General features: G+C 44.3%; 1 protein-coding gene and 1 long non-coding RNA gene across 3 annotated transcripts; both read left to right on the top strand.

Annotated features, from left to right (window-relative positions):
• The first annotated feature begins 44909 nt into the window (after positions 1–44909).
• On the top strand, positions 44910–129751 carry LOC137522582 (uncharacterized). 2 transcript variants are annotated; one of them, XR_011022351.1, is made up of 3 exons: positions 44910–44980; positions 120053–120193; positions 129603–129751. It is a non-coding gene; the product is annotated as an uncharacterized lncRNA (long non-coding RNA). The 2 variants fall into 2 exon arrangements; XR_011022352.1 differs by lacking the exon at positions 44910–44980 and adding an exon at positions 45511–45596.
• A 176-nt stretch (positions 129752–129927) lies between these two features.
• LOC137522081 (beta-1,3-galactosyltransferase 2-like) lies at positions 129928–130773 on the top strand. The gene has a single exon (XM_068242108.1). It carries the CDS (start codon positions 129928–129930, stop codon positions 130771–130773), a length of 846 nt encoding a protein of 281 aa, XP_068098209.1.
• Positions 130774–144179: the final 13406 nt, after the last annotated feature.

The raw sequence follows: 144179 nt of genomic DNA, 5'->3' as shown, positions 1-144179 counted from the left end.
ACCCAAGCCTGGTTCATTTTCAGAAACGTCAGTCTGGGTGGACAGACAAGAGCGCTTCTCAGTGACCACGCCACCGGCCGCACTGAAGCACCTTTCTGACAGCATGCTGGAAGGCAGGCAGGACAGCACTTCCAGGGTGTACTGCGCCAGCTCGCTCCAGATATCCAGGTGCTTGACCCAGTAATCCAAGGGGTCCACTGGGGTGTCGGTGTCAAACCCGCTGTAGGACCCCATGTAGTCGGCCACCATCTGGGTCAGGTGCTGGTTCTGGCTTTGAGAGCCGGATGCTGCTGCAGGCACCTCCTCTGTAGGCAGCGATACTGCGTGGCGTAGAGCGCCTTTGTCAGAGACAGCAGGTTTGTTGGGTGCCTGCTGCTGCTGGATGCAGGCACCTGCTGCTGTGCTGGCTGGACTGTGACAGCAGGGGGGGTGGGAGGCTGGGGAAAGGCTTCCTCCAAGCGCCGAACCAGAATCCGCTTCAAGCCCCTCATTCTGCGCACAGGGTGTCCTCCTACAGGCAGGAACTGAGCCAGCTTCCCCTTCAGCCATGGGTCTAGCATCAGGGTGATCCAGATGTACTCCCGAGCATGCTTCTGCTTCACCCTTGGGTCACTGCGCAGGCACTGCAGCATGTGCGCTGCCATGGGGAAGAGGGCTGCCATCTCTGCTGACACATCATCTTCTGCACCCCCAGAGCTGACAGTGCTGTCCTTCTCCTCTGATTCCTGATCCTGTTCTCTCCACCCCCGCACCACTGCAGCTGCACTCCGCTGTGCCCCCTCCTCTTCATGGTAAGGGTCCTCCAACTCCTCAAACAGCAAGTCCTCCTCAACCTCCTCCTCCTGCCACACAGAGGTGGACTGTGCAGGTGGCTGCTGCTCCTGCTGGATCAATGCTGCCTTTCCCACTTCCAGCAGAGTATAGAGGGCCTTGTCCAGCATGCACTGAATGGTCACCCACTCACACAGCAACGCAAAGTCCCGGCTGACCATGTTGGTGGCCTCCAGGAAGGGTGCCAGCACCAAGCACACCAGCTGAATTTTTCCCCACTCAGCAGTGCGGATGATGTCCGGGAGGTGGGTGGTGCCAGTCCCGGACAAGGTGGCCTCCATGGTGTCTTTGGCCAGGTAGTGGTTGACAGCCTGCCTCTGTTCCACCAGACGTTCCAACATTGCCAGGGTGGAATTCCAGCGTGTTGAAATGTCTATGATGAGCCGGTGCCGTTGGAGGTTCAGCTCCAGCTGCACAGCTTCCAGGGACGCTGTGGCACCACCCGACCGGCGAAAATGACTCATGGTTTTCCTAGCCGCTCCCAAAAGAGTGTCCATCCCCTAGTAGGTGCGCAGGAATTTCTGCACCACCAGGTTCAGTACGTGGGCCAGACAGGGGATGTGGGTGAGGTTTCCCCGGCGGATGGCAGCAACCAGGTTGGCCCCATTGTCGGCCACCACCTCTCCGACTTTCAGGCCTCTGGTGGTCAGCCAACTCCTCTCCTGCTCTCGGAGTTTGGCCAGGATGTGGTCTGCCGTCAGTCGGTTCTTCCCCAGGCTGACCATATCCAGCCGAGCTTGGCAGTGGTGGGCCTTCATGCTGCTGCTGAGGCGGGGGTGTTTGGCAGTGGGTTTGCTGGAGGATGGAACCGGATCAGAGCTGAAACCTCCTGCACTTCCCCTTACCCTGCTGCAGGGTGGCACCACCCACTGGGGTGATGATGCTGCTGTCCCCTCCTCACCCCCATCCACCAAACTGACCCAGTGTGCCGTGAAGGACAGATGGCGGCCTGTCCTGAACCGGCTGCTCCATGAGTCCATTGTCACATGAACTTGCGCACCCATGGCATGGTGAAGCCGACGTTCCACGTTGGCCTTTACAAAGCGGTGCAGTGCTGAGATGGTCATGCGTGCAAAGTAGTGCCGGCTGGGGATTGGCCAATCCGGCGCTGCGCACTGCAGGAGCGCACGCATCTGGCTTCCCTCCTGCACACACGAGTACAGGAGGAGCTGGGAGGACATGGCCCGTGTAAGCAAGCCGTTCAGCTGGCGTATATGACGGCTGCCGGGAGGCTGAGCCCTGACAACAAAGGACTCGCTCAGCAGGGTCTGGTGGTGGTGGCGTTTTGGGTTTGCACGGGAAGCCAAGGAGGGAGCAGAGGAGACTACTGAGGAGGACTGGCTGCCTGAACAGGCCTCAGTGTCGGCAGGAGTGGCTAAGGGGTTATGGTGCTCTGACTACTGCAAGGGCCAGCGCCAGCTTCCTTCAGCCTCTTGAATTCCTCGTGCTCAGGTTTTTGCTTATTGGCCAGATGGTTGATGAAGCTGGAGGTGCCATTGTTGGAGGGGTTAGACCCTCTGCTCATCTTCATATGGCACACATTACAAGTCACAAACTTGCTTTCCAGTGAGAGCAGATGAAAAAACTGCCATATTGGGGATTGCAATTTGCCCTTACGCCCAGAATGGGATGCTGCTGCTGATTTTCTCCCTGTGGTGGTTGGGCCTGGGGTTGAGTGGTGCGGCTGGTGGCAGTAGTGGCAGATGAAGCAGCATGCTGTGAATCACGCATTCCATGCCCACTGCTGCTTTTGACAATGTCAGCAATGCTGATCCTCCATGCCAGACCCACTGACGCATCTTCCTCCTCAAAGTCAGAGCTGACATGATCCCCCTCCTGTGGATGGTAGTCCTGGTCCTCCATCTCGTCATCAACATCAAACTCCCCCTCCTCAAACAACTGCTGGGATGATGAGCCCGCCCCAAACTCCTCTTCTGCTGACACATCATGGACGGACTAAACCCCCCCAACAACTACCGTCACCATCTCAGACTCTACCACAAAGCCCATTGTGCACAGAATGTCTTTTCTAGGGCTGGTGGTGGCCTGCTCGTCATCCACCATCAGCTGCATCACAGGTGCGGCGTCTTTCTCCTCCAATTTGCACTGCCAACCCTGCTTGAAAATGGCCGCTACACACTGCTGCGTCTCTGCAGCGGGACTCCCCCTAACAGCTGGATGACCAGTGGCTAGCAGTGGAATGGAGACTGATATCCGGGTCGGATCCAGATCCAGATACCTGGGCCAATATCTGGATAGCTCTATGCGGGTATCTGGCCGCATAATCCGGATACCCGCGGGTACCCGCGGATATCCGACGGATATCCGGATCTGGGTACTGTAACAAGGGAGATTATGTCATTGAGCCAATCAGAGGGCTCCCAGCCAATCAGAGTTCTCCCAGCAGAATCCCTAGCAACCAATCACGGAGGGGAACTCTGGCCAGCCCCACCTGACCTCATTGAGCCAATCAGAGGTCTCCCAGACTAAGCCCTGGCACCCAATCACAGAAGGGACTAATAAGGAGGGCTGGCATGATGAGACAGATCGTCCTTGCTTGTGTGGCTGGCTGGCTGGCTGGTCACTGACAGACTTGCTCCAGTGCTGTTGGCTTAGCAAGTGTTGCCTGTATACAGTGATAAACCTAAAGCTTTGAGTGCTAAACACCTTCACTACACTATTGTTCTATTGTTTTTTTTTTAGCTAGCTAGTGTAATTGTTTGATTTCATTCACCCAGTTAGGTCCTGTCTGTGTCTGTGTGTGCTGTGCAGGCCAGCAGCACAGTATAGGTTAGGGAATAGGATTACTGTGTTATTGTATTGTATTATATAGTTAGTTGGTACTGCAGTTAGTTGTTAATGAGAGTAGTACTGTGTTAGCTTACTACAGATTACTGCAGTGCTGCTGTGCTGAGCATTGTCAGTGTGACAGTTAGACAGATAGTGTGCACTGTCTGTCCTTTACTCTGCGGTCTGTCCCTCCGTGCTGATTTGATTTAAAGTCCAACCCCGATTTCATTAAAGTAAAAGTACCCCACATCATCTGGTGACATCATCACGTATAAGTTGTACTATGTCTGCTGGCACCGGCAGCCAGGGGAGGGGCAGCAAGGGCAAGAGGAAAGGGAGCAACATTACGGCCACCCTCAGAAGGTCTGCCGTGTCAGTGTCGACCCCAGCGGGCAGCCTACCCTCAGTCAGCAAGCTTTTCGCTCCAGGCGCCACGATTGAACTCAGGGCTGTTAGCCACAAGGAGTTTGAGCAGGATGTTCTGAGTTTTGAGGAGAGGGGGTTTGATGTTGATAATATGATGAACGACCGTGACTACCATCCACAGGATGGGGATGTCAGCTCTGACTCTGAGGAGGAGGATGCATCGGTGGGTTTGGCATGGAGGATCAGCATTGCAGACAGTGGCCGTGGAATGCGGGACCCACATCCTTCTGCCGCTACAACCTGCCGCACCACTCAACCCCAAACCGCCACAGGGAGAAAAGCTGCAGCATCCCATTCAGGCCGCAGGGGAATCTTCACCTCCCCAATCTGGCAGTTTTTCACTCTGCCCTCATTGGACAGCAAGTTTGCCATATGCAATGTGTGCAAACTACAGATGAGCAGAGGTTGTGACCCCTACAAGTATGGCACCTCCAGCTTCATCACCCATCTGGCCAAAAAACATGTTGTTGAGCATGAGGAGTTCAAGAGGCTGAAGCAAGCTGGCGCTGGCTCCCACCGCCACGGTGCCACAGGCCACTGCTGCTGATACCACCACCTATATTCAACCCAATGTCCACCTGTATTCTCACCCGGTGGCTTCTATTTCTATTCCGGGGGGTCTGGGTTCCTCCTTTTCCCTGGGGAGGGGCACGCAACAGGGTTGTCCTTTATCTCCACTATTATTTAATTTAGCTGTGGAGCCCCTGTCGCGTGCCCTTTCTCTTTCGGATATTTTGAGGGACTGCGAATTGGAACCCAGGTCCTTCGAACATCCTTGTTTGCAGACGATATTTTATTGTATATGGCTAATCCAATAAGGGACTTGCCAGGGGTAATTCAATACATCAATGACTTTGGCAAACTATCAGGACTGGTAATTATTATTATAAGAGTGAGCTATTATTTTTAGATCAAAGGGGATCCTTGGGATTGACTTCCCAACTCCCAATTAAAATAGCTTCTTCCTACATCACTTATCTGGGAATTAAGATCCCAAGGGAAATTTGCCAATCTCGTTAATGGGAAGAATCCATTTGATTAAAATGATGAGTTTTGGTCGCTTATTGTATCAAATACAAACATTGCCCCTCTTGATTAAGCATGCGGATATTAATCACTTCTGTGCCAGGTTTTTTTTTGCTGATCGGTGCTGCGTGGGCTCTCCAGCCCCCAGCACCGATCAGATAGCAGCCAGGGCGATCAGACTTCCCCCCTTTTTTCCCCACTAGGGGGATGTCCTGCTGAGGGGTCTGATCGCCGCCGGCTGTTTGTGCTTGCGAGGGGGGGGGCTCTTCAAAGCCCCCCTCCGCAGCGCTTTCTGGTCTCCTTCCCCTTCCCTCCCTCTCCCTCTCCCTGTGAGCGGCGCAGGACGGATTTCCGTCCTGTGCCTGATGGGATAGGCTTTAGCCTATCAGATGCCGGCGATCCCCGGCCAATCAGAGGCCGGGGATCGCCGGTCTCCTATGTAAACAGCGGGGAAGATCTTCCCCGTGTGTTTACATTTACCCTGCGAGCCGCGATCGGAGGCTCGCAGGGTGTTCACGGAGACACCCTCCGTGAACTGACATGGAACGGCCACTCATACGAGCGGCCGTTTCCAAGGAATCCACTTCAGGATTCAGGGGCGTACTTAAGCGTACGCAGAATCCTGAAGTGGTTAAATGAATGGAGTCTGCCTTTCCTAAATTTATTTGGAACTCTAAAAAACCACGCATTGCTTTGGCTAAACTAAAACTCCCGGTGAGTCATTTAGGTCTTAACTTCCCTGACATCCAGTTGTATAACCTAGCAGCCATTTTTCGACACATTAGGGACTGGCTGGGAAACACCTCATATGTAACTAACACTACTTTAGATGTAGAATTAGTAGCTCCCTACTCTTTTTGGGGAATTCTGCATACTAAAGTGGGATCTTTGCCATTTTATATCAAACAAAATATAATGATAAGAGACACAGTAATCTGTTGGAGAGAAATAAGGAATAAAATGGGGATGATAGGCCACCTTTCATCTAGAATGTCTTTTTTAGCCAACCCGGCTTTTGTCCCAGGTCTTTTACACGAAAGTTATAAAAAATGGGCTGACCAAGGAATACTCCAGTTAAAAGATCTTCTTAATTCTGATCATTTGCTTTTATCATTTAGTGAAATAAAAAATAAGTTTCCTATTCCAGAATCCCATAACTTTTTCTATAACCAAGTAAAATCTTATGTGACCCATATCATGGGTAGAGAGCAAAAATTATCCCCTAACAAAATATTTGAAGATATGTTAAATAACTCTCAGGAGCAGCGCTCACTCTCATGGTTGTATACGGTTGTCAGGGAATCAGCCAAAGTCTTGAGTAAGCACACAATTTATATAAAAAAATGGTCTGAAAAACTTTCAATTCCGGAGGAGGAATTCAAAGAGGCGGCTTGCAATGGGTGGTTGGCAGTCAGAAAGGCTATGCCGAGTGAAAACTGGAGAGAGATGTATCTTAAAGTTGTGCATAGGGCTTACATTCCTATTAAGGGCCCATTTATACATGAAGAAGAAACAAGACAGACAACTCCTTTATGTCCTAAATGCACTAGTGATCTTCCAGATTTGAATGATCTTTTATGGGATTGTAGGGAAATAAAAAGGTTTTGGGAAAAGTCTTTGGGAGAAATGAATAGAATATCGGGTAAAGAACGTAACTTAGATCCCATGTTATGTATGTTCCACGCCGTAGACCTCCAGACAAATCAAGAAGCCCCTTCTATTACAAAATGTGAACATATGTTTTTATTAGCTGTCCAGAAAGCCATTTTAACGCATTGGATAAGACCAGATCCCCCTTCAATCTCCTTAGTCTATGAAGTACTAAATAAAATAATGCAAATGGAACAAATAAACCTAGAAAAAGAAGCCAAGAATAAAACTGCCAAATATTTTAAGACATGGCATACCTATATAGAAAAAATCTTTACAGATACTCAGATCTTTCACATAATGAAGGCTTTTGAGAACAGCACATGGTATTTAACAAATAAAATTGTGGGCACTTTGGGGAGATTGGAGATTCGGATATGATACAACAGGAAGGGGAAGGGGGGGTCCTGGAGAGTGGATGGGATTGAGGGTTCTGGGAGAGAGTTGAGTAGTTAGTAGTTTATGTATAGATTAGTGTTGTTCTAATTTTGATCTTCAACACACAGATAATCTACGTCTCTTTACATGAGGAAGTATAATCTTGGGTATACCTCTTTCTTTGTATACACTCATTTTCTACCAACAACATGTATGACATGTCAAAAGATAAAAGAATAAGAGATGTTTTGGTATCTAGAAAGCATATCTGTTTATTGTTATTTTAATTCATTATGTTTAAAAAGAAATCTATGCACACGAAGTGTATATGCATTTTTAAAAATGTATGTGAAAACTTCTTTGTGAGTGCATTAATAAAAAGTATTTAAAAAAAAAAAAAGTACTACCCTAGAAACCCTGTACAGCAGCACTGCAATAATATGTAGTAGCTAACACAGTACTACTCTCTAACAACTAGTAACTATCACTGCAGTAACTACACAATAACTCAGTAATCCTACCTATACTGTAACTGCTAGCTAGCTAAGGCTAATAGCATGCCAGCTGGACTGTGCATAGCACACACAGACACAGGACCTAACTAGCAGCTGCTGCAGCTCAAAGTCTGACTGACTGACTGACACTGACAAATTACACAGGCTAGCTGACTATAAAACAATATAACAGTAGTGTAGTGAAGGTGTTTCCACTCAAAAACGCTGGGTTTAACAGTGTGATAATGCACTTGCTTAGCCAAACAGCACTGGAGTGTCTCTCAGTGTGCAGTCACAAGCAAGGACGATTTTCTCATCATGGCCCCCCTCCTTATATATGGGAGGGACTGGCCAAGGTTTCCCTCTGTGATTGGTTGCTTGGGCTTAGGCTGGGAGCCCTCTGATTGGCTCAATGATGTCATGGACGACATCTCTATGGTTACAGTATCTAAAGAATGATTCGGATATCCACGGATATCCACATTGTCTGCCAACTATCCATGGTTTGCTATCCGGATTTGGGCCCAGGTATCTGGAATCCAAATCCAGTCGGATAGCTTAAAAAAGTTCTGCTATCCGGGTTACCCAGATATCCGGAATCTGGATGAGCAGCCCTGGTTACCTCACAGGCCAGCATCTGTTGTGATCTGTGACTGCCTCTCATCTGCCTGACCCTATTGATTGCATCCATGTGTGACAGAATTTTATTGTCACTGTCTGTCACACGAGTTAGTTATCGACTACTACACTACTACTAGGGATTATAGTTAGTTGTTACCTACGTACTAGTTTACTTAATTTGTACTGCTAGTCTGTGAGTTTATTTAGTGCCACAGGCCCGCAGCTTCACTACTGTGTAATAGTTACAGGTCAGCATCTGTTGTGGTCTGTGACTGCCTGTCATCTGCCTGACCCTATTGATTGCGTCCGTGTGTGACAGACCTTTATTGTCACTGTCTGTCACCCGAGTTAGTTTTTGACTACTGTAGACTACACAACTACTAGGGATTATAGTTAGTAGTAGTTGTGTTACCTACTTACTAGTTTACTTAATTTGTACTGCTAGTCTGTGAGTTTATTTAGTGCGCAGCTTCAGTACTGTGTAATAGTTACTTCATAGGTCAGCATTTGCTGTGATCTGTGACTGTCATCTGCTTGACTCTATTGATTGATTCCGTGTGTGACAGACTTTTATTTGTCACTGTCTGTCACACGAGTTAGTTATCGACTACTGTAGACTACACTACACTACTCATTTTTTTTTGTCACTCACCACCAACCCAGACTCTTTATTGAAGTTTACAGCCTTTCCCGCCCTTTATATATAGCATGTTGCGCCCATCTTTGAGATGAGTCGTCGCCCCTGGCCCATTGAGGAGAGTCAGGCACAGGCTGTGGTGGAAATGATGGTGGCGCCACCACCAGCACTCTGGTCCACAGCAGCAGCCGCCCTCAACCACTGCTTGAGGTCATGTCGACCCCAGCGGCCAGCCTGCCCTCAATGAGCGTTCTCTTTACCCCAGGGACCGCGAGCGTTTTGAGGGATGTGGTTGCCCAGTTTGAGGAGGAGATGATGGGGAAATTCAAGGAGGAGGAGGAGGATTTTGAGGTGGAGGAAGAGTTGGTTGAGGGCTCAGAGGTGATGTTTGGGGATGATGATGATGATGATGATGAGGTGCTGGATCGTCCCTATGTGTCACCACCAGCACAGTTGGCTAAAGGCAGCTCGTCATCAGAGGAGGAGGCGTCTCTGGCACAGAGGCGCGGTAGCAGCATGGCGGCCGGCACAGAGCGTGGAAGGCAGGAGCCAGAGCCTGCTGCTTCAGCTGCTACCACCACCCGCACCAAATCTCCTCCAAGCAAAGGGAAACAGCCCTTCAAAGGCAAAAAAAACACCTCAGCCCTTAAGCAAGAAGGGCAAGTTAAAATCCCCAGTCTGGCATTTACTTCACTGTGTGCTCTGACGATAAGACACGTGCCATTTGCCACCGTTGCGGTGACAGTCTGAGCAGAGGTGGCGATCTGAACAAGTTGGGTACCTCGTCGCTGCAGACCCACTTGCAGACCAAACATTTTGAGGACTACAGTAAGTTTCTGAGGCTAAGGGACAGTGGTGCAGGCAGTGGTCAGAGCCAGACAGCCAGTCCTCCTGCTGTATGTTGTTTATTACAGCCGTGGTACCAACGCTAGGTGCCATGGCCTGTTACATTGCCTGCTCACTCCTCCTGCTGCTGTATTTAACCTCCTGCTGTCTGTGTTCCCACCGCCAGGGTCCAAAGAATTATGCGCTGCTGCCATGTGCCACTAGCTATAACGCCACTACAATAGCTACAAAACATTTCTGAGGTGTCTGAGTTGAAAACTGTGCTTTCCCAGTTGTGTATTGGACACAATGTGGGCTGCATGACTGCTGTCCGGAACCTCCTGCTGTTGGTGTTTATTACAGCTGTGGTACCAATGCTAGGTGCCATGGCCTGTTACATTGCCTGCTGCCACATGCCACGCCTCCTCCTCCTTCTTCTGCTGCAGCTGCATTTAACCTCCTGCTGTCTGTGTTCCCACCGCCAGGGTCCACAGAATTATGTGCTGCTGCCATGCTCCACTCGCTATTACGCCACTGCAATAGCTACATTTTTTTGTCCCCCCCAAAAAAATTATGAGGTGTCTGGGTTGAAAACTGTGCTGTCCCAGTTGTGTATTGGACACAATGCACGACTGCTGTCTGGAACCTCCTGCCCTCCTGCTGTTGGGGTTTATTACAGCTGTGGTACCAACGCTAAGTGCCATGGCCTGTTACATTACCTGCTACCACATGTCACTCATCCTTCTCCTCCTCCTGCTGCTGTATTTAACCTCCTGCTGTCTGTGGTCTCAACGCTAGGGTCCACAGAATTATGTGCTGCTGCCATGCGCCACTAGCTATTATGCCACAACAATAGCTACATTTTGTTGTTTAAAAAAAAATTCTGAGGTGTCTGGGTTGAAAGCTATGCTGTCCCAGTTTTGTATTGGACACAATGCACGACTGCTGTCCGGAACTTCCTGCTGTTGGTGTTTATTACAGCCGTGGTACCAATGCTAAGTGCCATGGCCTGTTACATTGCCTGCTGCCACAGGTCACTCCTCCTCCTCCTGCTGCTGCATTTAACCTCCTGCTGTCTGCGTTCCCACCACCAGGGTCCACAGAATTATGCGCTGCTGCCATGCGCCACTAGCTATTACGCCACTACAATGTCTACATTTTTTTGTTTAAAAAAAAAAATTCTGAGGTGTCTGAGTTGAAAACTGTGCTTTCCCAGTTGTGTATTGGACACAATGTGGGCTTCACGACTGCTGTCCGGAACCTCCTGCTGTATGGTGTTTAACTTTACAGCTGTGGTACCAACGCTAGGTGCCATGGCCTGTTACATTGCCTGCTCACTCCTCCTCCTCCTGCTGTTGCATTTAACCTCCTGCTATCTGTGTTCCTGCTGCCAGGGTCCACAGGATTATGTGTTGCTGCCATGTGCCACTAGCTATTACGAGAAGAAAAAGAAGAAGAAGAAGGAGAAGAAGAAGAAGAGTTTTCCATCATACCTTTTTTTAATTACACCTATTTAATTGTGGTTTCCCTTTAAAAAAAAATGCTTTACGGCTATTCGAATTTGTGATCACGACTATTACCCGAATTCAATAAGTGATCACGACTCAAATTTGAATTCAAACCGAATTCTATGGTCGTGATCACAGTCAAATCCGGATTTGACCCGGACCCGAATTTGAATGTACTCAAATCAAATTTAGGTACATTGGAGCATCCCTGTTTGCCTCCAGTTTCCCTCTCTGTGCCATCTGTTCCCCCCTATGCCTCCTCTACACCTTCCTTTGCCTCCAGTGTCCCCCTCTGCTTCCACCATGTCCCTCTATTTGCATCTTTCTATACCCATTTTTACCAACTTGTGTCCCCCTGTGCCTTGCTGTGTCCCCTATACATTATGATGCCACTCATGTGCCTCCCTCATGTCCTCTTGTGCCTCATTTGTGTCCCTCTGTACATTATTTTCCCCCCCCCATTCCTCCTTCATGTACGCCATACCTCCTCCATGTCCTCCTGTGCTACATTCATACCCCTCTCTGTCTCTTTCATGTCCCCCTGTGCCTGTATCATGTCCCCCTGTGCCTGCTTCGTGTCCCATAGTGTAGTGTAATGTAATTTTCCCACCTCCGTGCTGGAGTCCATCACCGGGCGACATTCCTCTCTGTTTACAGCTTACTCTAGCACCTGGCATTTCCTTCTACATGACGCATATTTACACACATCATGCAGTAGGTGATGCTGGATGCTAGAGTGAGCTGTAAGCAGAGAAGAATGTTGCCCAGTGATAGACTCCAGCATGGAGGTAAGTAGATATATCTGTCAGGCACATGGGGAGTCTCCGACGTCACATGACGGTATTGGCGGGTCTTTCAAATCGGCAGGTTGTTCGTATGTCGGGCGTTCCTAAGTCGGGAACTACCTGTATTTTTTAACTTGCAGCCACATTGACAACTATTTTGCAAGCAATCGCTGCAGCCAATAATATGAGTGAAGAAATCGCCAGAAATAACACATTTAAACCCAGATGTCCTTTAAAGAGAATCTGAGGTGGGTTCTAAAAATCCTGTTAGCACACAGAGGCTGGGTCTGCATATAATGCCCAGCCTCTGTTGCTATACTGTCTCCCCCCAGCCCCCCCCCCCCCCGCGCGCTCTGCTGTCCCCCATAAATCAAACACCATGCTAGCGACATCTCTAGCAGGCAGTTTACATCTGCAATGTCACTCTCGCCGGTCCCCCGCCTCCTTTATGTTGCCGCTCCCCACCTGCCTCCCTTCCCTCACTGCTGATTGGAGGGAAGGGATGCAGACGGGGAGCGGAGATATAGAGGAGGCGGGGGAACAGCGAGAGTGACAGTGCAGAGGTAAACAGCCTGCTATTGACATGCTGCCTGTCGCTAGCACAGCGTTTTATTTATGGGGGACATCAGAGCACAGGGGCCCTGGGGGAAACAATTTAGCAACAAATGCTGGGTATTATATGCAGGCCCAGCCACTGTGTGCTAATAGGATTCTTAGAACCCACCTCGGGTTATCTTTAAAGTGTACCTGAGCTGAAGTTCAGGTGAAGAATTAGATACTTACCTAAAGAGAGGGAAGCCTCAGGATCCTATTGAGGCTTCCCTCAGTGTTCTGATGTCCCCATTGATGAGCATGCCCCTCCCCCCCCCCCCCCCCCAGAAGATTAGCTATGAAGAATTGTTGCTAATCATATCAGGGCCGCACAGCTCTTCTTCCTGCAGTGTGAAGTATGGACAGCTTTATGCTGCTCTGCATCTCGCGGCTACTGCATGACTGTGCTTGTAACAGAAGAGGAGCACAGCTCTGACCTGGAGGGGAGCCGTGCTCAGTGACAGGAGACTTGGGAGTACTGAGGGAAGTCTCAATACGATTCCGACGCTTTCCTCTCTTCAGGTAAGTATCTCATTTAGCTTCAGCTCCCGATCAATTTAAAGAATTCCATAGTTGAAGATAGTTGGAGAAACAGGGGGAGCAGGCATGTATGGGAAGCTGTCCTGCTGCCTCCTAACCCCCCCTCCCCCCCGTTCTTTTCCGACCCACTCCTTCCCTACTTAAATGCCCCCGGCTGCCTCTTCCGGATCGGCCTGGTCAGGAATTTGTGCTTGCGCGTCCACGCACATCCTATATTGCACGCCCATGGCTGAGAGCGTACTGCGCATGATGTCATGATTATGTCATACACAGTGCCAGCGCCTGCACACTAATGCCTGACCTGGCCGACCCGGCAAAGGCTGATGGGTGGCATTTAGGTAGGAAAGGAGGGGGGCAGATTTTCTCCAACTATCTTCAGCTCTGTTATCCTTTAAGGGACTTCACACATTATTAGTGTGCATGTTTGTGGACTTTTTTTGTTTCGTATAAACTACAGTTGCGGAGTCAAACCATTTTAATAGTTCAAGTGGTTACAGTCAGAAAACAGTCTGAGGACTTAGTGAGTAGAAGTCTAATCTTGCTTTGCTTTACACTCAGGACAATACCCAAATGAGCAATGCCTGTTGACGTCTCTGAGTTTGTTTCAGTATGTTCCTGTAGACATAACATTAGGCTCAACGGCTTCCTGTGTAAAAATAGCCTTGTGGTTATTTATGTTTATTTAGATTGTGGTCCCTTAGCTGTGACTTGTTCTTTGTCCTTAGTTACATCTGTAAAAAAAGGATCAATGCTATCTTAGCATGTAAAATTAATAATTAGGCATGTGGTTTAACCTTTGCATATCTAATAACAAAAACAGATATTTTTAGTTTGTCAAATAACTGCCTAGCAAAAGGCTTTTACCAGCATGTCATGCTTCATCTTGCATAACACATGGCACTTGGCTAATCCCTGTACTCACAAAAGCATGCAACCAACTACCATTTGAAAATGACCTGTGCTGTCAGTAACCAAGGCCTACCAAGATTATCAACAGCAATAAAAAAGGCCCTACCAAGGCTATCATCAATATTTCACTGGACTGATACTGGGAATTTGAACTCTATGATTACCATTAAGTAAAAGAAGAGTTCCTTTAGACATGAGCTCTGTACTCTGTATGCTTATTAACAATATTCCAGCAATTCAATACATTATAAAGCTGTAAGATGTAAAAAAAAAAAAAAAAGGGAACTCGTTATCTATCTATATAATGCAACTTACTCACCTCATCCTGAGTCCAGCGGAGACTCCTCAATAGCGGGGAAACACCGACCCGGAAGACTTGCAGGGTCAGCGTCCTCGGCTCACTAGTTAAACACATGCATGCTCCATCCTCTCTTGTCCCAGAAGTGTGGGGCATGGCTACAGTACTAGCATGCAGCTCCTCACTAGTCTGCCTGTCAGTTACTTTCCAGTGTTTCTGCCTGTTCACTGCAAGTCCTGTCATTCACCTATCTAGCCTATCAGCACCTATTTGCCCTGTCTGCCTGTCTGGGTCTTCTCAGTACTGCCCTGTCAGTACAGCCATGATAATACATCCCTGTCAGTAAAGACCAGTCTGTCCCTTCCAGGCTGTCTCTTCCAGGTTGCACACTCCAGTACTTCAGTACATTATGCAGCGTCCCAGTACTCTGGTACTTATCCAGCTTGTCCCCGTCTAACCTGTCCTGTCCTGTCAAGTCCATCCTGTCCAGTCCATCCTGTCCAGTCCCTACCATCCAGCCAGCCCTGTCCTTCCTGTCCAGCCGTCCTGTCCAGTTCTTCCTGTCCAGCCTGTCCCATCACCCCATCATCATCTGTACTGCCCTGTCCAGTTAGTTTGTCCAGTTAGTCTTATTTTGTACTCCTTCCCTATCAGCAAGGTACCCTTTCTGTTCTTCTCATCACTGGTGGGGTAGTTGTAGTGGTCATGACCTAGCGAGCCCCAGGCAGCAAAGTTCCAGTAGTCTGCCACCCATTAGGGGTGACGGTCCATCATCCCTTGTGGGGTGCGCTGGTGAAGATCCATGCTTGCTTAGACTTTATGCCCTGTAGGCTGCAGCTGCCCGTATCTATAACCAGCGACGAGATCAATAGAACCCTGACAATCTATCCCAGTGGGTCATGCTTTGTCATAATATCTATATATATAATAGAGTAAGTGCCTCAACCTTCAAGCAAGAAGAAGAAGTAGCGCCCTGCCCCCAGGGCCGGTCCAAGCAAGAAGAAGGGGCTGGTCCAAGCAAGAAGAAGAAGTAGTGTCATATCAAACCAAGGGCAAAGAGGGATAGTTTGCATATTCAGTAGCAGTGCATTGTGGGTAACCACAAATGTTCACTTATAGCTGAGTTATTGCAGATTTTCTTCTGTTTTAACCACCCTGGCGTTCTGATTAAATCGCCAGGGTGGCTGCGGGAGGGTTTTTTTTAAATAAAAAAAAAACTATTTCATGCAGCCAACTGAAAGTTGGCTGCATGAAAGCCCACTAGAGGGCGCTCCGGAGGCGATCTTCCGATCGCCTCCGGCGCCCAGAATAAACAAGGAAGGCCGCAATGAGCGGCCTTCCTTGTTTTGCTTATATCGTCGCCATAGCGACGAGCGGAGTGACGTCATCGACGTCAGCCGACGTCCTGACGTCAGCCGCCTCCGATCCAGCCCTTAGCGCTGGCCGGAACTTTTTGTTCCGGCTACGCTGGGCTCAGGCGGCTGGGGGGACCCTCTTTCGCCGCTGCTCGCGGCGGATCGCCGCAGAGCGGCGGCGATCAGGCAGCACACGCGGCTGGCAAAGTGCCGGCTGCGTGTGCTGCTTTTTATTTGATGAAAATCGGCCCAGCAGGGCCTGAGCGGCGACCTCCGGCGGTGTTGGACGAGCTGAGCTCGTCCAGACCGCTCAGGTGGTTAAGAAGGCAAATTACACCAAGCTTTGATTTAATTAGTAGAATGTCTTTTTGGTCCCTTTTATCCACCTATACATTCCGAGTGGTTTGAGTCACCCTGAGCTGCTTGGTTACTCTGTTGTACTGGTCCATGCCCTATCTCATACAGCCGTATCAATCCTTGCCATGTACAGATGAGGACCAAAAGTCTGAAACAGGCTGTCACATGTGGGTTTGATATGGCTGTATACAATTTAAAGCTATAAGCTTGCTATACACCAGTGGTTCTGGATGCTTGCTTGACTTACTAAGGGTGAAAAGGAATTATTTGCATATTTAATAGCAGTGCATTGTGGGTAACCACCACAAATGTTCACTTATAGCTGAATTATTGCAGATTTCCTTCTGTTTTAGAAAGGCAAATTACACCAAGCTTTGCTTTTTTTAGTAGGAGGTCTTTTTGGTTCCTTTTATACCCCTATAAATTCTGAGTGGTTTGGGTCAACCTGAGCTGCTTGGTTACTCTGTTGTACTGGTCGGTCCAATCCCTATCTCATACAGCCTTATCAATCCCTGCCATGTACTGATGAGGACCAAAAGTCTGAAACAGGCTGTCTACATGTGGGTTTGATATGACTGTGTAAAATTTAAAGCTGTATGCTTGTTATACACCAGCGGCTCCCTTGCTTGGTTTACCAAGGGGGAAAAGGGGTAATTTGCATATTTAGTAGCAGTGCATTGTGGGTAACCACAAATGTTCACTTATAGCTGAATTATTGCAGATTTCCTTCTGTTTTAAAAAGGCAAATTACACCAATACAGTGTGCGGCATTGCAGGAAGTGATGACAGTGGAACGCACGATGAAACATGGAAGAGGTGAGTCATCCCCGCCCGCTGCCTCTTACTAATAGTGGTGGCTGCTACTGTGCTTAAGCAGGATGGGGAGCGCACATGGGGGACCCAGGTGAGGGGGGGGGGTTCCTGCTGAGCTTAAGCTGGAGGTAGAGCACACATGGGGGACCCACTTGAGGGGGGGTCCAACCCCCCTCCCCGCTGCTGTGCCCAATACCCCCTTCCTGCCCTCTACCCTCTTATGCGGCGTATGCTACGCCGCGGGTCGGCTAGTTATTAATATTTGGTAGAATAAACTTTACACGTTTAGCCTGTGCTATGTTTTGAGCAAACCTCTGCAAGATACTTATAAATTATAAGTGGCTGATATTTTGGTCTATTCCACAAGGCAGAACTTATATGTTTTAGATAGGAGCATAGGCCTCCTTGCTTACGTGTGCTCTTTTTAAATGTTACCCAGTTGTGTGATCCCATAGTGTTTATACTTCCATATTTTTGTTTGAATAGATGAAATTGAAGCCTTCGGTCATTTGCAAATTTCTCCCAAGGATGAAGCAAATTTGAGGAGGTTTTTTCTTTTTTTTAGTTTGCGGGCTTGTCTGATTTTGTTGATATTCACATTATTGCAAGCAAAGTGGAATTTGATGGCAAGCCACACCCACATGTTGACCAGAGCTAGGCTTATTTAACTGAAGCTAAGGGTCTAAATTGTTTGACATCATTGTTTGGATGTCCAAGCTGTTTAAAGGCACAATTAACAAACTGTATGGGAACTTGTCACCCACTGGAACTGTAAAATGTAAAATAGTCTATCTGGATAGTTGCCAAGCCCTATATATATACTGTATATATATATATATATATATATATATATATATATATATATATATATATATATATACCGTAAGTGTCTGTGAGCATCTGACTTCATCTGTTTATAAACACACACACACACATGCGCACGCGCACACGCGCACACGCACACACGCACGCGCACACACACACACACACACCTTTCTTATAATTGTAGTGTGGTCCGTTGCAAATAAAATACATACTGTCTCTGTGGCTGTATAATGAATTGACTGTTGGACTGAGATCTTCCAATTCTAACTTGCCTGAACAGACTTTCAAATAAAGAACTGAGAAATTGTGAAGGGAGCCTAAATTCCTTGCCCTGTCTCTGGCAGTGTATGATCTTAATCTGGCTCTGGTCATGGTCCATGGAAAAGGGGAGAATCAATAATGTTATTGCAATGCTTCTTCCAAGCCTATCAGGTGCTGCCAGGACATTAGGCTCCTGATGAATTCTGACACCTCCTCCTTTGCTGTATTGGCCACTGTATCTCCATGAAAGTACACAAGGACATGCAGTTCATGGCATGTACCGTATTTTTTGAACTATAAGACCTATAAGAAACTATAAGGACCATAAAATGCACCAAGGTTTAGAGGATAAAAACCGGGGAAAAAAAATATACTAAACCTGTTGCGCCCATGATGCAGGAGTGTCTTGTGGAGTTTCTCCCTCAAAACTGTCTCTGTAATCCCTTCCCAATCACAGTAATCCCCTCCACAGTAACAATACTGCCCAACCAATTACAGTAATCCCCTTCTCAGTTACAGAAATAACCCCTCAGTTACATTAATAGTCTCCAGTTACAGTAATCCCCTGGGTTACACCCCATTTACAGTAATACCCCATTACATGTATAGCCCCCTCCCCAAATTACAGTAATCTGCCCCCACCCCAGTTACAGTAATAACCCCTCAGTTACATTAAAATTCTTGAGTTACAGTAGTCCCCTGGCCTACATCCCAGTTACAGTAATAACCTATTACATGCATAGCTCCCCAGTTACAGTAATCTGCACCACCCCAGTTATAGTAATACCCCCATTACATGAATAGCCCCCCAGTTTCAGTAATCTGCCCCCTCCCTAGTTACAGTATGGTAAGTTCAGGGCTTACATTACCATTTCCTCCCTGAATGTTCACGTGGTCCATCTAGGCTTTCTGGGAAGTCTTTGACCTGGTAACCTGAAAGGTATGTAACAGCGGCATAGCTCTGGTGAGCAGGGAGAAGGTGAAGAATTCTGGGCCTTCAGTAGTCTCATCATGAGGCAGAGTAGCATGTTGTCTGTGTGCGGGAGGGGACATCAGCATCACAGCCCGGGCACAGCTGCTGCTTTAGGAACATCTTCTGGACTGGCCACTGCCTCCTCCTCTTCCCATACAAGACTGCCAGGGCTCAAAGCACTACCGATGCCGCGTCCAGCACAATGAGGAAAGAGTCATGTCAGCATCTCCCACCGTCATTTGGATGCATTGTGCTGTAGCTTGCCCCAGGATGGCAATGGCTCTGTTCAGTCAATCATGGCTTGCCTCCTGCTCCGTCCTGTGGTCCTGACTATTCACCCTCCCTGAGCGGCAGTGGCCTCTGTGTAGTCACTTTAATCAATCACAGCTGCTCCCTGCTCCATCCTGCAAAAGGTCCTGATCATTTACCCTTGGCATGTGAGCAGAAGCGGCTCTGCTTCCCCAATCACATCCACCACATGCTCTACTATGCTTTCTGATTGGTGAATGACTCTGTCATTGGGGCCAATCACAAAAGTGATTGGCTCCAATGCTCCCACCCTCGAGACCATCGGGTCCTATCACAAAGCAGAGCAGTCGGCGGACATTATTGGGGAAGCAGAGCTGCTGCCGCTCAGGGAGGGTGAATGATCGGGACCTTTTTAAAGACAGAGCAGGGGGCGGACATGATTGACTACACAGAGGCCACTGCCATTCAGGGAGGGTGAATGGTTAAGACATTTTGCAGGACAAATCAGGGGCATCTGTGATTGACTGCACAGAGCCACCATCCTGGGACAGGCTACAGAAAAATGCATCTAAATGATGGTGGTAGATGCTGACAGGACTATCTCCTCATTGTGCTGGGTGCTTGTAGCCCTGCAAAATGCACTTAAGGGGTGCTGGGTGTCCAGTGGCAGCAGACCGTTGCAGAATACATTTCTGGGAGACTCATGGCGCTGGGCTGAATTTTAGTATTCGGACCATAAGACGCATTTACTTTTTCCCCCAACTTTTGGGGAAGAAAAAGTGTGTCTTATGGTCCCCAAAATATGGTAATATCTGTTAAGCACACTTTACATACTGTAATAGATTATTGCCGTGTATATTTTTCCTGTCATATTGCCCAGTGGGCCCCACTAGCTACCCATTGTACCTACTTCATGTGCCCTCAAAAATCTGAAGTTGCAGCCAGCCAGCCACCATTGCATGCAGTGTGCAAATAAGGTCAAATTGAGGAGCTGAAAAGGAAACTCTTCAGATCATCACATAAAAGTGTTAGTAGGGTTGTATCTATAAATTAGCATTATATCACCACTTTACACCACAATCCACATTGCTGCAATCCACAAAAGATAGTATAAATAAACATTTATAAAAGGTAAGTGTGTTTTTTGTAATTAATGAATATTGTTGTTAAGTGCAGCAGTGCCTTTTTTCCTGTGGCTACCAGTGTGGCTGCCAATATTGGTTTGACAGAGTCATATCATATCATGTTGGAAATGTCATATGACATAGATGACAAGTGGCTGGCTATACTGGCTAGAATTCATCCCCAGGTCAACCCCCTGAGTGAAAGGGTCAACACTTGCGGCCAAACTGCTCTGTGGCTCTAGGCGCTAGAATATAATTCATCTCACTTCAGCAGCAAATACAGTGTTGCCCATAATTTTTTTTTTTTTTCAACAATAATTTTTATTGACTCGGATGTAAGAATTAACAAAGGGTTTAACAGTTACAATTCCAGTTTAGCAATACAGTTATTATTATAGTTGCAATTCAAAAGTAGAGCATAAGTGCATACTAGAGCATTGTTGCAAGTATGTTTATGACGCATAGTAATCTGATTAGGGAATAATATTAGTAGCTTGTAGGGTGCTGGGAGTAGGCCTCCTATCCAGTCAATTTCTAACCTTAAAGGCTGACTGGTAGTGAGGGTTTCTCCCAGCTGCATTGTTCAATTGACTCAGTGGTCTAGTGACCTGTCAATTGAGGATCTGGTAATTGTTGATGTGTATCTGGAACAAGCTAATGGATATGTAGTTTGTATATGGCAGGTTACTACTAGGGCCATACAATTCAGTTGTTAACAAGGATGTAATGCTCTTTTCCGTTTAAACACAGTCAAATTACTTTGCGATCTCATTTTAAAATGATAACTCAAGTGTATGTTTTACCTGTGATAGATATCAGAAGGAATTAGGGAATATCAAGATCCGAGGAACATAAAACTGCACAACATAACAACACAATAAAAAGACACAAAATAAAATAAAATAAAACGAAACTTAACATGTGTTCTCAAATACTATTCAGTGTGTTTGTGAGAGCTAGGGTGGGTTGAGTACTATATGCATGTGTTTAAACCTTGTTAAGCGGTAGAGAAGATTGAGAGATCAGGAGATCAGCCCTGGCCTTAAATAGTTTTCCATTAGGATGTTGCGTTTATAAATCGCTATGAGATTGGCAAAATCTAGTTTGTCTGTGGACTTCCAGTTAGCAGTTATTATATTTTGGGAGGTTAGGAGTAGGTGACAGATGTGTATACGATTTTTTATGTCTATTTTGTCTATGTCTATGCACAATAGTGCTAGTTTTGGTGTTAAATGAAACATAGGGTCCCAATGCTGTGATATATAATGTTCTACTGATTTCCAAAGATCTGAGACTTTTGGGCAGTCCCAAAGCATGTGTATTAAGGTTCCCGTATGTTTAGAGCATTTCCAGCACAGAGGTGAAGTATCTGTTGAGAAGGTTGCTAATTTCCTGGGTGTTATATACCATCGTGTTAAGATTTTTATGTATTGTTCCCAGTGCGAATTACATTTGGATAATTTCGATAATGTCTTAATGGTTTTTGTTATTTGATCAGTTGAAAGAGTGATACCAAGGTCATATGACCATGTTTGGACATATTTTTCAATGGGAGAACGGGGGTTGGATATAAGTTCGTTGTACCATAATGATATCCCCCCTTTGACTGGGATGGTTGAGTTCAACATTGTGATAATCTGGCTGTTCATTTCTGGAATTTTAATGGTCTTTGACTTTAGGAAACTGGTTATCCTCTGCCACGAAAAATGATAGGTTGTGGGAAGATTGTGGTTTTTTATGATTTCTGTGAAGGGTCTGAGAATATCAGACTTGAATAAATCGTTAAGATTGTTGAGACCTGCCAATCTCAGAGGTTTTATATTGAGATCAGGCAACATTGTTTGTAATACAGTTATTGGAATTCTCGGGGAAATATATAAACCTTCGTGTGGTGGATGTTTTAAAAAGTGTTCCCAAGCAAGGAGTGTGGCAGTGATGGAAGGGTAAGTATGCTTGGGGGGTTTATACCCAAGAATCATACTTGAGATGAGATCTCTTGGACATGACTTTAATATGTCTTGTTCCATGGAAACCCATTTTTTATCTTTGGGCTTGGACCACCATGCTTTGATAAAGTCTAGATTGCTTGCATAATAATATGCTTCAATATTCGGGAGACCTATGCCACCCAGGTTTTTGGGCCATGTCATTGTGTTATAGGCTATCCTGGGCTTTTTCCCTGCCCAAACTAGATTACTGATGATTTTCTTTAGTTCCACAAAATACGACCTCTTGATGGGTATTGGTAGAGTGCGGAATATGTAAAGTATTTTTGGAAGGAGAAACATTTTCAAGGAGTTTAGTCTACCTGACCATGATAAGGAAAATTTTTTGAGATTTTGTGATTCGGATCTTAGAGTTTCTAGTAGGGGTAGATAGTTGTGTTTGAATATATCCGATGCCTTCGACGTCAAATGTATACCTAGGTATTGTATTTTTGTGGTAGCCCAAGTGAAAGAATATTTCTGTAGGATGGTTGTTTTAAGATCTAGGGGGATATTTAGTCCAAGTATATATGATTTATTTTGATTAAGTTTATAGTAAGATGCTTCTGAAAAAGAGGTTATTATTTCTAGTAGTTTTGGTAGGGATTTCAATGGGTTGGAGATTATTAGGGCAACATCGTCCGCAAAAAGGCTGATTACATGAGTGCTTTTCCCTATAGTAATGCCCTTTATTTCTGCTGTGGTTCTTATTTTTTGTGCCAGGGTCTCCATCAGGAGAACAAAGATGATGGGAGACAGGGGGCAGCCTTGGCGAGTACCATTTGATATGTCGAAGGCATCAGATATATATCCTGCTGCATTTACTTTTGCCGAAGGATGGGTATACAAAGACATGATGGCGTCCAAGATTGGACCCTGGAAGCCAAATTTGTTAAGGGTCGCTCTTAGGAAGCCCCAGTGTACTCTGTCGAACGCCTTCTCAGCATCCAGGGTAAGGAGCAGAGAAGGCGTTCGACAGAGCTCTATGTGTCTTAAGGTGTTCAACATGCGTCTAGTTCCGTCTGGTGCCTGTCTCCCCTTTGTAAAGCCTACTTGGTCGGGAGAAAGAAGGTCTGGAGTAATGTGGAGAAGTCGGTTAGCAATTAGTTTGGCGTATAGTTTTGTGTCTGTGTTCAAGAGGGAAATAGGTCTATAGTTGTTGGGGTGTTGAGGGTCTTTCCCTGGTTTTGGTATGACCGAAATTGTGGCTTGGAGGTATTCCTTGGGGATGGGGGTTCCTGACATAAAGGTGTTAAATAAGTCTGTGAGGAAGGGAGATAGAATGAGGGCATATTTGCTATAATATTCGTTAATGAAGCCATCAGGGCCTGGTGCTTTGTTCTTTTTTAGATCTTTTGTAGCTTTAGTAACTTCTGCTTGTGTGAATGGTGTATTTAGGCCGATTAATTGATCTGGGTCTAGTGAGGGTAGGTTGACTGAGGAGAGGAAATTATTGATTAGATCATTAGTCGGTTTTTGTAGGTTTGATTCGTTTTGTAAGTTATATAGTTGTGTGTAGTAATCTGCAAAGGCATTTGCTATATGTTTGGGGTGGGTAAGTTTAGTATTGGTGGTTGGGTGTGTTATGGAATAGATCGTAGATTTGGAGTTCCTGTGCTTTATGAGGTTGGCTAAATATTTCCCTGCTTTATTACTGCTAGAGTATTTAGTGGAGTTTGTTCTCCTCAAGTTTGCTTCATACTTGTGCAGAAGGTGATTCATTAGTTCCTGTCTGCAGTCATATAGTTGCTTATTTATAGATGGTTCTTGGGATCTTTTGTGTTGCTTCTCTAAAGTCTGTAGTTTAGATAATAGGTTTAAATATTTTTCTTGTCTCTCTCTTTTTATTCTAGCGCTGTATTGAAGATATAGACCTCTGATATAGGCTTTGTGGGCGGACCAGATCGTAGGTTTCCCTACTTCAGGTGTGTTGTTGATATGAAAGAATTCTTGTATATGATCTCTGAAAGTTGGGATGAAATCTGGGTTGGAAATAATAGAGTGGTTCATTTTCCATGATTTGGGTCTATTGTGAGGGAAATTATTTCTAATAGAGATTTGTATTGGGGCGTGGTCTGACCACGTTGTGGTACCTATTGTGGCAACATCTACTGATTGTAATAGGTTTCTATCGGTCAGGAAGTAGTCAATACGGGAATAAGAGTGGTGTACTGAAGAGTAGTGGGAGTAGTCCCTTTCTGATGTGTGTAGGATTCTCCAGGGGTCTAGTAGGTTATGCCATTTTAATACTTTATCTAGTAAGGTAAGGTGAGTGGTGGATTTAGCTGTGGAATCAAGTTTTGTAATGCATGCATTAAAGTCTCCACCTATCAGTAGGTGTCCCTGTCTGAGTTCATCCACCTTGCGTAATAACTTATTGAGGAATCGTTTTTGTGAGGAGTTGGGTGCATACAGTGAAACTATAGTGTATGTTTGATTATTGATTTGACCAATAAATATCACATATCTACCATTTTCATCAGTTGTAACTGAAACAGGGTCAACTTTAAGGTCTTTCCGGAAAGCAAGTAGTACTCCTCGTTTCTTCTTAGTAAAGGTACTATGATATATAAGGGGATATTGTGAGGATGTGCAATATTTAGTGTCTTTCTGTAATAAATGAGTCTCCTGAGCCATGAGGATGTGGGACTCACTTGATTGCGCATCCTTCCATAACATCCTTCGTTTAAACGCTGAGTTAAGGCCGCGGGTATTAATTGAATAAAGTTTTAAACAATGGTCATGTGCCATCTGTACCGAATTGAGATGACAATGTTTGCATATAGTATAAAGTAAAAGGAGGGCGTTTGTATCTTAGCGAGGGCAGCTTTAACTTACATGTTAATCTTGTAGGAATAGTAAGTGAGAGACAACTTAACAACATATTCTGAACTAGGAACATCAACATCAACACAAATGTGAAACCAATAACTGTAGAAACAAGTTCACTTCTACACTGTGAGCGGGGGAGAGCAAAAATCTAATTGCACAATGCTTGCGGTTGCAGGCAAGGGGTAAATCAGAAGATACAAATGGCCTGGTTCGGCTAATTGATCTGTGCTATCTTCAGGTGTAATTGTCAGAGGAGGGGACATTCTTCTGGGTGATTTGTGAGCCAGTCGGCGAGAAGGATTCTTCTTGTATTTGGATCTTTAGTTGGTTAAGCAGCTTCGTTCCAGCATCTAGTGTTGAAATAGCGTAGTGCTTGCTATGTACTTGGAATAAAAGCTTAGTGGGAAAGCCCCATTTGTACATGACCTGGGCATCTCTTAAGGCCTTTGCTACAGGTTGTAGTGTTTTCCTGTGTTGCAGCGTGGCTTGTGATAAGTCTGAGAAGAGTGATATTTTGGAGTAGGGGTCTGGTAGAGATCCTGTCTTCCTTAAGGCCAGCAGTAGGTTTTCTTTGATTTGAAAAAACAGAAAGCGTACTATTACATCTCTAGGTATGTGTTCCGCTAGATGTGTGGGTTTGGCTAAGCGATGGACTCTGTCAATAGTGAGCTCAATTGTTGTTGCTTCTGGCAGGGTAGTTTTGGCTAGAGCGGTAACAAATGCTCTTAAGTCTTTTTGTGCCACTGATTCCGGAATACCCCTTAATTTGAGGTTGTTCCTTCTGGAGCGGTCTTCCAGATCGGAGGATTTAGATTTGAGCCATGTAATGTCTTTATTATGCTGGTCTGATGTGTCCACCATTACGTTATGTTGTTTAACCAAATCAGTGATTTTATTTTCGGTTAAATCTACTCTGTAGGTTAGATCAGAGATGTCTCTCTGCATGGTGGCGTGGATAGATGAGAAATCTGCCATTAGGGAGGATTTAAAGGATATGAGGAGGTCCTTGATATATTCCTGGGATGCTGGCTGACTTGTGGCTGGAAACGCTGTGAAGTCTATGCTACTCACAGGCCTGGCTATAGTAGAGTGTGTGTCAGGGCCTACCTTGTGGCTGGCGGAGCTTTCCTCTAGGCGGGGACGTGATCTGGCTGGACTGCCCGTTGGAGATATTTCCGTATTTAACTCGAGGGGGAGAGAGGAGATTGCGGAGTCTTCCTCTGTTCCTCCATTAGTGCTGCTGGCTGCGGTGATTAGGCTCGCCGGGAGCTGCTTTTGCGATGACGCGGCGGCGCCATCTTGGCTTCTCCGTGCAGAGCGCTGAGCCTTCTCGCAGAAGAAGTCCGTAAGTTTTTTGGGTCTTAGTGTTTGCTGCTTCCTTTTGTTGTTGGGACCCCCTTCTGTGTCCATCTCCTCCTGCATTTTTAGATAGCTTTCCGAGAGATAGCGTCGCTTCTAGCCGTTTTTAATGCGCCGAACTCGGGAGCTCAGGACTCAAGCAGCCTTCCTGGTCTCCGTCGTGGCCACGCCCCCGTTATTCAGTGTTGCCCATAATTAATCATACCCCTGGCAAATTTTGACTTAAAATTACTTTTATTCAACCAACAAGTACGCTTTTGACAGGAAATGACATAGGTCTCTCCCAAAATATTATAAGACAATGTACAAGAGGCATTATTGTGGGGAAAAAAATCATTTTTCAGCTTATATTTACATTTGAGCAAAAAGTGTCCAGTCCAAAATTATTCATACCCTTCACAAACTGTAAGTCTGAGGGAGAATAAGTTCTACAGTATACCATTCCAAATAGTCCAAACTGTTCTAAAACTTCCTAATTACCCTGATTAATTGGGAGCAGCTGTTTAAATCAACTCAACAGGTGAAAAACAGAATCTCTCTGCAGTTGATTTGTGGACAGTCATGGCTAAGACAAAGGAGCTCAATAAGGACCTGCGGCTGCGCATTGTGGCTGCTCACAAGTCAGGAAAGGGCTACAAGGCCATTTCTAAATGTTTTTGAGTTCCAGTGGCTACAGTGAAAAGTATTATTAAAAAATACAAGATGTTCCGCACTGTGGAAAATATCGGAGAATGCGGTTCGAAAGCCAAAAGTTCGAAGTTGGCCAGGAGGATAGTGAGATACGTAAAAATGAATCCAAGGGTCATCACCAAGGCCATCCTGATTAATCTGGGCTCTGCTGGTGGCAATGTCTCAAGGCAGACAATCCAACAGACACTGAACACTGCTGGGTTCCACGGATGCAGATCAAGGGGGACGCCACTTCTCTAGATAAGGTACACAAAAGCTTGCTTGGTCTTTACAAATGCTCATCTGAACAAAGAAGAATACTTCTGGTCTTCTGTGTTGTGGTCAGATGAAACAAAAAATGAATTGTTTGGTCAAATGATGTTTCCTTCATTTGGCGTAAAAGAGAAGAAGCCTTCAACCCAAAGAACACCATCCCCACTGTCAAACAGGGTGGTGGGAACCTAATGCTTTGGGGGTGTTTTTCAGCCAATGGACCAGGGAGCCTAATCACTGTAAATGGCACCAAGAAAAAAGAGCAATACATGAGAAACTTGGCCTTGGGCAACACTGGACATTTCAGAATGACAATGATCCAAAACACACAGCAAAAATGGTGAAGAAATGGTTAGCAGACAATAACATTAATGTTTTGGAGTGGCCCAACCAGAGCCCTGACTTGAATCCAATTGAGAATCTGCTATAGATCAGGGTGATGGCAAGAAGACTCCCCAACCTGAAAGATTTGGAGCTTGTTGCTAAAGATGAATGGGCAAAAAAAAATACCAGTGGAGACATGCAAAAAGCTGGCCTGCAATTATAATAGCAAATAAAGGTTTTTCTATTGATTATTGAGAAGGGTATGAATAATTTTGGGTTGAACACTTTTTGCTCAAATGTAAATAAAAGCTGAGACTTTTTTTTTTGTTCACAATAATGCCTCTTGTACATTGTCTAATTTGTCTTATTGTCTTTTGGGACTCAGAAGTAGAGATGTAGCGAACGGTTCGCCGGCGAACGGTTCCAGGCGAACTTAGGGGGTTTGCGTTCGCCTGCACCAGGCAAACTTTTGCGGAAGTTAGATTCGCCCCATAATGCACTATGAGGGTCAACTTTGACCCTCTGCATCACAGTCAGCAGGCACATTGTAGCCATTCAGGCTACACTAAGCCCTGGAGCCCCACCTCCCCTTATATAAGGCAGGGTCCGGCGGCCATTACACTCACTCGTGTGCCTGCTAGAGAGAGGAAAGGGACAGCTGCTGCATATTTTTTCTCCTAGGGACAGATAACTTAGGTTCTCGGCTGCTTTGCTTGCTCCTGACTGATTATTATTGCTTTTAAAACACACATCAACAGCAACAGCTCTTTTCAGAGCTCATCCTGTACATATTTTTTTTTCTGTGTGTCAAACTGACACTTTTGTTGCATGCACAGCCTTGCTAATTGATAGTGTGTGTGCCACTGCCAGCAGACCAGCACATTCAGTGACTACCTGTGTGTGTGACAGGGAGCTGCACATTGTACTACACAGTACTGCATATACCCCAGTACCTGTTGTGTTTACTTAACCCACCTCATCACTGCATATACCTAGCTTTGTGTTGAGTGAACCCAGCTCACTGCATCTAACTACATGTTGTGTTGAGTGAACCCACCTGGCCACCTCACTGCATCTAACTACCTGTTGTGTTGAGTGAGAACCCACCTCACTGCATCTTAAGTACCTTTACTGTTCAGTGAACCCAGCTCACTGCATCTTACTACCTGTTGTGTTGAGTGAGAACCCACCTCACTGCATCTTAAGTACCTTTACTGTTCAGTGAACCCAGCTCACTTCATCTAACTACCTGTCGTGTTGAGTGAACCCACCTCACTGCATATACCTAGCATCCCCCGAGATGGACAAAATGGACAAACCAGGTAGAGGAAGAGGTAGAGGCAGACCCAGAGGAAGGCCACCAGGCACCGGCAGGTCTGTGGCTGTGCGAGGCGGTGTTGCTGTGATTTCGTGCGGACCTGACCCAAAATACAGTGCTCAGAAGGAGGCACGTGCCATCACTTCCAAAAATCGTGAGGAGGTGCTTGAGTATTTAACACAGAACACCTCATCTCGCGCAGCCACCAGCGCTACAACAAGCACCACATCTGCTGCATTTGACACTTCGCAGGAGTTATTTGGTGGTGGTGGTGAAACCACTGATTCCCAGCCACTACTGCAACAACAACAAGAATGCGCAGGAACACCACCTCATACGTCTGAGTTAGGTGGCGATAGTATGGAGGAGGGAGATGATGAACCACCTGAAGCTGGTGCAGTTGAGGAGGTGTCTGAGGAAAGCGCAGCTGGCCAGGAGGATTATGATGACGATTATACGGATACCACATATGTTCCCGGTAGAGGAGATGACCAGGGGGACAGTTTAGAGGAGGAGTCAGAGAGGAGTAGGAGGAGACGACTCCATGATAGAAGCAGAGGGAGCTCGTCCTCAGAAACAGCTGGGGGCAGTGTCCGGCGCCATGTATCGCCAGCTATGGCCAGCCAGCACACATGCCCTTCAACGTCAGCTGCTGATGCCACCGTAGCGCCATGACCCCAGGGGGGCTCAGCGGTTTGGAAATTTTTTCACGTGTGTGTCTCAGATCAGAGCAAAGCCATCTGTTGTCTCTGCCAGCAAATATTGAGCCGTGGAAAGGCCAACTCTCACGTAGGGACAAGTGCCTTACCAAGGCACCTGGAGAGAAGGCACAAACAGCTATGGCAAGAATACCTGAGGAAAAGCAGCACCCCTCAAAAGACAAGCCACCCTCCTTCTCCTCTTCCTCCTTCAGGTGTATCGTCTTCATCCACTTTCTCCCTTGCACCTTCACAGCCACCATCCTCCACACCGCCTCTTCCCTTCAGCGGTTCCTTCTCCTCTGCCCACAGCAGTACCCAGCTGTCCGTGAAGGAAGTATTTGAGCGTAAGAAGCAAATGTCTGCCAGTCACCCTCTTGCCCGGCGTCTGACAGCTGGCGTGGCGGAACTATTAGCTCGCCAGCTATTACCATACAAGCTGGTGGAGTCGTAGGCTTTCCGTAAGTTTGTGGCCATTGGTACACCGCAGTGGAAGATACCAGGCTGCAATTATTTTTCACAAAAGGCCATACCCAAACTGTACCGTGCAGTTGAGAGGCAAGTGGTGTCATCTCTGGCACACAGCGTTGGGTCAAGGGTCCACCTGACCACGGATGCCTGGTCTGCCAAGCACGGGCAGGGCCACTACATTATATACACAGCCCATTGGGTCAAGGCCATGGCACACTTTGCGGACATTCAGCGTAGAAACAACTTGCCGGAGAGACGCCTGATTTGCGATAGCCCGACTCGCTGGAATTCCACCCTGCTGATGTTCTCTCGCCTGCTAGACCAGGAGAAAGCCGTCACCCAGTACCTGTATCAATACAGTACAAGGACACAATCTGGGAGGATGGGGATGTTGTGGCCCAACAACTGGACACTGATGCAAAATGCATGCAGGGTCATGGAGCCCTTTGAGGAGGTGACCAAACTGGTGAGTCGCGATGAGGGCACCATCAGCGACTTGATCCCCTACGCCTACTTCCTGGAGCGTGCCGTGCATAGAGTGGTGGATTCAGCTGTGGAGGAGTGTGAACAAGAAGAGTTACGGCAGCAGGAGTCGTGGGAGCCATTTACACCCGAACCCGATGTTCCCACAACACCTGCGGCAGCACAGAGGGGGGAGGAGGAGGAGGAGGAAGAGGAGTCATGTGGGGAAGGAGAGGAGTCAGACTCTGATGATGGTGATGATGAGGAAGGTGTTTCTGTGGAGGAGGAAGAGGCGGCGGAAGAAGAACAACTGCGGCAGCCATCACAGGGGGCTTCTGCTGCTCCACGTTCCCGTGGTATTGTTCGTGGCTGGGGGGAGGAAGAGGAGTTGCGTCCCGTCACTGAGAGGAAGAGCAAGAGGAGATGGAGAGTACGTCTGCATCCAGCTCGGTGCAGATGTCCTCTTTCATGTTGTCCAGCCTGTTGAGGGACCCCCGTATCAAAAAACTCAAGGCGAATGACCTGTACTGGGTGGCCACGCTACTAGACCCTCGGTACAGGTACAAAGTGGCGGACCTGTTAACAACTCAACAGAAGGCGGAAAGGATGCAGCACTTGCAGAACAAGCTGTCGATGATGCTTTACAATGCGTTTAAGGGTGATGTGGCTGCACAACGCAATCAAGGTACCACTGGCAGTAACCCTCCTCCTCCCAAGTCCACGCAGGCAAGGACAGGACGCTCCAGCGATCTCAGGGTGATGTTGGACATGCGGACATTCTTTAGTCCAACTCCTCGCCATAGTCCTTCCGGATCCACCCTCCACCAACGCCTGGACCGGTAGGTAGCCGACTACCTGGCCTTGAGTGTGGATGTAGACACTGCGAAAAGCGACGATGAACCCTTGGACTACTGGTTGCGCAGGCTTGACCTGTGGCCAGAGCTGTCCCAATTTGCTATACAACTTCTCTCTTGCCATGCCGCAAGCGTCCTGTCAGAAAGGACCTTCAGTGCAGCTGGAGGCATAGTTACTGAGAAGAGAAGTCGCCTAAGTTCAGTGTTCAGTACCTGACCTTTATCAAAATGAATGAGGAATGGATCCCAGAGGGCTACTGCACGACCGAAGACTAAGTCAGTCCCCACACACAGCATCTCTGCCTGCAGGCCGCTTGCCTTCTCCGCCACCACCAACAGGGTCCAGGACTCTAGGCGGATTCCTGAATTTTTAACACTAATTTTTCTGGTGCGTGTACATGCCTGCCTAATTTTTCTGGCTGCACTGTGGGAGGCTGCAACAAAAAAACAAAAGGCATGTACATTTGCCCATCCCCCTTCGTGATCATTACCTTGCCGCGGTGAAGGGGCTTGTGTATCACAATGAAGCAATGACCACCGGCTATTTGAGTGTCTCGGGTGGGGGTGGCACACAAAAGATAAGGTTGTTGCTTCATTGTGGTCAGACCAAATTTGCTCAGCTGGACAGTCATTGTTGTTCTATCATTGAGCTACCACAGCCCGGCGACCATATGGGCTTGAAAAACGCCACGGCCTACACTCTGGCCACGGTGCACACCAGTCCAGCACAGTCGTCACTACGCAAACAGCTGTTTGCGGTGCGTTACACAGTGAGTTTAGTGTGTCAGTGTGAAGCAGAACTCTAATTACACTCCCTGATTGATGTATACCCATGCAAGATGTTTGAAAGCACGTTAGGCCTGCAATTTAGCATTCAATGTGATTTCTGCCCTTAAAACGCTGCTTTGCATCAAATCCAGATTTTTCCCCAGGACTTTGGGCATGTATCCCACTCCGCCATGCCCCCCTCCAGGTGTTAGACCCCTTGAAACATCTTTTCCATCACTTTTGTGGCCAGCATAATTTTTCTATTTTTCAAAGTTCGCCTCCCCATTGAAGTCTATTGCGGTTCACGAACTTTTACACGAACCGAACCTTCCGCGAAGGTTCGCGAACGGGGTTCGCGAACCAAAATCGGAGGTTCGCGACATCTCTACTCAGGAGACACCTATGTATTTTCCCATCAAAAATTGTAGTCGCTGGTTGAATAAAAGTAACTTTAAGTCAACATTTGCCAGGGGTATGAATAATTATGGGCAGCACTGTATATTCTTGCAGAGACACAATTAGTGATATTGCTTCTGTTAGTACAATTCTCAGCATTTTTTGTTTGTGTTAAAATAAGAAATTACATTGCCATGGATTTTTGTGTGTGTATGTGGTGGGCCAAAATTTGGCATATGCAAAATTTCGCATAGAAATTTGCAATTATGCATCGTAATCATGAAGCAAATCATAAAGAAAATAGTAATTAATTTCCTATGTAATAGTAATATTTCATAATTTCGTGTAATTTTTGCCTTATTTCGCCTCATGTTCTGCCGAATTTAACGGTTAATAGTAAAGCCCCATACATGCTATTGCTACCAAAATTGCTACATGTGTTAAGGAGAGTAGTGGGTACAAGACAAAAAAAGAAAAGAAAATCAAAAAGACCTTGTAGTATTTGAGAAAATCGATGTTAAAAATGCAAAGATAAATGTTTTTTAAACTCATTTTTCTGAATTTAACAACCATTTTTTCTTTGCATTTTTAAAATCAATTTTAGTCAAAAACTACAAGGTCTTTTTGGACAATTCTTTTTTTCCACTTGTACCCACTATTCTCCTTAACATATGTTGCAATTTTGGTGTCAATAGCATGTATGGGGGCTTTGCTATTCACTGACAAATTCGGCACAAAATTACGCAAACATTATGTGAAATTTTACGCAAAATTATGAATGACTATACGAAATCAATTAAATTTACAAATTGTGATTACAGAAATTTGCACAAAATTTTGCATAATTGTAATTAGCTGATTATGATCATCACTAATGTGAACAAGGGGGCTGCTAATATTTTTGTGGCCCCAAACAGCACATTATTTGTGGCCGTCCATCCCCCAGTCAGAGGCCCCTTCTCCCATAATAATAGGTAGCCAAAGGTGTCCCCCATATAGGTAGCCACCTTCAACATTGTAGAGATGGTGTGTGTCTCCAGTATACGTAGAGACCCCAAGCACATGTAGCCAAGGTGTCCACCCAGTACAGCTAGCCAAATCCAGTATAGGTAGCCAAAGGTTTGTGTCCAACATATGGGGCATTGGTGTCAGTGGGGGTATGTAGCATCCTGCTGTCTACCCATCCCCAACAGTTATAGACCTGCTAATCAGTGACGACCCAAAAAGAGGAAAGCAGTGCACTGTAACCATTCAACATACTACCAATGCAGGAAGTGACCAATAACCTCACTTCCACATCTAATGTGTACTCCATGAACACTACCCTGCTCTTCCCTCTGTTCACAATGCAGCTGATCTGAGGTCTGTGTGTGAGTTATGGGGAGACAGAGGTGGCCATACACGTCACAGACATGGTGGACCTGGCAGCATGGGAGGCCTCTGCGTTGGGTGAGGTCCCAAGCGGCCACTTGGTTTTCCTGGGCCAAGCAGCACCCCCATGCATGAAAGTCTGACAGCCTGAAATTATTCAAATGTAAACTGTTAATTGCAAGTGCAAACATGCAACTGCAATCTCCAAGTTGTTGATTTACCCTCCTTTCACGAATCCTTTGTATGGTATGATTTGACTCAGGTAAGGTCTTTCCACTTGATTATCAATGCATTTTAGCAATTGTCTTGCTGGATTATTTAGAATCACAGCTGATTTTTAGCTGTAGCATACCTCAGTAATCAAGTCCAAAATGGCTGGAAGCAAATGGGAAGAAACAAGCGTGATAAATGCTAGTGTTGGTTTAATTTTCTTCAGTCCATTTCAAAAGCATTTCACTTGTGTTAGAGCCAATGTTTTCTGTTCAAACCATATTGAAATTCTAATCAATTAAAGTAATGCTCTACCACCATCGTTGTCAACCTGCCAGCCCACTGCCCAGCAGGCCTGGCCATCTTATGGAGGGTGCAGCGGCTTTCCCACCAGGCCGAATCCCCCTGCCCTTTTGCCACTGCATGCAGTCGCCACATGTCCGGATCTCCACACCACAGGCCAGGAACATCCAATCGGTCACAGACACAGACCATCTGCACAGGCCTAGGCCCTACGACAGGGGCCACATCTCTCTGCAAGTATACGTACAACCAGGATAGACATTTCATCCCCAGGGGATTCTTGGACACTCCGTATCCCTCCCTCTCTTTTCTCTCTCTACTCCCTCTCTTTCCACCTACATTTTTCCATGGCATACTGGGGGTCAATTGAATTTGCTGCAGAGCAGTTGAGCGCTGCACGGATGTGGCAGCTCCGATCAACATAGCACCCAGGTGGTCCTCCTATATGACTACTCTACGTATTGTTCTTCTGTGTGCTTGTTACAGTACCATCGCCAACCCTGTATGTGCCAAACATAATTCTGGGTACAACTTTCGTTGTAGTTTGGAATTTTAAAGATCATGTTTGTTACTGGTGTGTAATTAACTGCTTGAGGACCACAGGCTTACACCCCCCTAGTGACCAGGCCATTTCTACAATTCAGCAGCACACTGCAGCTTTAACAGTTCGCTGACACGGCCATATAACTTAGCCCACAAATTAATCTTGCCTCTTGTTCTTGGCACCAACAGAGCTTCCTGCTGGTGACATCTGATTGCTGCTGCATTTTTTTTATTAATATTTTTTTTTATATAAAAATCTCTATTTTTGGGGAAAAAATGTACTCTCCTGAGATCCATTCGGTGCCATCACCTCTCATAGGCATCAGCCTATGAGAGGGATCATATTGTGAGCTTCTCCTGGGGACAGCTCAGTGACAGAGCTGTCCCCCGTTTAGCGCTGCACTAGATAGCAGTGCTGTACAAGTTATTCTGGCATTTGTTTGTTTTATTAATTTACAGCCTGCCAGCTCTGATCATGGCTGGCAGTCTGTTTAACCACCCTGGCGTTCAGTTTCCCCAGGATTTCCGTGCAAAAAGTGTTTCAATTATTTTCCAATAATTTGCAACCATTTTTTTTTGCAACCAATTTTTTTTTAATATTAAATTTAATACAGATTATTGTATTGAATTCAATTTAAAAAAAAAAAGTGTTTTCTGCAAGATGTTGATGACGCTGTGTGACCCTGGTGTCATCAACGCCGATCAACGGGGGACATGTGATCGCTGAGGAAGAAGCAAACGGTACGGAAAGAAGAAAAAGGTACGCGACGAGGGATCAGCATGCCAATGGTGAGTATAAGACCCAGATGTATAGGTAGAAGATGTGCAGCCAGGTATAGTTAGCCAGATGTGCAGCCAGGTATAGTTAGCCAAGTATAGTTAGCCAGGTATATAGTGAGCCAGGTGTTTAGCCAGGTATATAGCGAGCCAGATGTTTAGCCAGGTATATAGCGAGCCAGATGTTTAGCCAGGTATATAGTGAGCCAGATGTTTAGCCAGGTATATAGCGAGCCAGATGTTTAGCCAGGTATATAGTGAGCCAGATGTTTAGCCAGGTAAATAGTGAGCCAGGTGTTTAGCCAGATTTATAGGTAGCCAGATGTCCCCCTCCCGATCCTCCTCCCCCCCCAGCACGCTGTGGGTAGCGATCTGTGCTACCCACAGCGTGCAGAACAAGCATCCAGCCACCCTAGGGAATCCCTGGGCAGCCAGCGGGGCAGAGAATGTGCGGGGGATCCCCCTTGTATGTGGAGGCTGTGCTGGCGGGGGACCCCCCTCTGTGCGGGCGGGGGGAACCCCTTTATATGGTGACTGTTGCTTGCAGGGGATCCCCCTCTGTGCGGGCGGGGGGATCACCCTTCTATTGTGGCTGTTGCGGGCGGGGGATCCCCCTCCTCCCCCTCCCTCCCGATGTCCCCCCTCCCGATCTTCCCCCCCCCCCCTCTAAGCCCATTGAGTAAATAGATTTACTCACCGAGGGCTTTCTCCAGCGACGGCAGCAGCACTTCCTCCTCCATCTCCGAAGTCTCGTTCTCTGTACAGTTACATTACGAGACTTGGTGACGTCACCAAGTCTCGTAATGTAACTGTACAGAGAACGAGACTTCGGAGATGGAGGAGGAAGTGCTGCTGCCGTCGCTGGAGAAAGCCCTCGGTGAGTAAATCTATTTACTCAATGGGCTTAGAGAGGGGGGGGGGGGGAGGAGATCGGGAGGGGGACATCGGGAGGGAGGGGGAGGAGGGGGATAGGCCGCCCGCAACAGCCACAATAGAAGGGGGATCCCCCCACCCGCACAGAGGGGGATCCCCCCGCCCGCAAAAGCCACAATAGAAGGGGGATCCCCCCACCCGCACAGAGGGTGATCCCCCGCCCGCAACAGCCACAATAGAAGGGGGATCCCCCCGCCCGCACAGAGGGGGATCCCCTGCCCGCAACAGCCACCATATAAAGGGGTTCCCCTCCGCCCGCACAGAGGGGGATCCCCCGCCAGCACAGCCTCCACATACAAGGGGGATCCCCCACACATTCTCTGCCCCGCTGGCTGCCCAGGGATTCCCTAGGGTGGCTGGATGCTTGTTCTGCACGCTGTGGGTAGCACAAATCGCTACCTACAGCGTGCAGTCAGGCATCCAGCCATCCTGGGGAATCCCTCTGATAAGAAAAAAATGCAGCCGGCAGGGCAGAGAAACAGGAAATCTCCCTGTCGGCATGGACGAGCTCAGCTCGTCATTAACGTTTTTTGCAAGTTTTTGCTGGACGAACTCAGCTCGTCCATACCGCCAGGGAGGCTACAGGGGAACTGAAGAGAGAGGTATATGGAGGCTGCCATGTTTATTTCCTTTTAAGCAATACCAGTTGCCTGGCAGCCCTGGTGATCCTCTGCCTCTAATACTATTAGCCATAGCCCCTGAACAAGCATGCAGCAGATCAGGTGTTTCAGACTTTAAAGTCAGAGCTGACAAGACTAGCTGCATGCTTGTTTCTGGTGTTATTCAGATACTACTGCAGAGAAATAGACCAGCAGGGCTACCAGGCAACTAGTATTGATTAAAAGGAAATAAATATGGCAACCTCCATATACCTCTTACTTCAGTTCCCCTTTAAGGAGCAGAGCTCCGTAACTCAGAGGGTATGTATGCGCGTCCACAAGCGCAATCCCTGCTAATCTCCGCCCCAGGACTTGATGCAGATCGGTGTTAGGAGGTCCTTGGAGGGCCACTCTGCAGCCGCTGATCAGTGTTAGGTGGATTAGAGATATTTGAAAGATCAATAGGACACCAGGCAACTTGTATTGTTTTGAAAACATAGCTCCCACCATATCTCTCAATCTTAAAACATGGCATCACTTGTGCATGGCTATTCAAACCATGGATAATCAAAGTTGTCATTTAAGAAGTGACATGTCAAACTGAGGTAAACATCAGAAGATGTAGATGTCTACATGTCTGTTGTGATGTCAGCAAAATCAGTTCTCCCTAGAATGTCCTCAACTTTCGTCTTTACTTCTTAATATATTTCTGGAATTACATTTTGTGCAAAATGTTTCCTACTTGGGATGACATATCTTGGCTCTAACAACCTTCTGAAACCTTTAACCTCTACTATGGATAGTGATTGGTGATTTTTGCAGATCATTCCAGCGACTAATCATATAATTTTTCTACTCTTTTGTCTACAGGTTAAAAACTTCGTGTTTTGTCAAGAAAGGCTGCCATAGACCATTGGTCAGGAGGTGGGGGTCCTGCATTACGATTTTGAATGGACTTTCTGTAAAAGATGAATCAGCTGATCCTGGACTAGGAGCTAGACTACACATTGATGCAGGACTCCAAACAGAAACTAATTCATCTGGGGCTGGGCACTGGGCAGTCTTTGTCTGACAGACAGAGGACTCGAGGTTTAGGGTGAAGCTGGAGGCAATACTGGAGATTGTGAATGTGTACGCTTCAGTTCCTGAAATTTGGACAAATGTTTGGATTTCATAAGTTTCCATATTGCTGTTGTTGTATGTGACTATCTTCTATCATCGGGATATCTTTGCTGAACACAGGTTGCAATTCACATAATTTTAATTTTGTACAATTTGGAAATGCTTTCAAATATTGTATGCTGGTGTAGAAGATGCCATGAGGTGGTATTAGCACACTTTATCTGAAAGTTAAACAAAAAAAAATACAGCAAGTCTTTTTTATATAGCTCTTTGTCGCTGCTCTCTTCTTATGCCTACCCCCTCTGTAAATAGTGCCCCCTTAGTAAAATAGAAACAGTCCCTCAGTAAAGAGTCCCCTTACTAGATAATACAGTATAGTATAGAGAGGTAATACCCTCTAAGTACATAGTGCCCCCTTAGTAGTGCCCTTAAATTTGATATAGGTTATATGCCCCCTTACTATACTACTACTAAGGCCTCCTCAGTATAGAGTCCCCTTAGTAGTAATACCCACTCAGTACATAGTGCCCCTCAAGAGAGCCCCTTTGGTAGAGAATTTCAATCTGAAAATTCCCCCTTTGTAGAGTAATAGGTAAGGACCTCTCAGTACAAAGCCTCCTTAGAAGTAATACCCCCTCCGTATATAATGCATAGTGCAGTCAATTGTGCTCTCAGTAGTGCCCCTTTCGTAGAGAATCTGTTCTCAATCTGATAATGCCCCCTTTGTAGATAACTCGGTAATGCCCCTGCCAGCCTTATTATATAGTGGCACTAGCAACTTACAGTAAGGTAGATGGTCTCAGTGGTAGTTTATGTGGTCTTTCCAGCAGCAGCACAGCTTTGGTGGAAGATGGGTCTCTGGGTGGGTCGATGGCTCTGTCTCCATCAGCAGCAGTACAGACAGCAGCAGCAGGGTTGCTCAGGTAGTACTTTTTAATACCCTCGGATCCGGATCCGGGTACCCAGATATCTGGATCCGATTCGAGTACCCGTATCCGACCTTGCGGATACCCGAGTGAATTCGGGTATCTGACCAAATTACCCGCGGGTACCCAATCTATTCGGGTATCTGGATAGAAAAACCAGAAGTTCACTTTAAATAGCTTTAAAAATGGTTTTTAGGGTAAATGATGCATGTAGCATCATGTTTTTTTTAAAGGGAAACACTAGTTTATTATTTGGTGGACATAAAATGAAAAAAAAACAAAAGCTGTCAATTAACATCAGGACTAAGTTCCAGACAGCGGTCATGCAGCCCACATTGTGTCCAAAGTCCAATCGCACAACTGGGACATGACAGTTTTCAGCCCAGACACCTCCAAAAAATGACACCGCAATTGTGTTTTGGGTTGAATATAGGTGGTGGTATCAGCAGCAGTGGCCTGTGGCACCATGGCGGTGGGGGCCAGCGCCAGCTTGCTTCAGTCTCTTGAACTCCTCATGCTCAACAACATGTTTTTTGGCCAGATGGGTGATGAAGCTGGAGGTGCCATACTTGTAGGGGTCACAACCTCTGCTCATCTGTAGTTTGCACACATTGCATATGGCAAACTTGCTGTCCAATGAGAGCAGAGTGAAAAACCGCCAGATTGGGGAGGTGAAGATTCCCCTGCGGCCTGAATGGGATGCTGTGGCTTTTCTCCCTGTGGCGGTTGGGGGTTGAGTGGTGCGGCTGGTGGTAGCGGCAGAAGGATGTGGTGGGTCCCACATTCCACGGCCACTGTCTGCAATGCTGATCCTCCATGCCAAACCCACTGATGCATCCTCCTCCTCAGAGTCAGAGCTGACATCCCCATCCTGTGGATGGTAGTCACAATCCTTCATCCCATCATCAACATCATACCCCCCCCCCCTCCTCAAAACCCAGAACATCCTCCTAAAACTCCTTGCGGCTAACAGCCCTGAGTTCAATCGTGGTGCCTGGAGTGAAAAGCTCACTGACTGAGGGTAGGCTGCCCGCTGGGTCGACACTGGGGTCGACACTGAAACGGCAGACCTTCTGAGGGTGGCCGTAATGTTGCTCCCTGTCCTCCTGCCCTTGCTGCTCCTCCCCCGACTGCCGGTGCCAGCAGACATAGTACAACTTATACGTGATGATGTCACCAGATGATGTGGGGTACTTTTACTTTAATGAAATCAGGGTTGGACTTTAAATCAAATCAGCCCAGAGTGACAGACCACAGAGTAGAGGACAGACAGTGCACACTATCTGTCTAACTGTCACACTGACAATGCTCAGCTCAGCAGCACTGCAGTAATCTTTAGTAAGCTAACACAGTACAACTCTCTCTAACAACTAATTGCAATACTAACTGTGACGGACGAGCTGTCAGTGCGCAGAAAACGCAGCCGCAATCGATTTCCTGCCTCGATTGTCGTTGCGCTGCCAAATCAGAATCTCATGTCTGTGGACACCAGGCAGTCCAGCCTGGGGGGGTCTCTGCTGTCTTCAGGGGAGTTAGTTAGCAGAGTTCTTTTCATGAAACCTGGCCCTGTGACTTGCTAATTAAGCCAGAGGTGTAACACTCAGATGTTAATTAACAAACCAGGAGTCTTTTCAGAGCCAAGGAAGCTAATCCCAGCAGGAGGCAGACTTAGCGGAACCATTCAGCCAGAATAGGGAAACATAGAGTTATGATCTTTATGCAAGTTTTAGAAGTACCATACATCGGAGAGCTGTGGAAGTTATATCATTCTGTTGGTCCGGATCTTGTGAGTATTTTGATATTAAATTGGGGCCACTGGCATAACCAGAATTCGGGGGATTCCACTGTTTTTTAACCGGGCATGCAAACATGCCCAAGTTTGGTATCATATGAACTGGCCTAGTCTGAGAAATATGAATATATGATGGTCATGTGTGTGAGGAAAGTGTAAGCCGAGATATGACAAATGTCATATTTGGTGGGCATAGAGCACCCAGCCAGGGGGCTCACCGCCCCTGTCCAACCCCTGGGCTATACTTGAGGCTCCACCCAAAGATGGGCATTGTTCAAAAGTGGTTGCAAGGGACTCCGCCCGCAGTCCTCCCATTCCATCCATATGAGAACATTCTGCTGCCAGCCAGAGGACACATGGCTGGCGGCCATCTTGCTGAACTTCGAATTGAGCTCTGAAACAAAGGGCACATAGCTAGCGGCCATCTTGTCGGAACTGAACAAAGGCATCCTCCATTTTGTTTGCATTTTAAATCTTGCTGAACTTTGAATTTATCTCTGGAACAAAGAACTTTGCGAACTTGAAACCAAGGACTTGATGATTTTCCCACAAAAGGACATATTTCCACAAACCCTAAGTATTTTCTCCCTTTTTATTTCATACTGGCTTTTACTGTTTTAATAATTGTTGATTTTAATAATTGTCTGTATATATTAATTATTTATTTTGCCTGTGAATAAAAGACTTTATCAAAGTCATTCACTGTTCCGCTACCCTGCTTTTCAGCCATACACAGATCCCAGGTCTCTGGAGAGACGCTACTACTATTGTTTGTTGTTGGCTAGCCAGAATAGAGTGTGTTTAACCATTTTTATTCGCAGGACTAGTCAGTCAGCGGGCTCCTCGGGCCCATGGTAACCGAGGTGGTGGCAGTTATACCCTGAATCGTGTGTAGGTTGTAATTACCGTACCTCACAGGCTCCCTTTTGGTTTGTCTGCGGCCAATTCCCCAACGGTTCCTGCGCATTGACTGCGACCAGAGTTCGCACGATGCGTGCGCTGGCACCGTTTGGAAGGCAATTTGCGGTCTGATCACTAGGGCTTCCTGTGACACTAACTATCTATATAATACAATACAATAACACAGTAATCCTATTCCCTAACCTATACTGTCCAGCTAGCCTGCACAGCACACACAGACACAGACAGGACCTAACTGAGAGAATGAAATCAAACAATTACACTAGCCAGCTAACCTAAAACCAATAGAACCGTCAATAAGCATGCTCAGTATCTAATTCAACTACTTACCTTCTATGCCCGCAAAGAAATACTAAGAGTATGGAAGGGCGCTGGGGGCCCCTCGATTAATCATTGGAAAAAAACAGTGAACCAATCTTTGACATTATATAAACTGACCTATTTAAGTAGAAATTGTCCAAATAAATTTGAAAAAATTTGGTCTCCATGGATTGGTAATCCAGATATTACCTCTGACACTCCTTCCTAAGCTAAAGGTATAATCTTTAATATTAATAACTTTGATCTGGGTATAGTACCTGATGGTGTGGTGCTGGGGGGCGGGGGTGGAGGCGACCTAACTAACCTGTTCTTCCCTTCCTCTGTTTATTTTCTTTTTCTCTTCTCTCTCTTTTTAAGCTATATACCCTGCATTAATACAGAGGTATAATTTGATGTACCATAATTAAGTTAGGACGACGTATCTAATGCTCCTGAAATAATTTGGGCTCCCTGGACGCTATGGACAATTCTTAAAAGAATATCTAGGAAGGAGCCACTATGTACTAGAGTATCCTGTACTATGATTTATGATATTGTTGACCTCTGATTGTATATAAGCTTAATTCTGTCCTGTTGTGGCCTCATGGCAATGTTTTGTTGTATTAAAATCAATAAAATGATTTGTTAAAAAAAAAAAAACCAATACAACAATAGTGTAGTGAAGGTGTTTAGCACTCAAAGCTTTAGGTTTATCACTGTACACAGGCAGCACTTGCTAAGTCAACAGCACTGGAGCAAGTCTGTCAGTGACCAGCCAGCCACACAAGCAAGGACGATCTGTCTCATCATGCCAGCCCTCCTTATTATAAAGGGGGGCTGGCCAGGGTTCCCTTCTGTGATTGAGTGCCAGGGCTTAGGCTGAGAGGCCTCTGATTGGCTCAATGAGGTCAGATGGAGCTGGTCAGAGTTCCCCTCTGTGATTGGTTGCTAGGGCTTCTGCTGTGAGCCCTCTGATTGGCTGGGAGCCCTCTGATTGGCTTAATGACATCATCTCCCTTGTTACAGTATCCAGATCCGGATATCCGCGGGTATCTGGATTATGCGGCCAGATACCCGCATAGAGCTATCCAGATATTGGCCCAGGTATCTGGATCTGGATCCGACCCGGATAGCGTAAAAATGGCCGGGTACCCGAGTTTACCCGGGTACCCGGATCTGGATGAGCATCCCTGAGCAGCAGCTTTGGCGGCAGCTTGGTCTTTGACTAGGTGTATGGCCCTGTCTCTGGCAGCAGCTTTGGCGGCAGCTTGTGGACAGGGATGCGCGCTAGTGGCTCGGTCCCTCTTATGAGGTGCGGGGACAATGTCGCTTGTCTCTGGCACTGTCCTAAAAGGAACACTAAAAGAAACACTACATGTTGGAAGCACTGTAGTATTCTTTAACACACACGCACGCACAACACACACACACACACACACACACACACACACACACACACACACACACACACACACACACACACACACACACACACACACACACACACACACACACCTTTGTTTATACCTGCCTGCATACACATCCAAAACATGAACAAAACATAAGCTATTGGAGATAATTTAATTTAAAGCACACAAGTTTTTTGTCCCATGAAGCATCAATCCCAAATATACAAGTCATCTTTTTATGCCGCTGAAAGCCAGGCACAAATCCAGAACTGCTAGTGTATAGTGAGCCCATAGCATTTAAAACATGCATACAGCCTGTTTTGGACTTTCTTATCCTTATCAGTGTATGTCATAGTAGATTGATATGGCTCTGTGGGATAAGGCTTGGACCATAGTATAACCAAATAGCTAATGGTGACTAAGAACCACTAGGAAAGTATTAGGGTCTAAAAAAAAGCCAAAAAAGTGCTCTGCTGTAAACAAATGGTTCTGGGTGAGTGCCTGGCTTTTCAGAGGCATAAAGAGATTATTTGCATATTCAGGAGTGATGCATCATGGGAAATCACTGTTGCTCGCCATAATTTTGCATCATAATTTGCAATGATGATGAGAAACCGTAATGTGAAATTTTGGGAAAAATCATAATTAATTTTGTATGTAAACGTAGTCAGCGGCCATAATTTAGTATTTGTAATTTTGTGCAATTTTAGCGGTTAATAGCGAAGCGCCCACATAGCAAAGCCACGCACATACTATACCTAGACAGTATCAACACCAGCAAAATCTTATAGCCCACTCTGAGAAATCCTGAATACAATGAGTGTTCTAAAAACAAGTAACATAGAGATTTAAACATCATCCTGTAAAAAGGGGAAGTACAGGCTTGTAGAGTGATACGTTCTCAACCTATTGAGAGATTATAATGTAAGAAGTAACATTACACGCTTTGAAACTAGTGTCACTGCATAACAAGGAGGGTGTGGTGAGCTGATGTATTGTTAACACAAGTCACTCTTATATAGTGCCATTTATCTGACACTCAAGACTAAGTAACTAGACGCTCCTAAGACTTTTGTGTGGAAATATTCAGTCATTTCAGGTAGGAACATTTCTTGTTTCTAAAGTAGAAGTATTGCATTTTTTGTTATAGCATTTTGTTAATTGATTTTAGTATATCATAATATTTCTTTTTTATCTCCTGAATTTTTGTTTTGTCCATTAAATGTATGGCTTAAAATCATGAATCCTTATTTGATCAGTCACTAACTTTGCAGTACAGGTACGTAACTGTAGATCACATTTATATGTTGAATACATTTTTCAGTTCATGTTTTGTGCATACCAAATTCTCAGAAATATTTTGTGGATGGTTAAAAAATCCTGCTAAATGTTTTAATCGTTTACTTTGAAATAATTCCCATATAATGCAGGCAGGAGCACCCAGAAAACAAATGACCTAATTACAAATAGTTGGCAAAATAGTTCAGCTTGTACAAGTTTCACTTATAGGAAATGTAAAGTGAACACCCCCCCCTTGGAGCATTCTGTGGTTGTGCAGTTTATAAAAATTACAACTGCGCATGCACCAAATGCTCCCAACTATGGGAGTGCGATCGAGGAGACATGCAGCCATGACTGCTACAGCTACTACAGGGCTGGGAGCAGAACGAAGGTGAGAGACCAGAATATCTACTGGGGGCTAAAAGAAGCCCTAGGTAAGTTAAACTAGGCAAAGTTTTCACTTAATATACCTTTTAATATTTCACACTACTTTGCAGATCACTTTCCCCTGGACAGTTATCAGATAAAGTGGTCCCTTGTAGTGTTGTGTATTGTTGTCTCATTATAATATATATATACTCCAAAATATTACACCTACATGCAGTTATCTGCCCACAGTGCCATGGGCCTCAGACTTTTACACAGCCCCCTCTAGGGATAATCAGAAAGGGCGTTTTCTGATTCCGTGGAAATTCAGAATTCCGTCAGAACAAAATTCCGTAGCCGTTACATTCCGGCGGTATTTCATGGAATTCCACGTTCTGGTGGTACATTTGAAACCTCGTTTTTGAAACATCGTAGGCCGTAGGACCTAGAGGCTGTTCCATCGGTCATGTTTTTTTTTTTTTTTTTGAGCAGCAGGAGTTGTCGTAGTAGGCCATGGGACTAGAGGTGGTTCCATGGTAGTCATCATAATTTTTGTTTGGAGCAGCAGGAGTTGTCGTAGGCCATGGGACCTAAATTAGCAGGAGTTGTCGTAGGCCATGGGACCTATAGGTGTTTTCACGGCAGTCATTATAATTTTTTTAGTAGCAGCAGGAGTTGTCGTAGGCCATGGTACCTACAGGTTGTTCCATGGCAGTCATTACAATTTTTTTTAGAACAGCAGGAATAGTCGTAGGCCATGGGACCTACATAGGGGCGCCTCTAGCCATTTTGTCACTCCAGGCGAGAAAACCTGTGGCATCCCCCCCCCCCCCACAATAAAATGTGCGTGCATAGAACAATATAACTTAAGGACACTTAAATATAGTGCACAAATGAATAATGTAAACATTACAATCAGATATAACAGATATCAGATCAAATGCACATAACACGTCCCCCAGAGAACAAGGCAAGACATAATTCCCCACATAAAACTATTTCATGTATCATGTCCGCCACAGATCAAATGCAGATGGTGATACACATATGCTTTTTTACATAACAAGACTAGAGTGAAAACATCACACTGTGACAATGATTGTCATTAGACTCTGCTTCTCTAAGGACAGTCAGCTAGTGACACCTCTATTCACTCTGTACAGTGCTGCTAAAATATGGTAGGACATTACACTATGACTATGGTAGGATTAGATTGTGAGCTCAGTGACATGACTATGACTATGTACTCTGTAATGTGCTGCAGAAGATGTCAGTGCTATAAATATATAATAATAATATGGTAGGACATTACACTATGACTATGGTAGGATTAGAGTGTGAGCTCCGCTAAGGGCAGTCAGTGACATGACTATGTACTCTGTAATGTGCTGCAGTCAATGTCACTGCTATATATTGTTATAAATTAGTATTTATATAGCACCAACATATTACGCAGTGCTGTACAGAGTATATTGTCTTGTCACATAACTGTCCCTTAGAGGGGCTCACAATCTAATCCCTACTATGTTCATATGTCTATGTATGTATTGTGTAGCGTGTATCATAGTCTAGGCCCAATTTTAGGGGGAAGCAAATTAACTTATCTGGATGTTTTTGTGATGTTGGAAGAAACTGAAGTGCCTGGAGGAAACCCACGCAGACATGGGGAGAACATACAAGCTCCTTGCAGATAGTGCCCTTGCTAGGATTGAACCAGGGACCCAGTGCTGCAAGGCAAGAGGGCTACCCACTACACCCCTGTGCTGCCCCGTCTATAAATACATAGAGTGAAGGGATGCCTCAGGATCCTAATGAGGCTTCCCTTAGTGCTCTGATGTCCCCTAAAAAGGCATTGATGCTAATCATATCAGGGTGGCGCACCTCCTCTTCCTTCAGTATGGCTGCACAGTAGCCATATGATCACGCCCGTGCATGCGCAGTAAGCTACAGCTGTGGGGTTCATGCTACTGCGCATGTGCAGCCATACTTGCGTGGCTACTGCATGGCTGCATTCATAATTGAGGACAAGTGCAAGCTCGATCTGCAGGGGGCCCCCGCTCAGTGACAGGGAACATTGAACCACTTCTAGTGATAGCTCACTACTCCCCCAGTGACAGCTCACAGCCCCCAGACACAGCTTACCCCTACCCACGATTACATGACCCTTGTTGTGACAACTCACTCATCCCCATCCCCAGTGACAGATCATTTTCCCCTTATATGTTACTATGAAGGCAAACCATAATGCTGGGAATACACCATGAGATTTATTTGGGCAGATAGATGGTTCAATAGATAATTTCCAATAATGGGACCTAGAGGTGGTTTTACGGCAGTCATTACAATTTTTTTTAGAACAGCAGGGGTAGTAGCCATGGGACCTAGAGGTGGTTCCACGGCAGTCATTATAATTTTTTTTTAAAGCAGCAGGAGTTGGCCAAAGGCATAGGGTTAGTGATATAATGTCGGATTGCTGCAAAAACAGAATTTTTTTGATCTTACAATGCAAAAATGTGAAGTGATAGTGATAGGCAGCAGAGTTTCAGAGGGAGAGCCTTTGAGGCTTGAAAAACAGCACATTTTAATTTAGTGTTTTTAGTGTATTACATTGTAATAATCATCATCATGTATCATCATCATGAATCAGTGATAGGGGCCTTGTAATTATCACTGATCCATGACTCGTTCATTTTTATGAACGTTAGTATGTCCACATTGTCTGTGGACAGACGGGTCCGGTGGTCGGTGACCACCCCACCTGCAGCACTAAATACTTGCTCCGAAAGAACACTGGCGGCGCGGCATGCAAGAACCTCCAGTGCATACTGAGCGAGTTCAGGTCAGGTATCTAGTTGTTTTGTCCATGGGGTCATCATTACTCTCCATATTGTCTGGAGCACTATCCGACCTGGCGGCGACCACTTTGTCCGCTGGTGTTGCCGCTGCTAGAAGGAGTATCAGGCATTGGCTGATAAAATTCCTTCAACATACTCAGCAGGTTCACAGATTGGCTATTGGTGCTGCTGCTGGGAGTGGGACCACCAGACTTTTGCTGAGTATGATGAGGCTTGGTAGCTTGGGCCCGGGATACAGGTGCAGGAAATGCATCTTCTACCCAACGAAGAAGGGCATCCCGGATCTGGCTCATCCTGGCGTCAGCTTGGGAGGGGGATATGAACTGCCACATTTTCCCCTTGCACCGGGGATCTAAGATGGTGGCCACCCACATGTCGAGCCTTGATTTTAGAGTTTTAATCCGGGGGTCCTTACGGAGGCACAGGAGCATATGCGCAGCCGTAAGGAAGATATTTCTGCCATGAATCACCTCTTCCTGGCTTTCAGAACTGTTGTCATGCTCCATCTTCACATCAGAATCTTCTTCCCACCCCCAGACAATGGGATCTGTCGCTTTCACAAGCTCTGCCTCCTCATCCAGGACTTGAGCATGCTCACTCACTCCCCCACTTTACTAACCACTGTTCAGTAGGGCTTCCTCCCCCGTCCAAGCAGTTTGTCAAGAGCCATGTCCAGCATGAAGACAAGAGGGAGCACTTCTGATATGCTGCAGTGCTCCTCACTGACCACTTTTGTTGCCTGCTCAAATGGCTCTAACACTTTGCACACCTGTCCAATCAGCTACCACTGGTCCCCAGTTATGTAGTCCAGTGGCCCTGTTCTGGAGGAAGATGTCTCAGACAGGTATAGCCTGACCGCCATTTGCTGCTCCCACAACCTCTCCAGCATGTGGAGGGTGGAGTTCCACCACGCCGGACAATCGGAAATAAGCCTGTGCTGCGGCAGGCTATGGCGGCGCTGCAGCAGTTTCAAGGCCACAGTAATGGTTGCGGAGTGACGCATGTGGGCTGATACTTTTCATGCTGAGGCCACAGCGTCCTTCAACCCATCAAAAGTGTGTAAAAATGTCTGCACTACAATGTTGAAGATGTGGGCAAAGCAAGGTAAGTTAGTGTAGTAACCTTGCAAAATAGCGGCCAGCATGTTGGCACCATTATCAGACACCACTACACCTGTCTCCAGTTTTCGGGGGGTCAGGCATTGCCGAATCTGATCCTGTGAGGCTGCAAGGACTACATATCCGGTTTGCCTGTTCTCGTCCATGGATTCCAGTTTCAGCACTGCTTGGCATCGATGGTGCTGCAGACCAGTGCTGGGAGGCTCAGCAACGGCAGACTGGCCTTGGAAAGAACAGGTAGCAGAGGGAAGTAGAACAGGCCTCCCAGGGGCGTAGCTAGAAATTACTGGGCCCCATAGCAAATTTTCTGTATGCCCCCCCATCCGCCAGGGCCAGGTATGGGTGGTGGTTGGCTAGGGTGACCATATTTTGATTTCCAAAAAAGGACAATCACAACAGCATGTGGGCGTGGTCATGGGTGGGGCCAAATATACAGGACCTTAGCAGTGTGCTGTCCAACTTCACGGGCATGGAGGGCCGTTTTCTTTTTCCACGCCACATGGTGGAGGGCCGGCCGACCGACCACAAAATGCAATCAGATTCGCAGAAGATCAGAAGATTTACCCACTAAATGCAATGAGATTGGCAACAGATTTCCCCACAAATGGATTCAGATTGGCAGCATAGTTCTGTACAAATGCAATAGGATTGGCAGCATATTTCCCCACAAATGCAATCTTATTGGCAGCAGATTGTGCGCAGCATTCACAAGAAAATAATCGCTATGTGGGGAGCATTCACCAGGAAAAAATCGCTATGTGGGGAGCAATCACCAGACAGTAATCGTTATGTGGGGGGAGCATTCACCAGAAAATAATCATTATGGGGAGCATTCACCAGAAAATAATCGTTATGTGAAGAACATTCACCAGACAATAATCGTTATGTGGGGGAGAATTCACCAGACAATAATCGTGATGTGGAGGGAGCATTCACCAGACAATAATCGTTATGGGGAGCATTCACCAGACAATAATCGTTATGGGGAGCATTCACCAGACAATAATCGTTATGTGGGGGGAGCATTCACCAGACAATAATCGTTATGTGGGGGGGGAGCATTCACCAGACAATAATTGTTATGTGGGGGGAGAATTCACCAGACAATAATTGTTATATGGGGGGAGCATTCACCAGACAATAATCGTTATGGGGAGCATTCACCAGATAATAATTGTTATGTGGGGGGAGCATTCACCAGACAATAATCGTTATGGGGAGCATATACCAGACAATAATCGTTATGTGGGGGGAGAATTCACCAGACAATAATCGTTATGTGGGGGGAGAATTCACCATACAATAATCGTTATGGGGAGCATTCCCCAGACAATAATTGTTATGGGGAGCATTCACCAGACAATAATCGTTATGGGGAGCATTCACCAGACAATAATCGTTATGTGGGGGGAGCATTCACCAGACAATAATCGTTATGTGGGGGGAGAATTCACCAGACAATAATCGTTATGGGGAGCATTCACCAGACAATAATCATTATGGGGAACATTCACCAGACAAATAATAATAGTTATGGGGAGCATTCACCAGACAATAATCGTTATGGGGAGCATTCACCAGACAATAATCGTTATGTGTGGGGAGAATTCACCAGACAATAATCGTTATGTGTGGGGAGAATTCACCAGACAATAATCGTTATGTGGGGGGAGAATTCACCAGAAAATAATCGTTATGTGGGGGGAGAATTCACCAGATAATAATCGCAATGTGGGGGAGAATTCACCAGACAATAATCACTATGTGGGGGGAGAATTCACCAGACAATAATCGTTATGGGGAGCATTCACCAGACAATAATTGTTATGTGGGGGGAGAATTCACCAGACAATAATCATTATGTGGAGCATTCACTAGACAATAATCGTCATGGGGAGCATTCACCAGACAATAATCGTTATGTGGAGCATTCACCAGACAATAATCGTTATGTGGGGGGAGCATTCACCAGACAATAATCGTTATGTGGGGGGAGAATTCACCAGACAATAATCGATATGTGGGGGGAGAATTCACCAGACAATAATCATTATGTGGGGGGAGAATTCACCAGACAATAATCGTTATGGGGAGCATTCACCAGACAATAATCGTTGTGGGAAGTGTTCACCAGACAATAATCGTTATGTGGGGGGAGCATTCACCAGACAATAATCGTTATGTGGGGCGAGAATTCACCAGACAATAATCGTTATGTGGGGGGAGCATTCACCAGACAAAAATCGTTATGTAGGGGTAGAATTCACCAGACAATAATCGTTAAGGGGAGCATTCACCAGACAATAATCGTTATGGAGAGCATTCACCAGAAAATAATTGTTATGGGGAGCATTCACCATACAATAATCGTTATGTGGGGGGAGCATTCACCAGACAATAATCGTTATGGAGAGCATTCACCAGACAATAATCATTATGGGGAGCATTCACCAGACAATAATCGTTATGGGGAGCATTCACCAGACAATTATTGTTATGTGGGGAGCATTCACCAGAAAATAATCGCTATGTGGGAAGAGAATTCACCAGACAATAATCGCTATGTGGGAAGAGAATTCACCAGACAATAATCATTATGGGGAGCATTCACCAGACAATAATCGTTATGGGGAGCATTCACCAGACAATAATAGTTATGGGGCGCATTCACCAGACAATAATCGTTATGGGGAGCATTCACCAGACAATTATTGTTATGTGGGGAGCATTCACCAGACAATAATCGTTATGTGGGAGGAGCATTCACCAGAAAATAATCACTATGTGCGCTGACAGCCCCCTCCCCCCCACAGCAGCCAGCACTAGGTTGCATCATGGCCACTGGCCAGCTATGGGTGGTGGTTGGCCGGAGCCAGCAAGTCCCCTGGGCCGGCCCCCATTTCCACTTACCCACCAGCACCAGGCACTGAGGCACAACATACTTACAATGCTGCCTGCAGCTTGCCAGCTTGCGTGTGGTCGGGTCAGGTCGGTGCTCCGCTCTCCTCCTCGTCCTCGAGTGATGCTCTAGCCTCCAGTGCAGCTCCGCCTCTTCCACTCCGTCCAGACGATCGCACTCCTGCGCAGCACACTGTCAGACTGCCGCTGAGCTGAGGATAGGCAGTGGGGCACTGTGACTGTGCAGCCGGTCCGCTCCCTCCTGGTTGCACGTCGTCACCCCTCTCCGAGACTGGGTCCTCCTTCCTCCTCCCTGGCTGGCCGGCCCGGAAGCCGTAACTATAGAGTAAGTGTCGGGCCCGGCTACCAAGGAGGATCAATGCGCTGCCACGTAGTCCCCCTCCTCACCAGCCACTTTATCAGAGGAGGGGGCCGGGGGAGGGCCCGCTCTTCTAAAATTATGAAGGGGGGGGGGGGCCCGGACTGGCATCATCATCATTGTATTATATAATTTTAAAAAAAAAGGTACTCTGAATCCGGCAGGGGCCCCCTGTGGTGTAGGGCTACCATGGGCCCCATAGCAATGCTATGTTTGCTATGCTGAATGCTACGCCCCTGAGGCCTCCCTATCAACCCACGTGGCGGCACCACCAGCCTGAGATGCCCCAGATCTTGCACCCTCCTCAGCAACACCATGGAGAGTGACCCAATGGGCGGTAAAAGTTAGATACTTTCCCTGCCCATGCCTGCTGCTCCAGCCATCCATAGTAAAGTGCACCTTGCCACCGACAGTGTGATCCATATACCGGCCGACACACTCCACAATGTGCTGGGGAAGGGCAGGAATAGCATTCCTGGCAAAATAATGGAGGCTGGGCATCCGCCATTGTGGAGCAACACTGTTCATCAGTCTGCGAAAGGGGGCACAGTCCACAAACTGGTAGGACAGCAGCTGTTGGCCCAACAGCCTTGCCAGGAGTGCATTAGTTTTCACCACAAATGGATCACTTGCAGGGAGCATCCGCTTCCTCTGCAACATTTCTGGCACAGAGGCCTGACGCTGGAACACTGGTGATATTTCAGAGGAAACCAACAAGGGTGATGAGGAGGTGCTTGCCGAGGTCTGGAGCCCTCTTCCAGCCTGTCATGCGGAGGTATTTGAAGTATAATGGGACTGAGCAGGTTTGATAGGGACAGGACAAATAGAAAAGGAAGAGGAGGGGCCTGTTGCTGCTGCTTTTCCTCCACCCATCTTATTGTAATTTTTTACATATTCGAACTCCCATTTGTGGTGGTTGCGCAGATGGCTTATCAGTCCTGAAGTGTGGAACCCGCTGCTCGATTTGCCTCTGCTCACCGATTTATGGCGCACAGAACAGACTGCCCTGGATTCATCCTCTGCAGGAACAGTAAAATAATTCCATGCAGGGGACGTGAGTGCACGTCCAGCAGTGGTGCAACCTGTTCTAGCACGTCTATGCTCAGCATTGGTCTGGTGGGTACTGACAGACGGGAAAGCACTTGCAGGCTGCTGACCAACCGTCTGCTCTGTTTCTCCAAGCTGCTCACGCCTGCTAGTGCCTATTCCACCAGATGGCGACCACGTTGGATCAGCCGCCTCATCATCCAAAACATCTTCCAGTTCAACCACAGTACTGGAACCCATAAGTGACTCTTCTGGACCCTCCCCCTGGCCACCAAACATCTCTGTAGTTGACTGGTGGTGATGTTGACTGGTGACACTGAATGAAGAAAAGACGGGCCATTTCTGTCACCACAGAACCCACCACCTCTTGGGAGCTTGGTCCCATGGTCTCCTTCAATGCCTCCCCCAATCCTTCTCCACATCTCTCTCATTGACGTAGGTGTGCTTTACTTCTGGAGGAGAGTACTGGGATGAAGCAACCTCCTCAAGAGAAGCAGCTGCGGTCAGGTTCTGGTCATGAGGAACCTGGCCAGTGTGGCCACTACTGGTGCTGCTGCGACTAGCCTCCAGTTCCCCAGACTGGGTAGAGGGTTCCTCAGGATTGGACTGGGACACTAAAGGCCCGCCAGGAAAGTTTCAGCCCCCCCCCCCCCCACACACACACACACGCACGCGGCACGGGATCACCCCCCACCATTTTGAGCTCACTCACACATGTACTACAGTGCGGATAGCATACTGAACTGTCACTTTTCTTTCGCCGCGATCTGAGGTCTGTTGTTATTTGAAGAAATTCGGGCAGGCTGCATGGAAGGGGGGCCCCCAGGTGAGGGGGGGGGGAGAGTGCCCCCCCCCGCTGCTCCTTCTTCCTGAGCTGTGCCCTCACGCCCCTACTAAAGTTCTTGGCTGCTTGCGGCCCCCAGGGCCCTGTAAGTTAGGGGCCTACCGGGCAGAATCCCAAGTTCCCACTGCCTCAGTCCGAGCCTGGGCTTCCTGGTCTAAATAATCGACAACTCTCTTCTCCTGCAGCTCCGTCAAAATTTTCCTGCGTGCGAACACAGGGAAGACAGCTCTGACCAGGGAGGAACGCTTCCTGCTGCTGCTGCCACCCTCAACCTGATCACATACTTGACGTGATCCACCAACACCACCATCACTCCATTTTCTTTTAGGAGTGTCAGGAAATTGCTCTCGCTCCATTCTTTTGAGGCCACAAACTTTATTGGGGAAGGGGTATGAGCGACACAACAGATAAGAAAATAAGGAGGTGAAATAAAGAAAATAAATAAAAAAAAAACAAATAAAGAAAACAAAAAAAAAAAAACCTTGCACTACACTCAACTAATCAATCACCTAACTCACTTTCACTCTGTCAAACACTAAACCTGCAGCCTGCAGGTTCTGTCTATCTCCATACAGCAACTACTAGTACACTACACTACAGTCTTTCACTCAAACTACAATCTACTGTCACCCTCTCACAAATACACCTAGCTAAACAGCTCACACTCTAATTCTCACAATCTAATTCTCTCTCACAGTCTTTAAAAAGATTTTTGTTTAATATACATTTTTTTAAAAGAATTTTGTTTTATGTTGAAACAACTAATATGGGTCCGTCTCTTCTCTCACTCCAACATCAGACTGAAACCCACAAGTAAAATAGTGTGATACCGCTGGATTTTAATAAAAGATTAAAAGTATTGCACTCACAAACATCCAATAGGCAAAGCGTGTAACATATGCTGTGGTCTACAGCCCCTGATGAGTCAGAACCCTGACGAAATGCATAGGGCGAAGCTATAGTACACGTGACTGGCAGAGGCAGTGGAGCGTTTAGGAGGACGAGCGTGTGAGGATCCCAGACGACAGCTGTGAGCGGTGAGCGGGGACCCATCGCGCTGTAGACCACAGCATATGTTACACGCTTTGCCTATGTTTGTGAGTGCAATACTTTTAATCTTTTATTAAAATCCAACGGTATCACACTATTTTAGTGTTTTTAGTTGCAGTGCACGCTGGCATCCATTGGCTTTTTAAGTTGAGAACTTTTTTCCATATATTATCAATCCCACCTCCGGAGACTTAGGAGGTGGTATACGGTGAGTGCGGGCACATTGGGGTGTCCTGGCACGAGGTGATTAAGCAGAGGCAGAGTGATCTGTGCACTTGGAGAGGGGACTTGGTGACGGTCTCCCTTGCAGTAGAGTCTTTTTTAAACGCAGTTTTACGCTATGTGAAGCTCTTTCTTCTTTTTTGCATGTGGATACGACTGTTTTGGCTTGAATATTAATTAACTTTTATTGACACCAAAAATAAAAAAAATAAAAAAAATAGTTCTCTTTATCTTTAATCAAGAAATTTTTTCTTCTTAAATATCACAACAGCAAGCATATCAAAAATGTAGTTGAAGGTAAAATAAATCTTGATAAGACCGAAAAAGCATATTTCTAGCTTGACGCAATTAGCAAATTGTGGGCATTAGCATGTATTGTATGGATTATAGGGTATTTCTCTCCATTACCCCTTGTGGATACTCTTTTTTTCTTATCACAGCGGGCAGCATGGTGGAGTAGTGGTTAGTGCTCTCAACTAGTGTTGGGCGAACATCTAGATGTTCGGGTTCGGGCCGAACAGGCCGAACATGGCCGCGATGTTCGGGTGTTCGACCCGAACTCCGAACATAATGGAAGTCAATGGGGACCCGAACTTTTGTGGTTTGTAAAGCCTCCTTACATGCTACATACCCCAAATTTACAGGGTATGTGCACCTTGGGAGTGGGTACAAGAGGAAAAAAAATTTAGCAAAAAGAGCTTATAGTTTTTGAGAAAATCGATTTTAAAGTTTCAAAGGGAAAACTGTCTTTTAAATGCGGGAAATGTCTGTTTTCTTTGCACAGGTAACATGCTTTTTGTCGGCATGCAGTCATAAATGTAATACATATAAGAGGTTCCAGGAAAAGGGACCGGTAATGCTAACCCAGCAGCAGCACACGTGATGGAACAGGAGGAGGGTGGCGCAGGAGGAGAAGGCCACGCTTTGAGACACAACAACCCAGGCCTTGCATGAGGACAAGAAGCGTGCGGATAGCATGCTTTGTACCACCATGCAGTCATAAATGTAATAAAGATAAGTGGTTCAATAAACAGGGACCACGCGGCAACGCTAACCCAGCAGCAGCACACGTGATGGAACAGGAGGAGGCGCAGGAGGAGAAGGCCACGCTTTGTGAGACACAACAACCCAGGCCTTGCATGAGGACAAAAAGCGTGCGGATAGCATGCTTTGTACCGCCATGTAGTCATAAATGTAATAAAGATAAGAGGTTCAATAAACAGGGACCACGCGGCAACGCTAACCCAGCAGCAGCAGCAGCAGCAGCACACGTGATGGAACAGGAGGAGGCGCAGGAGGAGAAGGCCACGCTTTGTGAGACACAACAACCCAGGCCTTGCATGAGGACAAAAAGCGTGCGGATAGCATGCTTTGTACCGCCATGTAGTCATAAATGTAATAAAGATAAGAGGTTCCATAAACAGGGACCGGCAACGGTAACCCAGCAGCAGCAGCAGCAGCAGCAGCACACGTGATGGAACAGGAGGAGGCGCAGGAGGAGAAGGCCACGCTTTGTGAGACACAACAACCCAGGCCTTGCATGAGGACAAAAAGTGTGCGGATAGCATGCTTTGTACCGCCATGTAGTCATAAATGTAATAAAGATAAGAGGTTCCATAAACAGGGACCGGCAACGGTAACCCAGCAGCAGCAGCAGCAGCAGCAGCAGCAGCAGCACACGTGATGGAACAGGAGGAGGCGCAGGAGGAGAAGGCCACGCTTTGTGAGACACAACAACCCAGGCCTTGCATGAGGACAAAAAGCGTGCGGATAGCATGCTTTGTACCGCCATGTAGTCATAAATGTAATAAAGATAAGAGGTTCCATAAACAGGGACCGGCAACGGTAACCCAGCAGCAGCAGCAGCAGCAGCAGCACACGTGATGGAACAGGAGGAGGCGCAGGAGGAGAAGGCCACGCTTTGTGAGACACAACAACCCAGGCCTTGCATGAGGACAAAAAGCGTGCGGATATAGCAGCAATGCTTTTTGCCGCCATGCAGTCATAAATGTAATACAGATGAGAGGTTCAATAAACAGGGACCGGAAACGCTAAACCATCCCAGATGTTCATCGGTCATGTTACTTGGTTGGGGTCCAGGAGTGTTGCGTAGTCGTTTCCAATCCAGGATTGATTCATTTTAATTTGAGTCAGACGGTCTGCATTTTCTGTGGAGAGGCGGATACGCCGATCTGTGATGATGCCTCCGGCAGCACTGAAACAGCGTTCCGACATAACGCTGGCTGCCGGGCAAGCCAGCACCTCTATTGCGTACATTGCCAGTTCGTGCCAGGTGTCTAGCTTCATGCCCGGTTTCAGGTCCAGCGGTGCCAGCCACAAATCCGTCTGTTCCTTTATTCCCCTCCAAATTTCCTCCCCTGTGTGCTGCTTATCCCCAAGGCAGATCAGCTTCAGCAACGCTTGCTGACGCATGCCAACAGCTGTGCTGCACTGCTTCCACGATCCTACTGCTGCTGGTGCTGGGTTAGCGTTTCCGGATGAGGTACAGCTTTGAGATGCGTTGGAGGAGAAGGAGTCAGAGAGGTAGGTGCTGCTGTTGTTATCCAGTGGGAGGGACGGCGGTGCAGCTGTTTGCGGCGTGGGCAACACCCGCGCCGTAGCAGGTGAGGAATCGCTGCCAGGCTCCACAAGGTTCACCCAGTGCGCGGTAAGGGAGATGTATCGACCCTGGCCGAACGCACTCGTCCAGGTGTCAGTGGTGAGGTGAACCTTGCAGGCAACGGCATTCTTCAAGCTTCGGGTTATTTAGCTGACCACGTGCTCATGCAACTCAGGCACTGCAGAGCGCGCAAAGTGGTAGCGGCTGGGAACCACGTAACGTGGGATGGCCACTGACATCATGCCCTTGAAGCTGTTTGTCTCCACCACTCGATATGGCAGCATTTCGCAGGCCAGAAGCTTGGCTATGCTGGCTGGCTGTTACTGCCACGGCCCGGGGGTCATTTGCTGGCAATTTCCTCTTGTGCTCAAACATCTCAGAGACAGACAACTCAACCGTAGCGCTGCACACCGAAGGGCTGTTGGTTGTTGTGTTTGATGAACACTGGGAGACCTCAAGAGCACTAGTCCGGAAAGTGACAGTGTCAGCATCGTCTGATGTTTGTGAATGTTGTGAACCACGCAATGGCTGGGCTACTGCTGCTGCTGAGGCGGGTCTGGTGGTGAGTCTGGTGAACCCAAGGGAGGCAGTGTTGCTGGTGGTACCCTGTCCTGCCGCGTTTGCCCACAGAGTGGGATGTTTGGATAGAATGTGGCGGCTCATGCTGGTGGTGGAGAGGTTGTTAATACTTTTCCCCCTGCTCAGGCGGGTCTTGCACACCTTGCAAATCGCCATGGTAACATCCTCAGTGCAGTCTTCAAAGAAAGCCCAGACTTTAACTGGCTGAGGACTCGGACCTCGTGCGTGATGTGCTGGTGCTGCTTAACCCACTGCTGGACGCTTGAGAGGTCATCCAAGTAATTATCTGGTCCTGTTCTTTTGGATCTGTGAGGGTTGTTGTCCTGGACAACATGGGCAGTATTGAGTGGGTTTTCTTGGGTGCTCCCCTGTGGCCTGTACGTGAACCGTCAGGGGAAACACCTCTTCCCTTGCCCCTCCCTCTTTCACCGGATTTCTTCCTCATTTCACTTATCCTTAAAGTACACGCTGACTGGCAGCAGTACAGTGGCAGTACAGAAATGCTATACAGTGGTGGGTGAGCGGTGTACCACTATTGTCAGCAGTGACACAGAGCACAATGCTATACAGTGGCGGGTGAGCGGTGTACTACTGTTCCCAGCAGACACAGAGTGGAAGTAAACACAATGCTATATAGTGTGGCTGAGCCGTGTACACAGAGTGGCATTAAACACAATGCTATATAGTCTGCTATATAGTCACCCCGAACAGGGTGATGTTCTGCAGAACCCGAACAGTGGCAAACACTGTTCGCCCAACACTACTGGGAGGGAACGCAGATTTTAGTACCTAAACACACGATACAACATGTTTTCCGGGGTCGGACTCTGAGGCACATACAGATGGTCCCGATCATCATCCTCATCATACAACTCTTCTCCTGAGTCTGACCCACCCACCACCTCTGCCACCCCAACATCCCCAGACACAGACCCCTCATCGTCCTCAACATTAACTTGGGATGCTGGCCTGAGCCAGACCTCCTCCTCCACATCAGGCCCCATCATCTCCTCAATGGCAGCCCTCATTAATCGCTCTGGCGACGGACTGATGGACACAACGTTCTCCTCCGGGGAGGGCTGCTGCTGACCACTGGCTGCTGGGGTGGATGTTATAGCTTGCGTGGGGCGTTGGCTGTTGCTGTTGTTGGGAGTGCTGCTCACAGCGGAGGTCTCTGGGGAACTCATGTTGAGCTCATATAGTGGTTGACGGTGAGTGGAGTATTACTGATCCCAGCAATATACACACTGACTGGCAGAGTACGCAATGCTATATAGTGTGGCTGAGCGGTGTACACAGAGTGGCAGTAAACACAATGCTATATAGTCTGGCTGAGCGAGCGGTGTACTACTGTTCCCAGCAGAATCAGAGTGGCAGTAAACAATGGTATATAGTCTGGCTGAGCGGTGTACACAGAGTGTCAGTAAACAATGGTATATAGTCTGGCTGAGCGAGCGGTGTACTACTGTTCCCAGCAGAATCAGAGTGGCAGTAAACAATGGTATATAGTCTGGCTGAGCGGTGTACACAGAGTGTCAGTAAACAATGGTATATAGTCTGGCTGAGCGGTGTACACACAATGCTATATAGTCTGCTATATAGTGTCAGTAAACAATGGTATATAGTCTGGCTGAGCGAGCGGTGTACTACTGTTCCCAGCAGAATCAGAGTGGCAGTAAACAATGGTATATAGTCTGGCTGAGCGGTGTACACAGAGTGTCAGTAAACAATGGTATATAGTCTGGCTGAGCGGTGTACACACAATGCTATATAGTCTGCTATATAGTGTCAGTAAACAATGGTATATAGTCTGGCTGAGCGAGCGGTGTACTACTGTTCCCAGCAGAATCAGAGTGGCAGTAAACAATGGTATATAGTCTGGCTGAGCGGTGTACACAGAGTGTCAGTAAACAATGGTATATAGTCTGGCTGAGCGGTGTACACAGAGTGTCAGTAAACAATGGTATATAGTCTGGCTGAGCGGTGTACACACAATGCTATATAGTCTGCTATATAGTGTCAGTAAACAATGCTATATAGTGTGGCTGAACGAGCGGTGTACTACTGTTCCCAGCAGACACAGAACAGTACACAGAATGCTATATAGTGTGGCTGAACGAGCGGTGTACTACTGTTCCCAGCAGACACAGAACAGTACACAGAATGCTATATAGTGTGGCTGAACGAGCGGTGTACCACTGTTCCCAGCAGACACAGAACAGTACACAGAATGCTATATAGTGTGGCTGAACGAGTGGTGTACTACTGTTCCCAGCAGACACAGAACAGTACACAGAATGCTATATAGTGTGGCTGAACGAGCGGTGTACTACTGTTCCCAGCAGACACAGAACAGTACACAGAATGCTATATAGTGTGGCTGAACGAGCGGTGTACTACTGTTCCCAGCAGACACAGAACAGTACACAGAATGCTATATAGTGTGGCTGAACGAGCGGTGTACTACTGTTCCCAGCAGACACAGAACAGTACACAGAATGCTATATAGTGTGGCTGAACGAGCGGTGTACTACTGTTCCCAGCAGTGACACACAATGACTGGGGGGGACCCTGGCTAGCGTGGCTGGAGCGCGAACTACCCTGCCTGCCTACCCAAAGCTAAACCCACAGACAAATGGCGGAGATATGACGTGGTTCGGGTATTTATTTACCCGAACCACGTGACAGTTCGGCCAATCAGAGCGCGTTCGGGTCCGAACCACGTGACCCGTTCGGCCAATCACAGCGCTAGCCGAACGTTCGGGGAACGTTCGGCCATGCGCTCTTAGTTCGGCCATATGGCCGAACGGTTTGGCCGAGCACCGTCAGGTGTTCGGCCGAACTCGAACATCACCCGAACAGGGTGATGTTCTGCAGAACCCGAACAGTGGCGAACACTGTTCGCCCAACACTACTCTCAACTTGCAAGTGCTCGCAAATTGCTGGGTCCCTGGTTCAAATCCCAGCTAGATCAAAATCTGCAAGGAGCTTGTATGTTCTCCCTGTGTCTGTGTGGGTTTCCTCTGGGCGCTCCAGTTTCCTCCCACATCCCAAAAACACATAGATAAGTTAATTGGCTTCCCCCCTAAATATTAGTCCTAGACTATGATACATGCACTACATGATACGTACATAGACATATCTATGTAGGGACTAGATTGTGACATAAATAATATTTAGTATTTATATAGTGCCAACATCTTCCTCAGTACTTCACAGAGTATATATATATATATATATATATATATATATATATATATATATACTTGTCACTAACAGTCCCTTGGAGGAGCTCACAACAATCTTATCCCTACCATAGTCATGTGTGTATGTATGTATCGAGATAAAGGGAGGGGGGACACCAAGAGCCCAATAGTGTGATATTGTATAGATGATAATTAATAATGAGTAATATAACAATTTAATACTCACAAACCAGGGTTACCATTAGGCAACCACTGTGAAGGCAGGTGGGGAGATTAACCTGACCCCACTCAGGATTAAAAGTCGCTCTCTGTAGATGGGAAGAAGATGGGTACAACCCTCCACCAAGGGTGGACTTAGCAATATGTAGAAGCTTTCCAGAGGCGCCAATAGAATAAAAGTCACTTAAACTAGCTTAAAACCGATGGGGCAGTGGTGGGCCTATCCCATCCATGCAGACAAAGCAAACAAAGGAAGGACTGTGGCATCAACAGTGGCATCATACAGCTTAACAGCATCAAAACCACACTGAGCGCCTCTTGACAGAGGCGCTCAGTGTGGTTTTGATGCTGTTAAGCTGTATGCTCCCTTTTGATTGGCCTGATGAAGTGGGATTGAGCCCATGAAGCGCGTTGCCTATTTTTACCGTGGAGTATAAATAAAATTGTTGTTTGACTGTTGATGCCACAGTCCTTCCTTTGTTTGCTTTGTCTGCATGGATGGGATAGGCCCACCACTGCCCCATCGGTTTTAAGTTCGTTTAAGTGACTTTTATTCTATTGGCGCCTCTGGAAAGCTTCTACGTATGTATGTATGGTGTAGTGTATGTATCATAGTCTAGGGTCAATTTAGATGGAAGCCAATTAAATTATCTGTATGTTTTTGGTATGTGAGAGGAAACCGGAGTGCCCGGAGGAAACCCACGCAGACATGGGGCGAACATACAAACTCCTTGCAGATGTTGACCTGGCTGGGATTTGAATCGGGAACCCAGCACTGCAAGGCAAGAGCACTAACCACAATTTCACATGCTCCTTAAAGGGAACCTTAACTGTGCGGGTAGAGTTTAACTTACCTTGTGCTTCTAGCAGCCCCCTGCAGACGTCCTGTGCCCACACTGGGACAAAATGATCTAGTTTAGTTTCTGGCCAGTCAGTGGCCACTGCGCCTGCACACCCTGGCCGTGCGCGTCCTCGATCACGCTCCCGTTTCCATCCTGCACATGCACAGTACAAGATTTCTCGTACTGCACATGCACAAGCTTGAGCATAAGCGAGGACACGCGCGGCGCAGTGGCCTGCGGAATAGTCAGTCAGCTGAAATGAAACTGACTCCTGCAGGGGACCGGAGGACCGGTTTGTCTGGCCGCGGGCACAGGACATCTGCAGGGGGCCGCTAGAAGCCTCAGATAAGTTAAACTCTCCCCCCCCCCCCTCAGTTAAGGTTCCCCTTTAACCCATCTCATTTATCCTTTAAAACAGAAACAATGGTACAACTGAACTAAGTTTATTATACTGCATATGTATAAAAAAATAATGTCTTGAGCTGAAAATTACTTTCCAATAGAAATAAGCTGGTAAATTTCGATGTTGAGGTGAATTGGCCAATCACTGCTTAGTAAACTTCTTTGTGGAATTGCCACATATTTCATTTTAAAATTTTCCTTTCACATTTTCATGAATTTGCCGACAGATTTGGGGGAAAAGTTATATTGAAGTTAATGACCCCTCTGGCAGTTTCAGGAGAATTTCCTTGAACTTCGGGTGGTTCCGCAAATTTTTGCCAAAACCATATCACAAATTGAAGTAAAGTAAAAGGCGCTGATTCTAGCAGTTAATAGCAAAGCCCCCATACATGCTATAATCACCAAATTTGCTAGGTATGATAAAGAGAATAGAGGATTTTTTTTTCCAAAAAGATGGCAGTTTTTGAGAAAATTGTTATTAAAGTTACAGCAGGAAAAGGTTTTATAATGGATGTAAATGCCAGATAATTTACTATGCATTGGTTTGGGAATATTAAATATATCCCCAAAAAGCAGAACAAGTTTCCTGACAGGTTTTCACATTGGTAATACTACACTGACAGTATAGTGATGACCAACAGGAAACTGCAGGGCAAGTTGCAACACTCCATTTTAAAGGGATCTCATGGTTAGTGTAATAACCAATGAGAAACTCTGGTGGCAATTCAAAGATGCTTTTGCCATAGTTCCCTTTCAGTCCAGTGGTGGTGAGCAGCAGTGAGCAGCGGTTTTGGAGGAGCAGTGGGTGCATAGGTCACTGGGAGGTGTCTGGGGTGAGACATAAACCTTTGTGAATGCATATTTATTGAGGTGTTTATGGCACAAGTCAATAATTTTCTTCACTAGTTTGTACTTTTACTTTTCCATATTTTAGTGGATTAGCATTTTACCAACTGTTTGGCAAAACACCAATTAAGTTAACTTTTCAAGAAAGACTTAAGCGCACATTCACAAAATTAGATACTTCTAAGTTTATGTAAATGCATAGATTGTTTGTAAAAAGGAAATGGTTAAAACTACCATGCAAATTGGAGTGGAGAGTCACTACAGGTGCAACGTGTTATTAATTCAGAGGCTTGTGGTTCATTGGTTTCGGAGACCAGGTTCGGATGAACTTTAGAAAATGTATTATTGAGATAAAAGTTTGCAATGGAAAGCAGAAGTGTTTCCATATGGCGTGTCACATCTTAAGAGCATCTTTACAAGAAGCTAGGAAGCCAATACTACAATTTTTGGAAGTCTTTTTATTTTTTTTTTAGTCATCTATATACAAACACATTTTTAATCTATCTAGGCACTGTTAACTTTTTTGCTGCCCAAGAGATGATATATGTATTTATACAAAATCATCAGGTGGGAAAGTTACAACTGGCATCATATACAGCCCTTACAAACTATGAATTTTGCCTTGCATATTCCTATAGCATGGCAATTGCTAATATTGTCTATGGATCCACAGTGTACTTGTTTTGGCACTTTGGTTTTGGCAATTTACTTCTTAACACAGGCATACTGGTTCCACTCAAAACAATAACTGTGTTATTGTCCATGCCAAAAATTGACTAGCTCATATTTTTTTCATGCTAGCATGGATCCTTCCTTAATTTAAGCCCTCGGTCGTTTTCACTTTATGCATCCGAGCAATGTTCACCTCCCATTCATTAGCCTACAACTTTATCACTAATTATCACAATGAACTGACCTATATCTTGTTTTTTCTGCCACCAATTAGGCTTTCTTTGGGTGGTACATTTTGCTAAGAGCTACCTTACTGTAAATGCATTTTAACAGTAAAAATAAGAAAAAAAACAAAAAAAATCATTATTTCTCAGTTTTCGGCCATTATAGTTTTAAAATAATACATGCCTCCATAATTAAAACCCACTTTGCCCATTTGTCCAGGTTATTTCACCTTTAAATTTCCCTACATTGTGATAGGGAAATTTAAAGGTGAAATAACCTGGACAAATGGGCAAAGTGGGTTTTAATTATGGAGGCATGTATTATTTTAAAACTATAATGGCCGAAAACTGAGAAATAATGATTTTTTTTTTTTTTTTATTATTTTTACTGTTAAAATGCATTTACAGTAAGGTAGCTCTTAGCAAAATGTACCACCCAAAGAAAGCCTAATTGGTGGCAGAAAAAATACTTTATTTGGAAATAAAAGAGCATTTTTTCTGTTTTGCATCCATCACTATTTACAAGCTTATATATATATATATATATATATATATATATATATATATATATATATATATATATATATATATATATATATATATATATATTTCATCTTTACATAGATATTTAAAAAGTTTAGACCCTTAGGTAAATATTTATGATTTTTTTTATGTATTTTTTTTTAATTATTAAACATTTTATGTGAGTATTTTTGGGAGGGTGGGATGTAAATAGTATTTGATTTTGGTAAATATATGTGTATTTTTTTTTTTTTTTACTATTAGATGTAGTTTGACTTTTTGGCCACAAGATGGCAACCTTGTATTTGTTTACATGACGTCACTCTAAGCGTAACATGTACGCTTAGAGGGACATAGGAGGCAGAAAAAGCAAAGCTTCCGAGACAAGCTGTCGCTTTTTCTGCGGGGGAGAGGAATCAGTGATCGGGCACCATGACCCGATTCATTGATTCATGGGCTAATGATCCGCTGCCGGGAGCGTGCATGCACACACGTGATCGGCTGCGGGAGCGCGCAGGAGAGCGGGGGAGAGCACATGTCCTCCTTGACTTAGAACTACTTCAAGGAGGACAAAGTGGTTAAAGGACAACTGAAGCAAGGGTGATATAGAGGCTGCCATATTGATTTCCTTTTAAGTAAAATCACTTGCCTGGCTATCATGTTGATCATAATACTTTTAGCCATAGACCCTTAACAAGCATATATAGATCAAATGCTACTGACATAATTGTCAGATCTGACAAAATTGGCTGCATGCTTGTTTCTGGTGTTATTCAGACTCTACTGCAGCCAAGCTGATCAGCAGGGCTGCCAGGCAACTGGACTTGTTTAAAAGAAAATACATATGGCAGCCTTCATATTCTTGTCACTTCAGTTGTCCTTTAAGCCAAGTACTGAATAAAACTCCACCTAAAAGCCATACACTTTCCCTATCTGGATTAGGGAGATTCAGTTTAGATGGAATCTGACTCTAATGATCTGCCTACTCTCAAAACCAATTTGCAATGAGTGGACAAGAGAGAGAGTTGTAATTTCAGTGCAGTGAGCAGCAAAGCGGTGATTTTGTAACACATCAGGCATTACACACCAGTGCATAGTCATAAGAAGGATACAGCCCACTCAAATTTCTGCTTTTGTCCTTTCCATGACCCTTTCAGATATAAGTTTAGAATGAATGTATATTCAGCCATTCGGATATAAGTTTAGATAATAATGCATGTTTGTGAACAGATTTGTTGCCCCAAACTTTAGAAGAACTGATCTGTGCAATGTTCTTTTTGCTTTAACATAAAATTCCTCCATCTTAACATGCTCTCTTCTCAATGCCTATGCTTATGCAGTCTTACATGGTTTGTAGTATGAACATTTCCCTGAGGTGGGCATAACTACAAGTAAAAAAAAAGCACCTAGTCTGTACGGTCTATTATAACACCACAAGTTAGTAAGAAAATATTTGTATGATGGACATTAACATAACCTATATGTCCCAATTTTTATGGAGCGATGCCGAAGCTTGAGTCATAATTGTACCCGCCTTCTCACCATTCACTAGGCTGCTCCCATTGCTGGGCTGTACCTAGACCGATGGGCCCATCCCATCAATAAAATCACTGAACTAGAGATGAATGTAGTTGGCCAGTTTAATAAAGGAGGAAAGGACAGTGCAATTAATGACTCAGTTCCTAGTATCATAAGGCACTGTAGGCATGTACCTACAGGCACCTGATGATGGAAAGGCAGCTCACTCCCTTCCTCAAGTGCCTCTCTCCTGTCTTATCTATGCAGAGTGTACATGAGCGGTTACTGAACCAGGTCTCTGTATTCCATTGACCAGATCACCCTTAAGTCAGGTGCACCTCTAGCTACCTAATACTTGGGCAACTCTAGCTACTTAATACTGTGGACAGCTCTGGCTTTCTAATGCTAAGGTGCAGCTGAGACTACCAACAGGGTTGCTCCTCCGGATTCCTGATATCTGGGTAGCCCAAACTTTTTTAAGCTATCCAACCTCTGATCCGGATTCCGGATACCTAGGCAAATCCGGATAGCTATCTGCAGATAGTTGGGCGCAAAATCCGGAAAACCACAGATATCTGCGGGTATCCAGATTCGAAATACTGTAACTAAGGTGATGACGTCCTGGAGCCAGAGGGTTCCCAGCAGAAGCCCTAGCAACCAATCACAGAGGAGAACCCTGGCCAGCACCACCTGACTTCATTGAGACAATCAGAGGGCTCCCAGCCTAAACTCTGGCACCCAATCACAGAAAGGAACACCCTTTATAATAAGGAGGGCTGCCATGATGAGACAGATCGTCCTGGCTCGCTGAATGCACACTGAGAGACATGTTCCAGTGCTAGTGGCCTACAAAGGGCTGTACACAGTTATAAACCTAAAAATGTTCATTGATTAACCCCTTCACTACTCTATAGTTAAATCGTTAATTAGCTTGATTGATGTCTCATAGTGTGACAGTTAGAGTGTGTGCTGCAGTGCTGCTGGGCCAAGGGCTGTGCACAGTGATAAGCTGTTCAGTGATTAACCCCTTCACTATCACTACACTATAATTAAATCATGAATTACCTTGATTGATGTCATAGTGTGTGCTGCAGTGCTGCTGCAGTGCTGCTGCAGCTGCTATGTGTGTGTGTGTGTGCTGTGCACACACCAGACCAGCTGCTGCCTCATGCAAACATGTGCAAAGTGCCATGTGCCACGTGCAAAAAAGTGCAAAGTGCAAACATGTGCAAAGGGCCACGTGCAAACATGTGCAAAGTTCAAAGTGCCACATGCAAAGTGCCAAGTGCAAAGTGCCACGTGCAAACACGTGCAAAACACGTGCAAAGTGCCATGTGCAAACACGTGCAAAGTGCCACGTGCAGTGCAAGTGCAAGGTGTGAAGTGCCACGTGCAAACACGTGCAAAGTGCCAAGTGCCACGTGCAAATATGTACAAAGTGCCACGTGCAAACATGTGCAAAATGCAAAGTGTCACGTGTAAAGTGCAAAGTGCCACATGCAAACACATGCAAAGTGCCATGTGCCAAGTGCCAAGTGGAAAGTGCAAAGTGCCACGTGCAAAAGGCAAACACGTGCAAAGTGCCATGTGCAAACACATGCAAAGTTCAAAGTGCCACATGCAGAGTGCAAAGTGCCACTTTGCATGTGGCACTTTGCACTTTGCACATGTTTGCACGTGGCACTTTGCACATTTTTGCACTTTGCACGTGGCACCTTGCACTTTGCACGTGTTTGCACATGGCACTTGGCACTTTGCACGTGGCACTTTGCACTTTGCACATGTTTGCACGTGGCTCTTTGCACTTTGCACGTGGCACTTTGCACTTTGCACGTGTTTGCACGTGGCACTTTGCACTTTGCATGTGGCACTTTGCATGTGGCACTTTGCACGTGGCCTGTGCAAACACATGCAAAGTGCAAAGTGCCACGTGCAGAGTGCAAAGTGCCACTTTGCATGTGGCACTTTGCACTTTGCACATGTTTGCACGTGGCACTTTGCAAGTTTTTGCACTTTGCATGTGGCGCTTTGCACGTGTTTGCACATGGAACTTAGCACTTTGCACGTTTTTGCACTTTGCACGTGGCACTTTGAACTTTGCATGTGTTTGCACGTGGCACTTGGCACTTTGCATGTGGCACTTTGCACTTTGCACATGTTTGCACGTGGCACTTTGCACTTTGCACGTGGCACTTTGCACTTTGCACGTGTTTGCACATGGCACTTTGCACTTTGCATGTGGCACTTTGCATGTGGCACTTTGCATGTGGCACTTTGCACATGGCCTGTGCAAACACATGCAAAGTGCAAAGTGCCATGTGCAGAGTGCAAAGTGCCACATGCAAACATGTGCAAAGTGCAAAGTGCCACATGCAAAGTGCCAAGTGCCACGTGCAAACACATGCAAAGTTCAAAGTGCCACGTGCAAAGTGCCATGTGCAAAGTGCTAAGTGCAACGTGCAAACACGTGCAAAGTGCCATGTGCAAAGTGCAAAAACTTGCAAAGTGCCACGTGCAAACATGCAAGTTTTTGCACTTTGCACGTGACACTTTGCACGTGTTTGCACATGGCACTTTGCACTTTGCATGTGGCACTTTGCATGTGGTACTTTGCACGTGGCACTTTGCACGTGTTTGCACATGGCACTTTGCACTTTGCATGTGGCACTTTGCATGTGGTACTTTGCACGTGGCACTTTGCACGTGTTTGCACATGGCACTTTGCACTTTGCATGTGGCACTTTGCATGTGGTACTTTGCATGTGGCACTTTGCACGTGTTTGCACGTGGCACTTGGCACTTTGCACGTGGCGCTTTGCACTTTGCACGTGTTTGCAAGTGGCACTTTGCACTTGGCACTTTGCACATGGCACTTTGCACTTTGCACGTGTCACTAAGTCCCTACATCATCAATTATTGTTTCCCTTTAAAAAATAATGAAGCTACATGCCTCATTTACCTTCAAAAACGTTTTTAAAGCAATATAAAGGGTCACTTCTGGGTTTTCTACCCGGATATCTGAATTTTCCCAGATACCCCGGATAGTAGGGTCGTATATCCAATTCTATTCAGATACCAAACATTTCGGATCCAGATATCCGGTCTGGATCCGGATATCTGGGTATCCGGATCAACCCGGATTTTGAAAATTAGTAACCGAGCACCCCAAACTACCAATGTCGAGCAAGGAAAGTAAGGGAAAAGTGACAGCTGGGCCAGCCAGATAATTGTGGTGCAGTTCAGTGGGGGTTTGTTGATTCATGGAGGGTGAAGTCTAGGGTGCCAGGACATCTGTGCCTATAGGCTCCTGTCATGTAAATCTGGGCCTGCCTAGTCTCACTCCATAAACAGAAGGACATAAGTGCACTTTAAAGGGAACGTAAACTGAGAGGGATATGGATGTTTCCTTTTAACCAATACCAGTTCCTTGTCAGTCTTGCTGATCTCTTTGGCTGCAACAGTAGCTTAATCACACCCCTGAAACAAGCATGCAGGTAATCTAGTCTGACTTTAGTCAGAGCACCTGATCTGCATGTGTGTTCAGGGGCTGTGGCTAAAAGTATAAGAGACACAGGATCAGCAGGAGAGTCAGGCAACTGGTATTATTTTAAAAGGAAAAATCCATATCCTTCTCAGTTTAGGTTCCCATTAAGTGAGGTTGCTAAGAGGTTGGGCGACCACTGATATATTAGAGAGGCATAAGAGACATCTGTGTCATAGAAAACTGAAAAAGCTTCTGATGTGGCAGGAGGCTAAGTCACTATTTCATCGTTGCAGGATGCTAAGTGACCACTGGTAATACAGTAGCCAGTACGCATGGCTACTAATGACAGGCAACTTCTGAAGCACTAAACACATCCTGCCACCTCTCCCTGCTAATGTCCCAGCTGCAGCACAGCAATTATTTTCTCTACTCTACCTTGCTGCTCTGCACATTCACTCACTGTAAGCAGTATGTAGAGAGCGAGGAGACACTTTGCCAATGGGACAGGAAGGGGGAGGGGTGCTACATCTAGTGCAGGAAGTAGTACAGTCCCCTGCACTGCCTGATGCTATTTTCCCAAATGTTTCCCAAACTATGAAAAAGGTCCCCGGTGGAAGAACGCAGTGACTGATCACCACGGCAGCATCCCTTACCATGGCTACACCCGGTGCTATGAACACCTGCAGCCTTATGGTAGGTACGCCACTGTAGAGGGTAGTTTGTTTAGGGCTATAGTAGGCAACTTTCTTGAGTTAGAAGTAGCCTATAATTTAATAGAAACTTTTAGGGGTAGTTATTAGGCTTAGGTATGTTTTATTTCATGTTAATTGTGACAGGGTAGTAATAGTCACATTGTGAATATGATGCGGGGGGAGTTAACTAATGAAGATTAGTGTTATGCAGATATTAGGTTTGATGGTTAGTCTAAAGCATGGGTTAAGGAGTTTATACATTTTATGCGTGTTTTGGTGGTTAGTGTTTATATAATAGATGAACGAGGAAAAAGAAAAAAACCTGCTCTGCAGCATTTAGTTAGACATGGCATCTTTGGTGCTAACTGGTTGGTGATCATTCAACTGGTGCTAAGATATCAGTACTGAAAACACATAACAATACTGTCACTCTATGCAGCCTCTATAATCTACTGTTAATCAGTCTGAAATCTTAGGTCAGAAACCCACTAGGAGTGATTTTCTGAGCGCTTTGCGATTTGAAAACTCTTGTTAATGTAATGCTGTGGGTGTGATCACACTTGAGCGATGTGATTTTATAACAATCCCCCATAGCATTGCAATAACAAGACCGTTTTCAAATCACTAGCGCTTAGAAATCGCTTCTAGTGGGTTTCTGGCCTTAAAGGAATACTATCGATACCCAAGTGTTTTAAAATGACAGTGTGCAAATAATGTCTAAGTAGCTGTGTAAACATTTTCCTACTTTTCATGTTAAATATCAGAGGCAAAAGCTGTAATTTATTGAGGGTAGGATTTAGCTATATTGGGACAAATCAATTGCAGAAGGGGTGTCTGCTTCAATGCACAGCCTGAGTTGCATATCAGACTACAGAAAGCAAATTTCAAACATATCAAACTCTGAAAGCAAAAACAGTATGAAAAGCTGTGACAATTAGTTACATTTCTTCTGCTCTCTTCAGACACTTCAGTCAGAAACACAGGACACAGGAGATGCAGCTGTTGGGAGCTCTCTCTCTCTGTCACACACAGAGTTACACATAGAGTTAACTGATCAAGTGTGAGGGGAATTTCCCCTCTCCTCATGGCTCAGTCAGCCGTCAGTTTTGGCGTCAGTAAAGTTTGAAAGTATTTTGATAACAGTAAACAAAGAAGTTGCTACTAACATGTATACACCAGTACTTAGCAGCACTTCCCAAACAATTCCTGTGTCAATTGAAAAAAATATGTGAATCGATAGTATTCCTTTAAGGATTGTTTCATGAATCTCATGTTACATATTCAACCAGAAATTACTGGCACTTACCTTACACATCTACTAAACTTCCCCAGCATCCACCGCGCGGGTTCCGTGGTCTCCCTGACGTCATCAGGACGGTACTGCACAGGCGCAGAACTACTGTACCTGCACAGTACCACCCTGATGACATCAGAGGGACCATGTGACCTGCGCAGTGGAGCTCAGAAGAAGCCGACCCGGAACCCGACCTGGCGAGAGAAGACAGGGAGCCACTGCAGCTGTGGCGAGGGCACAAGACAGCTGCCCTGGGCTGGAGGAAGCCCCAGGAGGTAAGTGGATTTTTTTTTAGCTTGGACCATTACTTTAACCACTTGAGGACCACAGTCTTTCTACCCCTTAAAGGGGAACTTCAGCCTAAACAAACATACTGTTATTAAGTTACATTAGTTATGTTAATTAGAATAGATAGGTAATATAATCTTTTACCCACCCTGTTTTAAAAGAACAGGCAAATATTTGTGATTTATGGGGGCTGCCATCTTTGTCATGGGGGCAGCCATCTTTTTGGTTGAAAGGAGGTGACAGGGAGCATGAGACACAGCTCCAAGTGTCCTGTGTCCTGATTACCCCTCCCAACTGCACACGCTAGGCTTCAAATGTCAAATTCAAAATGTAAAAAAAAAAAATTGCACCAAAACAGCAGAACAAGAACAACAACAACATCAGAAATCCCATCATGCTTTGCACAGCATAAGGGGAAAACTGCCCGGGCAGTTTTCTTCTGTGCAGCTAAAAATGAGGCTTGTATAAGAGAAACAAAGTTCTAATGCTGTGAAACTGTTAAAGAAACACTAGGCCTTTTCAGTGCTGCCGAGTCAATTTTTAGTCTTGAGGTTCACTTTAAGGACCAGAGCCTTTTTTTCCATTCAGACCACTGCAGCTTTCACGGCTTATTTCTCGGTCATACAACCTACTATCTACATGAATTTTACCTTCTTTTCTTGTCCCTAATACAGCTTTCTTTTGGTGATATTTGATTGCTGCTGCGATTTTTAGTTTTTATTATATTCATCAAAAAAGACATGAATTTTATTTTGTCAAAAAAAAGATTTTTTTAACTTTCTGTGATAAAATTTGTCAAATAAAGTAACATTTCTGTATACATTTTTGTCCAAATTTATTGAGCTACATGTCTTTAATAAAAAAAAAAACATTCAGTGTATATTTATTGGTTTGGGTAAAAGTTATAGCGTTTACAAACTATGGTGCAAAAAGTGAATTTTCCCATTTTGAAGCATCTCTGACTTTTCTGAGCACCTGTCATGTTTCATGAGGTGCTAAAATTCCAGGATAGTATAAATACCCCCCAAATGACCCCATTTTGGAAAGAAGACATCCCAAAGTATTCACTGATAGGCATGGTGAGTTCATAGAAGATTTTATTTTTTGTCACAAGTTAGCGGAAAATAACACTTTGAAACAAAAATAAAACAAAAAAAAAGTTTTCATTTCTGCTAACTTGTGACTGAAAAAAAAAAAATCTGCCACAGACTCACCATGCCCTTCTCTGAATACCTTGAAGTGTCTACTTTCCAAAATGGGGTCATTTGTGGGGTGTGTTTACTTTCCTGGCGTTTTGGGGGGTGCTAAATTGTAAGCACCCCTGTAAAGCCTAAAGGTGCTCATAGGACGTTGGGCCCCTTAGCGCACCTAGGCTGTAAAAAGGGGTCACACATGTGGTATTGTCATACTCAGGAGAAGTAGTATAATGTGTTTTGGGGGGTATTTTTACACATACCCATGCTGGGTGGGAGAAATCTCTCTGTAAATGAGATTTTTTTTGTTTTTTTTTACACACAATTGTCCATTTACAGAGAGAGTTCTCCCACCCAGCATGGGTATGTGTAAAAATACACCCCAAAACACATTATACTACTTCTCCTGAGTACGGCAATACCACATGTGTAACACTTTTTTGTAGCCTAGGTGCGCTAAGGGGCCCAACGTCCTATGAGTACCTTTAGGATTTCACAGGTCATTTTGAGGCATCTGGTTTCTAGACTGCTCCTCACGCTTTAGGGGCCCTAAAATGCCAGGGCAGTATAGGAACCCCACAAATGACCCCATTTTAGAAAGAAGACACCCCAAGGTATTCTGTTAGAAGTATGGTGAGTTCATAGAAGATTTTATTTTTTGCCACAAGTTAGCGGAAATAGATTTTTACAGTTTATTTCACAAAGTGTCATTTTCCGCTAACTTGTGACAAAAATAAAATCTTCTATGAGCTCACCATGCTCCTAACGGTATACCTTGGGGTGTCTTATTTCTAAAATGGGGTCATTTGTTGGGTTCCTATACTTCCCTGGCATTTTAGGGGCCCTAAAGCGTGAGGAGTAGTCTAGAAACCAAATGCTTCAAAATGACCTGTGAAATCCTAAAGGTACTTATTGGACTTTGGGCCCCTTAGCGCACCTAGGCTGCAAAAAAGTGTCACACATGTGGTATCGCCATACTCAGGAGAAGTAGAATAATGTGTTTTGTGGTGTATTTTTACATATACCCATGCTGTGTGGGAGAAATATATCTGTAAATTAAAATTTTTTGATTTTTTTTACACACAATTGTCCATTTACAGAGCAATTTCTCCTGTACCTCTCCTGTATTTCTCCTGTACCTCTGAGGGGCTCACAATTCAAATCCTTATCATAGTCATATAATACAAATTTTGGGAGAAGGAAATTAGCTTATTATTGTTATTATTTTTACTATTATTGATTTATATAGCGATATGAACTCCTATGACGCTGCACAGGGAAAAAAAATGAAACATGGGTACATAAAATTACATACACAGGTACACAATGCAGAAATGGTAGACAATCTAATGCTGGGGATACACGGTATGTTTCTGTACCGTGTATCGACCAGCTGATCCAGCCAGCTGATAATATTCAGCTGGCCTGATCATGCCGCTATGTCAATAGAAAGGACTTCAGTATGAGTGTAAAACACAAAGTCTTACGAGTCTTGAGGTACAAAATTATCAAAAAATCTTTATTGACACAAAAAATCCTTTAAAAGGGAGGTCTCTGCAGGATGCTCCTCACTTGCATAGATAATCACAGGAATTTCAATAAATCAATTATAGCAAAGGCTTAATGCTATCAGCATAACATTGATTGGCAACGACACGCTCGTTTCGGGCACATAATACCCTTCATCAGGCCACTGTATAAGCACTTTCTACAAGAAAAAACCAAACAGAAAAGAATTCAATTAAATGCATTAATATAATGTATTAGAAAGTGAAGTACCCACGTCCCACAGGGAACTCCAAAAGAAAGTGAGGACGCAGTGTGATCCACACAAGGCCCGAAATCCAGGGCCTTCACACTACGTCCGAAAATGAATAGTGTCCATGCCGCTCGACTCGCGCCCGCTCGATTCCCGCCGGCGGACAATGGCAGGGAATCGAGCGGTGATAAGGAAGCGTCGGCTGGGACGAGCGGGGATGCGCCGGCATCGAGCCGCTGGCTCGATCCGGCACATAAAACGAGCCGTCTATGCCCACCATAATAAGTTATAGAGACAATGGAAGCAATTAACAAGATGTACAGCACTTTACAAGACAGAAAAGGGAGAGAACTCTGCCCTTGTGAGCTTACAATCTAAAGGAATAGGAGGGGAAAAACAAGAGTTAGGGCAATACATAAAGTTTTCAACTAAGGTGGTTGTATAAGATTATATTCAGGAGCACAACTTGGCCAGAGGCTAAAAGTGGAATGGCTTCAGTTAATTAATTATGTTTGCCTGAAAAAGTGTGTTTTTAAGGTGTGCATGAAGGCAACAACATTCGGAGCATGACAGGTGTGTTTAGGAAGGGAATTTCAGTGGAGGTGAGCAAGTCGCTGACCCACAATCTCATGTCATGTATGAAGCTACTTTTGGGAACTAGTAAAAGGGTACTTTAACACTATTACCAGTCCACTGGCACTGTTCCACTCTTGATATATCATAAAAAATGACAACATGGTAACACTGTTATAGTGTGGAAAAGTCTTGTTACTGTTCTAACACACAACAATCTAACAACAATTAATAAAAAAAATTTAAAAAAAAAAAAGAAAGATTCTTCCTAATATAATTTCTAGAAGTGCAATTATGTAATCATTCATAATAATAAAAAAAAGTGCTTAAAGTTCTTTGACACATGAAAAAAAACAGATATAAATTCTGACAAATAGAGTCCAACAGATCAGCTGATATCTGTAAATTACGGAAGCAGGAAAAAAGGGTGCATATGGCTAATGGACAAAAAGGGTGCCGTCATAGGCTGCAATGCAAAATATTGGCCATTGGGCGCCCTACAGGAAATTAGGACGCCTGAGAAATAGCGGTTGCAGGGATTTAGTTAACAAAAGTTTTCATTACAGAATAAGATTTATTACAAATACCGTTTACAAATAGAGATGGCCCGAGCCTCCGATTTTAGGTTCGTGAATGGGGTTCACGAACTTCCGCAAAAGGTTTGGTTCGCGCAAACTTTCGTGGACCGCAATAGACTTCAATGGGGATGTAAAATTTGAAAACTAGAAACATTTATGCTGGCCACAAAAGTGATGGAAAAGATGTTTCAAGGGGTCTAACACCTGGAGGGGGGGGGGGGGGGGCATGGATGAGTGGGATAGACGCCAAAAGTCCCAGGGAAAAATCTAGATTTGACGCAAAGCAGCGTTTTAAGGATAGAAATCACATTCAATGTTGAATTGCAGGCCTAAACTGCTTTACAACATCTTGCATGTGTATACATCTATCAGGAAGTGCAATCCTTCCTCCCTTCCTCCCCTGGAGGAGGAGGATCTTGTCTTCAAGGGATGTGTAGGATGTCAAAAGCACACTCACATACATTGGCCAGGAATTGAACCCAGGTCAACTGTTTGGAGGGCAGCTCCAAAAACTAAAGTAAGCTTTAGGTTAGCAGGAATGGTTGCATGGCCACCTAGCTTTTCATCCTTCCAAGGCCAGCTAGGCTGGCCTCAGCCTGTAGTGTTGGTGGTATAGTGGTGAGCATAGCTGCCCTCCAAGCATTTGACCTGGGTTCGATTCCTGGCCAATGTATGTGAGCGTGCTTTTGACAAGATCCTCCGGAAGAGGAGGAGAGGGTAGGAAGGGAGCTTTTGTGGGGAGGTATTTAAGGAATAACAATCTGCCAGGAGTAAGCTAACAAGCCTACAAGAGCCTAACTAAGCTTTCCCTAGTAGAGTCTGTCAGCAGCTGTCCCTTCACTAATTACTGTAGGCAGACGAATGAGTAAAACGGCTGGAGAACCTTGCCATTTATAAGGGGGGTTGGGGCTCCAGGAGTGAGTGTAGTCTGATTGGCGACAATGTGCCTGCTGACTGTGATGTAGAGGGTCAAAGTTGACCCTAATGGAGCACTATGGGGGCGAACCGAACTTCCACAAAAGTTCGCCTTCGCCGGCGAACGCGAACCACCCAAAGTTCCCCTGGAACCGAACCGTTCTCGGGCGAATCGTTCGGGCCATCTCTATTTACAAATTCATTTTGACTTTTGGTTTTATTTGTATTTTTTTTTGTTTTTATATTTTGCCTTCAGGAGATTTTACTTATTTTTTTCGTTTTTTAAATTTTGCTTTCAGGAGTGTAACAAGTAATTTTTCATTTACACTTTTTTATGGTTTTAAAATCCATTTTCATACGTATAATGCTTAAATACTGTTTTCAACCTCAGCGCTGCATAATATGTTGGTGCTTTATAAATACAATAAATAAATAAATAAATATTGCATTAGAAATACATCGTTTTTGGTATTAACTAGTGTTGGGCAAACACCTGGATGTTCGGGTTCAGGCCGAACAGGCGGAACATGGGCCAGATGTTTGGCATGTTCGGCCCGAACCCCGAACTCAATGGAAGTCAATGGGACCCCCGAACATGCCCATTTTGGGGGCCCTATGGGGTCGCAGGCATAAGGGGGGAGCATGCCCCGATCGCGGGGGGGGGGTCGGAAATTCCCCCCAACCCCTCCGCTAGCGCTCCCCCCTCTGCCCGCTTCCCCATAAAAAAAGTTTAATGCAAGTTAAATAGTACCGGTGGCTGGCAGTGGAGTGAGGAGGAGGAGTCCGAGTAGGAGAGTGACGCGTTGAGGCCGGGCAGCGGGCGGTTCAGCGGTAGTACCCTTGTGGTACTTCCGCCCTTTCTCTGACCTCACGTCCTCTACATACGAGGGTACGCGTCACGCGTACCCTCGTATGCGTCATCACGTAGAGGATGTGAGGTCAGAGAAAGGGCGGAAGTACCACAAGGGTACTACCACTGAACCGCCCGCTGCCCGGCCTCAACGCGTCATTCTCCTACTCTGACTCCTCCTCCTCACTCCACTGCCAGCCACCGGTACTATTTAACTTGCATTAAACTTTTTTTATGGGGAAGCGGGCAGAGGGGGGAGCGCTAGCGGAGGGGGTGGGGGGAATTTCCGACCCCCCCCACGATCAGGGCATGCTCCCCCCTTATGCCAGGGGCCCTGTTCGGCCGGCCATTGAGCAGTTCGGGCGAACCCGAACAGTTTGGCCGAACACCATTAGGTGTTCGGCCGAACTCGAACATCACCCGAACAGGGTGATGTTCTGCAGAACCCGAACAGTGGCGAACACTGTTCGCCCAACACTAGTATTAACCTTGTTCAGAATTATAATGTCGATTATCGTTTTCAGATTTATTATTTTACTAATATATTGCTTTTAATATTATTGTTATTTTAAGATTTTTAACCTCCTTAGCGGTAACCACGTGTGTGACACGGGGTAAGCCACCGGAGGGTGCCGCTCAGGCCCTGCCGGGCCGATTTACATAATTTTTTTTTGCTGGACGCAGCTAGCCCTTTGCTAGCTGCGCCAGCACACCGATCGCCGCCGCCCCGCGCCCGATCGCCGCTATCCGTAGCGGCGTGCCCCCCCCCCCCCAGACCCCGTGCGCTGCCTGGCCAATCAGTGCCAGGCAGCGCCGAGGGGTGGATCGGGACTCCCAATGACGTCACGACATCGCTGACGTCGGTGACGTCATCCCGCCCTGTCGCCATGACGACGGGGGAAGCCCTCCAGGAAATCCCGTTCTTTGAACGGGATTTCCTGATCGGAGATCGTCGAAGGCGATCGAAACGGGGGGGGGGGGGGGGATGCCGCTAAGCAGCGGCTATCATGTAGCGAGCCCTCGCTACATGATTTTAAAAAAAAAACTGCTGCGCTGCCTCCTGTCGGAATTTTTCATACCGCCAGGAGGGTTAATGCGTACATGATTGTAAGGTTATTTATTCTATTATACATATAGAACTTTTTCTATTTATAATATTTTTAATGTGTATGTGATTTTAAGGCTATTTATTCTAATACAAATATATAAATTATTCTATTCATGTTATTTGTAGTGAAGTATTTTAAGGATTAAATATATTATTGTTTATATGTGTGTAAGTGGGGATGGTTAGGGTTAGGCACCACCAGGGGGTGGTTAGGGTTAGGCACTACTGGGGGGGTGGTTAGGGTTAGGAGCCACCAGGGGGGTGGTTAGGGTTAGGCACCACCCGTGGGGGTGGCTAGGGTTAGGCACCACCAGGGGGGTGGTTAGGGCTAAGCACCACTGGTGGGTGGTTAGGGTTAGGAACCACCAGGGAGTGGTTAGGGTTAGGCACCACCAGGGGGGTGGTTAGGGTTAGGCACCACCAGGGGGTGGTTAGGATTAGGCACCACCAGTAGGGTAGTTAGGGTTAGGCAACACCAGGGGGTGGTTAGGGTTAGGCAGGCATCACAAGGGGGTTTTAGGGTTAGTCACCACAAGGGGGGTTTTAGGGCTAGGCACCACCAGAGCGGTCTAGGGGTTAGGGATAGGTAGAGGGAGGGTTCTGTGTGAGAGTAGGATTAGATATAGTTACAGTACAATATTTGTAATATATACAATTTATTAAAATATGTATATTTCCACAAAGTTGGGGGTCTAGGGGTTAGGGATCGGGAGAGATCTGTGTGAGAGTAAAGTTAGGTATCGTTGTAGTAAATTATAGACATAATTATGCCGTTTCATTTCCGATATCGTTTTTTGTTATAGATGGTATTTTGCCATTTCATTTCCATCTATTCAACATATTTAGCACTTGATTTTCGTTTATAAGCTATAAACAAAAAATATTGTTTTAGATAAAAAATTTTGGCTATATCCCGCGCCTTTTTTCCAGGCGCCCTGTTTGCATGTACGACAGACCAAAAAGATCAATATGTTTAGCCCCAAACCCATGGAGCACTTTTCTTACAAAATAATAAATACAGATCCCCTGTTGAGTGAAGTGAGTGTGGACATTGTCACTCAGACAATGATGCATCATGGGTGTATACTGTAGACAGCTACAGTATTTACACACCAATAATCTCATACGCGAATAATTACTCAAGGTGTCACAAGCAAAGTACCAGCATGTTAAAGTTTAAATTGCATACATCATACATTCTACAGACCAACAAAAAGAAAAACAAATGGTGCACCTGTAAACAATATTATACACCAGCTGATTGCCCGGCGTTGCCCGTGTATGTATTTGGCTGGTGTTGGCTCCGCCTACTTTTTCTAACCCTAACACACAATTACTCACTGACCAAGTTTGTGAGTTTTGCGGTCTTTGGTATCAATAATCTGCATTGAAATGAAACAAATCTGATTGGCTGTGTGTGGCTCCACCCCTTTTTCTGAATTTGAACCCCAGTCACCCAATAACCAACTGTACCAGGTTTGAGGCCTGTGCCATTAACAGTTCAAGAATGGTAGCAATTAAATATTCCCCTTGAAAAGCAACAGGTTAAGTTTGATTCACTTTTGTAGGCTCCACCCACTTTTCTGAATATTAATCCCAGTCACCCAGTGACCAACTGTGCAAAGTTTAAAAACCCTGCCATTAACAGAATGGCTGCAGTTTACATTTTCCCAGTGAAAGTTGTAATTGTCTCCACCCACTGATGACCTGGTGTTGCCCGGGTATGTATTTGACTGGTGTTGGCTCCGTCCATTTTCTAACCCTAACACACAAACACTCAATGACCAAGTTTGTGAGCTTTGGGGTCCTTGGCATCAATAATTTGTATATTCCCATAGAAATTAAACAAATCAGGCTGTTTGTGGCTCCACCCCTCTCCAGCATTTGAACCCCAGTCACCCAATGACCAACTGTAGCAGGTTTGAGGCATCTGCTATTAACAGTGTAAAAATGGCAGCAATTTAAATAATCCACTTGAAAATCAACAGGTGAATTTTGATTGGCCATTATAGGCTCCACCCACTTCCCCTGAATATTAATTTCAGTCACTCAGTGATCATCTGGGCAAAGATTGGGAACATTGAAATAAACAGTGTAAGAAGGGCTGCAGTTTACACTTTCCCAGTGAAATTTGTTTTTGGCACCGCCCACTTTTTGTAACCTGAACACAAAGTCACTAATCAATGCCCACGTTTGTGAGTTTTGGGGTCCTTGGCATCAATAATTTGTATTTTCACATGAAATGAAACAAATCTGATTCACTGTTTGTGGCTCTGTCCCCTTTTCTGAATTTGAACCTCAGTGACCCAATGACCGACTGTACCAGGTTTGAGGCTTGTGCCATTAACAGTTCAAGAATGGCAGCAATTTTAATATTCTCCTTGAAAAGTGACATGTGATTTTTGATTGGCATTTTTAGGCTCCACCCACTTTTCTGAATATTAATCCCAGTCACCCAGTAACCAGCTATGCTAAGTTTGAGAACCCTGCCATTAACAGTGAAGAAGAGCTGCAGTATACAATTTCCCAGAAAAATCTGTTTTTAACTCCACCCACTTTTTGTAACCTTGACACACAGTCACTACTCAATGACCAAGTTTGTGAGCTTTTGGGTTCCTGGCATCAAAATTGTGCTAATGGAAGCAGTTTATCCAGCAAAGAAATCTGGCTGTTTTTGGCTCTGCCCCTTTACTGAATTTGAACCCCAAACACTTCTGCTATTAACAGTGTGAGAATGGCTGCAATTTCAATATTCCCCTTCAAAATCAATAGGTGAATTTTGATTGGCTCTTGTAGGTGCCACCTACTTTTCCGAATATTAATCCTAGTCACCCAGTGACCAACTGTGTGAAGTTTGAGAACCCTGCCATTAACAGTGTAAGAAAAGCTGCAGTTTACATTTCCCCATGTAAAAAGTTAGTTGTTTTTGGCTCCGCCCACTATTTCTAATCTTGACATACAGTCACTTACTGACCAAGTTTATGAGCTTTGGGGTCTTTGGCATCAATAAGTTGCATTTTACCATTGAAATTAAACAAATCTGATTGGCTGTTTTTGGCCCGCTCCCTTCAGAATTTAAACCCCAGTCTCCTAGTGACTGACTGTAGCAGATGTTAGGCCTCTGCCATTAAGAGTGCATGAATGGCAGCAATGTAAATATTCCCCTTGAAAATCAAAATGTGAGTTTTGATTGGCTGCTGTAGGCTCCACCCACTTTTCTGAATATTAGTCCCAGTCACCCAGAGGCCAACTGTGTCACGTTTGAGAACCCTGCCAATAACAGAATGGTTGAAATAAATCTAACAAATCTGATTGGCTGTTTGTGGCTCCACCCCTTTAGTGAATTTGGACCCCAGTCACCCAATGACTGACTGTATCAAATTTGAGGCCAATTGTGTAAAGTTTGGGAACCCTGCAATGTAAAAAATGAAGTTGTTGGCCCCGCCCACTTTTTCAAACCTTGACATACAGTCACTCAATTATCAAGTTTATCAGCTTTGGGGTCCTTGGTATCAATACTTTGTATATTCACATTGAAAAATAAACAAATCTGGCTGTTTGTGGCTCCGCCCCCTTCTTGAATTTGGACCCTAGTCACCCAGTGACCAACTGTACCAGGTTTGAGGCATCTGCTTTTAACAGTATAAGAGAATGGTAGCAGATGATATATTCCCTTTGAAAATCAAAAGGTGAATTTTTATTGGCTGTTGTAGGCTCCACCCGCCTTCCAAAATCTTAATCTGTCACCCAATGACCAACTGTGCAAAGTTTGAGAACCCTGCCATTAACGGTGTAAGAATGGCTGCAGTTTATATTTTCCCAGTAAAAGTTGTTTTGGCTCCGCCCACTTTTTGTAACCTTGACACACAGTCACTCAATGACCAAGTTTGTGAGCTGTCAGGTTCCTGGCATCAAAAATGTGTGAATGGAAGCAGTTTATCCACCAAGGAAATCTGATTGGCTGTATGTGGCCCCACCCCTTTAGTGAATTTGGACCCCAGTCACCCAATGACCGACTGTAGCAAGTTTGAAGCCTCTGCCATTAAAAGTGTAAGAATAGCAGCAGTTTAAATATTCCCCTTGAAAATCAACAGGTGAATTTTGATTGGCTGTTGTAGGCTCCACCCATTTTCTTGAATCTTAATCACATTCACCCAGTGCCCAACTGTGTCAAGTTTGAGAACTCTGTGATTAACAGTCTAAGAATGGCTGCAGTTTACATTTTCCCATTGAAAATGAACGGCTGAAATGTGATTGGCTGTTTTATGCTCCGCCCACTTTTCCTGGATTTGTAACCTCGGTCCCCAAGTGACCAACTGTGCCAAGTGTGGGGACACTGGCTTGATTACTGTGAGAATGGCAGCCTTTTACATACCATCCCAGGTAGTAAGGGATCTGTATACCAAGTTTTGTTCAAATCGGTCAAGCTGTTTTTGCGTGATCGCGACACACACACACACACACACACACACACACACACACACACACACACACACACACACACACACACACACACACACACACACACACACACACACACACACACACACACACACACACACACACACACACACACACACACACACACACACACACACACACACACACACACACACACACACACACACACACACACACACACACACACACACACACACACACACACACACACACACACACACACACACACACACACACACACACACACACACACACACACACACACACACACACACACACACACACACACACACACACACACACACACACACACACACACACACACACACACACACACACACACACACACACACACACACACACACACACACACACAATTTTATATATATATGGATTACTGATTTTAGCATTACAGTATACATGTATTCAGAGTGAAAACCCTATATACATTTGAAAGGAATAACTTTTGTCTAAGAGTCCTACCCCTGATATTTAAATAACATATGTTCAATACAAGAAAAAATAAGAAAAAACAAAAGTGAAAAAGAAAAAGAAAATGCTAGAGTACTGTAACATCTCATATAGAAGTGTGTGTGTGGGTGTGTGTGTGCGCTACATTCACTCAAACACCTTGACCAATTTCTATGAAACTTGGGATACAGATCCCTTACCACCTGGAATGATATCTTCTGGAGGTCTCTCCCGCCTCACCCCCACCCCCACCCCCTCCTGCACAACTGGGCGCTTGGGCGGCACCACAAACAGCCAATCAGATTTCACCCATTGGCATAAATGGAAAAATTTAAAAAGGTGCAATTCAGTCCCCAAACTTGGAAAGTTGGTCACTTGGTGTCCGAGGTTAAAAATTCAGGGAAAGTGGGCGGAGCATAAAACAGCCAATCATATTTCAGCCATTTATTTTACATGGGAAAGTTAAACTGCAGCCATTCTTAGACTGTTAATCCTGGGGTTCTCAAACTTGGCACAGTTGGCCACTGGGTGACTGGGATTAATATTCATGAAAGTGGGTGGAGCCTACAGCAATCAAAATTCGCCTATTGATTTTCAAGGGGAATATTTAAATTGCTGCCATTCTTATACTGTTAATGGCAGAGGCCTCATAACTGCTACAGTCAGTCATTGGGTGATTGAGGTTAAAATTAAGAAAAAGGGTGGGGCCAAGAACAGCCAATCAGATTTGTTTAATTGATAAACTGCTTCCATTCTCACATTATTAATGCCCAAAGACCCAAAAGCTCATAAACTCGGTAAGTGAGTTGAAGGTGAGATGAAGTGGGTGGAGAGAGCAACAAGCACATTTTTAAATGGGAAAATTTAAATGGCAGCCATTATTTAGCCGTTCTTACACTGCTAATGGCAGGGTTCTCAAATTTGGCAAAGTTGGTCTTTGGGTGAGTGGGATTGATATTTGGGAAAGTGGGTGGAGCCTACAACAGGTGATCAAAATTCACCTTTTGATTTTCAAAGTGGACTTATTAAATTACTGTCATTTATACACTGTTAATGGTAGTGGCCTTAAACCTGGACCAGAAGCTAATCAAGTGACTGGGGCTCAAATTCAGAAAAGGAGGTGGTCTCACAAACATTGATCTCAATGGGAAAATTTGAACTGTTTCCATTCTCACAGTATTGATCCCAAGGACCCCAATGCTCACAAACATGTTCATTAATTTATTTCTTATTTTATTTTAAATAAAAATTACTATTTGTTTTATTTCCCCCCTCCCTCCCTCCCACTGACAGCCAATCAGTCTGATTCTCTCTCATAAGCATTAGCCTATAACAACAACAACAACAACAAATAACATTTGTAGAGCGCTTTTCTCCCATAGGACTTAAAGCGCATAAGCATGGCTCAGACCATCGTGGTACAGAGGAAGAATTTTAGAAGTCTGGTAATGCCAGGCTAAACAGGTGGCTTTTCAGTCTGGATTTGAATAGCTCCAGGGAGCCTATAAGAGGGAATCATGATCGGAGCCACTCCAGGGGATAGCCGAGTGATAAGGCTGTCCCCAGTACAGCGCTGCAGTAAATCGCAGCACTGTACAATGTAAATAGACTGCGGTTTCGCCGGCTGCTAGCGGTGATCGCCACTAGGGCTGCCACCTTCCCAAAGCCTATCAGAGTTAGGTGGTCAGGAAGAGGTTAAGTACATCAAAGGACTTTTTTTGTGGTTATGCTTTTATTTCAATATAACCCTTTGTGGAAATGGATAAGGGGTAATTTGTACCCCTATACTAGGGATGGGACGAATCCACAATTTCTTCGAATCCGAATCCGGATCCGAATCTAAAAAGGTTCTCGAATATCTCGAACCTTTCGAATCCCGAATCTAACGAATCCTGCACATAAGAATTGTGCGATCCATGGTATAAATGCCCGCAGTATAGGTACCCAGGCATAGGTGCCCGCAGTATAGGTAGCTAGGTAAAGGTGTCTTCAGTATAGCTAACAAGGTATAGGGGCCTTCACTATAGGTTGCAAGGTATAGGGGCATTCAGTATAGGTTGCAGGGTATAGTGGCCTTCATTATAGGCAGCAGGGTATAGTGGCCTTCAGTATAGGCAGCAGGGTATAGTGGCCTTCAGTATAGGCAGCAGGGTATAGGGGCCTTCAGTAAAGGCCACAGGGTATAGGGGCCTTCAGTATAGGCAGCAGGGTATAGGGGCCTTCAGTATAGGCAGCAGGGTATAGGGGGCTTCAGTATAAGCAGCAGGGTATAGGGGCCTTCAGTATAGGCAGCAGGGTATGGGGGGCTTCAGTATAGGTAGCAGGCTATGGGGGGCTTCAGTATAGGTAGCAGGCTATGGGGGGCTTCAGTATAGGTAGCACGCTATGGGGGACTTCAGTATAGGTAGCAGGCTATGGGGGGATCCAGTATAGGTAGCAGGCTATGGGGGGATCCAGTATAGGTAGCAGGCTATGGGGGAATCAGTATAGGTAGCAGGCTATGGGGGGATCAGTATAGATTGCAGGCTATGGGGGGGCTCAGTATAGGTAGCAGGGTATGGGGAGCTCAGTATAGGTAGCAGGCTATGGGGGCTCAGTATAGGTAGCAGGCTGGGGGGCTCAGTGTAGGTAGCAGGCTGGGGGGCTCAGTATAGGTAGCAGGCTGGGGGGCTCAGTATAGGTAGCAGGCTGGGGGGCTCAGTATAGGTAGCAGGCTGGGGGGCTCAGTGTAGGTAACAGGCTGGGGGGCTCAGTATAGGTAGCAGGCTGGGGGGCTCAGTGTAGGTAACAGGCTGGGGGGCTCAGTATAGGTAGCAGGCTGGGGGGCTCAGTGTAGGTAGCAGGCTGGGGGGCTCAGTGTAGGTAGCAGGCTGGGGGGCTCAGTATAGGTAGCAGGCTGGGGGGCTCAGTATAGGTAGCAGGCTGGGGGGCTCAGTGTAGGTAGCAGGCTGGGGGGCTCAGTGTAGGTAACAGGCTGGGGGGCTCAGTATAGGTAGCAGGCTGGGGGGCTCAGTATCGGTAGCAGGCTGGGGGGCTCAGTATAGGTAGCAGGCTGGGGGGCTCAGTGTAGGTAGCAGGCTGGGGGGCTCAGTGTAGGTAGCAGGCTGGGGGGCTCAGTATAGGTAGCAGGCTGGGGGGCTCAGTATAGGTAGCAGGCTGGGGGGCTCAGTGTAGGTAGCAGGCTGGGGGGCTCAGTGTAGGTAGCAGGCTGGGGGGCTCAGTGTAGGTAGCAGGCTGGGTGGGCTACCTTACCTACACTGCAGTAGGTAGCTGGGTCATATCCTCCTCCTCCCGCTCCCCGCAGCCTCCTCCGCTCGCCCCCCTGCATAAATAAGCAGAAGCAGCCTCTCACCTCCAGCGTGGAGTGCAGTGCAGCAGACTTCACTTCCTAGTTCCCCCTAGTGGCCACCTGACCGGCTCTTACTGATGACGTAGTAAGAGCCAGTCACTAGGGGGAATAAGGAAGTCTGCAGGAGGTCTGCCGCTCCGGAGTCCGGGCTCCACGCTGGAGGTGAGAGAGGCTGCTGCTTCTTATTTATGCAGCGGGCGAGCGGAGGAGGCTGCGGGGAGTGGGAGGAGGACACTTGCGAGCGGGGGAAGCGGCGGATGCGCGGCGATGCAGCGTCGGGATTCGGCGAGCGGAAAATGGCGTCGGGATTCGAGTCCACGAATCTCGAATATTTCCTAATATTCGAGGGATTCGTGGATTCGCCGGATTTGTCGTCCCATCCCTACCCCATACTAATTTTTCCTGGGGAGGGGGCTGGCATCTGGGGGTCCCCTTCTTCTCCCAGATGCCACCATGGCCCCTGCCCCCAGGGCATCATCTGCCCCACCTCCTCCTGGTGCACCAGAGGTGGAGAAGAGCCCCTTGTTTATGGATTGGACAAAGGTTTTGGGGAAGAGGGGGTGGCTTGGCCTCCCTTCCAGAGCCTTCCCCATACCATGGACCATGCGAGCTGGTATAGCTCAGGGTGTGAAGCCCCATGCAGCCTGGGCTTCCCATTCTGGCTATCCAAGTCTGCATGGGGATCAAGGGGTTAAATAGGCTTGGGAGGGGGGACCCCACATCAATTTTGGGGGGATTTTCCACATTCTGAACAAAAAAAAGTTCCAAAAATAAGTAAAGTTGCCATGTATCCTTATACAGCCATGCTGCAGCATCATGATCCCTGACCAAAGTGTTGCTACTTCCATGGGGTGTGTACGGATCCCCTGGATACCCCATCATGAATTTCACTGCTTTTTCTTTTGACATATGTAAATTTACACTACTGTTAGGTTGATAGGTCGATCTGTCATTTACTGCATTTAACTGTCTATAAGGTCTTTTTGAAAATGCAAATTTGGTGTTTCTATCATATACAGGGGCTTTTCTATTAACCGCTAAAGTTGGCGGCCATTGACTAAAATGTAAAAAATGCGAAAGCAAATTTGAAAAATGTTTGCGTTGAGTGCAAATGGCAAACAGACTAAGTTTGCTGGGAACTGTCCACCGGCGAACTGTTGTGGCCACCTCTTGTGGTGATCTCTTAGATGGAGACATGAAATTAATGATAAATACATTCAAAATTGATACTGTATTATGAGGTTAATTCATCAATCCCTCTTGTGTATTATTTTTAGGTGAAAATTGCTCACTTTATCAAACTGAATAAGGATGGGATAGTGTATGACCAAGTAAAACTATTGTGGCCACTGACGTTCTACAGTATTTAACTATTGTTCTCTGGTGCAATTGTCATAGGAAAGCCATATTTAGAGGTTTACAGTTTACAAGCAAAGTGTGATGATTTGCTCAGCTGCCTGTGCAGGCAGGCAGCTTTTTGACCATTGTTTTGATTTGCATGCTGCAGGACTCTGGAAAGAACAGCTTCTGTCAGTTTTGTAGCTTGTGCTTGCAGAGGAATTTGCATACGTTGTCATGCAAATTGCCTGGCCACATTCATTGGAGGCGTGTACTATAAGTACTATGTCTTTCCCACAATGCTTGGCTGTTCATAAGGATTTCATCCTATGTAACACTCCTGGTGGGGTGTCAGCCTTGCTCTCTGTTTGAACATCAGCTTAGAGTAATTCCTGAATCTGCGCTAGGCAGATTTCCCTAGTGCAGTTAGGATTGTATTATCTGTATTGCCTGTTCTGTCTTGTCTTGCCTGTTGCCATTGTCCAGTCCCAACGGTGGTCGACAGGAAATGGTTCTGATCTCTGTTCTTGGAGTATAGCTGGTGCAGCGGTTGCTACCAGCTATCTCTTCTGTTCTGTCTCCTGGGATCGCGCTAGCTACTTTTCGCTAGCACTGGGGATCCTTCTGTTCTGTCTTGTGGGATCGCGCTGGCCACTTTTCGCTGGCGCTGGGGATCCTTCTGTTCTGCTACTCTGTACCTGGATCGCGCTAGCCACTTTTCGCTAGTGCTGTGGATCCTATCTCTCGCTTGTCCCTGTTTTCGTGTGTCTGTCTTGTCTGCTACGCTTGCTGGAGGCTCGGTGAGGTAACCGTTGAGCAGGCGCTCGCGTCCTCCGTTTCATGTTTGTCTGTTAATGGTTAGTTAGGCTTGCTTGTCTCTATTGTGCTTATCACGTGGAGACCGCGCATAACCGCGTGCACTGTTGCGAATGAGTGCGGTGTTCGCGGTTAGCTAGCGTTTGTTATTTTCCGTATCTCCTCATTGTATTATTTGCTGTGCCTTTGCTAACCTCGTATTCTGTTCTGATCTGCCTTGTGTCTCGTCTGGCGATCGCACCTCTCGCGATCGCGTTCCTATTTCATATCTGCTGTTGTGTGTATGCGGTTGCGGAGTGGCGACTGGATTGGCACACACACATACAACCTGTCCCTTTGCTCATTCTCATTCGCAATCGCCTCTCTTGCGATTGCGTTCTGCGTTTCATACAATTCCTGTCTGGCATTTGTGGAGGTACAGAGGATTGGTTCCTCTGCACTCCCCAGCGCCATCTGCCGACAGGAACTTTCCCTCTACGGGTGCGTAGCACCTTTTGCTGGGTTCCTGCAAATTATACGCTTGTGTAGGATTTCCGCCGTGTCAGCGCACGCGTTGTGCGCTGATCACGGGGAAGCTTCCTCAATCGTTACACGAAGATACAGTTTTGCATACGGTCATCTTTTTACTGGTGTTTAGAAGGAATAGGTCCATTCACACATTTGACCAGCTAATTATAAAATAAGTAGAACCAAAGCCACAGGCCATTGCCACTAAGGTTTCTTGGTATTGCATTTTAGTACTTCAGGTTGTGCTGAACAAGTGAGTTGACCTTGAATAACACTCAGGGCTCTTTCACACTGGTGGGGTACGGTGCGGTAATTTTACAGCATCCCACTGCAGCTTAATGAAGGTGTATGGGGTAGTTAACACTACCCATGTTGCGGTATATTGCGCCAGAAGTGTCCTATCTAACTCACGCACATACCTGTGTTGCTCCTGTGGCGAACTACTGCTATTTGTGTCGGGCCAGAAGTCATGTAAGTCTATGACGACGCAGATGTTTTAAAAAATCTTGACGCCGGTGCTGCAGCGCACATGCACGGAAGCGTATTTTTACAATATGCTTCTGCGCACTTCTGTATTTACAAAACAGAGCATACTTGAAAATAAATATCTCATTAAATCAGAATATGTTGTACAAGTGAGTAATACGTAGATGGAGTAAGGACTGACCCAAAAGGGACTACTTTGGTGCAGTATGTCAACTTACGTACTTAGTGCAATGTTAGTATTGGAAATTCCTGTTGTTGTTTTTTTTTTCTTTTACTTTTTTTCTTTTTCTTCACACAGTTAAGTTATTTGTGGAGACTGGAGAGCAGATAGTTTATTTAAATTTGTGTGTTGTAAGAACCAAGGCCAAACATTGAGGAAGCCAACGTTAGGACATTTCCAAAGCTTTAACATACAATAATGTAATACATACAATAATATTATACAATACAATAACATTTCTATAGCGCTTTTCTCCCATAGGACTGAACACACAGTGCAGTTGTAAAGTCCCATTGCCACTACACAAGAAAGTGATTACCGGTATATGGGTATAATGGGATTCCTAAAAAAAATGGTGAAAAAACATGTAAATTGGACAATAAATTGCCGGTATTCAGCAGGCATAAATATGTTGGGTGACACTTTAAACAACTGCTTGCAGGGCCAGATTTTTTGAAAAGGCCACAAAGGCCAGGGCTGGCTGCTGTCCAAAAGGGTGGCTGCGCATGAAAAAGGAATTGCTGTATATAGAGGATAAGCCTGCAAATGGAAAAATTAGATTGCAAATGTATGTAAATATACTGAAGAGGAGAGATGCTGTTTAAGGAAGCTGTACATGAAAGAGACGTTGAGATGTACATGAGTGTTACACAGAGAAGAGGGGCTGCACATTGATCTTTTACCAGGGAGGGATCGATTACTGGCAATCAAACCCTTATCAACCCATGTAGGAATAGCTTAAGTGATGAAAGGGAAAGCATTAAAAAATGCATGCAACATTGCTGAATAGGAAAGAAAAATTCTTCAGAAGTTAGTGAAATTTGTAAAACCTCAAACAAAACTGATAAATATGCCCCATATATTCTTTAGCATTCTCTAGAATTATCAGGCCATGGATGACCTCAATAAATCAGACATTACATGCCTATTTAGCTGTACCTTTTAGTTATCTAGTCTAGGCATACATGTTGGTGTTTTATGAAAGTGAAGATCCAAGCTGAATAGTGTTTGCAGAAGGGAAACCAAATCTGTTAGTAGTGTTCCCTTTTTGCTGTGCTTCTGCTTAGTTGGGCAGTATTTTTAGCATAAAAATGCATTTAGTTCACTCTAGCAAGAGGTGGTTTTTAAAGGAAACCTTTTTTTAACATTTACAGAACAAGTCCTGGACAAGATGAACTTTTGAAATAAATAAATAAGTAAATAAATAAATAATGACTGTCTACTTTTATGCACATAAGTAGGTTTCTTTAAGCTACTGTATTTCTGCATAAAAGAACAATGTGTGATGTTTACATAGATATACTGGTATACGAGTAGGATCACATCCTTGTTGAAAGTTACACCACTGTAACATTTCAGTAATATGCTGTCCTTCCAAGCCTTATTGACCCCTTCTCCCCCATGCCGTCTGGGATCCAATAAGATAGGAGAAAATGCAAATATTTTTTGTTTTCAAGCTGCCAATATTCTGCTATTGGGATCTAGCTAATTACAATAATACGGTAGAATAGTAATTTTACGGATAATTTATTATCAGTTTACCTAACCTTCCTCTCATACTAATCCTCCTTCTGTTTACTTCTCACACTAATCTACCACTATCTAAGCCAAACACTAAGCCCCTTACCTACTCCTACCGTTATCCTTCCCCTATATAAACCTAAAATTGCTAACTTATCTAAGCCTAACACTAATCTACCTTTACCTATTACTTACACTAGCACCCACACAGTCAAATACAGTAACTTACCTCATTGCCGCTATTTCCACCATAATGGAAACTACCCTATCGAAACTACTAGCATCTGCAAATAGTCAATTGGCTAGTGCAACTAAACCCTACGCACTGTCTGCATCGGGTGACAAACTTAACCCTGGGCACTGAAATACAGATAACTTACGTTGGCATCTATTAGATGCCTGCCAAACTCAGTGCCCAGAGGAGCTGATCTAGCCTTAGGGAATATACGGTAGCTTAAAATCGCTGTCTGACATATTCTACTGTCATGCTTCAAACTGTTGCAGCAGTTTACCACTAGAAGGACAAAATAGTGATTAGCATGAGTGTGGTAACAGCTGGTACATTGAAGTCTGGCTCACTTGTCTTATCCAGCCATCCCTCCCTGCTCAAACTTTCTTTGGTACACAGGAGTAATTCTGCATGCAAAACAGTGCAGCTTGGGTAATTCCATTCTAATCTGACCCTGAAAAAAAGATTACACTACAAATGCAAGGAACTGGGATCTCCATGCCAGTTCAAGCTGGAAACTACATGGATAAAATTAGTCTCCTTAACATAAGTGTATCATCGCCTAATCTCTGCATCATGGTTAGTTAGTCTCTTAAATAAGGTAGGTATGAACCGGCACTACATGTACATTTAAAAGTTTTAATTTGGTGCTAAATTTTGAGGCAGCAGAGTGCCTGTTTATCAAGAGACACAATATGCAGAAAATGTGCACTAGGGAGAGCCTCTGTCAGTGTGCTGCGAAAGCAGCAAGAATGGACAATAAAGCAAGCCCTGCAATAAGGCATTGTGGTTAAATGTAAAATAGCAATAAGAAACAACCAGCAACCCCAACCAAATTAAAGATGAAATTAATATTTATGGTGACTGTAATCAAAAGAACACAAATATATTCATTTTTTTATTAAATATAAAAGTTTCAGTAGCATAACATTTTTACTTCAATTATACCTGTCATATTATATATCATTGTTTGAAGTGACTGTAGTGAACGAGAAAAGAGAAAGAACAGAGAGAAGAAGAAAAAGAACGAAGAGGAGAAATCTCTGACCACCCGCCCCTTCACTAAGCATTCATGGCAAAGAATTAGGGCTCGATTCACAAAGCGGTGATAACTCAGTTATCACGCCTAAAAGACTTTAGGCGTGATAACCTTTGCACTAGCAAAGTTATCACCGCTTTGTGCTCTAACTCGCGCGAAGCTACCGCGCGCAAAGTTCCATAGGGCTTAACCACTTCAGGACCACAGTCTTTTCGCCCCTTAAGGACCAGAGCCTTTTTCTCCATTCAGACCACTGCAGCTTTCATGGTTTATTGCTCGCTCATACACCCTACCACCTAAATGAATTTTACCTCCTTTTCTTGTCACTAATACAGCTTTCTTTTGGTGCTATTTGATTGCTCCTGCGATTTTTACTTTTTATTATATTCAGCAAAAAAGACATGAATTTTGGCAAAAAAATGATTTTTTTTTTTACTTTCTGTGCTGACATTTTTCAAATAAAGTAAAATTTCCTATACATTTGAGCGCGAAAGTTATTCTGCTACATGTCTTTGATAAAAAAAAAACCATTCAGTGTATATTTATTGGATTGGGTAAAAGTTATAGCGTTTACAAACCATGGTGCCAAAAGTGAATTTTCCCATTTTCAAGCATCTCTGACTTTTCTGCGCACCTGTCAGGTTTCATGAGGGGCTAAAATTCCAGGAAAGTACAAATACCCCCCAAATGACCCCATTTTGGAAAGAAGACATCCCAAAGTATTCAGTGAGAGGCATGGTGCGTTCATAGAAGATTTTATTTTTTGTCACAAGTTAGCGGAAAATGACACTTTCTGACAAAAAAGAAAAAAAAGTTTCCATTTCTTCTAACTTGCGACAAAAAAAAATGAAATCTGCCACGGACTCACTATGCTCCTCTCTGAATACCTTGAAGTGTCTACTTTCCAAAATGGGGTCATTTGTGGGGTGTGTTCACTGTCCTGGCATTTTGGGGGGTGCCTAATTGTAAGCACCCCTGTAAAGCCTAAAGATGCTCATTGGACTTTGGGCCCCTTAGCGCAGTTAGGCTTCAAAAAAGTGCCACACATGTGGTATTGCCGTACTCAGGAGAAGTAGTATAATGTGTTTTGGGGTGTATTTTTACACATACCCATGCTGGGTGGGAGAAATATCTCCGTAAATGACAATTTTTTATTTTTTTTTACACACAATTGTCTATTTATAGAGATATTTCTCCCACTCAGCATGGGTATGTGGAAAAATACACCCCAAAACACATTATACTACTTCTCCTGAGTACGGCGATACCACATGTGTGGCACTTTTTTGCACCCTAACTGCGCTAAGGGGCCCAAAGTCCAATGAGTACCTTTAGGATTTCACAGGTCATTTTGAGAAATTTGGTTTCAAGACTACTCCTCACGGTTTAGGGCCCCTAAAATGCCAGGACAGTATAGGAACCCCACAAATTACCCCATTTTAGAAAGAAGACACCCCAAGGTATTCCGTTAGGAGTATGGTGAGTTCATAGAAGATTTTTTTTTTTTTGTAACAAGTTAGCAGAAATTGATTTTAATTTTTTTTTTTCACAAAGTGTCATTTTCCGCTAACTTGTGACAAAAAATAAAATCTTCTATGAACTCACCATACTTCTCACGGTTTAGGGCCCCTAAAATGCCAGGGCAGTATAGGAACCCCACAAGTGACCTCATTTTAGAAAGAAGACACCCCAAGGTATTCCGTTAGGGGTATGGTGAGTTCGTAGAAGATTTTATTTTTTGTCACAAGTTAGTGAAAAATGACACTTTGTGAAAAAAACAATAAAAATCCAAATTCCGCTAACTTTTGACAAAAAATAAAATCTTCTATGAACTCATCATACACCTAACAGAATACCTTGGGGTGTCTTCTTTCTAAAATGGGGTCACTTGTGGGGTTCCTATACTGCCCTGGCATTTTAGGGGCCCTAAACCGCGAGGAGTAGTCTAGAAAACAAATGCCTCAAAATGACTGTTCAGGGGTATAAGCATCTGCAAATTTTGATGACAGGTGGTCTATGAGGGGGCAAATTTTGTGGAACCGGTCATAAGCAGGGTGGCCTCTTAGATGACAGGATGTATTGGGCCTGTTCTGATGGATAGGAGTGCTAGGGGGGTGAAAGGAGGTGATTGATGGGTGTCTCAGGTGGTGGTTAGAGGGGAAAATAGATGCAATCAATGCACTAGGGAGGTGATCGGAAGGGGGTCTGAGGGGGATCTGAGGGTTTGGCCGAGTGATCAGGAGCCCACACGGGGCAAATTAGGGCCTGATCTGATGGGTAGGTGTGCTAGGGGGTGACAGGAGGTGATTGATGGGTGTCTCAAGGTGTGATTAGAGGGGGGAAATAGATGCAAGCAATGCACTGGCGAGGTGATCAGGGCTGGGGTCTGAGGGCGTTCTGAGGTGTGGGCGGGTGATTGGGTGCCCTAGGGGCAGATTAGGGTCTAATCTGATGGGTAACAGTGACAGGTGGTGATAGGGGGTGATTGATGGGTGATTAGTGGGTGTTTAGAGGAGAGAAGAGATGTAAACACTGCACTTGGGAGGTGATCTGATGTCGGACCTGCGGGCGATCTATTGGTGTGGGTGGGTGATCAGATTGCCCGCAAGGGGCAGGTTAGGGGCTGATTGATGGGTGGCAGTGCCAGGGGGTGATTGATGGGTGGCAGTGACAGGGGGTGATTGATGGGTGATTGACAGGTGATCAGTGGGTTATTACAGGGAATAACAGATGTAAATATTGCACTGGCAAATTGATAAGGGGGGTCTGAGGGCAATCTGAGCGTGTGGGCGGGTGATTGGGTGCCCGCAAGGGGCAGATCAGGGTCTAATCTGATGGGTAACAGTGACAGGTGGTGATAGGGGGTGATTGATGGGTGATTGATGGGTAATTAGTGGGTGTTTAGAGGAGAGAAGAGATGTAAACACTGCATTTGGAAGGTGATCTGATGTCGGATCTGCGGGCGATCTATTGGTGTGGGTGGGTGATCAGATTGCCCGCAAGGGGCAGGTTAGGGGCTGATTGATGGGTGGCAGTGACAGGGGGTGATTGAAGGGTGATTGACGGGTGATTGACAGGTGATTGACAGGTGATTGACAGGTGATCAGGGGGGATAGATGCATACAGTACACGGGGGGGGGGGGGTCTGGGGAGAATCTGAGGGGTGGGGGGGTGATCAGGAGGGAGTAGGGGGCAGATTAGGGACTAAAAAAAAAAATAGCGTTGACAGATAGTGACAGGGAGTGATTGATGGGTGATTAGGGGGGTGATTGGGTGCAAACAGTGGTCTGGGGGGTGGGCAGGGGGGGGTCTGAGGGGTGCTGTGGGCGATCAGGGGGCAGGGGGGGGGGAATCAGTGTGCTTGGGTGCAGACTAGGGTGGCTGCAGCCTGCCCTGGTGGTCCCTCGGACACTGGGACCACCAGGGCAGGAGGCAGCCAGTATAATAGGCTTTGTATACATTACAAAGCCTATTATACACTTTCCGTGTGGCGATCGGGCAGCTAGTAACCCGCCGGCGCTTCCGAACGGCCGGCGGGTTACAGCGAGCGGTGGGCGGAGCCAGTCCCCAGCGGCTGATCGCGTCACAAATGACGCGATCGCCGCATAGCCACTCCCGCAGCCGCCCCCGCCGATGGGCGTATTGCGGTCGTTTGGGCCCGGACTTTGCCGCCGCCCATCGGCTGGGGGAGGTCCTTAAGTGGTTAATGGGAGCTTCGCGCGAAGTGCCGGGTGCTTCGCGCGAAGTGCCGGGTGCTGCGCGCGCGCCTGCGCGCTTGCGCGCGCAAGACTTTGCGCGCGGAAAATTCGCGCGAGTTTCTTCTTATCATGCCTAAACTGAGTTTAGGCGTGATAAAGGGGTTTTCACTCGCGTGCAAACACTTTGCACCGCTTTGTGAATCAGACCCTTAGTGTCCGTGTGTTTCATCCATGGTGCCCAAACTTTTTCAAGCTTATTTGGGCAATTTCTATTAGCATACGTCAATCAGTATAGGAGTAGCGTTGTGTTGATTGACTGTTTCCAAGAATTTATGGTTGGGCAAGTACTTATCTTCTAAACTTTAGAAAGTTCTTTTGTAGCATAAACACATAAAATTTGTACACTGGGAGACATGACAGTGCTTTCAAACAGAAATTTCCCTGAGAGGGTCCGTCCTCGTTGTGGGGAAGTCTATTAGGTATTAATCTGTGCATACATTATTTACTGAAGCTAACACCCTCCTTTGCCTGTTTTGAGTGCTAGGTGTGTAATATAGTCCAGTTACTGGAGCTCTGCACATCGATGCAGATAAATAATTCAGGTATAACTTCTGTTTGAAAGCACTGCCATGTCTCCCGCTGTACAAATTGAACGTAAGTATACTAGTGGCTAGCTGCATTCATTGCTTCAGATCTACATTCAACATTTTTAGATTAGAATTAGCACATAATTTGCATCTGTTTTGCATTCAAGGCATGTATTTAGCCCCAGTGGGGCTCTGCATTGCCTCTTTTGGTCTTCATTTCAGGTGCAGCTTTGAGCACTGTCATTTGTCTGTCTGTCTGCTTGATAAAAACATAAAAGTCTAGTTAAGTATTGGACATGTGTCCCAGTGGGGACCCCATCCAGCAACCCCAAAAGCAGCAGTAGGACTTACCCTAAGGCTTGCAACATTGTCTGCTTTCTGATATGGGCAGCCATAGGCTCAACTATCAAGGTGTAAAGGAAGGGTAACAGGGGGCATCCCTGCCTTGTACCCCTATGCAAGGCAAATTAGTCAAATATCACATTACCAGTTTTGATCCTTGCAGATGTCACAAAGTTAAAACTTTAATCCAGGATTGAAACATGGGGCCCGAACTGTTCGCCCGTTGAATAGTTCACGGCGAACAATGTGTATTTGCATTTGTGTCTTTTTGCAAACATATGTTGTGTTCGATTTGCCCCTATACATTATAATGGAACCAAAAATTGAGCCTTCACTCCAGAGTCAGCAGACACATGGCAGCCCATCAAACAGCTATTAAAAAAACAAAGCAAGTATAACTCACTAGATGGGATCTGAGTCTTAATAAAAAATAATATTAAAAAAAAAACTTAATGGACCAGTTCTGGACATAAAGGAGTCTTCCAATTACATATGCTAAACATTGTCTGTCTCATTGCTGATACATGTGAGGAATGCGATGAAGGCTAAAAAATAACTTTTAATCAATATATTTAAAATGTACTTAAAGAGACTCAGAGATGAGTCTTCCTGCTGTTTTCAACTTACTCGGGGCTTCCTCCAGCCCTATAAGCATGGATGTGTCCCTCGCTGTCCTCCCACAGTCCTCCGTTCAGCCGCAGTCAACTCCCGATATGCGGCTCAGTCAGACTCAATCTGATTGAGTGACATCAGCCTGGCCTTCTGCGCTTATGCAGAAGGTCCACGCATGCGCAGAAAGTTCCGCCGCTGACGTCACTGAGCCTCTTACCGGGGAAGATTGAGGCTGAACGAAGGCGCTGAGGAGGACGGCGAGGGACACACCCATGCTTATGGGGCTGGAAGAAGCCCTGGGTAAGTATAAAAAACACTAGGAAGACTCAGCTCTGAGACTCTTTAAGAGGAAACTGAGAAGTAGTGCTGCTTACATGCAAAAATATAATTAGTGAAGCAATTGACAATGTAGTGGATTAGTTCAAACTGCTCTCTCCTCCATCTTGCTTCACTGTTTACATTAGCTGCACTACTTGTCAGTGTCCTCTCAAGTACTTTTAACTACTTTGTCCTCCTTGACATAGTACTATATCAAGGAGGCCATGTGCGCTCCCGTGGCCGATCGGCCGTGGATCATTAGCCCAGGAATCAATTAACCTGGCCATGGTGCACGATCACTGATTCCTCTCCCCCGCAGAAAAAGCGACAGCTTCTCTCGGAAGCTTTGCTTTTTTTGCCTGCTATGTCCCTCTAAGCGTACATTGTACACTTAGAGTGACGTCATGTAAACAAACTCAATTGCCATCTTGTGGCCAAAAAGTAAAACTACATCTAAATGTAAAAAAAATGAAAATACACATATATTTACCCCAAACAACGACTATTTACATCCCACCCTCCCAAAAATATCCACATAAAATGATTAATAATAAAAATATCTAAATATCTATGTAAAGATGAAATATTTCTATTTTTTTTTTTTTATAAGCTTGTAAATAGCGATGGATGCAAAATGGAAAAAATGCTCTTTTATTTCCAAATAAAATATTATCGCCATACATTGTGATAGGGACATAATTTAAATAGTGTAATAACCGGGACAAATGGGCAAATCCAATACGTGGTTTTTAATTATGGAGGCATGTATTATTTTAAAACTATAATGGCCGAAAACTGAGAAATAATGAATTTTTTCAGTTTTTTTCTTATTCTTACTGTTAAAATGCATTTACAGTAAGGTAGCTCTTAGCAAAATGTACCACCCAAAGAAAGCCTAATTGGTGGCGGTAAAAACAAGATATAGATTAGTTCATTGTGATAAGTAGTGATAAAGTTATAGGCTAATGAATGGGAAGTGAACATTGCTCGGATGCATAATGTGAAAACGACCGAGGGCTAAATACAGCATATTAATCAAAAGTTATGTTTTAGCCTTCATTGCATTCCTCACATACAAGGTTATTCAATTTTTTTTTTCAAATTCAGGTGTGCGTAATCCATTGCTGATACACCAGTTGTGAGTGGTGAACTGATAAGAGACAGGAATTCGGCTCTCTGGCTGGAAGGCTGCTTTCTAACTGAAAAGAAAAAAAGATGCAACCTTTCATATTGAAATGCTACTTTTCTTATAATGCCAACACAAAACTAACCTTTCATTTGCTATAGTGGTCCTTTAAGGCCTTGGAGGTTAATTTAAGTGACTATTATAGACCTAGTGGGACGTCTGCATATATAATTCTTCATAGACTTCATAAACAGAAATAAGGCAGTCATTCATATTCATGAGACACACCTTCTCTACTTTACTATAACTATTAATGCAGCATGAGTAACTTGGAAATTCAAAATAATGTACAATGCTTTTCATAAAGGATAGAAGTGTTTATAAAATGCTCTATGCTTATGTTCCAACTAATGTGTGAATTCTGAATAATCTACAAAGGGGCATAGAAGTGACACAATACTTCCCTTTACAAAAGCCACAAAATCATTCGACTATAACAGTTCAGTATTTCATGTTTCCTGCAGCAGAAGTCTTCTTAGGAGCTTCTTTTATAAGAAGGAAGGATAAAGAGCTATCACATATATAGTAGTATTCAGGGCCGGGCCGAGGCATAGGCTGGAGAGGCTCCAGCCTCAGGGCGCAGTGTAGGAGGGGGCGCACAATTCATTCAGCTGTCATTCCTAATTGTGTTTGAAGCAGAAAGAAGTAAGAAAAAGAGATACATGGAAGTGACTACAAGCCATATAACTAGAGATTAAGGTGTTGGGGGGCCCTGGGGTGCCTTAGTCTAATAGCAATCAGTGTGTGACGGCTGGGGTGGAGGGATTGAGGGGGTGCACTTTGGTGTCTCAGCCTTGGGTGCTGGAGGACCTTGTCCCGGCCCTGGTAGTATTGCTAGATATAACAACCAGGGGTGTAGCACTAGCAAGCAATATGGGTTGCAGAGGTTGCAACCGCATTGAGGCCCTTGGGCCAGAGGGGCCCCAAAGGGCCCTCCCTCAATGACAGTATTAGCTCTCTATTGGTCCTGTGCTCATAATAATAACTTGTATAGATACTTTGAACAGTGGTATTCATTAACAAACTGTTCCCCACCCCCTTCTTGCATCTCTGACACTGTAGTTGCCATTGGCAGGTTTTGGTGTGCTGTGTCATTTGTTATGTATAGAGTGCCGGGGGGGGGGGGGGGGGGGCATTGTAAAACTTGCATCGGGACCCACAGCTCCTTAGCTACACCACTGATAACAACCCAATTAATGTTCCTGATAATATCAGTAGCACTGACAAGGGTATTTGGCCAATCAAACACACTTCCTGAAGATTTATATTGACCTTATTACAAGCAGCATACACATTCCATTATATTTGTATATAAGTCACAACTATCTGCAGCTAACTGATCATCTACAATTCTGAAAATTCTGAGAATGCATCCACACTGCATCAGTTGCTTTGCTGAATAATTCTGCATGTCATCGCACTTCCCATAAAATTCTATGGGCCTGTTCACCTCTCTGCATTGTAATGCATCCTATTATCCTAGCTTGGTGCATACAGGCTTTAAATTAACAAGCATGTTAAAATGTGTGCAGTTCACAAACATTATAACTTGCACATTTGCAACACTCAGTGTGAATCCAGCCTAAAAGTAGCAACACACTTTTTGATTTTTCCAGTAAATTACAGATATATGGATGGATATAAACTTTGATTCTTTTGAAACTATGACATTCTCAATCAATATTACAATTAAAATTATGATTGTTTCTTGGATACAATGGATCGGAAAAGCTGGTTCTTTTTCAGATCAATCCCATTGGGAACCATCAGAAAGTCCAAAGAGCTCAGAGGGGCCATGTAGAACATGTATCAAAACAAAGTTAGAGACAAACACAAGCATCTCCACCACTATTCAAATAATTCCTTAACATTTTGCAGAAGAGAGCATACATTTAAATTATTGAAAAACCCAAAACACTCAGGATAAATGAAATATCTCAGAACTGTTGGTCAAAACAGTAGGTCCTGGGGGCTTATTGTGGGGAATATGGAGAAATCTAAGAACTCCAATCTAGTAAGACGACCTTCAGATGTCTGTCCCTTTCCAGGTAGACAGACAAAAGCTGACTCTTTGACCCCCTACCTATTCACAACAAAAAGTTAAATGATTGTGTGACATTTTCTTCTGTTTACTTCCATCAATTCCACCTGAACACGGTACTTCTATCTTCTCCTTTAATCACTTCCCCACCCAGGGATGAGTAACTATATCCCTGCAAATTCCCTCTTCCCCTTGCATGGACCTAGCTACTATGTCCCTTGCCTCCGTGCACTCTGGCTCCACACCTCCCCCCCCCCCCCCCCCGTGGTCCCGCGTTTATTATTGCCGCTGATAGTTAGACTGGAGATGAATGAATGGGAACGCATTCCCATTCATTAATCTCTGTCCCTGTGTGAATGATTGCAAGCATGAATAATGAGATGCTGCAATCATTTGTTTACTTTCAAAGGAACCCATGCACACATTATTTCCTATTTAGCGTACTATAGAGACGTACGGTAATAGGAAATAATGCCTGAGAACATCTTGTGGCCAAATAGTAAAATTACACCTACAAATAAATATTTATTTTTAAAAGAACCACAAATACATTTAAAACTAACACTTTACCTCCCACACTATCCCATAATCAATCCCCAATTTTTTTTATTTATTTTTTTTGCATTTACAAATTAAAAAATACATAAATAGTTACCTCAGAGACTGAACTTTTTTAATATGTATGTCAAGAGATTATAATACTGTTTTAAATATTTTTTTTTTAAACTAAAGCTTTGTAAATAGTGACAGATGCAAAAAAAAATGCACCTTTATTTCTATATAAAATATTGGCCCCATACATTAAACATTACAATAGCCAGGATGAATAGACAAATAAAATGCGTGGGTTTTAATTACAGTAGCATGTATTATTTTAAAACTATAGTGGCCGAAAACTGAGAAATAATGATTTTTTTTCTTATTATTCCTGTTAAAATGCAATTCTTAGCAAAAAGTAGCCCCCAAAGAAAGCCTAATTGGTGGCAAAAAAACCAAGATATAGATTGTTTTGTTGTGATAAGTAGTAATAAAGTTATAGGTAGCAATAAAGTTATAGGTGAGTGAATGGAAGGAGCACTGACAAAATTGCTCTGGTTTTTATGGGAAAACAACCCTTAGAGATGAATTGGTTAATCCTCTGGACTTCTGTTATTCTTTTATTCTGTTTTTTTTTCTCCCGTTCTGCTAAAACCCTTATTGCAGGGTTGTTTGCTCGCATTTCCCCACTGGACTATTGCCATACCTCAGTGAAATCCATAAATATGGAGCAAGGAAAATCTTAGGTTTATAACCCACTAGTGACCAGGCCATTTTTACAATTCGGTACTTCACAAATTTAACAGTTTATTGCACGGTCATACAACTTAGCACCCAAATGAATTTGACCTCTTTTTCTCTTTTTCTTCTCACAATTAGAGCTTTCTTTTGGTGGTATTTGATTGCTGCAGCTACTTTTAGGTTGTTTTTTTATGAATAAAAAAAGAGCTAAATATTTGTTTAAAAAAATGTATCCCCTCCCCAACCTTTGATAAGGATTAGTGATGGGTGAACATCCAGATGTTCAGGTTCGAGAACGTTCGGCCGAACGGTGTCCCGATGTTCGGTACGTTCGTGCCGAACACCGAACATAATGGAAGTCAATGGGGACCCGAACTTTCTTGCTTTGCAAAGCCTCCTTACATGTAACATAGACCAAATTTTCAGGGTATGTGGACAGGGGGGGGGGGGGGGGTATAAGAGGAAACATTTTTTTTTCCGAAAGGACCTTATAGTTTTTGAGAAAAACGATTTTTAAGTTTCAAAGGGAAATTGTCTTTTAAATGCGGAAAATGTCAGTTTTTTTGGCACAAGTAACAACAATCTTGTATTATTTTCAAAGCAAAGCAATGAGTTTTGTCGCCATGCAGTGATTAATAAATAGAAATGGGATATTACGGAAAGTGGCAACGCTAAGCCATCACAGATGTTCATGGTCCTTGGTCGGGGTCGGACTTGGGGAGTGTTGCATAGTCGTTTCCAATCCATGATTGATTCATTTTAATTTGTGTCAGCCGGTCTGCATTTGCTGTGGAGAGGCGGATACGCCGATCTGTAATGATGCCTCCGGCAGCACTGAAACAGCGTTCGGACATAACGCTGGCTGCAGGACAAGCCAGCACCTCTATTTCGTACATTGCCAGTTCGTGCCAGATGTGTAGCTTAGAGACCCAATAATTGAAGGGTGCAGATGAATTGTTCAACACGGCTACACCATCTGACATGTAGTCCTTGACCATCTTCTGCAGGCGATCGGTGTTGGAGGTGGAACTGGGCGATTGCTGTTCTGTGGGCTGCTGCATGGGTGTCAGAAAATTTTGCCACTCCAAGGACACTGCCGATACCATTCCCTTGTGGGCACTAGCTGCAGCTTGCGTTCTTTGTTCCCCTCCTCGTCCTGGGTTTGCGGAAGTCAGTCTGTCGGCGTGGAACTGGCTAGAGGAGGAGGAGGATGTCAATCTCCTCTCTAATGTCTCCACAAGGGCCTGCTGGTATTCTTCAAATGTGACCTGTCTGACACTTTCTCCAATGAGTTTTGGAACATTGTCTTTGTACTGTGGATCCAGAAGGGTATAAACCCAGTAATCCACGTCGTCCAGAATTCGAACAACGCGCGGGTCGCATTCAATGCAGTCTAGCATGAATTGAGCCATGTCTGCCACAGTCCTAACAGAATCCTCATCATGTTCTTCTGAGCTTGACGCACCCTCATCATCATCACCAGCATCACGCCGTCGCCCACCTTCTTCCTCGTCTTCTTCTGCTGTCCATTCCCGCTGAATCGTGGAAGTCCAACGTGCACCGCTCTGTCCCTCGGCAGTGGGGGCATCCAAGTCCTGCTCCAACTCCAGCTGTTCCTCGTCCTCTTCTTCAGCATAGCTGGGAGGACCAGCGTTTCCTGATGCAAATTGTCTGATGTTGGTATCATCATCACGCTGATCGTTGTCCTCTTGAGATTCCCCCACTTGCATCCTGACTGCGGCTTCCTTGATCTGCAACATTGATCTCTTCAGTAAACACAGCAGTGGTATCGTAATGCTGACTGAAGAGTTGTCACCGCTCACAAGCAACGTGGATTGCTCAAAATTTTGGAGGACTTGGCAGAGGTCCAACATGGTGGCCCCATCAGGTCCACAGAAGCTTGGTAGCTGCCCGGATGCGCCTCGGTACTGCGCCGTCATGTACTGGACCACTGCACTCTTCTGCTCGCAAAAGCGTGCTAGCATGTGCAGCGTCGAATTCCAGCGTGTGGGTACGTCACACACCAAGCGATGGTTCGGTAGATTGAACCGCTCCTGCATCTTGGTGAGTCCCTCCGAAGCGGTACTGGACTTTCGGAAATATTTGGCCACTCGTCGCACCTTCAGCAGAAGATCTGCCGGGGGTAAAGTGGTTAAATGTATAATTCATCCTCAAACAAAAGAAAAAATATACAACCCAAAACAAATAGTAGATGCCTTCAGCGACTTCTATGGTTCACTTTATAATTTAAAGACTGACCCCTACACCCTTCAACCCACAGACCATATTATGACCACATTTTTGGATACTCTAAATATACCGCAGATATCGAAGGAACAACTTAAAAGTCTTAATGCGGAAATCTCAGTTGATGAAATTTATTCTAGTATTAAAGATAAGAAATTAAACAAAGCCCCAGGCCCAGATGGGTTTACCAACAATTATTACAAAACTTTCCAAATTTAATTGGCTCCCAGACTATATGAATTATTTTATACCTTCACCCAACAGGGGTTCCTCCCTGAAGAATTTCTGGAGGCTAGAATCTCTATTATACCTAAACCTGGCAAAGACGAAAGCAATACGGCTAATTATAGACCTATATCGCTCTTGAACGGAGATACTAAAATTTTATCCAAGATTGTAGCCTCTAGATTATTAAAAATATTACCTTCCATTATAGGACTTGATCAAGTAGGATTTATGAAGGGGAGGCAGGCAAGTGATGGGACCAGAAGGTTCATTGATCTTCTTAGATATGCCAATGTTCATAAAGTGCCTTCTCTGTATCTATCTCTAGATGCAGAGAAGGCATTTGACAGGGTACATTGGGGTTTTTTGTAGAGATGTAGCGAACGGTTCGCCGGCGAACGGTTCCAGGCGAACTTTGGGGGTTCGAGTTCGCTTGGACCAAGCGAACTTTTGCGGAAGTTCGATTCACCCCATAATGCACTATGAGGGTCAACTTTGACCCTCTGCATCACAGTCAGCAGGCACATTGTAGCCATTCAGGCTACACTAAGCCCTGGAGCCCCACCCCCTCTTATATAAGGCAGGTTTGCTGGCCATTACACTCATTCGTGTGCCTGCTAGAGACAGACTAGGGACAGCTGCTGCAGACTTGTTCTCCTAGGGAGAGATTAGTTAGGCTCTTGGCTTGCTCCTGGCTGATTGTTATTGCTGAAATAGCACCCCTCAACAGCTCTTTTGAGAGCTCTAATATTTTCCTGATGTGTTTTTTTTGTGTGTCTTGCTCACTGAATTATACAGCCCTATCTGTTGCAGCTGGACCTTGGTAATTGTTATTACTGTGCCAGCCAGGCCCTTCCTAACTATGTATACTGGGACACCTACCTATGCCTACCTAACTACTGGGGCACCTACTTACCTATACGGGGACACCTACCTACCTACCTATACTAGGGGACCTACCTATGCCTACCTACCTATACTGGGTCTCCTACCTATGCCTAGCTAACTACTGGGACACCTACCTATGCCTACCTACCTATACTGGGTCTCCTACTTATGCCTAGCTAACTACTGGGACACCTACCTATGCCTACCTACCTATACTGGGTCTCCTACCTATGCCTAGCTAACTACTGGGAAACCTACCTATGCCTACCTACCTATACTGGGTCTCCTACCTATGCCTAGCTAACTACTGGGAAACCTACCTATGCCTACCTACCTATACTGGGTCTCCTACCTATGCCTAGCTAACTACTGGGACACCTACCTATGCCTACCTAACTATACTGGGACTCCTACCTATGCCTACCTACCTATACTGGGACTCCTACCTATGCCTAGCTAACTACTGGGACACCTACCTATGCCTACCTACATACAAGAAGATAATAAGGTCGTTGCTTCATTGTGGACAGACCAAATTTGATCAGCTGGACAGTCACTGTTGTTCTATCATTGAGCTACCACAGCCCGGCGACCATATGGGCTTGAAAAACGCCACGGCCTACACTCTCGCCATGGTGCGCACCAGTCCAGCATGGCCGTCACTACGCAAACAGCTGTTTGCGGTGCGTTACACAGTGAGTTTGGTGCGTCAGTGTGAAGCAGAACTCTAATTACACTCCCTGATTGATGTATACACATGCAAGATGTTTTTAAGCACTTTAGGCCTGCAATTTAGCATTCAATGTCATTTCTGCCCTTAAAACGCTGCTTTGCGTCACATCCAGATTTTTCCCCGGGACTTTGGGCATGTATCCCACTCCGCCATGCCCCCCTCCAGGTGTTAGACCCCTTGAAACATCTTTTCCATCACTTTTGTGGCCAGCATAATTTTTTCTATTTTTCAAAGTTCGCATCCCCATTGAAGTCTATTGCGGTTCTTGAACTTTTCGGCGAACCGAACCTTCCGCGAACTGGGTTCGCGAACCGAAAATCGGAGGTTCGCAACATCTCTAGTTTTTTGTCTCACACAATCAATCACTGTCAAAATTTGGAATAGTGGGCAACATACAAAAAAAAATTATGGCACTGTACACATTCCCCACAGCATCGGTGGTGTCCTCAGGGTTTACTTCTAAGACATTTTCAATAACAAATGGAACTAGACAGGGGTGCCCCCTGTCTCCCCTCATATTCACCCTCACCCCCTGTCTTCCCTCATATTCACCCTCATAATGAAAACACTAGCTATAGCTATTAGAAATAACCCACTCATCAAAGGCATAAATGTGGCAAATCACACTCACAAAATTGGCTTATTCGCTGATGATACTATTTTAGTAGTAACTGACCCAGTAAACACTATGCCTCACCTAATTAAAACTTTAGAAGCGTTCTCTCAAGCCTCTTACTATAAAGTCAACCAATCCAAATCCCTGATTATGGCAGTACACATTACATCCCAAATCACCAACAATTTAAAAGCGAAATACCCTTTCCCTGGCCTGGGCAAATAGCTCACTAAAATATTTAGGCATTACCCTAAAACCCATCATAATCTTTTCAAAGACAATTTTATACCACACCTGCAAAAACTAAAAAACAAATTACAAAATCTCTCAGTGCACAATCTCTCTTGGGTGGGAAGACTAGCAGCGTATAAGATGCAGACACTCCCTAAAATAAATTATTTATTCAGAACAGTCCATATCCCACTTAAACAAACATTTTTTAGAGACCTCAATAAAATTGTGTCCGAATATATTTGGCAAGGGAAACATCATAGAATTAAACTATCTATACTTACCATACCCAAAGCACACGGTGGTATGGGGCTGCCCTGCCTTAAATCCCTATATATAGCCTGCAACTTAGAAGCATCCAAAGCCTGGTGGCAGAGTTCACCGACAAATCCCCTATGGGTACAATTAGAAACACAATTTCTCCAGAAAGATCTTGAAGCCTTCTTACTGGCTAGCTTAATTAAAATCAATATTAAGATTCCCCCTTTCCCTACAATTCAAGCCACCATTATAGCATGGAGACATCTCTATCAACATTTTAACAAAGGAGAAAAGGTAATCCCAAAAATCCCTCTATCAGTGGCCCCCTGCTTAAAGGGGAACTTCAGCCTAAACAAACATACTGTCATCAAGTTACATTAGTTATGTTAATTAGAATAGATAGGTAATATAATCTCTTACCCACCCTTTTTTAAAAGAACAGGCAAATGTTTGTGATTCATGGGGGCTGCCATCTTTGTCATGGGGCAGCCATCTTTTTGGTTGAAAGGAGGTAACAAGGAGCAGGAGACACAGCTCCAACTGTCCTGTGACCTGATAACCCCTCCCAGCTGCACACGCTAGGCTTCAAATGTCAAATTCAAAATGTAAAAAAAAAAAATTGCACCAAAACAGCAGAAAGAGAACATCAGAAATCCCATCATGCTTTGCACAGCATCATGGGAAAAAAGCCCGGGCAGTTTTCTTCTGTGCAGCTAAAAATGAGGCTTGTATAAGAGAAACAAAGTTCTGATGCTGTGAAACTGTTAAAGAAACACCAGGCCTTTTCAGTGCTGCTGAGTCGATTTTTAGTCCGGAGGTTCACTTTAATAGACAATATAAATATCATTAAATGGAAGGCTGCCGGCATAACGCACTTGGACCAACTAATAAATAAAAATAAATTCAAAACCTTCAAATTAAAAAACAATTTAATATTCCCTCATCAGAATTCCACACGTTTCTGCAGCTCCAACACTTCTGGAAAGATATTAAGTCTAACATACCTGCTCTCCCCAAAATTGTCATGCAATATGTCAAAGCCTCTCTCCCTCTATGTAAAGGGATTAAATTATGTTACGAAATTTTGTTAGCAGATAGAAATGAAAATCTTTCTAGTCTTCTCAAAAAGTGGTCTCAAGATCTCCACTCCCCAATTTCCCAATCAGACATCCAAAGAGTCACTAATAACTTAACTCATTACTCTAGATGTGCTACTCACTGGGAAACACTCCAAAAGATTATACTACGATGGTATAATACGCCACTTCTTATATCTAGATTCACGCTGCACACATCTCCTCTATGCTGGAGAGAATTCGGGCTCCCAGGCTCCTTAACCACTTTGTCCTCCTTGACGTGTAAAAACGTCAAGGAGGACAGGCGCGCTCCCGCGCGCTCCTGCGTCCTCCCGCGGCCGATCGCGCGCTTGCACGCGCACTCCTGGCCATGGATTCGGTAGCCATGGAATCAATGTATCGGGCTATGGAGCCCGATCACTGATTCCTCTCCCCTGCTGAAAAAGCGACAGCTTCTCTCGGAAGCTTCGCTTTTTCTGAAGCTATGTCCCTCTAAGCGTACATTGTACGCTTAGAGTGACGTCATGTAAACAAAATCGAGATTGCCATCTTGTGGCCAAAAAGTAAAACTACAAGTAAAAGTTAAAAAACATAACAATACACAAATATTTCCCCAAATAAAACACTTTTATATCCCACCCTCCCAAAAATGCCCACATAAAATGTTTAATAAAAAAAAAGAAACATTACTATTAAAAAAACACATAAATATTTACCTAAGGGTCTAAACTTTTTAAATATTTATGTAAAGATGAAATATTTCTTTCTATTTTTTTTTATAAGCTTGTAAATAGTGATGAATGCAAAACGGAAAAAATGCTCTTTTATTTCCAAATAAAATATTGTCGCGATACATTGTGATAGGGACATAATTTAAATGGTGAAATAACCGTGACAAATGGGAAATTACAATACGTGGGTTTTAATTATGGAGGCATGTATTATTTTAAAACTATAATGGCCGAAAACTGACAAATAATGAATTTTTTCATTTTTTTTCTTATTCTTACTGTTAAAATGCATTTACAGTAAGGTAGCTCTTAGCAAAATGTACCCCCCAAAGAAAGCCTAATTGGTGGCGGAAAAAACAAGATATAGATCAGTTCATTGTGATAAGTAGTGATAAAGTTATAGGCTAATGAATGGGAGGTGAACATTCCTCGGATGCATAAAGTGAAAACGACTGAGAGCTTAAGTGGTTAATACACATCCTGTGGTTTTGTCCACTTATTCAATATGTATGGCAGGATATTAATAAATATATTAATACTAATATACGGGACGAGTTCACACTGACTCCAAGACTAGCTATACTTACTATACATATAGATCTTAACGAAATCCCATATCCTTTGTGCTGCAAGACATTTGATTGTCTCATCATGGAAAACTAAAGACTGCCCAAATACCGCCCAAATCATTGCCTTATATAAAGTCAATATAAACATGGAGATGAAGCTAAGAAGTAAAAATTAAGGGAAAAATAGGCCGGATATTCTATGACTACTATCCTTTATTTAAGTGTTGGCCATATTAATAGAGCAGAATCCTAATAGACTTAACCCCCCTGGCGGTCTATTAAAAACCGCCAGGGGACAGCAGAGCAGTTTGTTTTTTTTTTAAATCATGTAGCGAGCCCTGGGCTTGCTACATGATAGCCGCTGTGCAGCGGCATCCCCCCGCCCTCTTCGATCGCCTCTGGCGATCTCCAATCAGGAAATCCCGTTCAAAGAACGGGATTTCCTGGAGGGCTTCCCCCGTCGACATGGCGATGGGCGGCATGACGTCACCGACGTCATCGACGTCGTGACGTCATTGGGAGTCCTGATCTACCCCTCAGCACTGCCTGGCACTGATTGGCCAGGCAGCGCACGTGGTCTGGGGTGGGGGCCCGGCGAGGCGAGCAGCGGCGAGCAGAGTGCACATGCAACTAGCAAAGTGCTAGCTGCGTGTTGCAAAAAAAAGTATGCAAATCGGCCCAGCAGGGCCTGAGAAATCCTCCTGCGCGGCATAGCCCGTGCTCAGCACGGGCTTACCGCCAGGGAGGTTAACAGTTCAAAATCTAAGTCCCATTATTAAAGACAGATCTCAGAATAAAATAACTAATTTAGAAAGGACAGCCGCAGCTAATAGTTAACCTTTGTTCTTGGTTCTAGGTTCATGTTTTTAGTAGATTAGTAAAGTACATACAGTGGAGGAAATAATTATTTGACCCCTCACTGATTTTGTAAGTTTGTCCAATGACACAGAAATGAAAAGTCTCAGAACAGTATCATTTCAATGGTAGGTTCATTTTAACAGTGGCAGATAGCACATCAAAAGGAAAATCGAAAAAATAACCTTAAATAAAAGATAGCAACTGATTTGCATTTCATTGAGTGAAATAAGTTTTTGAACCCCTAACAACCATTAAGAGTTCTGGCTCCCACAGAGTGGTTAGACACTTCTACTCAATTAGTCACTCTCATTAAGGACACCTGTCTTAACTAGTCACCAGTATAAAAGACACCTGTCCACAGAATCAATCAATCAAGCAGACTCCAAACTCTCCAACATGGGAAAAACCAAAGAGCTGTCCAAGGATGTCAGAGACAAAATTGTAGACCTGCACAAGGCTGGAATGGGCTACAAAACCATTAGCAAGAAGCTGGGAGAGAAGGTGACAACTGTTGGTGCGATTGTTCGAAAATGGAAGGAGCACAAAATGACCATCAATCGACCTCGCTCTGGGGCTCCACGCAAGATCTCACCTCGTGGGGTGTCAATGGTTCTGAGAAAGGTGAAAAAGCATCCTAGAACTACACGGGAGGAGTTAGTGAATGACCTCAAATTAGCAGGGACCACAGTCACCAAGAAAACCATTGGAAACACATTACACCGCAATGGATTAAAATCCTGCAGGGCTCGCAAGGTCCCCCTGCTCAAGAAGGCAAATGTGCAGGCCCGTCTGAAGTTTGCCAATGAACACCTGAATGATTCTGTGAGTGACTGGGAGAAGGTGCTGTGGTCTGATGAGACCAAAATAGAGCTCTTTGGCATTAACTCAACTCGCTGTGTTTGGAGGAAGAAAAATGCTGCCTATGACCCCCAAAACACCGTCCCCACCGTCAAGCATGGGGGTGGAAACATTTTGCTTTGGGGGTGTTTTTCTGCTAAGGGCACAGGACAACTTAATCACATTAACGGGAAAATGGGCGGAGCCATGTATCGTGAAATCCTGAACGACAACCTCCTTCCCTCTGCCAGGAAACTGAAAATGGGTCGTGGATGGGTGTTCCAGCACGACAATGACCCAAAACATACAGCAAAGGCAACAAAGGAGTGGCTCAAGAAGAAGCACATTAAGGTCATGGAGTGGCCTAGTCAGTCTCCGGACCTTAATCCAATAGAAAACCTATGGAGGGAGCTCAAGCTCAGAGTTGCACAGAGACAGCCTCGCAACCTTAGGGATTTAGAGATGATCTGCAAAGAGGAGTGGACCAACATTCCTCCTAAAATGTGTGCAAACTTGGTCATCAATTACAAGAAACGTTTGACCTCTGTGCTTGCAAACAAGGGTTTTTCCACTAAGTATTAAGTCTTTTATTGTTAGAGGGTTCAAAAACTTATTTCACTCAATTAAATGCAAATCAGTTGCTATCTTTTATTTAAGGTTATTTTTTCGATTTTCCTTTTGATGTGCTATCTGCCACTGTTAAAATAAACCTACCATTGAAATGATACTGTTCTGAGACTTTTCATTTCTTTGTCATTGGACAAACTTACAAAATCAGTGAGGGGTCAAATAATTATTTCCTCCACTGTATATATGTACTGCTTCGCCTTACTCATTTCATGCATTAGGGCCGGTTCAGACGGAGGTCTGCCCGGCTTCGCGTTTGATGACGTGCGGCAGCTGCTGCACGGCTGCGCAGTCAGGCTTTCAGTAGCCTTTGCGTCACGTCCGGATGCGGTCGGCGTTTTTGTTCCCCTAGGGGGACACTAGCCATCATGGTTGGCCGCCCCTGGAAGCTACATGTAGCTTCCAGGGCGGCCACGAACACAAGCGAAAATCGGGACCCGAACGCCGCGTTCGTGTAAACGCGCATAAAAGCTCAGTGTAAACGCTCCTATTGACTTGAATGGGAGCGTTTAACGCGACGTTCCGAACGCTTGCGGTAAACGATCCGCAAGTGTCCGTCTGAACCGCCCTAATGTTAGTGAGAACAGCAGTCAAATGTAACACTCTGCCTAGGCTCACAAGGATATGAAAATGAAAGTCATAACAGATTACTAGCTTAGGTAAAATTGATATATTGATTGATTATAAGTGTATTAGATGATGGAGGCGCTCAATTTTGTTCAGTTAATTTTGTTCAGTTATTATGTATCTTTCCATGTTGAATGAATACATTTACTCAGCTGCATTCTGTAAACAATTATCAATAGCAATGCCTTAATCTGTAAACTGTTTCTTTTTGCAATAAAAATTCAATGATTAAAAAAAACAAAAAACTTTCTTCTTGCTTTTATCCCAGGATATATTTTCAAAACTTGCCAATAAAATATCCTCTAGTCCACCAGACAATAAGAACATACTTAAAATAAGTTTTATATTGCTTTTAACCTCCATGGCTTTGTGATTATTTCCATATTTAGGGTCTAAAAGCCATGCAATTTTTTTCACAAGGTTTTAGACCCTAAAAACAAGACAAAAAACATACCAGAGACTGATCTGCAGCAGCTCCTGCATATAACTTACTCAGGCTCGGGATTACTGCACTAAGCTGTGGATTTCTGTCCCCAGCCTGACTCGGGATTACCGGAGTAAATGGTAAAGGAGGTTAAAATACTTTTTAGTTCTTTTTGTAACTGTAAAATAATGAAATCTTATTTTGTACAGAAGAATAAAACTTATCTCCTGGGAGAAAAAACAGTTAATTGAATATTGGCCTAACCTAAAAAAAACAAAAAAAAAAACCTTGATTCTACTCCCCCCTATCTAACTAGCAATTAGATAATGAAAAAGTGCAACTGAAAGATTCTAAGAGGAAAACATGCAATTGTTCATTCTTCAATATAAGGGAAACGATTAGCCTGATCTACATAGCTGTACAACTAATCCCTGTGGGAGATTTCAGTTGATTTAGCAGATTGTTTAATGTGTAATTAATATAAATGTGTATTTTCTGCTACATTTATGCATTCGGTTGTCAAAGAAACCTTTTGAAAAGCAGGTAAACAACCATGCCCATTCCATTCTTTTGAGGCTGTGGTGAAAACAGAATGCTGGGAGGAGGTTAAATAACAGAAGGAAAATATGTTGTGTTTGTACAAACTGTTATAGGAAATGCTAGAGAGAGGTTAAACTGGAAATGTCAGCACAGAACTTCACATCAGAAATAGCAGCGTAAAAAAAATAACAAACATAATGATGACATTGATGACTAAGACGTCTATTTCACTCTAACATTGTACAATTAAAGTGACAACAAATAATACATACAGTGGGATGCGAAAGTTTGGGCAATGCTATTAATCGTCATGATTTTCCTGTATAAATCGTTGGTTGTTACAATAAAACATGTCAGTTAAATATATCTTATAGGAGACACACACAGTGATATTTGAGAAGTGAAATGACGTTTATTGGATTTACAGAAAGTGTGCAATAATTGTTTAAACAAAATTAGGCAGGTGCATAAATTTGGGCACCACAAAAAAGAAATGAAATCAACATTTAGTAGATCCTCCTTTTACAGAAATTACAGCCTCTAAACGCTTCCTGCAGGTTCCAATGAGAGTCTGGATTCTGGTTGAAGGTATTTTGGACCATTCCTCTTTACAAAACATTTCAAGTTTATTCAGGTTTGATGGCTTCCGAGCATGGACAGCTCTCTTTAACTCAAACCACAGAGTTTTTAATTATATTCAGGTCTGTTGACTGAGATGGCCATTCCAGAACGTTGTACTTGTTCCTCTGCATGAATGCCTTAGTGGATTTTCAGCAGAGTTTAGGGTCGTAGTCTTGTTGAAAGATCCATCCCTGGCACAGCTTCAGCTTTGCCACTGATTCCTGAACATTGGTCTCCAGAATCTGCTGATACTGAGTGGAATCCATGCATCCCTCAACTTTGACAAGATTCCCAGTCCCTGCACTGGCCACACAGCCACACAGCATGATGGAGCCACCACCATATTTTGCTGTAGGTAGCAAGTGTTTTTATTGAAATGCTGTTTTGTTTTTCCTCCATGGATAACGCCCCTTGTTATGCCCAAATAACAACATTTTTGTTTCAGCAGTCCACAGCACCTTATTTCAAAATGAAGCTGGCTTGTCCAAATGTGCTTTAGCATACCTCAAGCAGCTCTGTTTGTGCTGTGGGTGGAGAAAAGGCTTCCTCTGCATACAGCATCTCCTTGTGTAAAGTGCACCCAATGGTTGAACGATGCACAGTGACTCCATCTGCAGCAAGATGATGTTGTAGGTCTTTGGTGCTGGTCTGTGGGTTGACTCTGACTGTTCTCACCATTCGTCGCTTCTGTTTACCCAAAATTTTTCTTGGCCTGCCGCTTCAAGCCTTAACTTGAACGGAGTCTGTGGTCTTCCATTTCCTCAATATGTTCCTAACTGTGGAAACAGCTGCAATCTCTGAGACAGCTTTCTGTATCCTTCCCCTAAACCATGACGGTGAACAATCTTTGTATTCAGGTCATTTGAGAGTAGCTTTGAGACCACCATGTTGCTACTCTTCAGAGAAATTTAAAAGAGGAGGGAAACGTACAACGGACCCCCTTAAATACTCTTTCTTATAATTGGATTCACCTGTGTATGTAGGTCAGGGGTCACTGAGCTTACTAAGCCAATATGAGTTCCAATAATTAGTTCTGAAGGTTTTGGAATCAATAAAATGACAACAGTGCCCACATCTATGCACATGCCTGATTTTATTTAAACAATTATTGCGCACCTTCTGTAAATCCAATAAACTTCATTTCACTTGATCTTAGCCAAAAGACCAAGAACCAATAAATAAATATAAACTTTTTTTACTCATTCTAATTGACCAGACATGCTTCACATGTTGGCCCCTGGTCTCTCTCTCTCCCTATTTTTGTTTCTCAGTTGCTCCAGGAAATCTTGGAAGCATGAGGACTTCTTCCACAACAACTTAATTATATTTAAAACCTAAGAAAGGCTTTCCCGTTAAGGTGGAGAGCAACATTTAGCGGCCCAGTGAGCAGGTACAGAAGACATGGTACCAAGTGGCCAGGTTGTTCCCCTCCACTCTAATGCCCCCCACCCCCCCTTCTTGTAACAGCACTGGCAGCTCTAGTTTCTTTAGGCGAAAGCAGCTAGGAGGACAGTTTAGACACTTTGGCAGTAGAGTATTGTATGCTGATACTGTGAGGTGAGGATAGGTAAAGAGGTGGCTGTTGGTGACAATCCCCGGCATGGGAAAAGTAAACAGGCAGAAGGCGGTGCTGGATGTGGTACTCTGGAGAATAATGGGTGCCAGCGGGGAAGGAATTTGCTTGCAAGAAGCTTGCTATTGTGAGGGTTTATTGTGGATCGAGTACAGCGTAATCAACAAGTATCTGTTCAGGAAGTTGAGAGCTCAGAGGGGCAGAATAGCTGCAGGTGAACCCTTCTACCAAGAAATTGAGTGATTGTTTCCAGAGAATAACTCAGAATCACTCGTCAGCTGGGCAGCTGGGCACAGCACAGGAGGACAGCACTGTAGCATCAGCACTTGCCAACATCTCTCAATATAAAACTATTTCTAACACAATGGGCCTGATTCACAAAGCGGTGCTAACAGTTAGCACGCTAGTGAAAAGCCCTTTATCACGCCTAAACTCTGTTTAGGCATGATAAGTTTAGGTGTGATAAGTTTAGGTGTGATAAGTTTAGGCATGATAAGTTTAGGTGTGATAAGTTTTTAGGCGTGATAAGTTTAAGCACCAACTGGGTTAGCACCGCAGTGCACAGCTGATCAAAAGTTTTGCGCTAGCAAAGTCTGGTGCACTTTGCATAGAGTTTAATGGCGCTGCTTTGCGTGCGGGACTTTGCGCGCGTGATCTAAACTTATCTAAACTTATCATGCCTAAACTTATCATGCCTAAACTTATCATGCCTAAACTGAGTTTAGGCATGATAAAAATGGTTATCACGCCTAAAGTCTTTAACTGGGTTATCACCGCTTTGTGAATCGAGCCCAATATTTCTAAAGTAGCATCCAGAGACAGATTAAATACTGTGTATACTCAAAACTAACAAATCACCAACAGGCAGCCAACACCAAAAAAAAAAAAAAAAAAAAAAGAGAATAACCAGTGGTGTAACTAAGGAGCTTGGGGCCCCAGAGCAAGTTTTAAATTGGGCCCCAAGCACCCTAATGATATGGAGCCCATAGACAGCTGCAGTGTCAGAGAAGTGTAGTGAAGTAAAGTGAAGAAAATAGCTTGTTGTGGATTACCACTATGCAATTCATGTATAGGTGCTAATTATCAGCATAGCGCCAAATAAAAGCTTACAAGATGGTTGAAGGAGGGTCCCTTCTGGGCCGTTCTGGCCCAAGGGCCCCTTTGCGGTCACAGCATCTGCATCCCCTATTGCTACACCACTGGGAATAACGTGAAAGAAGGTACTTCAGAGATGTGCTGTGGTCTATTGCAGACGCACTTTAGAGTGGCTGTGCGCCATTATTGAATAAATGGCAATGCAATCTGCTGTCCAGAAATATTGTACAACAAAATTGACATGTTAGAAATGTATTAATGTGAACTCATCTACAGAAAAATGAATGCTGGTTTCAGTTAATACATTTTTGTCCACTGCCTGCTCCATCAAAAATTCATAGCAGCGGTCCTAAAGTGAATCAAGCCTTACGGTCACTTCTGTCCCAGGGAGGACTGATGCTTTTCTTGTACAAAGAAATAAGTGATACGAAATTAATTAACTGTTACAGGTGGCAGATTGACGTGGCTGTGGACAGCATGCTTCAAGAAATGGCAGATGCTACCCATTCTCTGCATACTACTGGCATCACCAACTGGAGGGCAACTCTCATGTAGACCAAAACCACACAGCAAAATTGCTACGATAACAGGTAACAGTAGAAACAAGGTGTTGGAAGCTTGTTTATTACTTCAATATAAAGACGTTTCACATTCATTTGAAGTTTAATTACAGCAAAGGTTTCAGGTGACTTAGGAGGAGGCTTTGGTGTGAAAGTGTCATAGAATGAAACCACATTGACAGAAAGTCCATATGTGGAAACTACTGTAATTGTGTGGCTATTATTTATTATCTGCTATGATCACATATCTCCCTTTTAATATAAATAAAACTAGGTGTGCATTTTCAAGCGTTCATGTAATTAAGTCAATATTTCTCTGATCCTCCTGGAAGGGACGGTTGGATGTATAAAAATTGATACTCGTAGTTCCTTTTCGTAGATGTATGAAAGAAATTGGTTTTCTGTAGCAATATTATGCCAGGTCTATTTCCTGTGTAGGTCACAAAAGCTTTTATTCTTTTAGAAAAGGTATTTTTATCACTTAACGTCAGACAAGTAGCCATGGTTATTCAATGAATATTAACTTTACATGCAGACTTGAGAACATTTCAACCTTGAGTATCACAGTATATTTTCTTACATGAGAACGCACAACTAAATCTATGAGAGGCATGAATAGTCTGATAACAATAGGTCTAGACCAAAAGGTTACAGCAATAAAATGCAGCCTATATTGTGAGGAAACCTAACAAGCATATTGACAGTGCACTTGCTGAACATTGTGCTTTAGAGACCTTCTAAATGTATGATAAGTAAATATTCTAGACAGTTTGCCCATAATCAATTTACCTTTTTTCCTATGTTTTCCTGTAGGAGATCATTTTTTCATCTTCTGTTTAGAATAATTTTTCAGCACTCTGTAATTAAAAGAGTATCAAAAAGATGGCAAAGACAAAATGATTCTGAGTATTTCCTTACCACCAGGTTCAACAAAGTGGTTGAAATGTATGCTGGCCACACACCTGCAAATTGAATGCAATTTTTAAATTATTTTTATCAGAAAATAATAATTTAAAGTGATCATTTAAAAGTTTTAAAATGATCTATTTGATGCAACTGAATCACACTTGATCAACACCAATCATATTTAGTCAATAATTTCAACTTATCAGTTTGATATTACAGTGTGCATAGTTCCTTTGTGCAATAGTTTTATAAGATGGAACATATCATCAAATCATTACAAATGAGGCATTTAACAAGACTGAACATTCCACATAAATAATAAGTAATGACTCATTAAACATTCATAAACTCCCAAACTCTTTATACTGTATTGCTGAGTTCAAAATATGGCATCCATGCTTATTATTTTAGGATGGTTCGGTGGTGGCTTATGATACTCTTTGTTGAAAATGAGCTGTAGATGAGCAATATTTTGCTTTTAAAGGACAACTGTAGCGAGAGGGATATGGTGGCTGCCATATTTATTTCATTTAAAACAATATACCAGTTTCCCGGCAGTCCTGCTGATCTATTTGGCTGCAGTAGTGTCTGAATAACACCAGAAGCAAACATGTAGCTAATCTTGTCAGTTCTGACAATAATGTCCGAAACATCGGATCTGCATGCTTGTTCAGGGTCTATGGCTGAAAGTATTAGAGGCAGAGGATCTGCAGGGCAACCAGGCAACTGGTATTGCTTAAATGGCATCCTCGATATCTCTCTCACTTCAGTTGTCCTATAAGTATGTTATAGCTAATGCATCAATTTACAGACTACAGTATATTTTCCTTTGCTTCAACACATCTTACTAGGTGCTGACTGCTGTCTTCAAAGTCAAGGAATTCCCTCTGAGGCTCAATTCACATTAGGTCCTCTTTTCCCGATTATTACTGCCCTGGATGTCAGTTGACTAATGGGCAAACAAAAGGGCCATGTTTTACTGTAAGCCCATTCACATACACTATTGTAAGTACACAAAAGTACACCATTATAAATATACTAAAGTATTAAGACAACCCCCAAATAATTGAATTCAGGTGTTCCAATCACTTACACAGCCACAAAAATATATATTTTTAACAATAAAATGTTATTGATTACAAACAAAGGATAATACACGCATTTGCATTATACGAGCATATACAGTGCTGCCCATAATTATTCATACCCTTGGCAAATTTTGACTTAAAGTTACTTTTAATCAACCAGCAAGTAATTTTTTGATGAGAAATGGCATAGGTGTCTCCCAAACGATAATAAGACGATGTACACAAGGCATTATTGTGGAAAAAAACAAAACATTTCTCAGCTTTTATTTACATTTGAGCAAAAAGTGTCCAGTTCAAAACTATTCATACCCTTCAAAAACTGTCAAAGTCTGTGGGAAAATTTAAAGTTCTATACCATTTCAAATAGTCCAAGCAGTTCTAAAGCATTCTAATTTCCCTGATTAATTGGGAACAGCTGTTTTAATCAACTCAAAAGGGAAAAACAGCAGCTCTCTACAGTTGGTTTGTGGACAGTCATGGCTAAGACAAAGGAACTCAGTGAGGACCTGCGGCTGCGCATTGTGGCTGCTCACTGCTCACAAGTCAGGAAAGGACTACAAGGCCATTTCAAAATATTTTCAAGTTCCAGTGGCTACAGTGCAACATATTCTTACAAAATACAAGCTCTTCTGCACAGTGGAAAATCTCAGAGGACGTGGTCGGAAGACAAAAGTGACACCTGTGCTGGCCAGGAGGATAGTGAGAGAGGTGAAAAAGAATCCAAGGATCACCACCAAAGCCATCCTGGTGAATATGGGCTATGCTGGTGGCAATGTCTTAAAGCAGACAATCCAACAGACACTGCACACTGCTGGGTTTCACGGATGCAGACCAAGGAGGACACTACTTCTCCGGGTATGATACTCAACAGCTTGCTTGGCCTTTGCAAATGCTCATCTGGACAAAGAAGAAGACTTCTGGTCTGCTGTGTAATGGTCAGAGGAAACAAAAATTGAATTGTTTGGTCACAATGGTGTTTCCTTAATTTGGCGTAAAAAAGGAGACGCCTTCAACCCAAAGAACACCATCCCCACTGTCAAACATGGTAATGGGAACCTAATGCTTTGGGGTTCAGCGAATGGACCAGGGAATCTAATCACATTAAATGGCTCCATGAAAAAAGAGCAATACATGAGGATTCTCAATGACAATATCAGGCAGTCTGCAGAGAAATTTGGCCTTGGACACCAGTGGACATTTCAGCATGACAATGACCCAAAACACACAGCAAAAGTGGTGAAGAAATGGTTAGCAGACACAACATTAACATTTTGGAGTGGCCCAGCCAGAGTCCTGACTTGAAACCTACTGAGAATCTCTGGAGGGAGCTACAGATCAGGGTGATGGCAAGAAGATCCTCCAACCTGAAAGATTTGGAGCTCAGTGCTAAAGATAAATTGGCAAAAATGCCTGTGGAGACATGCAAAAAGCTGGTCTACAGTTATAGGAAACATTTGATTGTTGTAACAACAGCCAATAAAGGCTTTTCTATTGATTATTGAGAAGGGTATGAATAATTCTGGACTGGACACTTTTTGCTCAAATGTAAATAAAGGCTGAGAAATGTTTTTTTTCCCACAATAATGCCTCTTGTACATTGTCTTATTATCTTTTGGGAGACACCTATGTTTTTTTCCCATCAAAAATTACTTGCTGGTTGAATAAAAGTAACTTTAAGTCAAAATTTGCCAGGGGTATGAATAATTATGGGCAGCACTGTACATGCAAACCATTATACATGGTTTAGGCTGAAGTACAACATGGTAGGCAGGATATAGTAAAGAGAATTGAGTATATAAAAATGAAGTAGCTGATCCCCAAAATTATAACAAAATATAGTCCAAGCAGCACATTCTGAGAACTGGAGGCCAACATTTGTATAAATTGTTCAAACCAGCACATGTTAACTTAGAGCCAAACCGTTGGCTCGAGCACGGAAAAGAGAAGAGAAAAGAAGAAGGATCTAAAGGAGGAAGATGCAGAAAGAGAAGCAGGAAAGAGAGAGGGTGAAACAGAAAATGATGAGAGAAAAGAAGAAGAACAAGAAAGGAGAAGAGGGAATGGATGTGGGGGGGGGGGGGGGAGGGTGATGTGTGCACCCACGTGACACCACAATGGTACATGGGTGCACAATGTCAAACTAGAAACAATGTCAAACCTCACAAAGTCAATTAAACCAATAGTTCAGGGACATGGATCTTAATCAATTGATCTCAGATTTTATTAAGTTTAGTAGAGCAGTTTCTGGTCACATTCGAGATCTTATACATTGGAATGGCATTATAGACAGCCTATATCCAAATCTTACTAGAAGAAGCCTGAGGACAATTCTCGTGGAGAGCAATCACCGTCTTTGCATAATGGCATAGAACATTGACTAGTGTTTTCTGACATCTCCAGAGATGCTCCAAATCTATCAGTCCACAGAACACTACTCTAGGAGATAGTGGACTTGGGAAGATAGTGGGCCAATTGGATAGATTCATCGACTTCATCCCAATAGGGAGATAAAACAAGACAAATCCAAAACATGTGGTCAAAAGTACCAGGAGGTGCAAAACCAGAGGCACATCTGGTACAATCCGGAGATAACCCAGGAGTAATCTTGTGCAAATGCAGCAGGGTATGACCACAAATATTTAACATCAAACACTTATTCATGCAGAAGAGTTCTAGAATTTTTTTTTAAATAATAGTTAATTCTCAGGAGCTCAGTGAATTCAATCATGTTAGCATGATATGAATCCACCTGTGCAATAAGTCCATCTATAACATGTCCTTGCTATTTAATATTCCACAGTGAACTGAAAATGTGCCCATACATCTAGCGATGATGGGCATAATCGACCAAGAGACAGATCTCTCTCTGATCGAATCTAATTAGAGCGAGATCTGTCGTCTGTCCATACACCACAGGCCAATTCCTAAACATTCTCAGCATGAACTCTCTCCGGAATAGGCTGCATCCGCCGCTGCCTCCATAGTGTATAAATGTACTCCCCCCATGTGTGCATTTATATATTACCTGTCATATCTCGCCCACCGCATGGTGCCCATCCGTCTTCAAAATCCCACTCCTCTATTTGCACTATACACGCTGCCAGCGTATAGCATGTGGCACATGTGTGAGGTCACACTGTAGAGGAGTGGGATTCCAAAGATGGATGGGCACCGTGAGGTGGGCAACATAGGACAGGTAATGTATAAATGCACATATGGGGCTGCATTTACATACTAGGCGAACAGTGCCAGGGGTTTTGACGTGTTTGTCACTTGTCCTGATATTGTTCACTGTTACCACCGATCAACCACGATGGCCCGACATCTCGCAGCATATCCGATTTTGGCCTGAAATGGGTTGCTTTGTCGATCGGGCATGTTCTTGGCGACACCAATTTTCTTCTATTATTGTTGGATAGTGTAATGGCTAAGGGCTCTACCTCTGACACTGGAGACCTGGTTTCACAGCTCTTCCTGCTCAGTAAGCCAGCACCTATTCAGTAAGGAGTCCTTGGGCTAGACTCCCTAACACTGCTTCTGCATACTGAGTGCACCCTAGTGGATGCAGCTCATGCGATTTGAGTCTTCCAGGAGAAAAGTGCAATATAAATGTTATTTGTCTTGTCTTGTTATATGAACAAAGTGGAAGCAATGGTAAGCAATAAAAAATCAGCTACAAAGGTGTACGCCATGTAAAATCACAGAGCAGAGTCTGCAGCACATACTGAGGCACAACTTGCGCAGAAGTCACCAACTTTCTCCATAATCAATATCTACAGAACCCATACTTCCTATGGCCTTCAGGTTAGCTTGAAAACAGACCATACAGAGCTTAATGGAGTGGGTTCCATGGCTGAGCAGCTGCATCCAAGCCTTACATCAACTAGTTAAATGGAAAGTTGTGAATGTAAAGCACATATTCACTGGACTCTTGAGCAATGGAGATGTGTTCAAAAAGAGGGATAATATTTTGTGCTAAAATATCAATGATCATGATAAGAAGTCTATCAATGTGATGCTGTATAAAGAGTACTATTCTTTTAAATGTAATCAAATGAATTTCCAACAGAAAGTCCTTAGTGTGCAACTATTGAACTGTTCTCCCCAAACGCATGATGCACTATTAACCTCCTTGGCAATAACCCCAAGCCAGGCTGGGGGTGAAAAAAAGATTCTGGAAGCAGCAATCCTGACCCTGGCCTGGGGTAGCCACCAAGAGGTATAGGGAAGCAGCGTGTGTGCAGCGGCTATTGTAACTCATCTACCATAGATCTGGAAGCTTGAAGCCTGTCTTCTTCCGGTCCTCAGAGGCTCTCAATCCCTCGGGTGAGATTGTTGTTTGTCACATGATTACAGATGGAGATATCACCATAGGGGTAGAGCACCACCTGGAGGATAGAAAGGAGAATTGCAGCACTGGATTCTGGGGAGGGGAGTCTGTGCAGGGGCTGCTGCAGATCTCTCTGCGGTAGAATTTTTTCCTGCTTATAGGGTCTAAAAGCACATACAAAGATTGTACCTCTTTTAGACCCTAGAATCAGGAAAGAATCATACCACCAAGGCGGTTAAATAGATGGGCTGTGCTTGCGAAGGATTTATTATGTTCTGTTATAGGAATTTATGTAATGATGTGAGTTGTACAGTTTGTCGCTCCCTGGAGATATGAGACTGATTTATGTGCATGCAGATGTTCCCTATATTTTTAGAACCTTATAGGATGAAATCACCTCTCCTTGGGCTTGATTCACTAAGACAAATAGCACACCTTATCAAAGTTAACACACCTTATTAAAGTGAACATGCCTTATCAGAGTAGCATAGCGAGTGCTACTAACCTGCATGGGCTCAGGGTAGGATGAGTTGAGCTCTCATCATTGCCAATTAACAGGCATAAGTTCGCTATGCTACTCTGATAAGGCGTGTTAACTTTGATAAGGTGTGTTAACTTTAATAAGGCATGCTATTTGTCTTAGTGTATCAAGACCCTTGAATCAAAAATAAGGTCCTAGCTAATATACAAACAGCCACATGAGGCTTAACAAAATAGCATTTTTCCTCAACAACCTCTTCTTAGATTAAGCAGGCAGATCCCATGCACAACAATACATTATGCAGAATGCCCTCCCTCCCCCCACAAACACTCAAATAGTCAGGTAAAATGCCAGCTACAGTAAACATCTCCCCATACACAATTAGGCAAAGTCACTGTAACTGAAATTCTGTGGTACTGTTTTTATTAGTCTTGACTCTGCAAGATATTGAAATCATCCTTTTTCCAGATGAGGCAAAGCAAAGTAGCGCAGATAAGAAAAGTGGAATTGCTTTTGAAATAAAGGTTCAGAAGACAGGTGCCCTGTTATTAAGTTTACTATGAGAATCCAAGAGATGCTTAAAGAGGCACTTAAAGGAATACTTAAGTGAAAAAAAAAATGATCTTTACTCACGGGGGCATCCCTCAGCCCCCTGAAGCTGTATGGTGCCCTCACAGCCCCGCTCCGTACGTCCTGTCCCCGTCGGCGGCTACTTACGGGTTCGGTCGACAGCCGCCGACAGGATGGGAATGCGGGTGATTCTCCGCGTTCCCAGACGCTATATCACCCTCTATGCTGCTATAGCGTATATATATATATATATATATATATATATATATATATATATATATATATATATGCTATAGCAGCATAGATGGTGATATGGCGGCTGGGAACGCGGGGAATCACCCGCGTTTCCAGCCTGTCGGCGGCTGTTGCCGAACCTGAAAGTAGCCGCCGGCGGGGACAGGACGATCGGAGCGGGACTGCGAGGGCACATACAGCTTCAGGGGGCTGAGGGATGCCCCGGGTGAGTAAAGATCATTGTTTTTTCACTTAAGTATTCCTTTAAGTCAACAAAAAAAAATGAGTTTTACTCACCTGGGGCTTCCCTCAGCCCCCTGTAGCTGATCGGTGCCCTCGCCATGTCTCTCTGATCCACCTGTCCCCACCAGCGGCTACTTCCGGTTTTGCCATCAGGACCCGACAGGCTGGGAACGCGAGTGATTCTTGCCGCAATAGCAGTGTAGGGGGCGATATTGTGGCTGGGAACACAAAGAATCACTTGCGTTCCCAGCCTGTCGGGTCCTGATGGCGAAACCGGAAGTAGCCGCCGGCGGGGATGGGAGGATCAGAGAGACACGGCGAGGGCACCGATCAGCTACAGGGGGCTGAGGGAAGCCCCAGGTGAGTAAAACTCATTTTTTTTGTTGACTTAAAGAGAAACTCCAACCAAGAATTGAACTTTATCCCAATCAGTAGCTGATATCCCCTTTTACATGAGAAATAGAATGATTTTCACAAACAGACCATCAGGGGGCGCTGTGTGACTAATTTTGTGCTGAAACCCCTCCCACAAGAGGCTCTGAATACCGCGGTACTCTGGGCAAACTGCCACAATGTAACAATGTTCACAGACAGGAAATGGCTGTTTAAAGCTGTCTGTAACAGCCAGAGCAGCTAGAAACAGCTACATAACTTGCCCACAGTAACAATGTCACCATGTAATACATGTCAGAATGTGAATCTGGGAGAGGAAAGATTTTACAATGAGCAAACACTGACTAAATCATTTATACATAATTATTGTAAAAATGAAGCACTTTTTTTATTAAATTATTTTCACTGGAGTTCCTCTTTAAGGTTCACTTTAAAGGACAACTATCGCAAAAAAAGTAGGCAGTTAAAATCTGACAGAACCAACAGATTTTGGGCCAGTCCATCTCATCCTGGGGGCTTCTGGGGGTTTTCCTTCTTTTCAACAGCATTTCCTGAACAGCAGTTTAACTGCCAAACTAGTAAGATACCAGCCAGCCTCCCTACTCACACACTATTGTGTCAGTTTGACTTTGCAACTGCTGTTCAGGAAATGCTGTTGAAAACAAAGGAAACCCTGAGAATCCCCCATGAGGAGATGGACTGGCCCAAAACCTGTTGGTTTTGTCAGATTTTAACTGCCTATTTTTTTCACGATAGTGTTTTTTTGAATGTGAAAGTGCTAGATAAGTATATCCATTTGTTGTTGGATATGTTGGAAATCAGAAAAAAATGGTATTTACGGTATCATATCAACACACTACCAACGACTGTACCAATGTGACTTCCTTGGCATTTTAATAGGACGCAAAATTGAATGTTTAAATGTCCTTAGTGAATTGTCATACTACTACTACTACTAAAACTACCACTACTACTACTACTATCACTACTACAACTACTACTACTACTACCACTACTACTACTACTACAACTACTACTACTACTACTACAACTACCACTACTACTATCACTACTACAACTACTACTACCACTAAATACCACTACTACTACTACAACTATTACTACTACTACTATTACTACTACCACAAAGTTGTGAAGTTAAATGTTTACTAGAATATTTGCTTTTTTTTTTAGACGATAATCATTTAAATCATTGAAAATTGGAAGTTACCTGTGTTGAACAATGACAACAAGAGCACCTTCAGAAACCACATGCCAAATATCCATGATGGCGATACATAAAAAAATGTCATTTTGTTCCATAAAGACATTTATTTTGCTATTAATATACCTTATTGTTTCTTGTACTATCTTTGTTATTTACATAGTTTACAATCAATTTCATTTAATTCCTTTATCAAAAACTATGAAAATTGATAATTTTAAAGACCTTCATAAAATGGCTATACCTGGTCAAGGTTTATTTGAATCGATCAGAAAAAGTTTTCATCAAATTCCTATGAACAGGTCAGCACCTCCTAAAGGATATATAAACATCAATTACTATCCATACATAATTAATGAGCGACTCAAATGTAAGAATTTAAACCCATTTTTAGTACTAATCATTGCAACTGTTGCAGCAGAAGTGGAAAACAGAAAAGCGATAAGAAAAACATGGGGAAATGAATCCTTTGTTACCGGCAAGCCTATTGTACGTCTATTCTTGCTGGGCACTGACAGCACTCTGGACCACAACATCATTGGAGAGGAAAGTGAACAATACCATGATATAATACAGATGGGTTTCCAGGATACATATAAAAACTTGACCATTAAAACCATGATGGGAATAGACTGGGTTGCCAACTACTGCCCAGGAGCCCAGTATGTCATGAAGACAGACAGTGATATGTTTGTGAATACAAATTACTTAGTGGACTTTTTAGGACATTCTGCTGCCAAAGAAAACTATTTCACTGGTTATCTCATGCTAAATCACCAACCTCACAGAAACAAAGACAGTAAATGGCACATGCCATATTCTCTCTATCCAGGTGGCGTCTACCCAAGTTTTTGCTCGGGGACTGGCTATGTGTTTTCTGGAGATATTGCCACAAAGATATTAAGAGCTTCATTTAAAGTCAAATTTGTTTACCTTGAAGATGTTTTTGTTGGAATTTGTCTAGACAAGGAAGGAATACAAATAACACACCCTCCTAATAGTTTTCTGTTTAACAATTATCGAGTTGCGTTTGATCCCTGTAGCTATCGTAAGCTTATTACCTCCCATTACATAAATCCTTCTGAACTTACTAATATGTGGATAATTGTAAATGACCCAAAAGTAAGTTGTGAAAGTTAGTGTCATACAGATATATATATATATATATATATATATATATATATATATATATATATATATATATATATATATATATATATATATATATATATATATAGTGAGATAGTGAGATGCAAAAGTTGGAGGCCATTGTTAATCGTCATGATTTTCCTGCATAAATCGTTGGTTGTTACGAAGAAAAATGTCAGTTAAATATAACATATAGGAGATACACACCGTGATATTTGAGTGAGATTAAGGTTATTGGATTTGCAGAAAGTGTGCAATAATTGTTTAAATAAAATTAGACAGGTGCATAAATTTGGGCACCACAAAAAAAAATGAAATCAATATTTACAGTGGTTTGCAAAAGTATTCAGTCTCCTTGAAGTTTTCCACATTTTGTCATATTACTGCCACAAACAAGAATCAATTTTATTGGAATTCCACATGATAGACCAATACAAAGTGGTGTACATGTGAGAAGTGGAACGAAAATCATATATGATTCCAAACATTTTTTACAAATAAATAACTAAAAAGTGGGGTGTGCGTAATTATTCAGCCCCCTTTGGTCTGAGTGCAGTCAGTTGCCCATAGATATTGCCTGATGAGTGCTAATGACTAAATAGAGTGCACCTGTGTGTAATCTAATGTCAGTACAAATACTGCTGCTCTGTGACGGCCTCAGAGGTTGTCTAAGAGAATATTGGGAGCAACAACACCATGAAGTCCAAAGAACACACCAGACAGGTCAGGGATAAAGTTATTGAAAAATTTCAAGCAGGCTTAGGCTACAAAAAAATTCCAAAGCCTTTGAACATCTCAAGGAGCACTGTTCAAGCGATCATTCAGAAATGGAAGGAGTATGGCACAACTGTAAACCTACCAAGACAAGGCCATCCACCTAAACTCACAGGCCGAACAAGGAGACCGCTGCCCAGAAATGCAGTCAAGAGGCCCATGGTGACTCTGGATGAGCTGCAGAGATCTACAGCTCAGGTGGGGGAATCTGTCCATAGGACAACTATTAGTTGTGCACTGCACAAAGTTGGCCTTTATGGAAGAGTGGCAAGAAGAAGACCATTAATAACAGAAAAGCATAAGAAGTCCTGTTTGCAGTTTGCAACAAGCCATGTGGGGGACACAGCAAACATGTGGAAGAAGGTGCTCTGGTCAGATCAGACCAAAATGGAACTTTTTGGCCAAAATGCCAAACGCTATGTGTGGCGGAAAACTAACACTGCATATCACTCTGAACACACCATCCCCACTGTCAAATATGGTGGTGGCAGCATCATGCTCTGGGGGTGCTTCTCTTCAGCAGGGACAGGGAAGCTGGTCAGAGTTGATGGGAAGATGGATGGAGCCAAATACAGGGGAATCTTGGAAGAAAACCTCTTGGAGTTTGCAAAAAGACTTGAGACTGGGGTGGAGGTTCACCTTCCAGCAGGACAATGACCCTAAACATAAAGCCAGGGCAGCAATGGAATGGTTTAAAACAAAACATATCCATTGGTTAGAATGGCCCAGTCAAAGTCCAGATCTAAATCCAATCGAGAATCTGTGGCAAGATCTGAAAACTGCTGTTCACAAACGCTGTACATCTAATCTGACTGAGCTGGAGCTGTTTTGCAAAGAAGGATGGGAAAGGATTTCAGTAGAGACATACCCTAAAAGACTGGCAGCTGTAATTGCAGCAAAAGGTGTTTCTACAAAGTATTGACTCAGGGGGCTGAGTTATTTTTTTTTTAAATGTTTGGAATCATGTATGATTTTCATTACACTTCTCACATGTACATCACTTTGTATTGGTCTTTCACATGGAATTCCAATAAAATTGATTCATGTTTGTGGCAGTAATATGACAAGATGTGGAAAACTTCAAGGGGGCTGAATACTTTTGCAAACTACTGTAGTTGATCCTCATTTTGCAGAAATTACAGCCTCTAAACGCTCCCTGTAGGTTCCAACGAGAGTCTGGATTCTGGTTAGAGGTATTTTGGACCATTCCTCTTTACAAAACATCTCTAGTTCATTCAGGTTTGATGGTTTCTGAGCATAGACAGCTCTCTTTAACAGACTTTCAATTATATTCAGGTATAGGGACTGAGATAGCCATTCCAGAACAGTGTACTTGTTCCTCTGCATGAATGCCTTAGTGGATTTTGAGCAGTGTTTAGGGTCATTTAACCAGCACCATATTTTACTTAGGTAGCAGGTGTTTTTCTTGGAACGCTGTGTTGTTTTTCCTCCATGCATAAAGCCCCTTGTTATGCCCAAATAATTCAATTTTAGTTTCATCGATCCACAGCACCTTATTCCAAAATGAAGCTGGCTTGTCCAAATGTGCTTTAGCATACCTCAAGAGGCTCTGTTTGTGCTGTGGTCAGAGAAAAGGCTTCCTCTGCATCACTCTCACATACAGCAGTGTAAAGTGCACCGAATGGTTGAACGATGCACAGTGACTCCATCTGCAGCAAGATGATGTTGTGGGTCTTTGGTGCTGGTCTGTGGGTTGACTGACTGTTCTCACAATTTGTTGCTTCTGTCTATCCGAGATTTTTCTTGGTCTTTGAGCCTTAATTTGAACTGAGCCTGTGGTCTTCCATTTCCTCAATATGTTCCTAACTGTGGAAACAGACAGCTGAAAACTCTGAGACAGCTTTCTGTATACTTCCCCTAAACCATGATGGTGAACAATCTTTGTCTTCAGGTCATTTGAGAGTTGTTTTGAGATCCCCATGTTGTTACTCTTCAGAGAAAATTAAAAGAGGAGGGAAACTTACAATTGACCCCCCTTAAATACTCTTTTTCATAATTGGATTTACCTGTGTATGTAGGTCAGGGGTGACTGAGCTCACCAAGCCAATATGAGTTCCAATAATTAGTGACTGAAGGTTTTGGAATCAATAAAATGACAACAGTGCCCAGATTTGTGCACCTGCCTAATTTTATTCAAACAATTATTGCACATTTTCTGTAAATCCAATAAACTTCATTTCAATTTTCAAATATCACTGTGTGTGTGTCTCCTATATGATATACTTAAATTACATTTTTTATTGTAACAACCAACGATTTATACAGGAAAATCATGACGATCAACAAGGTTTCCCAAACTTTCGCATCCCACTATATGTATATATATATATATATATATATATATATATATATATATATATATATATATATATTCCACTTTAATAATGCAGGCCAGAACTCAGAACTTCCTCTCTGCTCTAAAATATACACAACAGCATAATAACCTTTAACCACTTTCCCCACCACTACAGTATATCTACATCAGCTGTGGCGCCCTCCAAGCCACAGCGACATAGATATACTGACCTGGCTGCAGCCTTACTGTGCATGGTCGGGTGCTCTTTAGAGCACACCCTCCGGCACTGTGTCAGCTGCAATACTAATTGGTGGAAGGGACATGTTCCCTTTTGGCCAATTAGTCCACCCCCCTCCCATAAACGATCGCTGTAGTAGTGAACTGCAGCGATCCTTCACTTGTCTCCCTCGGCGCACAAATAGTTTAAAAAATGCACAAGCAAGCAGCCACACTCACCTACCTAGGTCCTGCGACTATCCTGAAGCCTGATCCTCCGATTACCGCTCTGCAGGACGTCATCAAGCCGGGACCCGGGTTACCGGTAATATGCGGCTGACTGCAGAGCGGGGATCGGAGGATCAGGCTTCAGGATAGACGCAGGACCGAGGTAGGTGAGTGAGACTGCTTGCTTGTGTATTTTTTTTAACTATCTCTGCACGGAGGGGGCTGCCTGATGGGGGGGGCATCTGGCTATAGATTCTTGGGGGGAGGAAAGGGGGATATGCAAAGGGGGCATACATATTTACTGGGGGACATCTGAGTAACCAAGGGGAGGGGGATTTACAAATTTTGCACATCTGGGCACCTGGGGGGGCACACCTTAATACTGGAGGCACATTTGGCTATAATGGGGGGGCAGCGCTAATCCTGGGTGTACATCTGGCCATAATGGGGGTAATCCTGATCCGGGGACACATCTGGCTATAAAGAGGGGCACTATTCCTGGGGGTGCATCTGTCAATCTATTCTGGGGGTGGCAAACACAGGGGACTCATCTGGCTATGCTGGGGGGGGCTGATATTGGGGACACATCTGGCTATACTGGGGGGGTGGGGTGATACTGGGGACACATCTGGATATCTATACTGGGGCGACTTTAACTGGTGGCACAGTTTTTATGTCAATCGCACTTTTTGTTTTTAAACAGAAATTGGTCAAAATTGAGAAATACTGCATTTTTTTTATCCCCCCCCCCCCTTTTCCCATTAACATGCATAGAGAGGAACATTTTACTTGGGACCAAATACCCCCCAATGAAAGCTTAGTTTGTTTTGGAAAAAAAGATATATAGATCATTTATGTGGCACGAGTACAGATGAAGTTATTGGTGATTAAACAGGGACACCGCTAAAGCGTCAAAACTGCTCTGGTCATTAAGGGGAAAACAAGGTCTGGATGCGAAGTGGTTAAAGTAAAACTTTTCAATGTTACAGCTGATACAAATCCTGAAATAAATCTGGCCCGTTTTTGCTTCCTGCTTTCATGAAAGGAGACATATTGTTAACATCCTGTGCTTTCAAATGATCTTATCTGCCTTATCTGCCGTGGCAGTCAGATGACCCAGGGGAGAGATCAAATTAAAATTTATGATTACACATAGATGAGGGGGAATTAGACAGGCTAAACTCTAAATACATACAGAGTGCATTTCTCTGTTTTCCTTTTGTCCTGTGCAAGAGTTCAGGTCCACTTACAAGGTAATTCATGTTTGTGTTTAGAAAACTGAAAAAAAGAAAAATCTATTTCTCCAAATATATATCTCACTAATATTATAAATGTGAAAGTTTGGATGTTGGGATGTTTGTTACTCAATCACACAACAATGGCTGAACAGATTTGAATGAAATTTGGCAGACACATAGTACATTACCTGGAATAACATATATGATACTTTTTATCCCCATACCCAAAAAGTGGGCGGAGACAAATACAAATTTCACTGGGAAAAATGTAAACTGCAGCCATTCTTACACTGTTAATGGTAGGGTTCTCAAACTTTGCACAGTTGGTCACTGGGTGACTGGAATTAATATTCAGAAAAGTGGGTGGAGCCTTCAAAAGCCACTCAAAATTCACTTATTGATTTTCAAGGGGAATATTTAATTGCTGCCATTCGTGTACTGTTAATGGCACTAGCCTCAAACCTGGTACAGTTCTTCATTGGGTGACTGGGGTTCAAATTCAGAAAAGAGCCACAAGTAGCCAATCAGATTTGTTTCATTTCAATGCAAATTATTGATGCCAAAGATTGCAAAGCTCACAAACGTGGTCATTGAGTAATTGTGTGTTAGGGTTAGAAAAAGTGCACACAGCCAACACCAGCCAAATACATACCCGGGCAATTCTGGGTCATCAGTGGGCGGAGACAAATACAAATGTCACTGGGAAAATGTAAACTGCAACCATTCTTACACTGTTTATGGTAGGGTTCTCAAACTTTGCCCAGTTGGTCACTGGATGACTGGAATTAATATTCAGAAAAGTGGGTGGAGCCTAAAAAAGCCAATCAAAATTCACCTATTGATTTTCAAGGGGAATATTTAATTGCTGCCATTCTTGCACTGTTAATGGCACAAGCCTTAAACCTGGTACAGTTGGTCATTGGGTGACTGGAGTTCAAATTCAAAAAGGTGATGGAGCCACAGCCAATCAGATTTATTTCATTTTTATGCAAGTTATTGATGCCAAAGACCAAAAAGCTAACAAACTAGATCATTGAGTAATTGTGTGTTAGGACTAGAAAAAGTGGGCGGAGCTAACACCAGCCACATACTTTCCCGGGCAACACCGGGCCATCAGCTAGTTAAAAATAATAATAATAAATATATAAATACTTATGTGTAATAACCTAAATCTCCTGTTTGGTCTGAATGTCAAATGTCACCTTGCTTCAACATCTGATTACTGGTAATAATCTGACCTGATTATTAAATTGTATCCCAGCTCTAGTGGTTGAGAGTAGCCTGGTACAAAACAATAGCACTCCTTGTCATTTAGCAAAGCACCTGGAACATTGTAGCGCCGTTGTAGATTCAATAGAGTCAATTTTGGTGGAGACCATCATGAGCACAAGCTCTAAAAACACATCACCACCACCAATGAAAATCTATTTCAACTATTATACCTAGCAGCTGGCATACTGAAGGAGGAAATTAACCAAAATGTAAATCTCCTGTGATGTATTTTACTCCTGACTGAGTGACTTTACATTACTATTTACTCCATCCCCTTGCTGTGACAATCCTACAAATAAGGTGTGAATTACTAAGTATGGGGAGTACTGAAAACATAAGCAATTCACCAAACCTAGCTGGATTTTTTCAGTAGGTGTTAATGTTAACAATCTTCACCTGGATCAATGGTAGTGATGCTGACGGACATAAATCGCAGCCATGGCCGTTAGCAACGTCTGAATTTCACGAAATGTCTCATGCAGGTAGAAGACATATTGTTAGACTTGGGTTCCAAAGATGGGGTCCATACATCTCTGCAAACCAGAGTTACAGGGCTCCAAAATTGGTAAAATCCCCCATAGGCTTTCATTGGGCCTACTATTTACCGTTCCAAAATCTCACACCATTTCAAAGGGCAATGGCTCAGCAGTGGCAAAACTCACCAGTCATGATCCCCCTAAGAGTCCCTACAATGCTAGAAAATTTGGTACTGCTGAGCCATTGCCCTTTGAAAAGATGTAAGATTTTGGAAAGTGAAATAGGGAGGCAATGAAAGCCTATGGGGGATTTTACTAATTTTGCACCCCTGTAACTCTGGTTTGCAGAGATGTAGAGACCCCATCTTTGGAATCCAAGTCTAACAATATGTCTTCTACCTGCATGAGACATTTCGTGAAATTCAGACGTTGCTAACGGCCATGGCTGCGATTTATGTACGTCAACATCACTACCATTGAAATAGCCCAAATAAACAGGTTTTTGTGACCCTAGGCTATGACCTCTTTGGCCTAGGGGCCCGAAACTCACCAGTCATGTTCCCCCTAAGGGTCCCTACAATGCTAGAAAATTTGCCACTGCTGAGCAATTGCCCTTTGAAAAGATGTGAGATTTTGGAAAGTGAAATAGGGAGGCAATGAAAGCCTATGGGGGATTTTACCAATTTTGGACCCCTGTAACTCTGGTTTTGCAGAGATGTAGGGACTCCATCTTTGGAATTCAAGTCTAACAATATGTCTTCTACCTCCATGAGACATTTCGTGAGATTCAGACGTTGCTAACGGCCATGGCTGCGATTTATGTACATCAGCATCACTACCATTGAAATTGCCCAAATAAACAGGTTTTTGTGACCCTAGGCTATGACCTCTTTGGCCTAGGGGCCCGAAACTCACCAGTCATGTTCCCCCTAGGGGTCCCTACAATGCTAGAACATTTGCCACTGCTGAGCAATTGCCCTTTGAAAAGATGTGAGATTTTGGAAAGTGAAATAGGGAGCCTAATGGAAGCCTTAGCAAAATTCAGCACTTTTGCACCCCTATAATTCTGGTTGGTTATCATCACCCGCCGACTTTAGCAGTTAATAGCAAAGGCCCCTTACATCCTAGCAACACCAAATTTGCAGGATATGTTAAAAAGATAGCAGGAAACAATATTTAACGGACTTCCTAGGCCACAAATGTGAAAAAAGTTTAATACCTTTTCATAATCCAGATCCATGGAGGACGCCATCCGCGCCCTCCCGTTCATTCCCCCATGGCTCCCGCAGTAATACCGGCCCCGGTCGGGTCCTGACTCCCGACCCCTCCGAACAGGTCGGGTTCTCATTCCCTCCTCAATATGGCCGCCACAGATTGCCGCGGCTGCACAGTCCGCACAGACGCGATTACACCTGCGCAGCTCTAGGGCCTCCTCCTGCCGCGTCATCAATATGCGTGCATACATCGGACGCATCGGGAGGAGGACCTAGAGCTGTGCAGCCGCAATCGCATCTATGCGGACTGCGCAGCAGCGGCAATCTGTGGCGGCCATATTGAAGGAGGAATGAGAACCCGACCCGTTTGGAGGGGTCGGGACCCGACCGGGGCCGGTATTACTGCGGGTGCCATGGCGGAATGAATGAGGGGCGCAGATGGTGTCCTCCATGGATCTGGATTATGAAATGGTATTTAACTTTTTTCATACTTGTGGCCTCGTAAGTCCTAAATATATATATATATATATATATATATATATATATATATATATATATATATATATATATGTGTGTATACTATATATATATATATGTGTATATATATATATTATTATTATTATTTAGTATTTATATAGCGCCGACATATTACGCAGCACTGTACAGTATATATATATATATATATATATATATATATATATATATATATATATATATATATATATATATATATATATCTTGTCACTAACTGTCCCTCAAAGGAGCTCACAATCTAATCCCTACTATTGCCATATGTCTATATTATGTAGTGTAAGTACTGTAGTCTAGGGCCAATTTTTTTAGAGGGAGTCAATTAACTTATCCATATGTTTTTGGAATGTGGGAGGAAACCGGAGTGCCCGGAGGAAACCCACGCAGACACGGAGAGAACATACAAACTCTGTGCAGATAGTGCCCTGGCTGGGATTCGAACCAGGGACCCAGCGCTGCAAGGCAAGAGAGCTAACCACTACGCCACCGTGCTGCCCTATATATATATATATATATATTTTTTTTTTATTATTATTTTTATGTGCTGAGTGTGGGAAATCTGAAAAAAAATGACGTGGGGTCCCCCCTCCCGGGCCTCTATAACCCCTTGTCCCCCATGCAGGCTGGGATAGCCAGAATGTGGAGCCCCGGCCGACTGGGGCTTCGCACCCTGAGCTATACCAGCCCGCATGGTCCATGGTATGGGGGGCTCCGGGGGGGGGGGGGGGGGGGAGGGGGGGCAGCCAAGCCTTCCCCTCCCCCCCCCCCCCGGAGCCCTTGTCCAATCCATGGACAAGGGGCTCTTCCCCACCTCCGGTGCCCCAGGAGGAGGTGGGGGCGACAACTCCCTGGGGGGGGGGTTCATGGTGGCATCTGGGAGTCCCCTTTAAGAAGAGGACCCCAGATGCCCACCCCCTCCCAGGAGAAATGAGTATAGAGGTACAAAGTACCCCTACCCATTTCCACAAAGGGTTAAATGAAATAAAAACACAACCACGAGAAAAGTCCTTTAATTTTCTTAATTAACCAGAAATACTTACCTGTACCTTTAAAAAAAAATTCCTACGGCAATATCCTCGGTAAATGATCCAACAAACTGTATCCTCTTATGTTGCGATCTTCTATTAAGTTGATTGAAGATCTCCGAAGCCCCCCACCCACATAGCAGAGAATGCATCCAAAAGTCCTTTTGGACGCATAGCTGCTAGCTCCCGCAGTCTCTCCCCACCTGCCTGCCTGCACCTGTGAACCCCCACTTAGGCTGGCACCCAGTGCAGGTGCGCTGGGTGCCAGCCTAGGTGGGGGTAGACAGGTGCAGGCAGGTGGGGAGAGACAGCAGCGGGAGCCAGCAGCTTCACGTCCTTCCGAGGACGCATTCTCTGCTATTCTAACGGCTCATAAATGAGCCGGATCTTTTTAATGAATTGGTTCTTTTTTTATGAATCAACTCTTTTTTTTTACTTTAAAATCGATTTTCTCAAAAACTATAAGGTGTTTTTGAAAAAAAAAATTTCCTCTTGTTCCCACTGTTCTTCTTAACATTCCCAGTAATTTTGGTGTTGCTAGCTTTTAAAGGGGCTTTGCAATTAACCATTAAAGTCGGCGGGGGTATATTTTCCCACGGTCAGAAGGAGAACTTACATTGAAACTTTAAAATTGATTTTCTCAAAAACTATAAGGTCTTTTTGAAAAAAAATTTCCTCTTATTCCCACTGTTCTTCTTAACATTTTCTGCAAGTTTGGGGTTTCTAGCTTTTAAAGCGGCTTTGCTATTAACTGCTAAAGTCGGCGGGCGCTTAATTTTCCCACGGTCAGAAGGAGTTACTTTAAAATTGATTTTCTCAAAAACTATAAGGTATTTTTGAAAAATGTTTCCCCCCTCTTGTAGTCACTGAAAGATCTCAGGTGTTAGACACCTTGAAACATCTTTTCCATCACTTTTCTGGCCAGCGGAAATGTTTCTAGTTTTCAAAGTTCGCCTCCCCATTGAAGTCTATTGCGGTTCGCGAACTTTTATGCAAACCGAACCTTCCGTGAAGAACCGAAAATCGGAGGTTCGCGACATCTCTACTTCCTTGTCGTCAGCCTCAGCTTTTTTAGCCAATGGCCAGACGACAGGAAGGTGATTAGTGCGGACCGTGGAGGGATTACCACCTTGAATGCAAATCTGGAGGTTATTAATTTTTTTTTTTCATATACTTTTATTTATGCAAAGGTTTTTTACAGAACAGAAAAGTAAGGCGACACACTGTCATATGAATACAACCGAATATCTACATAGCATTGTTACCATACAGTTGCCCACAGGATCATATACATGTATTGCGATGCCTAGCTTGATCTTATCAGAGAAAACATTATACATGTCCATTTATATTTACAGTACGTAAAGATGTGTCGATTTCCATGGAGCTGTGGGGTGCATCCCAACTGTTAAGGGGACAATCTATATATTTCAAATGAATAACAATGCAATTCAATATCTTTCAACATGGCAGTGAAGACATTGAGCAAACAGGAAAAGTGGGAAGAGAATAGAGCTAGAAAGTAGCTCAAGGGGAAAAAAGTAGGGAACAAGTAAGAGATAAGAAAAACAGAAGAGAACACAAAAACAGAACACTTAGGGTCTAGTTGTTGGGTGTCCGGCACTGTCTCAATTCTTATGGTGTGTAGGTTTGTGGTCGGCTACTGCCATTGGGGCGGGGGGAGAGGGCGATTAATAGATGGCGAACTCATGATTGCACCAGCATACTCCTAAACTCCTCTGATTCTCTATAGCAGTTCCAGAATCTCCACGTTTTAATGTATTGCTCAGATCTGTTTTGGAGAGTCATTATCGTGTTTTCCATATCACTGATATGACTCAATTCTTGATCTAGTTCTTTTAGGGTAGGTATAATATGAGTTCCCCATCTACGTATTACAAGCAATTTAGCCGCATTCAGGATGTGTTTTACTATGGAGTTTTTATATGCCTTTATGCTCCAATTATTGAAGTGGAGCAGAAAGAATTGCGGAGTAAATAGGACCTCTCTATCCGTTACCTTTCTAATTAAGGATTCCACTTTACCCCAAAAGGAAGCAATTAGTGGGCATTCCCATAGTAAATGGAGTAGGGAGCCTATGTAGGTACATCCTCTCCAACAGTAAGGATCTCTACTTGGGAAAATATTATGTAGTTTCTGTGGAGTAAAGTACCATTGTGACATAATTTTATAGTTGATCTCTTGTAATCTGACCGTGATCGAGGATTTATGGGTAAGTATGCACATTTTTTGCTCTCTGTGCACTAGAAAATATACACTGGAGGTCCCTTTCCCACTTATTGAGGTATGAGAGTGAGCTAAGCGGTTGGTTAATTAGTAGAGAGTATATTACCGAGAGGGTTTTCTGGGAGGGACCCCGTGCTCTGCAGAGCATTTCAAAAGCAGATTTCGGTCTAGAGTTGCTTGGTGAGATTCCCAGTGCTCTACACAGAGAGCGGAGCTGTGCCAAACTCAGCCAGTCTAGGGTATGGATACCTGATCCAGCTCTGAGCTCATCAATCATCAGCCATTTCCCCCGACTCCAAAGATCATCCACAACAGCGATACCAGCTAACTTCCAAGCCTTAAAGTGGTTGCCATGGCAGCCTAATTCAAACGCGGGATTGTTAAATAATGGTACTTAGGGGGGGCCAGGGGGACATATCCTCCTTGTATCTGGTGATAGATAGTACTCTAAGAGTGTTGTATATCAAATGTAGGTCAGTCCATTCGCGACGTGGAGATGGAGATGACCATGATAGGTTAGTGGGGGGATATTTAGAAACGAGATGTTCTAGTTCGACCCATTGCTTAGTTGTATAGTGTCTATGCCAATCTACTACTCTGGTGAGGATAGCAGCATAGTAGTATTTTTTAACATCGGGTGCGGCTAGCCCTCCCAGTTGTTTAGGTCTATGTAGGATATGTCTTTTGAGCCTAGGGGGCTTCCCCTTCCAAATACATTTACCAAATAGCGTTTGGGCAGATTGTAAAAAAGAGCTAGGTATTTGGACTGGCAGAGTCTGGAACAGGTACAGAAGCCTGGGCATGATATTCATTTTTAAGATTGCTATTCTCCCCATCCAAGAAAAGTGTGGGAGATTCCATCTGGTCAGGTCTACCTTAAGGGTCTCAAGTATAGGAGGGAAGTTCATTTGAAAGATATCTTTTATGTCTGGTGTAATTTTTGTCCCTAGATAGTTAATATGAGTAGGGGACCATTTGAATGGGAATTGCGTCTCCAGATGTGTCTGCAGCTCAGTGGGGAGAGATACATTTAGAGCTTCACATTTATCGTAGTTAATTTTAAATTGACTCAGATCACCAAAGGTTTTGAATTCCATTAATAGATTGGGTAAAGTTATTAAGGGATTTGTAATATAGAAAAGTAGATCATCCGCATAAGCGGCCACTTCTTTTATTTTTTTGTGGAGCGTTATGCTGTTTATATTCGGGCTGTCTCTAACAAGGCATAGGAATGGTTCAAGGGGTAAGGCAAAAATGAGGGGGGAAAGAGGACATCCCTGACGTGTGCCGTTTGTTATTCGAAAGGAATCAGAGAGTACTCCGTTTGTCCTGACTCGCGCTGAGGGCTGAGAGTAGAGGGCGGATATGCATTGTAGCATTTTAGGACCTAGGCCAATGTAGCGGAGAACTTCAGTGATCCACGTCCAGTCCACCCGGTCAAAGGCCTTCTCTGCATCCGTTGATAATAACATACACGGAATATCTCCCGACCGGGCAAACTGGACGAGGTCTAAAGTTCGGATGGTATTATCACGTCCTTCCTGCTCAGGAATGAAACCCACCTGATCCCAGTTTACTACATTCCCAATGAAAGGGGCCAGTCTGTTGGCTATTAATTTAGCAAAAAATTTTAGGTCTAAGTTAAGCAGAGATATTGGTCTGTAGCTTGTGCAAGCGTTTGGGTCTTTACCGGGCTTGTGAATTACTGAGATGTGTGATTCTAATGTTTGGGGGGTAAAAGAGGTTGATTTTCCCGGGTCAATGATATCATTGAACATCTTACATAGATGTGGCAGGAGGGTTTGTTTATATTTCTTATAATACTCGATGGGCAATCCATCTGGACCCGGCGCTTTCCC

This window comes from Hyperolius riggenbachi, chromosome 6 (genome assembly GCF_040937935.1).
Source record: "Hyperolius riggenbachi isolate aHypRig1 chromosome 6, aHypRig1.pri, whole genome shotgun sequence".
Lineage (NCBI taxonomy): Eukaryota > Metazoa > Chordata > Amphibia > Anura > Hyperoliidae > Hyperolius > Hyperolius riggenbachi.
Note: the sequence above shows the minus strand (reverse complement) of the source record. Positions and strands in the feature narration are given on the sequence as shown.

Coding starts and splice junctions, on each gene's coding strand:
- LOC137522081 (XM_068242108.1), top strand. CDS start 129,928: ATGAACAGGTCAGCACCTCCTAAAGGATATATAAACATCAATTACTAT.